Source organism: Perna viridis, chromosome 11, assembly GCF_037379345.1.
Source record: "Perna viridis isolate PV_CMFRI_1.1 ecotype Kerala chromosome 11, ASM3737934v1, whole genome shotgun sequence".
Lineage (NCBI taxonomy): Eukaryota > Metazoa > Mollusca > Bivalvia > Mytilida > Mytilidae > Perna > Perna viridis.
In genome coordinates, this window is record NC_142455.1 from 23,307,390 (window position 1) to 23,444,057 (window position 136,668).

The 136,668-nt window shown below is 32.0% G+C and overlaps 8 protein-coding genes and 1 long non-coding RNA gene across 10 annotated transcripts in view; 6 read left to right on the forward strand and 3 right to left on the reverse strand.

Annotated features, from left to right (window-relative positions):
• The window catches only part of LOC148603421 (uncharacterized), a 3,057-nt gene extending 2,700 nt beyond the window's left edge, over window positions 1-357 (forward strand). Inside the window, exon 2 of the mRNA XM_088551899.1 lies at window positions 1-357. This exon is cut by the window's left edge and continues 794 nt beyond it. Coding sequence (XP_088408025.1) covers window positions 1-251 — 251 coding nt within the window. The 3' untranslated portion in view covers window positions 252-357.
• A 1,725-nt stretch (window positions 358-2,082) lies between these two features.
• On the reverse strand, window positions 2,083-64,048 carry LOC148603422 (protein white-like). Of its 2 annotated transcripts, XM_088551893.1 has the most exons (20): window positions 63,878-64,048; window positions 63,234-63,347; window positions 60,298-60,662; window positions 59,734-59,782; window positions 58,708-58,894; window positions 56,903-56,974; window positions 50,472-50,570; window positions 49,061-49,227; window positions 47,407-47,478; window positions 43,352-43,454; window positions 43,015-43,119; window positions 22,137-22,156; window positions 20,780-20,885; window positions 18,558-18,695; window positions 17,277-17,427; window positions 15,837-15,914; window positions 15,246-15,351; window positions 13,053-13,153; window positions 11,126-11,229; window positions 2,083-10,331 (listed from the first exon to the last, which is right to left on the reverse strand). In XM_088551893.1, exons 3-20 carry the CDS (start codon window positions 60,611-60,613, stop codon window positions 10,227-10,229), a joined length of 2,079 nt encoding a protein of 692 aa, XP_088408019.1. In that variant the 5' UTR covers window positions 60,614-60,662; window positions 63,234-63,347; window positions 63,878-64,048; the 3' UTR covers window positions 2,083-10,226. The 2 variants fall into 2 exon arrangements, with proteins under 2 accessions (XP_088408019.1, XP_088408018.1); XM_088551892.1 differs by lacking the exon at window positions 63,234-63,347.
• Window positions 25,972-31,124, forward strand: LOC148603423 (uncharacterized). The gene has a single exon (XM_088551897.1). It carries the CDS (start codon window positions 26,673-26,675, stop codon window positions 27,828-27,830), a length of 1,158 nt encoding a protein of 385 aa, XP_088408023.1. The 5' UTR covers window positions 25,972-26,672; the 3' UTR covers window positions 27,831-31,124.
• LOC148603424 (uncharacterized) lies at window positions 36,418-38,343 on the forward strand. Its single transcript, XM_088551896.1, has one exon. It carries the CDS (start codon window positions 36,703-36,705, stop codon window positions 37,864-37,866), a length of 1,164 nt encoding a protein of 387 aa, XP_088408022.1. The 5' UTR covers window positions 36,418-36,702; the 3' UTR covers window positions 37,867-38,343.
• On the forward strand, window positions 38,492-41,962 carry LOC148603425 (uncharacterized). The gene has a single exon (XM_088551894.1). The coding sequence runs from the start codon at window positions 39,712-39,714 to the stop codon at window positions 40,912-40,914; it is 1,203 nt and encodes a 400-aa protein (XP_088408020.1). The 5' UTR covers window positions 38,492-39,711; the 3' UTR covers window positions 40,915-41,962.
• On the forward strand, window positions 64,011-71,667 carry LOC148603426 (transmembrane protein 19-like). Its single transcript, XM_088551900.1, has 6 exons — window positions 64,011-64,149; window positions 65,170-65,283; window positions 66,019-66,156; window positions 66,411-66,668; window positions 67,233-67,448; window positions 68,549-71,667. The coding sequence occupies exons 1-6, from the start codon at window positions 64,062-64,064 to the stop codon at window positions 68,713-68,715; spliced, it is 981 nt and encodes a 326-aa protein (XP_088408026.1). The 5' UTR covers window positions 64,011-64,061; the 3' UTR covers window positions 68,716-71,667.
• Window positions 71,668-73,570: 1,903 nt separating this feature from the next.
• LOC148603427 (transmembrane protein 19-like) lies at window positions 73,571-84,313 on the reverse strand. Its single transcript, XM_088551435.1, has 6 exons — window positions 84,247-84,313; window positions 78,291-78,404; window positions 77,028-77,165; window positions 75,158-75,415; window positions 74,452-74,667; window positions 73,571-73,866 (listed from the first exon to the last, which is right to left on the reverse strand). Exons 1-6 carry the CDS (start codon window positions 84,311-84,313, stop codon window positions 73,700-73,702), a joined length of 960 nt encoding a protein of 319 aa, XP_088407561.1. The 3' UTR covers window positions 73,571-73,699.
• LOC148603428 (uncharacterized) lies at window positions 84,052-105,091 on the reverse strand. The gene is made up of 5 exons (XM_088552073.1): window positions 104,107-105,091; window positions 92,593-93,078; window positions 89,055-89,230; window positions 86,494-86,748; window positions 84,052-85,475 (listed from the first exon to the last, which is right to left on the reverse strand). Exons 1-5 carry the CDS (start codon window positions 104,576-104,578, stop codon window positions 85,260-85,262), a joined length of 1,605 nt encoding a protein of 534 aa, XP_088408199.1. The 5' UTR covers window positions 104,579-105,091; the 3' UTR covers window positions 84,052-85,259.
• Window positions 99,841-118,297, forward strand: LOC148603429 (uncharacterized). Its single transcript, XR_015916432.1, has 3 exons — window positions 99,841-100,203; window positions 102,522-102,614; window positions 117,445-118,297. It is a non-coding gene; the product is annotated as an uncharacterized LOC148603429 (long non-coding RNA).
• The last annotated feature ends 18,371 nt before the right edge of the window (window positions 118,298-136,668 follow it).

Genomic DNA, 136,668 nt, shown 5'->3' on the forward strand with positions numbered 1-136,668 from the left:
ACATAATCATGACTGACAAATCGCGCATCTGTAGAGCGGACGAGGTCCCGACGTGTGGCGACGGGAAACGACAAAAGCGTGTACCCACGTGCAAAATGTTCACACTTGACGAGCCCATCATGCCGGGAGAAACAGTCCATTATCCAGTAACTGAAAGCTCAGGAAACAAAGCTAATTTTATCCAAAAAGGGCCGAAGACATTATTCATATTATTAATTGTTCCTGGAATACTTATATTTTGTTGCCATTAGTGTCTCCTATATTATATAACAATTGGTACGGTGCAATCCAGGACATATACTTGGTCATACTTTGCCTAAGTTGACACGTTTGAATGATGGTTATTTTTGCTAGTCATGTTTGTGTTTTTTTCTTATTTTAATTTTCCTCCGGGTTCTACACACTTAATTTATTGATCAATCAAGGCTACTATCAGCATAATTTTGTTGATTTTTTAAGAGGGAACGGATACGTTTTGTTTTTTCTGGGGAACAATTTGTGTGACATGATTTAACAAATGCAGACACCATCTTTTAAAAGATATAAAAACCATTAATCAAAAACTGTTTCCCTTCTTTTTGATGTGTTTTTTAAATGCTCTATACAGTTTCAAGGTAACCGGTCGTGTAAAGTAATATTAATTATGGATATTTTGACAGAAGCATAAATGATTTATTTTGATAAAAACGAAGATTTTTCATCGTAGAAAATAGATTAGCCTTGTATAAAGTCGGTCAGAATATGTAATTTTCTTCCCTAATGGATTTCATTTTTTTTTAAATTGGAATATCATATAGCTTTGACAAGTACAGGAAAAGGACGTCATAATCGGAATTTAATATGTTGTAAGTAGAATTTTTTTTAAAGGGGCTTTATCACGTGTAGCAGAAAAGTTATTTGTTTAATAGGATACATGGTAATAGTAGGTCCTCTGGTCTATGTATAGTAGAGGGGTAACACGAGTATTTCATAGAAGATGGGACAGGTGTATAAATACTATATTTTGGACATCTAATTATAAATTAAAAAAAAATGTAGCTAGTTCGATAAGCGTTGTATTTTAAGTTGGGAAATTCGAACCCAATTGCAGTCCAATTCGATAAACGTTCTGTCGACAGAAATATAACCTGGAATTGTTCGGAGCGCACAACGAATATTCTGAAGGAGGAAGTTCCTCTATCTTTTAGCAAATACCTATATTAGCCATTTGCAGAGGAAATAAGATTGATTAATTGTGTTTTACGCCCGAGCAGCAATATTTCAGCTATATTCAGATGATGAACATGAATAGGGTTTTCAAAATGAACATGAAATGATGATCGACTGGAAATAAGCAAACGCTGAGTATTGGAACAGAGCTACATACTTAAAGACTCCACAACCTTTCATCTGAAGTTAAGAGTGCCCTTATTGAACTGACTAGGAGCGATAAATATCAATAAATTGAGAGGATATCAAGTTCGCACCGATTTTTAACTAGTGTCATAATCTCAATTTATTAATTTTATTTTGTAAATCGTTTTACTCAGATCTAAATTAATTACTAACTGCCTACTCAAAACTGATGCAAAAAAGAAGTCACTGACAATAGACGGACTCGAAAGGGGACAAGACAGGGATGGCGGCTACCGCGGATTTGAAATATAGCATGTGATGCCTCCTTTCCTTCAGTTCTTTTTCCAATATGTACGCTGATAATAGGTAATATACTGCAATGGATAATTTGAACAAAAATCATATCTTACATCTACAAAATAATACTTATTCTTATTTTGCAAAGTTTCTTTAAAGTTCTTCTGACTTCACGGCAAATTTATGCTTACAAATATAAAAAATGTTAGCAGACAGACAGATATTGTCCTCTGCAATGCAAAATTGTTTTAAAGGAAGCTTAACTGATCTAGAAAGTGCAAAGAATTTTTTTCATAAGATAATAATAAAGATTTGTCTAATATAACCCTAAAGAATATCTGAACTCTGTTTAACTGAAATATTTGGAAGCCTAAAATACACACTTTCTTTCAACCTGTGTGTTCTAACCACATACATTCATTTCTGGTCTACCACATAAGTGCAAAAACATAAGTACAAAGATTTTTTATTGAAAAAATAGAATCAAATAATTTATGAACATGCCTCTATAAGAATCAGGCAATAGGTCAACATGGTAATACACATTTTGAAAATGAACAATTTAAAATAGTATAAGTACAGGAAGTAAAACTACTGAGTATTCAAAAAGGGATATATTTTGTATTTGTAAATCTAGATGCATCAATCATGGGGTTGAAAGTTACTTGTGACATGTTTGCAGAGCCATTAAGCTGTTAATCTGTGACTGTCAAATCATGGTTGACCACAACAAGACACCAAATACTATACAGTCATCAGTCAAAGTACACTATGAAAATGATTATTAATTTTTGGTTTGTACATGTATACACAATTAGGGGATAAAAATGGTGGAAAAGATGATATTCTGAAATTTACAACAATATCTAATGAAATTAAATGTTGCTACAGGAATGACATATTTTTTTGGTCTATTGAGAAATAACCCCATCCGCGCAGGTTATTCAGTGTGCACCATGAGCACTGACGTTATTTCAAATAGACCGAAAAATATAACAGTCATTCCTTATAATTGAATTAAAGTACCAAAATTCAAAGAATAAATCATTAAAAAGGTCTGATAACGTCACAGTCATTAACAAATTTGGTCTATGAGATGATGGACAATTTTTTTTTATTCAATCAGAAAGCATGTTACTTCTGAAATTAAATTATATTACAATAAGAAAAAATATCTAATTTCTCCACAAATCAAATGCCAATCATATCTGGCATAGACAGAAACTTTTGAGTGTAAATGTACACTGAAGATATATGACTCATATGTTTCAGTTTTATATTTTGCCTAACTCTTAACAGGACTGGTCCTTTAAAACAATAATATTGTAAGTATTATCACTCCAAGTGGTTTGTACTTCAAAACAAATTAAATAAAAAAAAAGAATGAATAAATATGTACTTATGTTCATACTTAAAATTCCATCAGCTTCTTATAAAATATGGCCATATCTAACTGATTTTTAGTTCCTTTGACTTAAACTCACATTAGCACATTTAAAATACTTTGACTTAAACTCACATTAGCACATTTAAAATACTTTGACTTAAACTCACATTAGCACATTTAAAATAATGAAAACGAATTTGTACCATGGTAAAGAAAATATATGTTAAACTATCTAGTAACTTTACTATCTGACAATTTATATCCACAGTAAATATTCACAAGGAATTGCAAATTTCACTTGTGTCACAAAAAAAAACCCAAGAGCTAAAAATCAATTCAGCATGGCCTTATACAAAATGTACTTAAAACATTATTTCTAACAATGTAAAACATGGTCAATACATAGTAATAAAATGTATATATATCTTCAATAAAGATGGTTACATGCTATTAAAACAAAAATTAACATGTTCTTAACTGACTTAAATCACAGTCAGAAAATACAAAGATATAGTCCATATAAATAGAAATAAATATTCAAATTAACTTTTTGTCTTGAACTATACATAAAAGGTTTACTGTGTTTTTTTTTCAACAGATATAGATAATATTTACATAGTAATTAGAATATATTTCTAAATTACTTTTGATAATTGGCAGGAGACTGTCAGTTCCCAGGCATGGATATTATCCCAGGCAGTGGTTAATTAATAAGAATTGAGTGAAAATAATAACAGGATAATAATGAATTATGATTTTGGGAATTACATAACAAATATACTTCAAATAAAGACTGAATCTATTAAAACTAAAATCAAGGACTTTATCTATAAAGAATGTCATGTCAAAAATAAATCAATGAGATGCTATTTTTAGAATTGATTACCACATTGAAGTACATATGATTCACTGCCACCTTTTTTCAGTAAACAAAACTCCATATGAATTATCCTAACAATTAAAAGTGAGATTTTGTACAGATCTAGCCAGTTATAACATATTATTTGTTTCCCCTTTCAGACCTTAATTAAAAGCTTATGAATCACAGGCATCTTTTGAAGTATAAATTCTGTTTGAATCGTGACAATTACGTTTAAGTTCTGTGAGCATTAGCACAACTTGCAAATCAGGCTAACCTATAAAAATTATTTGTCTTTGACATCATAATGGCTTTTAGGTTAATGTAAGAAAAAAGTTCAGGTAACTAGATCTGTGATTGTTTTTCTTCATTTTCTAAAGACCAGAAACAATTTCTATCAAACTTAAAAAAAAACTTAGCCCCCTACTAAACAAAATATTTAATCAAATATTCTCTGTATTAAAATCTAACCCCAATATTTAGTAGTAATGTAGCTAATGCCCATTAACGCGCTAACACTATGTGAACTTGAACTCTGCCATTCACATCACAATTCCAACTAGGGAAACATTTTTTGGTGAAATGCAGATCAATGAATGGTAACATGGACATGACCTCCTAAAGGAGTTATGACATTGGTTTACATACTACAGAGGGTAGGATTATTCACTGTACTGTCCAATATTCAAAAGCAATAAGATGACCTAACATGCTAAGATAGTATAGAACGCATAAATGTCTTTGAAATCATGATGTGACTTGTATTTATATTTGTATATACAGGGTTATACCAAACTAGGCATACTCATATTGTTCATTGTACATGCAATATAATGTCCCCAGTTATTCCATTATTATAATATTGTTCATTGTACATGTAATATAATGTCCCCAGTTATTCCATTATTATAATATTGTTCATTGTACATGTAATATAATGTCCCCAGTTATTCCATTATTATAATATTGTAAATTGAATCTATTGTTAAGAGGAAATAAAGATACAAATGAAAGAATGAATGAATCATTGTGATTTTGCACTCAGATTTAAGTATGAGTCTGTCTAAAAATTAGACAGGGGATGATTCATCATATCTCAAGATATGCAAAGAAACTGTTCAAACACATTTGTTATGTACTAAAAATAAGTCTTTCTGTGTTCATTTCCTTGGATCTGCTATATATCATGAAATAATTTTTAACTGGTTATAGTGTAAAAATTCTGGCAGGAAATTTTTCCCTACTGTCATTTAGTAGAAAGTAACCAAACTTTTAAGTGTTAATATCTCCATTAACCAACATTCATATGCACTTTTATTGTTGAATACAATTTCTATGAGGCCTACTAAAGGATTTCTGATCAAAATTTTTTTGGGAGGTTCAAGATATGCATGAATCACTAATCATAAGCTTCTGCCTGGTTTTAAGGCAGAGCTGTACTTAAGTGCTATTTAATTATATTTTTGTTGCTGCAAATCAAGAAAATCCTGCTTCAATCAATACAAACTTTACAATGACTGCAAACTATACAGGATAAAATCTCGAATGAAGACCTGTACAGAATAACATACAACAAAGAGATGGAGTCTTTACCAATACACAAGAGATGGAGGTGGCTTGGTCATGTTCTTCGCAAATCACCTGAAGACATGATCAATGTGGGTCTAAAATGGAGACCTGAAGGAAGAAGAGAGAGAGGAAGACCTAAAATATCATGGGGTTAAATCAATGAGAAAAAAATAGTTGGAAAGATGATACATCTGGGGTACCCTCAAAAGGGAAGCCAACAACAGAGAGGAATGGAGGAAGCTTGTCATCAGTCTATTTGCCAACAGGAATAACATGTACTAAGATGCAGTATGTACTTACACCAGATCAGATTGACTTTATCCTATGATAGTTAGTCTTGTAATTCGAATAATTGTTGGCAAGTTACAAATGGATAGTATGCATAATAAAATACATGAGGTTTAATGAAATATAACTATCAAGTTTATAAAGAGGCACATAATACTGGTACCCTACTGGTAATTAAACAATGTTCATCAGATTATAAAACACATCGAGTTTTGATGGAGGTAAATACATTGGTTCTTGGGTAAGGCTTTTTTTTTTTTTTTTTTTTTAGAAAAATCAATGGTGTGGGGAAATTTTTTTACATTTTACTGAAAGTAGTGGAATGTTTTTTTTTCTAGTTGAAAAAAAAATCATTAGTGAGTTGCTATTTTGTTCATTTTTTAAAGTAATGGCAATAAAAATTGGTATTAAGGTACACTTAAGTAGAGATGAAGAAGTACCTGAGAACAAATAAACTGTTTGAGTTGGCCTTATAGTAAAATCTATCTAGTCCTGTATAATCAGACACTTTGACATGAATTTGATGCTTTTATTGTTTTGTAACCAGTTTTGTAATATGTCTTGTCCAATATAGATTTATAACTTGTCTTCTAAAACATAGATTTGTAACCTGTATTGTCCAATATATATTTTTAACTTGTCTTGTCCACCATAGATTTGTAACCTGTTTTGTCCAACATGGGTTTGAGATCTGTCTTGTTGAACTCACGTTTGTGACCCGTCTTGCCCAAATCAACTTCGTTATGTTTTTCATCCAACACAACACAATTTTGTAACCTATCTTGTCCTGTCCAATACAATTTTAGGTTCTAAGGTGGATCAAATTAGACAAGTCACATTGTATTTCAATATAGATCACTTTCATTGAAGACTTGCAAAAAGATGTACTTTAGGAAGCTAAAGATGAAAGAAACTAATTTAAAAGGAATATCTCCAGTATAATACAGCATCCTTTACTATTAGTCATATTGAAGTAGAAATGACAAGGCAAACACAGCCTTGTAAATTGCATAATAGATATTAGAAAAAAATAAGACATCTGTTCAAGTACTTCTAACTCCATGTTACAACTTAACTATGGTAAGTACTTCACTTTGTATCAATCACAAAGGAAATGGTAAACAAGCATCACTTACATGCCCTTAATTGACTTTAGTATTAAGATCTCTTACAATGACATAACAAGAATAGGTATGGTGTATACTTCAAAGAGACAACAACCCCACTGGGATGAAAATGTCAGCCCAAGGCCACACACTGGTCTTCGAAGAATGATGATGAAACCCTCATACCACAGGGCAGGATGCAGATGGCCCCAAACAACATTACACACTACATACCCTGCACTGACTATTAACAACTCTTTCATTGAATGTATATTTGATCAACCAGTCTTAAAATGGAAGTACCTGGTATAAATACAAAAGCGCTACTTAAAAAAAAAACTAAAGGTATTTGATAATGGAACATTGGATGTCCCTGCCAAGAAATTGTCTGGCAAAATTACCCTTGATGTTTTTATTTTAAACAATCTAATTAGTTGAAGTAATAAATAGTAATAAAAAATCTCAAAAAAAGACTTTTTTTTATTGTGTTTTTTATTATAAAAAAGACTTTTTTTTTTATTGAAATGGATCTTGTCACTCAACCTTGTAGAAAGGAACACTATATTTAAAATTGTGAAGACTCTGAAATAACATGGTTATATGGATACATAATGTAAGCATGTCTGATTTCATGATTTCAACCTAACAGCTGTAACAATATAAAAAAAAAACAAACACAACCAATCAAAAACTCACTATGATTATCACAATTGTAGAAAGGAGAATAAATTTTGTCCTGAGTATTCTGAATGAAGAAGACACCAACTGCATGTTCTTACATTATTTCCATGACAAATAAATGATGATGTTTGTATTCCCTTGATTAAATGACAAACAACCAATGAACTTCCTTTGGTAGTTAGACTTGATAACCGAGATAATTTAAACTTTCTACATCTATTGAGTTTCAACAGCATGTTCAGTCGACTATCTGAGGAAATTAATTGTCATTTAACCACAAAAAGACCAACACTATTCCATGAACATCATCATTGTATGGGCTGTAAGTGTTTTTGAAACACATTTTTTTTTTAGAAAAAAGTAGTACAAAATACTTTAAATTATACATCACTGTATCAAAAGTACATATAAAAAGTGTTTACAAAAATGAATAAGTTAATATTTTCAATATACTACTTTACAATCAATAAAAAACAACACTATATGAATAAAAAAGATAAAATATGGGTTTAAAATACACAATTATAATCAGTTCATTATAATTTAAACTAAAATATGTGCTCATCACCTATTTAGTAAAATATATTAATTGAAATTTTAGTCTAGTTTAAAAATAAAATTTCTACATCTATAGTTAAATCTCACAATTAAAACCCTGAAATTAAATATAAATACAAACATACTGACCCTCATCAATCTTAAAATACAACCTAATACATGTATCACAACAACTACAGAAATGTCATCTGACAAAACCTGAATAAATCTAACCATGATAAACAGTGGAAATTTGCATATATTATTTTGGCTCTGTAATAAAATACCAATATAACTTTATAAAATATGCCAGTAAAAGCCATCTTAATAAATTAACTCAAACTTAAACAGTATTGCACCACTTTCACAAACATCACATGTAAGCCTTTGACACAAGACTGATCCTTAACTCCAAGGAATAGAGTTGGTCTTCCCTTGATTGAATGACCAATACCAGATGAACTGTCGTATTTGTTCACTGGACAAATGAGTACGAAATTTAAAGTTGCTATCTTTCTAACTTGGCTGAGATTCAAATACCCATGGAATGGTAAAAAGTTATATCTTCTTGTCTTAACTATCCAAGGCATTAAATCATGTACCTGTACACATACATGTATATAAATGGTCTTTCAATCAAAGGACGCCCAAATATATTCTCTAAAGTAACTATTCAACTCTCTATATGAGTAGAATACTCTGTACCATACAATATATCTAGGTTGTAGGATGAATTATAGGGGTATGAGTGATCGGAAATTAACCATACTATTCATCATGCATGTACACAGTGAAATTAATCAGCTATAAACCATAAGTTCAAAATGATAAAATATATGGAAGAAATATCAATTTCCAATTACAGGCATTAAAATTGTGTAACAGGGGAGCTAACTCTTAATAATTTCATGACTTCAAATAAAGGTCTAGGGCCTGCTAATCTATGTTTCTGACTAATCAAAATTGTGCAAATGGTTTATAAAGTACTCTCAATATAATAAAAACAATATTATATACTCACCTTTTCAAATCAACAAGTAACAACTGGATTAAAAAAGCATGAAAATTAAGATTATGATAAAATTTCAAAAACCTGTCTAAATCAGACACCTGTCAATTTCAATACATTTTGAACCTGTGTTAACTAATCAACACATGAGGCTTCCAGGAGCCTGAATCGCTCACCTGGTTAAATTTTGTCTTTCAAGGGCAATAAATTAAACAAGAAGTTGTCCAACAATTTTGACTCAAGAAAACTTTGATAGGACTTATCATAAGGATCATTTCAGAAAATGAAAGTCTAAATCTATCATACTTTTCAAGACATTGGCTGAAAACTGTAAAAAAAACCTGTCATTTTCCCCTGTCAAGGGCAATAACTCTTATAAGAAGGCGTCTGACAAATTTTATGCCTAAAGACTTTTGTAGTCCTAAAAATAAGAATCATTTCAGCTATTGAAAGAATTTGGCTAAACCTAATGGTTTTGGAGATATATGCGAAAAACTACTGTCTGACTCCTACGTTCTATTTTCTGTAACAGTAGCCATGTTTTTCGATGGATCAAAAAATTCCACTATAATTCTATGCACAATACCCCAAGGAACACTTATACCGACTTTTGTTTCAATTGGTAAAATAGTGTCAGAGGAGAAGATTTTTTAAAGAAATAACATTAAAAATAGCAAAAAACTTTAAAAGAGGGCAGTAACTCCAACATGGCTTAATAGATTAAAATGAAAATTTGACCACAGATAGATCTTATCATGCTGAACACTTTTACCCCAAGTCAGAATTTGGCTAAAACTAATGGTTTTGGATATATATATGCGAAAACTACTGTCTAACCCCTATGTTCCATTTTTAGTAACGGCGGCCATGTTTTTCGACAGATCAAAAATCCCTATTACAGTTCTATGCAGGATACCCCAAGGAACATTCATACCAAGTTTGGTTCAAATTGGTCAAGTAGTATCAGAGAAGAAGAGTTTTGTAAAATTGTTAACAACAATGATGATGGACGCCAAGTGATGGCAATAGCTCACATGGCCTTTCACCGGGTGAGCTTATAAAAACTGAAACAATCTGATGTCAAAAGGGATTTGTTTTAGACAGATTTCACTGTATATAAAATACTGGAATGATTGAGTATTAGAACAGTTCTGTATATCAAGCACTTGATCTTTTGGCACGTAGTAAGAGTATCAGGAAGGCCAATATTCTGAATCCCAGGAAAAGGGCAGATATCAGCCCAAAATCTAGATACCAATTATCCTGAAAAAAATATTCCAAGTAGAAAGTTACAAGTTACATTTCTTATAATTTAATATTTTGGCAAAAATATGATAAATTCATATTAATTTTTTCCAATACATATGCCTTTTTTCAGAGGATTTTTCATTAGTAAAAGTAGTTCAGTTAAAGGAGGCATGGTTTAAAGTTCATGCCTTTGTTTATTGATCAGGTGACAAGAAAATTTTGTATCCAAAATAAAATAAAAACAACAGCATCTTTTTCTACACTAAAAATTGTCATACTAAATTTTAAAGAGATGAACATGTACTTATTAGTATTTTGGCATATAAGAACCCAAACATCTCATCAAGGTTATTACATTTTTTTTCTGTGATCTTTAATATCTTCCTCTGTATTTGCTCATAAACTTAGCCATTCTCATAGTCCCTTGGCAACAGACAGGCATGTAAGCAGGGATGAGAATGCACCCTCCTTTTTTTCAGGATAATTTCAACTTTCATAAGTCTTTTTTTTCAGAATATTTGTCTAACTCCCATTGAATTCTTTTTGATAGATTTGCAAGAGAACAATAATACTCTAAAAAGTAATTGAATTAAGTACTGTAAAAGTATTAATTATCAAGGTTCACTTACTTTCACTATTCATGGTGGACAGCTAAGCACTAAAAGTAGTAACTGTGATTTCTCATCATTTTTTTTTTTAAAAATCATGGAATTTGATTCCATGTTCACTTGACAGAATCCACAAAACTGTCTTTGAAAAATATTTGGTTTACAGTAAATGTTCCATGATTTCTGTATAGAACAACTCACCTCACTAAAACTAAGTGATTCTAGAACCTGTTTACCAGTTTGGAAACATCTTGAAGGAGGACCAATACTTGTTGTATTTAAAGGCACTGTTATATTTGGACAGCCTGTAATGAACAATAAAAAGAATTTCTCACATCCACAAGTCCAAAACATCTTCAACATATATATTAACTCCGCATAATGATAAAATAAAATTTTTTAGCACTTTTTGAGTTACAGATTAAACAAAGTAGGTACCTCCTAAGTGTGACAGACAGACAGACAGACAGAATCAATGGCTATAAGACCTGCTCGTACTGCTTGTGATGCAGGTAAAAACAGAACAATGTTAAACTAGAAAAATTATGAACAATGTTTATAAACCCCTGCTCCCCCTCTCCCCACAGAAAACATATAAAACCTAAAAATTCATTCAGATTGAGATAGAGAACATCACGTGATTAAATTGTGGTTAGCTTCATCAAATCCCAGTCAGCAATTTTAGAGGATTTGTAATTAGAACTGGGGATGGACAGACAGACAGCATGACAACTATATACTTCCCCATTTTTAAGATGTGGAAGTATAAACCAGAGACCCTCAGGAGCCTCAATTGTTCACTTGATTCATTTCAAGGGCAATAACTCTAACAAGGATTTGTTCTACAACTTTAATCAGACGAGAACTTCAGTAACTAAAAGTTCTTCTAGACGAAGAAGGGAGTTTCTTCATTAATCTTTATCCAACTAAGTTTTGAGACAATCCTTGATATATGTAGTTGTACCCCTATGTTCTTTGAATAGAAATGGTGGCCATGTTTTTTAACAGATCATTTTTGTGCAGGATACCATAAGGAACATGCATACAAACAATTAGGACAGAAACCAAGTGACGGTAAGACGGTAATGACTCACTGGGCCAGGTGAGCTAAAAAGGGTAGTTTCCTAGGCCTTCAATAACGATAGAGTTGTTAAAAAAAACAAAATATGATGTCATAATGACACAGAACACTGTCAAAATATATACTGATACATTGTAAGTATTTTACCATGTGTAGTAGTATCTGGTACAGATTAAAAATCCATGATGAGCAAAACTGACTGTAACTTTTATTGCAAGAGTATGAGCAAGGATCTCAGAAATATACAACATGTTCATGTATATACTGTCCAATTATGTTAAACAATATTAGGTCACAAGATAGTCAACATAGTTTATATGTAAGTGTCCAGTTTACCCGCAATGTGGCATGATTAACTGACCCATTTAATTCACAAGTATTTGATATGTATTTGGCCTACATTTCCTTAGACTTGTTTATTACTGGTTTTTCACCAAGGTATTTTTTTGCATACATGTGTATTTGAGTGGACATTTTTGTTATTGTACAGATAATTGATTTTTAATAAATGTTCTTTTGATTTCCTTCTTGGCTGTTTTATACCCTTAAGTACATATAATTCAATTTATATTTAACATGAGCAATACTAATTCTGAAAGTCATTAACACATTCCTCCCTTTCTCAAAACTAACAATTTCAATCAATAATGTCTAACCACTGTCCTATCACACATGAAATATATCTCATATTCATCAATTCAATCATCAGTCTATATTTGAATTATTTTTCAGACTGTACATGTATATGCTTATGGACAAAGGAATCGTCTCATACTATATCCAGGAGATAGACCAAGGGTAAGGGACATAACTCTTGAAATCAGTGATATGTTTGTATCATATTCAATTTCACCATAGCTAATCAAGTTTTCATTTGAAACAGAATGAAATCAGTCCAAGTTACCTTGATGCTTACATGAGATTAGTGTAAAATGCTGAATACAAACATTATGATTTATAAGAGTTGTGTCCCTTACACTAGGTCTACCTCCTTAAATTATATACTGGTTATCATTGTATTTTTCAATACAGAGGTAAATATCTTACTTATTTTGTCTATGTTTGACCACTGGTTTACAGACAGAACCTCATTGCTATACTGGAACCAGGAGAGATATTTCATCCAAAGTAACCAGTCTGGTATAGTACTGGAGAGAAAAAATTAAATGGTATTATAAGAGGTTGTATATAAGAAAACAATACAAATCTGCAAAAAAATTGTCCAAAAATCATTTTCAAAGGTCTTTTTTTTAAATGATCCATCCATAATTTAAAAAAAAAAAAATATCGCCATCAAAAGTGTCTTCCACCATAGCCACTTTATGCTTATCTGTTACTGCCAAAACCACTTTCGGATAGTTTTGCATAAAATACAAGGACAATTAAGTTTCATGCCATTATTCATTAAAACCAATGACAGTGCAAGGAAATTTTTTTTTACTTTTTTTTTATCTGAGATTTAGCGATACAGGGGCATTTAACATCATTGCAAAAACAACAATGAAAAGCATTTTTTTTGTTTTTATGAAAGAGATATAAGAGATCATGTGAATTAATAAAATATTTCAGTTGGCCTTACTTTGCTTGATTATCATGATTATCACATCTCAGTAATTATACTGGAGCAAAGAATTAAAACTCATTTCATTTTATATGACTATTGTAAATTTAGAAAGAAATTAAGTGTATATGTCATTTATGTCACCTTGAGCCTAATCTGACTTCAGATTTTCTGATATTATTAAACATCTGCTTTATATATTGTTTTGGCTTGGTATTTATACAATGGGAACTTACACAATAAAGATATAACTAAACCTGTCTAAACTGAACCCTGAATAACCTTGAAACCTAAGTAACCCTGAAATCTGTCTAAACTGAACCCTGAATAACCCTGAAACCTGTGTAAACTGAACCCTGAAACCTGAATAACCTTGAAACCTGTCTAAACTGAACCCTGAATAACCTTGAAACCTAAGTAACCCTGAAATCTGTCTAAACTGAACCCTGAATAACCCTGAAACCTGTTTAAACTGAACCCTGAAACGTGTCTAAACTGAACACTGAATAACCTTGAAACCTGTTTAACTGAACAATGAATAACACTGAAACCTGAATAACCTTGAAACCCGTCTACAATTAACCCTGAATAACCCTGAAAACTAAATAACCTTGAAACCTGCCTAAACAGAACCCTGAATAACATTGAAACCTGTATAAACAGAACCCTAAATAACCTTGAAACCTGTCTGAACTAAACCCTGAATAACCTTGAAACCTGTCTGAACTAAACCCTGAATTACTTTGAAACATGTCTAAACTGAACCCTAAATAACCTGTCTAAATGGAACCCTAAATAACCTTGAAACCTGTCTAAACTGAACCCTAAATAACCTTGAAACCTGTCTGAACTAAACCCTGAATAATCCTGAAACCTGTCTGAACTAAATCCTGAATAACCTTGAAACCAGACACTTTTTAAAGCCCCTTATATCAATTCAAATGTGCTTAGTTTTCTATTTTGGCACTTTGGGTTTTGATTGTTTGTTTGATTGTTGGGGTTTAACGTCCGATCAGCAATATTTCAGCTATATTCAGACGATTGGGTTTTGAAAACTTCTTGTATACTACTTTGTTGGGACCTAGAACTTTGATTTTAATACTGCTGATGAGAGGTTACTCCACGTGTACAGCATATTAAGATTATGTAATATTATTTGATTAATACATTTGTATTTAAGTAGCGGTCTTTATAAAAATCAGATACCAGGTGATTCATGAATGCGAAAAAAAACCACTAAATTCAGTTTAATTTGTTGTTCTGAAACAATTATAGATCACATAACCAGTCTTAGTTTTTCATTTGGGGGTTGTGCTTTTGAGATAAAATTTATAAAGAATGTATACAGAATAAGCACTCTGTAAGAGTTATCGTTCTTGATTTGGTTTAATTTGGTTGATTTTAGTGGCATGTTAAAGAATATTTTTCTTAAAAATTCAGACCTATATACAGAAAGGACTATTGCACATGTAGACCAGAAAAGTATCATCTGATCCATGGTTTTTCTACACTATCAATTATTTTACCATTGGCAGTGTCTGAATTTTATATGGACTGGTATTTAAACCTGGGTAAACTGAGCACCTGTCTTAAGCTGATCCAATGGTAAAGTTCACAAAGGATTCTGTTCTGACAGGTTTCAGTGTACAACACTTATTAATAAGATGCCTTGTGCTTACTCATTCTGTACAAAGAATCCACCAAACAGCATTAGTGGAATCAACAGTGGTGGAGCTATGGCTAGGGCCATATTTGCTGAACTTGACATGGTTGATATTATCAGACCTATAAAATTGAAAAAAAGATACTGCCCTTTTAAAACTGAAGTATTTTGTATTCTGATTTTGTTTTCAATAAAGCTTTTATCAGAATTTTGAATAAGCAGGTTGATATCATGAATTATCTCCTCTTTATCAGAACAGTAAATACTTTAAATCACTGGAGAAAGGCTATCACTTTCATTTGTATAAATGGTTCGTTTTCGTAAAAATGTACAAATTTGTCCATCCTTGTATGAATAGATATCATCTCACTGATAAAACATCAAGTGTGGTTGGTATGATTACCACAAAACCACTGTTATACCTGGTACAAAAAAAAAAAACAAAACTGCATCAAAATTTCAACTATAGATAATTCCCAAATAAAAAAAAAAACAGCATTGGTTTGTAGTGATTTTGTCATTTCTCAGTTGTAATATAATTCATTTTAGCAAAACCTCTGAGTTATATCTAGTTGAAAAATAATCAAGCACATAAAGAAGTTCCTACCAAATGAAGCTGCAGTATTTGCCACAAGCACTGCTATACCGCAACAAATAAGGTAGCTTTCGATATTGTAATATAAACCTGAAATATACAATGAGCATATTCACTAAACATTGACTTAAAAACAGGGTGAACATATTCACCATGCATTGAATTAAATACTGGGTGAGCATATTCACTGTTCACTGAATTGAATACTGGGTGAGCATATTCACCTTATTTTGAATTAAATACAGGGTGAGCATATTTACCATACTTCAAATTAAATACAGAGTAACATATTCACCATACATTGAAATAAATAAAGGGTGAGCATAATCACCACACATAAAAGTAATTACATAGTGAGTATATTCACCATACATTGAATTAAATACAGGGTGAGCATATTCACTATCCACTAAATTAAATAAAAGAGAAACAATGTCACTATTCATTGAATTAAATTAAAGGTTAGCAAATACATTATTCCTTGAATTAAATAAAGGGTGAGTATATTAGGTAAGCAAAGTTGGATTGTGTCTTAAAGTCCAATGGCAGATATTTCACGTAAGATCAATGGAACAGACCCTGAATTGTACTAGTCTGAAATGTATTAAAAATTAGGTAAATATATTCAATAAATAATAAAATTAGGAGAAGTATAGTATTTGAGTAATGAATAATAAGACGAGCATATTCACTGAGCAATGATATAGTAATAGGTGAGCACATTCATGGACCAAACAAAAAATGGGTAAGCACATTTACAAAGCATTGAAATATAGGTAGAGAATATTCACTACGTGAGCAATAAAATAAAAAAATTGAGTACCATGACTGAAAAATAAATTATATATTCAGCTAATTCACAGCATCTACTTTGAATTGAAACTACCACATAAAAATACGTACTTAAGTTAAGCCACCTATAACCGAATTGTAACTAGACTTCAATATCAATGTTATAAATCTGGTTAATATTACCATAGGAAAAATAAAAGAAAAAGTGAACTATATCCACATTTAAAAAGTCAAAATTGATATACGAATAAAATTTAATAAAATAGAGAAAATAAAGATCCAAGTTTTTGGCTGTACAGTCTTTGTCAGGAGCAAAAAGTACTGAATATATAGAGACAGATGACTATTGATACAAAGCCAAAATTTGGGACTAATTTTCTATATACACATGTATAAGAAAGCAAGCTTAAAGACAACAAGAGAAAAGTTTGTTCACAAGTTCATGTAAATGGACTATGGCAACAACACATGGAAGAGACTCCTAAAGCTAATTATTTAAAGAGTAATTTAAAATTAATTTTAAATTTAATTAGTAACAAGGTAAGAAATACTGTAAGAATGTTATTGAATGATATTGTATCATGGCATGGATCATTTCAAATTGAAAATTCATCCATGTCTTCTATTTAAAGAAATGATTACTTCTAATATAACACTTACCTGCCATCCAATAAAGTATTGATACAAATAAGAGAGGTAGTAAAATGAGTGTAGGTAATTCTGTCAGGTTTCTGGTTATATAGTATGTGTCGACCCGGTATAATCCACTCCCATATTCTCGTAAAAATATTGGAAGTTCCACTGGGAATGTCTGTAATATTAACAAATCAAAATATCTCCATTAACTACGCAGCATAAAGACATTGAAGAAATAACACCAATTTTTCCAATACTTTTACATTAACTATAAAACTTAAGTATAATTAATGAGTACACCATTTGAACATTATTGGTAGCAGGCTGAACAATTATACTTAGTTCAAAGGACAATCAGATGTCCCTTTTAACAGACTGGACCAGGCAAAACATGTACTGAATTGACCAATAAAAAGTAGAAAAAGCTTGTCCAAAAAACAATGGGATGTTTTTGCTTAATTATAATCAATTTAGTAGATAGGATTTTGATATGTGATTGAGATGATTTCAAGCTGCACAATAATCATTTCAAAGTAACATACTAAATTTCAAATCAATCCAACAAACAGTTTGCAGATTTATGGACAGTAGATAAAGGCATGCAAAACACAAATAAAACTGGAAACTGTTGGGTATAAAAATAAGAATACAAAAATATGGCTGTTGATCAGTACTGCTATTTTCAAACAATTTACAACAGATACTGCATGTAGTTCCTGGTCTCCAGAAAAACCTGGTTAAATTGTCAGATATAGGAGGAATATCATCAACGAAATGAACAAGAAACAATAGACATCAGACCCTATATTTTGATGTGAAGTCATTTAACATGATGTCATAATAAAATACACACTGTGATGTCTGGTACTGATATTTTCTTTAGCTCCCACATGTGAATATGATCATAGGCTTTTAATATTAGAGGACTGACATGCACTTACATCCAGACTGATTAAGTGATTATAATTTGACATTCCAAGGCTGATATTTTGTACATTTCAGGATGAGAATGAATGACTGATCCTACAGACCCTGCTTTAAATAAGTCCTTCACTGAGCCTGATTTTTTATTGTGCTAGCTCACATAGGCCATCCCAAAGGTAGGCTTGTCATGTTTGGCTCAGACACATTACTCTGATCTGAGCTAAAAAGTCCTCACTCTATCCCTTAAAGGACAGCATGCTTGATAAAGAAGCGTTGACTACCTTTTATAAAGTCTTTGGTGTGAATGGCTGGGTATTGAACCAGTTACCTCCTACATTCAATGTGAGCACGTTAACGGAGACCACCGAGAAGATTACTTACATTCAGTATGGAGAACATATTTGAAAAGCTCATGTTGGTCAGCAGTAAGAAAAGGACACCATTGGAATTTACAACTTGTTTTTGATCATAATCATTGTTGGTATGCAGGTAAATAAGTCCCAGGACAGTACCAATAAACTGAAAAATAAATAGAAAATCATATGAAGCACTGTGAAATATAGAAAAAAAGAATGGAAATAGTGAAAAGCAACATATGTACTAGTGTATAACCTAAATACAAAACAGTAAATACTTTCAGATATCACTAAAATGTACATTTGAATGTATCAATTTTCTTTAAATGAATTTGAAATTCTATTTGTCCATGGGATATAAAATTCTTGCATTTGATGTAAATAATTTAATTTTTCAATGTTATTTCAATGAAAAATTATATTATTTTAAATATAAAAATGTGTTTGATTTAAATTTCTTTGTCTGACTGAACCACAATAATCACAGCTGGTGATTAAACATTAAATAATTTATTAATTTACAGAACATGTTAATGGCTATAATAGTTTCTTATTTTAGGCACAGCATATGATAAAGAATATACTTAGACTGTTCATCACAAAAAAAAAAAAAAAATAAAAAAAAATAATACCAAAAATTAAAATTTAGCATTTGCTAGTGATTTTTTTACTGGTCATAATAGTTTTGAAGTACAACTCAAGAACACCTTCTCACAACTTATACAGTAATATCGGTAATAGTACTTAAATTCGTGGATACTAATTTTCATGGATTAGGAAAGGAACACAGGTTCGTTGATTCTTGAATTCATGGTTTTGAGGTTTTCAGTATAGACATCAAAAAGAATATCCTTTTTGTTTGGAACCAAATTTCGTGGTTTGGCCTACCCATGAAAACCACGAAAATTGGTACCCCAGAAACAATAGTACTTTTACATTATCTGTCGAAGATTTACTTTTTGTGAACATTCATATGTACTAGGAAGCCTGTGGTACTAATTTATTTTTTTTAGTATATCATATATTTTAGATAATTTTTATAATTAGCCCAAGACACTTATATATGGTTACTAAAAATGAAACATAAGCCTTATAATTTGTGTACAATTACATGTTCATTAAATTTCAAGAATAAAAAAAAGTAATTATTATCAAGATCTGGGAAGAGTTAGTCAATTTTTTTTTTCCTGGCGCATTCTATACAAATTATCACCCCTTGAAAAAAAAACAAAAAAACACACAACTTTAAGGTGATGGTTTTGATTAATTTAAATTGTTAATTCACAAAGACTGGTTGTTTCACTGATGAGAATATATTTAGTTTTTTTTTTATTTTGTTGAATGATTTTCATATGAAAAATGTAAATCTAAAATGTATCTAATTATTTATCCATTTTATCCAGCATGCTCAGAAAGAGTGCATAAAGTAATAGACCCTATATTATCATACAGACAGAGTGATTTATCTAATGTTTTCTGTGTAAAAATTCTCAAAAATTTACCTGGAATAAATAATGTAATTTCACTCTCAGTCTTTCTCCCCCAAAATGACACAATATGAATATCAATCTGTGCATCACATGAATGGTAATTAATATTGAAAATATCTACGCTAGCCATGGGTTATGGTCCTATCTCTCCTGTAAACCATGGCTAGGGAAAGAAAGTACGCTAGCCATGGGTTATGGTCTTACCTCTCCTCCTGTAAACCATGGCTAGGGAAAGAAGGTAGAGGGACAGGAATGTAAACCTTGGCTAGAAACGATACATTGAAAATAGCAATAAATTATAGAAAAAATTCTATTTAACAAAAATAGGATTATCCATTGGTTATCTTGAATATTCAAAATTTAATAACTCATGGCAAGAAGATCTGAAGATTCAACTCATGCAAGAAACATGATCTGCACCCTCCTTAAATCTGGGTGTTCTTCAGCATTTGTGATTATATTTTGGTTTTTCACTCTTTCCAATCGATTATTCTATTATATGGAACTACCTTCAATTGTAAATACAGGGAAAATACCCAATTGCAGCATGATTCAACGTTTGTCTTATTAGAGAAGATGCTGTTTAATTTTAAAGCTTTTTTGTTTTCCACACTTTTTTTCGTGGGGGGCATTGGAATGCTGTTCTTTTATTGAGCTTAAAAAAATTTGTTTGACTAAAAAAAATCTGTATCCTAAATCAATAAACTGCATAAAGAAACAGATGATCCACTATTTCATAACTCCCTTAAACACTAACTATGGTTTGGAATATCTTGACTCTGAGAATTAAAGGATCCCTGATGTTCTGAATCCATGACCTCCATGTCAGACTACCAAACTGCTGGAACCAGCTTGCACCGTAACTGTAATGAAAAGAGTTTTGTTGAAGTAACACTAATGATTTAGATTTAGAGTGCAATAAAACCTGGTTTAACCCACCCTTCATTTTGAAATGCCTGTACCAAGTCAAGGCCATTGTGGCGGCTTTCCAACTTTCCAGTTTTACCCTGATATTGCTATTTGTTATATGGAACTTCCATTCCTACTGCCTAGAATTTATTTTGTTATTACCATTCACTTATCACTGACTTGTACTGTAATATTTAATCAATTTGTTTCTTTTGGTTAAATTAAGATCTGATATTACTTCAAATTTCATAGAGAAAATATCAATGACTTTGTATATTTTTTCAAGTGTACATGCATGATTGCAAACTACATTATGTATTTGTTAAATCAGCCACATTTCAAGTATCAATCACGTTAAGTAAATTGCCAGAAAATATCCAATGTTTTTGTACAAGTTTTGAAACAGTCAAATTTTAGGGTTTCCCTGATTGATTCTGACTGTTTCACAGCAATACATTTCCAACAATGTACATGTGCTGATTTTGATTTTGCCCTACAACCGTATTATACATGTATAGAGTGAAAAAAATCTTGTAATATACTGTGAAAGTACTTTAATTCATGGATACCTATTTTCATGGATTAGGGAAGAAACACAAGTTCGTGGATTCATGAACTCTTGGTTTTGTAGTTTTCAGAATACACTTCAATGGAAATCTTCTTTCATTGGGAACCAAATTTCATGGTTTGGCCTACCCACAAAAACCACGAAAATTGGTACCCCACGAAGAATAGTACTATCACAGTATACAGATTAAAAATGGTAAATCATATCATTTTATGACGTCTCTTGTATGCAGAAGCATGAAGAATCACTCTAAAACTGGTAACCTTTTTTTCTGTGTAAGGTTTTGCTTAAGATGAGAAAGGTATAAAAGAGACAGTATTATAATGCTAATTTTACAAACACAGCAATGTGGGCCTTCAGTTGTAGAGTAAAAATCTAGTTGCAGGATAAAGCCTGCCTTCAATTAATGCCCACAGTAACATATATGATTGACAAAAATGATTTTGTGATGATGTAATCATCTTGATATCAAATTCAATACTAAATTTATGTGAAACTTCAATGTGCAAAATGTGAAGAAATAATATTTTGAAATGTATAATTCAAGTCAGAAAATTTGACTAATTTTCCTTTACACATAAACTTGAAAATTTCATTTCAACCCTACTCTACTTTTGATCTAAATGGCTTTTCTTACCTTGTCTGGTCATATTCAACCTGAAATACAGAAGAAACAATATTAATGGTAATGTCTTTTTTTCTTCTTATAAACTGATGCAGATATATATATTTGCCATGAAATCAATCACTACTGAAAAAAAATATGAAATTTGGAATGACTTTGAAATAAAAAATGACATATCTAATTTCCGTTATCAGTACATGTACTTGTAATAATATGAATACAGTAAGTAGCTAAACTACTTTTAAACAAACTAACACAATTTGCTTCATTTGGACTTAAAATAAATAAATCCTTCAAGTTTGATTACTTGATTGATGTTTAAAGCCCAATATTGCAGCTACATCTGGGCTATGAACATAAAATGGATGATAAAATGAATATGAAATGATGATGAAATGAACAAGAGGCTCCCAGGAGCTTAAATTGCTCACCTGGTTGAATTTTGCCTTTCAAGGGCAATAAATTAAACAAGAAGTTGTCTCACAATTTTGACTCAAAAAAACTTTGATAGGACTTATCATAAGGATCATTTCAGTAAATGAAAGTCTAAATCTATCATAGTTTTCAAGATATTGGCTGAAAACTGTAAAACAAAAAAACCTGTCATTTTCCCCTCTCAAGGGCAATAACTATTATAAGAAAGCGTCTAATAAATTTTATGCCAAAAAACTTTTATAGTCCTAAAAATAAAGATCATTTCAGCTATTGAAAGAATTCAGCTAAACCTATCACTTTTGGAGATATATGCAAAAAACTATTGTCTGATCCCTATGTTCTATTTTTGGTAACAGTGGCCATGTTCTTTGATGGATCGAAAAACCCCAATTCAATTCTATGCAGAATACCCCTAGGAACATTCATACCAAGTTTGGTTCCAATTGGTCAAGTAGTGTCAGAGGAAAAGATTTTTGAAAGAAAAAGCATCAAAAATAGCAAAAAACGTTGAAAAAGGGCAATAACTCCAACATGGCTTAATATATTAAAATGAAAATTTGACCACAGATAGATCTCATCATACTGAACACTTTTATACTGTCAGAATTTGGCTAAACCTAACCGTTTTGGAGATATATGAGAAAAACTATTGTCTGAACCCTATGTTCTATTTTTAGTAATGGTGGTCATGTTGTTTGACGAATCAAAAATCCCCACACCAGTTCTATGCAGGATACCCCAGGGAACATTCATACCAAGTTTGGTTCCAATTGGTCAAATAGTTTCAGAGAAGAAGAGTTTTGAAAAGTTGTTTTCCATGGCCCGAAGACTCCAGTGTGTAGCATGCCATGGTTAACCCATTCACAGCCCAGTTGGGGGCCAGGGTTCAGAGTGCTATTTACTGGCCTTCTACAGCAAGCTTATCACTAGCACTGCTGTCAGTCTATTCTTTTGACATTCGGACCAGTACAGGTCCCTTTAAGTTGGATTATTTTCTCCTGTCTTCAATCTAGCAAGAAGTATCATCTTCATGCAAAATCCACATATAGAGCCTAACCTTCCGATAAAGTTTCATCAAAATCAGTTGAGCAGTTTATGAGGTGTTTCCCTTATCATACAAGTGGACAGATGAATGAACAGACAGACTATATGGTTCCTATGTACTCCTTAATTAAGGATATTTGCTGGTCTGTTTAAGAATAACATGGATTTCAAAGGGTTGTGAAATCTTTGAAAATCTTCCATGCTAGAACAACATAAGAAGAAAAATTAGATGGGCATGTATGCTTGTTTGGAGATAAAAGCATTTGAAATTTTGGCAGGAAAAGGATTTCTCTAGATTTTCCATAGGTTTTGTTTTAGTAGGTTTTATCTATCAATACCACTGAAGAAATAACAAGGGTTTCATAAAAGAAACTTCCCAAATAATATTTTAAGGTGTGTTTAATGAAATTATGAAAAGAAAAGTGGGGGTCACAGGGCAAAGATATTAATGTTATGACATGGATACCCCGTAAACCAGAGGAGTCCAAAAATCTTACAAAATGGCTGAACATGACCAGCAAAGAACCATAAGTTTTGTTACTTATGTTATAAAGCATATGAAAATTTAGCAATAAATAAAAATCCCCCTTGATGTGTATAAGTTACTGGAACTGAAAACTGAAAAAAATAATCAGAAAAGGACTTAATGGGGTCACAGCATGCAAATTAACTTTTAAAAATATTTACAGTATTTGAAAAAAACGAAGACACATGTAGCAGTTTCCTAACACTTTTAATCATATGGCAATAGGTAAGTCACAAATCTTAAGCCTTTGAAGAGGCTCTTCTATGGAAACACAAGTTACCTGATCATAATTCTGTTTCCCGATTGAACAAATGCTGATAAATTAGTGGTTATTGAAAAAACTCTATTGAAAATTGAAGTTGCATCTCATAATAAAACGTAGAAAGAAAAGAATTTTACTGTGTCATCTATCATTTTTTAAATAAGATATAACTTGTTTTTATTGGAAATAGAATGTCTCTTATCACTGAATCCCATGAAAGTAAACCATTCCAAAATCAAGCTCTTTTTTCAAATATTTCATGGTGAAAATTTGTTATTTTGTTTGCAAAGAATCATCACAATTTCTAAAGGTTGACCGTAACAAAATTAAAAGATTTTATAAGTTCAACACATTTTAGCCTGTCATATATCAGAATAATCACACTGAATTTTAACAAGGAACATTCGATATAAACAAAATTATGCAAACATTTTCACCATGCTTAAAATTTTCCTTTCTCTATCGCATTCATAAAGCCAAAGAGTAATCAAGGAAGTCCAGGTCCTAGCAGAATTCAAAAGAATGTAATTCAGAGACAAAGACATGGAAAAAACAACAAAGAACATAAAGTAACTAAAATAATACATACAAAGTAACAAAAGTAAATGAGCAACTCAGACTCCACTAAAAACTGGGAGCATGGACCAGGTGCACCGGTAGAGTAATCAGGCAAAATTGGAAAAATCTGAAACATGCACATCAAAAACTAACATATATGGACGATGTAATATCACTGAAAGAAGTCTTTATTTGAAGAGTACTTTGTGATCTTTGCATCACTGGTTATTTGTTAGGAAATTTTCATTACAACTTTAGAAAATTACATTTTTGGCAGAGTTATCTGCTCTTAAAATTAACTTGCAGTGCAATTTAATGAAATTGTAACACAAATTTTACCAAAATGATATAAAAATCATGTTTTTATTCTTTGATACTGATACATGTAGTAAAAATAGTCAAGTTACACTTAAGATAAGATAGTGGGTTATTCCATATCATGTTTCAACAACAGCCTGATTCTTACAGAGACTGATAATTATGTACCATAAAGTTTAATTAATACATGTACTTAAAAAACATCTTTAGCAGGTTCATTTAAAAGTACCAGTCTTCACTAGAATCAAGCAGTGGGTTAAAAATAAAACAACAGATAATAGACAGACATTTCTAAAATAATTCCAACGATATACATGATATATGCCTTGTTAGATAGAAGATTGAAAGGCCTGTGCTACACTAATTTTGAAAAACAAATATATTCACAAGGTGAATTCATTGACAAAGGAGCCAAGAAAATAAATTTTGATTTCATTGGACAATTTCTAATTTAAGAAGCACCTTAAAGTTAAAAAAAATGTCAGGCAGCTGGTGGGAGTTGAATATATATTTTCAAAACTAGTTTAAATTAATATGTACCAAGTTGGACTTTAATTAATACGTTTCATATGTTTAAACTTTTGCCTATTTCTCAGAAATATGTGTATGTGTATTTAAATCAAGAATTAACAACATTTCCTTATGTGCAAAAGTCAAATGCAGCCCTTAAAAAGGTCAACACAAGGAAGTATATATGATACATAAAAACAAAAATCAGTTGCATACTTGGACTTTATATATTGAAATGTTTTCTAACAATATGATTTTGACAAATACCAGAGAAATACATGTATAAATGGTTTGGTGAAAGATGGATAGTGTACTGTTTCAAATTTCCATGGATTTTATATGATCAACTAAGTTGAAAAAATCAAAAATACATTTTGAAAAAAATTGAATCAAATGCATTTTTTTTAGGATGGAGATGATATAAAAAAAGATTGTTTTTTGACAACATTTCTAATTTCACAATAATCACTGCAGAATTTTCTTGTGATCAAAGATCTTTTAATATCTAATGTGTCAAACTGTGAATGTGTGGATTTTTGGAAAATACAATACATGTACATACAAGTAAAGTACCGGTAATTGATTATCAGAAAGAAAGTTGTCCTTGAAACAACATGATTTTAAGAAATTGAAAGTAAAAATAATGGACAATGTGAAAAACTATGGATGCACATATAAGGAAAATTACATGGCTACTTAACTGACTTTCATACAGGAAAAATTAATAATGAATTAGTCCAATAGTTTCAAAACTGGCCAATATAATAACTAATGAAGTTTCCTGTTGGAGGAAGAATAACTGTTTAAATGAATGAAATATACATTGTATTAATTTGAGAAAATTTAAACAATTGTTAGGTAGAACAGGAATTATAATCATCAAAGTGATCTAGTTATGGAGTTGTTTAAAAGTGCTGAATATACAAATTCTACACTGGAAGAAATTAACGAGAGATTTATGGAGCTATCCATACCAAATGTTATAATTCTAAGTGCCTACTTGATCTTTGGAATTCTGGGAAATAGTGTGGTTATTACAGTGTACCTCCGTAAAATGGGGAGTACTTACGACAACAAGTTTTTCATTCCATGTCTAGCGATAGGAGACATTTTTGCATGTATTGTGAATGGAGTTTCTGCTGTTCTCCTCCATATTTTTCACTTTAATTTTAACAATGTATGGCCATGCAAGGTAATATGGTTTACAATGACTTGGAGTGCTTGTGGGGCCTCGCTAATTCTAGTGTACATAGCATTCCATCGCTACATGAAAATCTGTCGACCAACAAGTAAGTGGGTTCTGACCAATAGGAAGGAACTGACAGTTTTATTTCTTTACATTTCCTCAGTAATCATTTCAAGCCCTTTGCTATATACATCTGGAGTAACAACACTTGAGATTGAAACAATGAACCAAACAAACTCAACCATTTATATATGTGAAAGAATCGACAGAAATCTCCGGAGAGGCTGGCAATTCGACATTGTTTTGACTTACACAGTGATCGAAGCTCTCATTGTAACAACCATAGCCTCAACTCTGACACTGTTGTACACAAAAGTTGGCTTCATGTTGTTCAAACATTTTAAACACATGCTGAAGAAGAAATCAACAAAAGTAAAAGAAAATATATGTACAATAAGCAAAAAAGAGTCAGCAAAAGAGGGCATAGCTAATGATACTAGTTTTGATATTGACAGCACTTCAAATATGATGTCTGACAAAAGCACAACAAAATCCTCCAATAAAACCCAAAGACGAATCACTAAGAAGAAAAAGTCCTTTCACAAGAAACACAACTATACTTACATTTTCATAGCTATTTCCGCAATTTGCATAGCAACATATACCCCAAGATTACTTCTGATGATTCTTGAGACTGTGGATGAAGATTTTTGGTTTGGTTTCTATGACAATAAGATAATTCTAACTGTACTCAAAATTCTTAATAGACTTTATATTGTAAATAACATTGCTAACCCATTCCTTTATGCAGTATTTGATGAAGCATTCCAAACACAACTCATTTCTTTCATCAAGTGCAGACACTAGGTGCATTTCAGGTAGCATTTTTTTTTTCATTTTAAATTTAATTAACCCTCTTCCCTAATTTTTGCTAAACTGGAAAAAAAGAAATTGTTGATTTTAACCTATCATTTCTATTGGAAATGCCTGTACTAAGTCAGGACCATTATGGTGGTTTCTAACTTTCAGGTTTTTACCCTGATATTGCCATTTTGACTATTCCGTAGTTTGACTATTGCCTAGATTTTATCACTTGTTAAGTTTGCTTTTACCCTTCTTTTAAAACTATTTTAGTGCGTTTTATATACTTTAGTTCATTATAATATTAATTAATGCCACATGCATTTGGGAGTCAGTTATTTGTTAAAGATTGCTTTTCAAACCTTAAATTTTTGTCAAAATGAAAAATAAATGCAACTGGTAGCAATCTCATGGTGAATTTTAAAACCAAAAATAACTCACTGATCTTGACAAGGTTGGTATAGAACAGAACAAGTATTATCTTTAAAAAAAGATAGCTGATGCAGTAAAATATGTCCTTTTTACATAATATTTTCTACATTTCATCAGGAAATGACACATGACACGCATCGCCAGAATACAGCTGAAATATTGCTGCTCGGGGTTAAACCCCAACAATCAATCAATCAATCACATGGCAAGCAATTTCAAATTCCAATACAGTTTTTTCAAACGCCACTAAGTTATCAGTATTAGGCCAATCAGATAAACAGAATTTTGATCAGGTGACTTGGGTATCCATGGAAGAGCGTCTTAACGGTCTAAGGGTAAAAAGCGAAACTATACTGACTGCTTCAGAAAAACAGCATTTGAGTTTTTTTTCTGTCCAACTACCAATGGGTTTCTCTCTCTCTCAAAAGTATTTCAATAAGGGGGAGGTCTTCCTTACTAGTGAAGGGGAGGATTTAAAGGACAGTAAAATAAATACAAGATCATGTGTATATTTCCCTTGCAACCTGCAGCAAAACAAAACAAAGACTATACAAATATCGTGAAAATAAGATTATTGCATTTGTATATGTTCTTGAGACCTTAAACTTGAAAGAAGGAAGCTGATGATGTTGAATGTGATGCTTCTTGATAAAATAAATTTGATTATAATACCACCCACGGGGCATAGTTAAAATCCAACACCACCCAAAGAGAGATAACTCCAATTAAATTGTATTGGCTTTTAACTAGACTGGTTCCCGATCGAAATATTCAGTAGTCCCGGGAACCAGGATAGCTTTTAACTATCTTCTTTGAAATTACTACGCGGCCAAGCTGCAAAAAAAGTTTGGCGTCTCGATTTACCAGTTCGACAATATTTAGCTGAAAATTAACACTTAACAATGTTTGAAATATCATTCATTTGGGATATCGGTGAAATATTTAAAGTTTAAAAGAGAATCACGCATTAATTTGAAGACAGCATTTCCATCTGTGAAGTTATCTGCCAGAAGCCCTTTTGTCATTCTTATACTTACAATACTCGAAGCCACTCACGTGATTTTGGAGTAAAAATCACACCCCTAAACCTACATAACATAAGCTGTATGGAAACCCTTCTCTGAACGCATTTGAAGTACTGTGAAAGTAGTCAAGTTTTTTTTAGGTTTTCATGGTAATTTTCCACTAAACCAGGAAAATGGGTACCCACAAATAAAAGTAATTTACTACTTTCCTAAAATATATGATAGAGTGAACATGACACACAAAATAATATCAAGTTAACCTTCAACATATATCAACCCTCGGACTGATGACCCTTGGAGTAATATAAGGTATGATGTGGCATATGATACCAATTTTGGCATGATATATTCAGTATGTATCCTACATACATGGATACATGTACAATACGGATGGTCTGATGTATAAATATAGAGATACACAAAGGATCTGGCAATTTTAAGTACATGTAAATTAACACCTACATTTTAACAGGAAAAGATGTTACATGTAGGAAGGAAAGTAAATAAATGAGAAAGGCATATAAATTAATTAATCAACAACTGGTCTCTTCGAGATTTGAGATATTAATCAAAGTGTTAAAACTGAGTCAAGGATATTGCGAAACCTGTCTAAACCGAACCCAGAAAAATCTGAAAACCTGTCTAAAATACTTTTTAAAAGTCCCACAATATCACTTTAAGGAGGTAGACCTAGGGCAAGGGACACAACTCTTTAAAATCATTGGAACCTTTGTATTCAGGCTCTTTATATCAATCTCATGTAAGCATCAAAGTAACTTGGATTGATTTCATTCTGCTCTAAATGAAAGCTTGAAAGGCTTAGGTGAAATTGAATATAATACAAACATATCACTGACTTCAAGTGTTATGCCCCTTACCCCAGGTTGAACCTTGTTCAAATCAAACAAATCATCCAAAAGAGGTTTGGTTAATACAAATTTCACTGTATTATTTGATTATATAAACAGTGGATATTGCTTCTAACCTCTTTAGCATCATCACAATTTATCAGAATGATGCTTGCTGAAATTATAGAGCAATTTACAACAAATTGAATCTTATCAAAGTGAATAGGAAACAGAAATAACACAGGTGTCTTGTGGTTTTAATGTATTCATTTGCTACTTTTCAATTGGTCATAAGAGAACAATTTTAGAAAAAAAATGTGAGAGGAGTATGGTCAGTAAAATAAGTGCTTCATCCAAATTGTACATAATGAAAATGTGATTGGAGATAAATACCATTATATCATACAATGTAAATATGTGGACAATAAAAAGAAAGAATATATTGATAGACATATCTTATTAATTGTAACATGGAAAAACAAGTACTATCTTTAAAAAAAGACACAGTAAAATTTGACATCTAAGTTTCTACATTTCTTTCATGAAAATTACACATGGCACGCAATTCAAATTTTCAATACAATTTTTTTTAACGCAATTTCAAATTTTCGATATGTTTTGTTTTAACACCACTAAATTATCAGTATTTGGCCAATTGGGAAACAGAATTACGATCAGGTGACTTGTGTTTCCATAGAAGAGCGTCCTTAGGGTCAATGGGAAAAAAGCGAAACTATTATGACTGTGTCGGAAAAATTTGTCAATTATGAACCAATCAATAAAATCCACAATGAGAAACTATGTAATCTTAATAATAATTATCAACAACAAAGATAATTGTCCCTACTCAATACTATTATATCCCTTCTTTACAATTTTTGTTAACTTTTATACTTCTTTGAACATTTTGTTTGCTTTGCATGTATTGTTTACTACAGTATTACAAAATATTCTATGATGTAAGTAATCCCATTGTATTGACAGCAGTTATCAGAATAAAGTCTATAAATAGCATGAAAAACAAACTTCATATGATCACAATCACATCAACCAAAAGAAAAGATCTATTTATGACTTTCAAGTATTTTTAGCTGAGGCCTCTGATAATATCCTTTAGTATGAATTGTGAAACCAAACACAAGGACATTTTTAATAAAAAGCTTTGCAGAGCTCAGCATGATACAACTGCAGTGGTCAAATCCTGAATAGTGTGGACACAATATTAGTTTTTGACACACTTAAGCATAGGGACTTACAATTCATTATGGACACAACAGATAGTTTTGACACGATATGTACATTGCACAAAATTTAAATTCTATCAAAAAGTTTCAAAACAAGACCCAAAATAAAAATGTTGATAGTTTGAGGTGTGGCCACTTTGACCCCTTATAATTGAAAATAAATAAGACATTAGAAAACTGATTGAAAAATGCTGGCAGTGATTTTTATGAAGAATCCAATAACATTCTTTTTTTAAGAAATTGGACCAAAAATAAGGAAGACAATATTTAAGGGTCATTAGTGTCCTCATTGACCCCTCATAACTCAAAAACTGTAATTATTGCATAAATCAGATCATCTGGTACAAATGACTGAATGCATGGTTGATCATTAATTGGTTACAAGTGAATAGACAACAGCCAGGGACTTATAAGTCATTGTTCAGGCACCAGCTAGGACTACTGACTATGACCTCTAATTCGTTAGTTCAGACACTACCTAGGACTATTAAGTATGACATCAAAGTCATAAGTTCATACATCAGGTAGGACTATTACATATGACCTCTAAGTCATTAATTCAGACACCAGCTAGGACTATTGAGTATGACCTTTAAGAGTAATCAATGGAACCAAGGTTATAGCAGTAATCAAATGAATGTAATCCAGGGACAAAGACCAGACATGGAAAACAGACATACACAACAAAGAACACAAAGTAACTAAAATCATATACAAATACAAATGTATACAGAGTAACAAAAGCAATATGCAACTTGGACTAAGCAACTCTAAGTCATTAATTCAGACACTACCTGGGACTATTGACTAAGACTTCTAAGTCATTAGTTCAGACATCAGCTAGGACTATTGATTAAGGCTTCTAAGTCATTAACTCAGACACTAGCTAGGACTACTGAGTATGACCTCTAAGTCAATAGTTCAGACACCAACTAGGAGTATTGAGTACTACCTCTAAGTCATTAGTTCAGACACCAACTAGGAGTATTGAGTATTACCTCTAAGTCATTAGTTCAGACACCAACTAGGACTATTGACTATGACCTCTAAACCATTAGTTCAGACAACAGCTAGGACTATTGAGTATGACCTCCAAGCCATTTGTTCAGACACCAACTAAGAGTATTGACTATGACCTCTAAGTCAAAAGTTCAGACACCAACTAAGAGTATTGACTATGACCTCTAAGTCAAAAGTTCAGACACCAACTAAGAGTATTGACTATGACCTCTAAGTCAAAAGTTCAGACACCAGTTAGAATATTGAGTATGACCTCTAAGTCATTAGTTCAGACACCAACTAGGAGTATTGAGTATTACCTCTAAGTCATTAGTTCAGACACCAACTAGGACTATTGACTATGACCTCTAAACCATTAGTTCAGACAACAGCTAGGAGTATTGACTATGACCTCTAAGTCAAAAGTTCAGACACCAGCTAGGACTATTGAGTATGACCTCCAAGCCATTAGTTCAGACAATAGCTAGGAGTATTGACTATGACCTCTAAGTCAGAAGTTCAGACACCAGCTAGGAGTATTGAGTATGACCTCTAAGACATTAGTTCAGACACTAGCTAGGAGTATTGACTATGACCTCTAATTCATTAGTTCACGGTTCATAGTTCATATCTACATATCTACCTTGACAAAAATGTTTCACCTGTGTCGGAGAAAGTGGGGTAGCTTTAGGGGGGAGTTCTTTTTTTTTTGCTTCAACAGTTACAGTAACAAAATTTAGCTTTTATTGGACCTTCGTATTCATATATTCTTTCTTTTTCTCCTTTGTCTGTCATCTATTTTAGCATGTGGGTGTGTGTGTGTTTTTATTATTTTTATTATTATTATTATTACAAAGTTTTTATATAGCGCTTATCTAACACAATTAAATATTAAACAAAGCGCTTAACATTACACACTCACGAACACATGCACACGTTTACCCACTAACCGCTATCACACAATATGCACGGGCGTACACACACACGCACAAAAACACACACACATCTACACAAAATAAAACATACACACCATATATAATATTAATATAGGATTATGTATAAACAATAATAATAATAATTTACAAGTACAAGATATATAAATATAAAATATGTAAAATAATATGTAAAGTTTCATTAAAATAAATTGAGTAGAAAGATAAATGTTTCAATAAACAAATCTTAAAATAATAGAAATCATAATGAAAATTAAAATTTTAGAAAATATACTAGTTGTACTATGATATTTTATATGAAATTAACAAGGGAATAAAAAATAATAATTAGCATTACATAAAATTGCTGTCTAAAATGAATAGAACATTTATTAAAAAAATCTAGTAAATGTATGCAAAAAGTATGTCTATATAAAAGAATCAATATCATTTATTAAAAAAATTAAAAAAAGAAAAAAATATGAACAGCTTGAATCATCATTTTCTCCATAACCAGGTAATCACGCTTTCATTGGTCAAAGAACAGGTAATAAAGCTTACATTGGTCAAAGAACAGGTAATCAAGCTTTCATTGGTCAAAGAACAGGTAATCAAGCTTTCATTGGTCAAAGAACAGGAAACAGGCTAGTTATGTTTTGATGTTGATGCCTTAAAGTTGCCTAAAGTTTGAAGAGAAATGTATCATATCTTATTCACTCATTCAGCTGAGTCAATCTTCCACAGGTCAGGGTCAAAATATATTTGACTTTTTGAAAGTTAATTAATTCAAGTTTTAATAAAATTGTGTAATTGGAAATCCATTTCATCCATATGTTGCTTACATTTTGTATTCACATACCGTAATCCCTATAGGCAGAAAATATGGAAGAAATTCACAGCAGATACAATTATGATGTTCAGAGGATAGAGTTGGTCGTAAGTTAATTAGATGACAGTCCTTAGGTAGTTGTACCATTGATAAAGAGATTTAGACTTCAAACAATTCAATAGATATAGCATGTTTAAATCTTCTCAAGTATCAAGTTAACAACCTATTTCATCAGGTAATTGTCATTTAACTAAAGTAAGACTAACTCTATCCCTGAATATTATCATTATATGCACTGTAACAGAAAGAAAAAGATAAAAAAAATATTTTAATGTTATTCACAGAGTATGTTAAAGTGCTGTATTCTTTAATAAAAGCACAAGTAAATGAGTGCACAATTAAATAAACACATTAAAAGTTTTTTATAAGTTTTCATGCTATATATATCGGAAGGAAATTGCTACACAGAGTGGGAAGAGTGATTACACATAACCGTTTACATGTAAGGCTAAAACAATTATAAATTCATTCAAACTCATCCAATGGTTCATGGTTTTGAATTACTACAGATGTTGTTTTTTTGTTTGGACAATGATAAAGTTAATAAACTGTACAATAATAATGTAAACTTAAATGCTTAAGTGGTATCATTATGTTACAACTGTGAATTTCTGTAATTATTGAAGTGATCCTTGTTAATACTGTACATTGTACTTTTAGAATTGTCTTACAATATGATCTCTTATTCTGTTCACTTTTTTTATTTTTTTAGTACAAACTGTTTGAAGATATACAGTAATGTCTAAATTTGAGGAAAATTAACAACAATTTTGACTGAAACAGATTAACGGCTCTTATAAGATTCTATTGCTATTTTGTAAAATTTGAATTGAATATAAATTAGAATTTTACAGCTGCTCTCAATGCTTCAAAGAATACTTGTCCCTTAGTCATTTCCACTCAGCATATTTTATAAGTCTGAAAGCATAAAAAAATGAGGGAAAAAGGACAATTGTTACTAGAAAATTTGCATATATAGTACCAAATATAGACAAATATGGCCAGTTAACACCAGTGTAGATCATCCAGGATTAATATTTGAAAAGTTTTAAAGTTCTGAAACGATATGAATCTCTCCAATCAACAATAAAAAATAATGTACAATTTCTCCTAATTTTCTACATGAGATCCCCATCCCACATCCCCTCATTTCCCAATCCCCCCCTCCCCGTATACCATAGAATGGGACATTTTCCCCATTCAAGTACTGTAAGAAATATGAATGTTAATTGAGTATACAATCTCCACAATAATAATAATTTGACAGTCCCATTTACATGATTAGAACTATATGTTTCCCATCTACTATACAGTTATCGAACAAGCTTGATATAAACTTGCGCCAGTGGCAGACATTCAACAATTTAAAAAAATCACTTATTGGAGGGAACAAATTCCCTAAACTGCCAACATACTATTCTGTCAGTAATCGGAAGTTAAACATATTACATACTCGTTTACGACACAGATCTAGATACTAATACGTGGATCTAATTTTACAAATGATGATTGTTGTAGATGTAGATGGCCTTGTGAAGATTCGCTTCACTATTTCATAGAATGTAAATGATGTCAAATTGAAAGGGCCATTCTATTATCAAGATTACCTGAAAATACAGATATTCAAACAATACTCTTTGTTAATGACTTATTGTCTGATGAGCATAATAGTAGAATTTTTCGTGCCATGCAGAGCTACATCAAGGATACTCAAAGGTAGGTAATTGATCACATGACAATCCTTTTGCACTTTTTTCTTTCTACTTTCACCCTCTAGTGTCATTAGAAACAGAATAAAATCAGTCCGAGTTACTTTGATGCTTAAATGAGATTCATGTAAAATGCTGAATACAAACGTTCTAATGATTAGTAAGAGTTGTGTTACTTACTCTAGGTCTACCTTCTTGATAAGTCGAAATACAGCTACTCTCATAATGTAAGTCTTAGGGTAGACATGGCCAGAGATCAAACCCATGATCTTCCCTACTTGAGGTGAGCATGCTGCCATTAGATAACACAGGTGGTAGATATGCAATACAACCTATCATATCCAATAATGTCTTGTTTTGCCAGGTATATGTGTCCTAATGGACAGGCCCTAAAGTTCTTCTTCAATCTTTGTTGTGATCTAATTAAGCAACATGATAAGTACATGTGGATCTCTACACAATTAAAAGAAAATCTCAAAATTAGTAACAATTGGCCTTACTCATTTATAAATTTCCGAGGTAATAAAGGGTGTAAATGATGTAGGAGAAAATTACCAATTGATAGAAAGTTAGGAAATGATTTGACAACTTAGTTGCAATGATAATAGTATCTAGTAATTATAGTAATTCCTTATATGTTTCAAAATATAAAAAGTGATAATTTTTTAGAAATGGAGTTATTCAATGACCCTACATTTAAAGGATAAAATCATAGATAGGAGAGAGATCTTCATTTTGAACAAGGCATTAGTGATTGCAAAGAACTGTAAATCAAAAGACTTCCACTTCACAGTTTCATAATGGTAGGAAAAAATATTTCAGACTTGGAATGGATTTCACTACTTTCTTCAATATCTGCCAGTGATCTTAACTCAGAAATTACAGGAGCTTTAGTTCCAAATATTGCCATCCTAGTTTTCTATATTGTGATTGGTATACTAGGAAATGGTGTAGTCATTCATATTTATTTGAATAAAATGAGAGGAACAACAGACAGTAAGTTTTTCATTCCTTGCCTGGCAGCAGCCGATATTTTGGCCTGTGTTGTTAGTGGTTTATGTGGAATTTATATACATTACCATAGTTTAAATTTTGGAAATGATTACATGTGTAGAACTGTGTGGTATTCCATGACTGCCACCACAAGCGGCGCAGCAATGATTTTAGTGTTTATTGCAGTTCATCGGTACTTCAAAATATGTCAAATTTACGGTCATGTCAAGCTTATGGAGAAGAAAGTTACAATTCTTGTCGGAATCTATTTGGTTTCTTTTGCTATATCAAGTCCACTTGTTGCAACATCAGGAGTTTCAGAATACACCTTCATGAACATAACCCTCAATAAATGTGAAAGAATAAAACGTGAATACCACCATGGAACAGAATTTCACTTTTCAATTGGTTTTACGATATTTGAAGCGTTAGTTGTCACTGGTATTGCCTCAGTAATGACAGTACTATATGTTAAAGTTGGGCTTAAACTGTACCATCATTTTCAAATGACAAGTCAAACCATTAGTGTCAACAATCCTCTTAACATAATGAAAGAAAACTATCGTGATTCAAGCGCATCAATAGATTCACAACTTAGCGATAACAATCATGACAAGAAAGGTTCATCGTCAGAGAGCAAAAAGACCAAAGTTTTTGACACAGAGTCGAAACGTTTAAGACACAAAAAAGAGAAATTTAACAGGAAACACAAGTACACATATGTTTTCATTGCAATTTCTGTGATATGTATTGTAACTTATACACCAAGGATGACCCTTATGATAATTGAGACTATCAATGAGTATTTCTGGATTTCTCAGTATGATAAGCCCCATTTATACTCTTTTTTGAAGTTTTTGAACAGATCTTACATTGTCAACAACATAGCTAATCCATTCCTTTATGCAATGTTTGATTCAAAATTTAGAAGACAGTTGCTTTATTTTTTAGCATGTAAAACTCCAGATTAATAATGATCTTTATTGAATTTTTTTCATTATTGTCCAGCATCAATTTCAGCAAATTTAAATAATAATCAGACCTTATTAGTGGTTATTTTTACCATAGTATTATTTTGGTTATATTCAGGTATATTTTTGTAGACACCAGGCGTCAATTTCACAAAAAGTTGTAAGTGTGAAATTGATTGTAAAGTATGACGTCACAATGCTATTTTAAGTTGTGAAGTCATTACTTACAATGAACTTTACACTTACAACTTTTTGTGAAATCGATGCCAGGCCACAAATATAAAAACATGTAAATCATTATACCAATAATAGAACTTATTCTTCTTTGTGCAATGTATTCCCCAATTACATTATGCAAGCGAAAATAAAATAAAATCATCCAATTTTACAACAGTATAGAAAAATGTTTCATTTGCAAAAAAAAAAAAAAAAAAAAAAAAAAAAAAAAAAAAAAAAAACTAAAAAAAACCCCAAAAACACTACAGTATAAAGAGAACATTTAAAACCATTACAAAATGTATTTCATTCAGGCTAACTGTATTGATCATGACTTTTTGATGCTATGATAAATTCTTTCATCCTTTTAAAGTGTCAGTCTCTGTAAAAATCAGGCGGTGGGTGAAACATGGTATGAAAATGAGCACCATTTTGCAAATTTAATGTGACTATTTACACCATCAGAATCCAAAAAAAATATCACTTTGGTAAATTGAGTTATAATTTCATTGATTTGCATTGGACATGAGCATTTCAAGGGCAAATAACTCTGTCAAAAACCTCATTTTTCTAACATGCTATAGAAAAAATTCCGAGGAAACATGTGATGCAGAGATCAAATAATGGCCTTTTCAAATAAAAAAAAAAGCATCTTTGAGTGAAATTATATTATCAGATTGGCTGGTTTTCAACATGCATGTGTCTGATTTTTCCCTTTTTGCATGACTTACAAAAACTTACACTTAAAATCAATCAACAGAGTAAAGGTAAATGAGAATTCACATTTGCCAATTCAACTACATATGTTATCTATAAAAGAACAATTTTTGCCATGACAACAAATGAAAAAAAATATGGCACTTACCAGGTAATTCAAAAAAATAATAATGTAATAATAAAGGCAAATTATCATATTAAAAATACTTTAACAAAAGTGCTGTATAAATATTTTTGAATACAATAATTTACTTGGAATCTTCATAGGAGATGTGGGCTCATACTCCATGTCTGAGTTCTACATTCCTCGAGGATAATTCTAGAGTTTTCACAAGGGTGTTCTGAACTGATTTTCTATTCACTATACTATAACTTTATCTTAATATCTACTTAATAAAAGATTTTTCCAGAGGTAAGGTTTGAATCCATGAAATCATTGATTCAAATATTGAGCCTTTTTCAAATGTTGATGTTTAATTTAATTTAATTTTCACTGAAACCCTTTGAGAGAAATTGTAAATAAGTTACTTAACATAAGAGTTAGAGATGCTTTGTTCCAAAAAAAAAAAAAAAATTGCACAGAATCTATTTACTGGACATTAAATTTATTCACAGTGTTAAAAAAGGAAACTACATGCAATCTACAGTGAAAAAAAAGCACATGCAGTCTATGCTACTGACATGTGCAAGATAAAAAACTGAAAATTGGCCTTAATCATATTTAATTTCCGAGATATTACTGGTGTAAACGACAAATTGTAGGAAATGATATATGACATATTATACTGATAATATTATCATTGTAATTAATTATATTTACATATATTGAGAAAATGAGATCTGATTTCCATTAAATCTTCATTTAATTGATGAGGAGTAGACATAGGAAAATAAAACTTGAAAAAGTCATTAATGTTCGTAGAAAGCTATAAACCAAAGGAGTTTTCATTCATTATGACTGGAAAAAAATATACAGATTGGATTTTACAATTCTCCTCAATATCTGCCAGTGATCTTAACTCAGAAATTACAGGAGCTTTAGTTCCAAATATTGCCATCCTAGTTTTTTATATTGTGATTGGTATACTAGGAAATGGTGTAGTCATTCATATTTATTTGAATAAAATGAGAGGAACAACAGACAGTAAGTTTTTCATTCCTTGCCTGGCAGCAGCTGATATTTTGGCCTGTGTTGTTAGTGGTTTATGTGGAATTTATATACATTACCATAGTTTAAATTTTGGAAATGATTTTTTGTGTAAAGCTATGTGGTATTCCATGACTGCCACTTCTTGTGGGGCAGCAATGATTTTAGTGTTTATTGCAGTTCATCGGTATTTCAGGATTTGTCAAATTTATGGCCATGTCAAGTTTATGGAGAAGAAAGTTAAAATACTTGTTGGAATTTACTTGGTTTCTTTTGCTATATCAAGTCCACTTGTTGCAACATCAGGAGTGTCAGAATACACCTTCATGAACATAACCCTCAATAAATGTGAAAGAATAAAACATGAATACCACCATGGAACAGAATTCCACGTTTCAATTACTTTTACGATATTTGAAGCGTTAGTTGTCACTGGTATTGCCTCAGTAATGACAGTACTATATGTTAAAGTTGGTCTTAAACTGTACCATCATTTTCAAATGGCTAAACCCATCAACTACCCTCTTGAAGTTATCAAGGAAAATTATCATGATTCAAGTTCCTCAATAAATTCTCAAAACAGTGATAACCAGCAAGACCGTAAACAATCAAATTCTCTGTCAGGAACGAGCTTAAAGAAGACAAAAGTTTTGGACACAGAGTTAAACCGAATAAGATACAAAAAAGAGAAATTTAATCAGAAACACAAGTACACCTACATCTTCATTGCAATTTCTGTTATATGTATTGTAACTTATACACCAAGGTTGACCCTTATGATGATTGAGACTATCAATGAGTATTTCTGGATTTCTCTGTATGATAAGCCCCATTTGTTTTCTTTTCTGAAGTTTTTGAACAGATCTTACATTATCAACAACATAGCTAATCCAATCCTTTATGCCATGTTCGATTCAAAATTTAAAAGACAATTTTTTTATCTTTTGGCATGTAAGTCTTCAGATTAAAATAATCTCAGTTAAATTCTATATTATTGTCCAGCATTTGTTACAGTAGATTTATATTGGAAATCTTAGGTCACACTATACAGACGGGATTGAGCACTGTATCATACACAAAACTGACCTACTGGAAATATTGATTAAGGGTAGTAGAACATTGGTACATAAACAGATGCAATACTTGTGAAAATAAAGAGGTGTAAAATGCATGCTTTAAGATATCCGTAAATATTCAGGTCTTCCCTGCACCAACTGGCTGTTTTTAAAGAAAATGCAAATTTCGCATGAAGAATTAAAATTATGAACAAATGAGCAGAAAAAGGTACACTTTTTATTTGTTTTTTTTTCACAATAATACCATGCCCACTTACTTTTTCCGGCAGTTTTAAAATGCCTGATATTTCAGAGAACCTGTTTTTTTTTAAATTAATTTTGGGAAGGCACCCAAAATTTGTCATGAAAAATGATATATATATTTTTATTATGTTACCATGGCTACAGATTTTCATGACAAAATAGAAAACAATATCTATCATTTTTTCATGGATCTATAATGTAATAATGTAAGATTTTGAAAAATATATACTTAATACAGGAACAAATTGTTAGATCTGCTTGTTTAAATGTCTCGATATAGCTTTATTTCCACAAATTGTCATAAAGTTATCTACAGTGACCTATCTATACAGTGGAACCTAAGAAGAAAATTTGACACCATTAGTTTATTCAGGTCAACCTAGTCTCATGCTAAAGAATTGACTTAACCATTTTCCCATTGATTTCAAAATAATTTTTTTTCCCCAAAAAAATGTTTTGAGACCATTTCCCAAAATATTTAAGAGAAATTTATGAAGTATTATGCCATTGAAGTAATAACATGTACTAAGTATTAGTAGAATAATTTCTGGGTATTAATTTATTATTTAAAGACAAATATTTACCATTGTTGTGTTTTCCAATTGTATAATCTACCAAAGTTTTTGAAATTTGTATGTCATTTAAACAAATGTCATTCAAAAACCACTAATAATGACATCTGTATGCATTTACTAAATGTATATATAGTTAAATTCAATAAAACACTTGTTTTTGGCCCCCTTATGGCCCCTAATTCTGAAACGGTTGGGGCCATACCCTTAAAATTTTTACCAATTTTTCTTCTGTAGTTCTGTTATAAATTTTTTTAAAGACCTACCATATATTTATGCTATTGCACAATAACCAATTGTGTACAGACAATGATACTGATGTTAATGATAACAGCCCCATATCATGAATTTTTTGCTGTGGTAAAAAATTGGCATCAATGTGGGGTTTTTCCAAATTAGATCAGTGAATTAAGGTACAGAGTAATTGGAAATATCACGAAAACAAAAAGGAAAGTGAACAACTGTAAATTTTACTTACTAACAATAACACTACAGTGTTACTACAGGACAAACAAGAAATACTGAGAGCAAATGCACAAAGAATATCCTGTGTCCCAACTTCAAATGGAGTTTTAACCTCCATTACAGTCCTCCGAGTATAATAACATTCTTTCATGCACATCTACACATATTGCCCAATTGTCCTCAAAATCCCTGGAGTGGTTTATATACCTGTTAACCTTAACAACCATCCATGTGTGAGATTTTCCCCCTTTAAGATTGTCTTTTCTAGGATAGTTTTACATAAAAGCAAATTTTTGTGTGTAAAAATTCAGTATTTTTTATTTAAAGATATTTATAGTGATTTTAAGCAAAAACCTCCCAATATCTGACATTTTTATGTGGGAGATTAATCATTTTTCATTGATTTTGTTGGAGTCTCTCCCTTAATGTGGGAGAGTTAACAGGTATGGGCTAAGGAGAAGTTGTGTTTCAAAGATATGTGGACAGACAAGTGAGATAAAAATTGTTAACAATGAAGATGATAATGGATGAGGACAACAGACGACAACAAGGATTAATGAAGATTGCAATAGCTTACATGGCCCGACAGGCTTAAAACGTCTTCAACAATTCTCTTTTAGAGGAAAAAGTGGAAACAGGGAACGTGTCAAAGAGACAAGAACCCTACTAAACTGTGAAATGTTTGGTATAGTGCCAACACAAATGTACTTACCAAGTTATGAGCTGTGGTGACAGGATTTGCATAATTACAGGCTACATCTGTTTCCTTGGCAATCTCACTAGCATGTTCACTCTTGGAAAAGGCATCACAGACTTTCTGGAAAGAAACTAGATATAACTAGAAATCTGTGATCTAATGTCCACACCTGATACCCAAGAATCTCAACTTAAATAATTTGCAGCATCTCAGTCCGATAACTAGCCAATTCAGAAAATGTTACATAGGAATCGTGATAATACTATAGGATAGAGGAGAATTATATTTAATATAATTAATTAATTAATTAAGACTTTTCAGAATTCTAGGTTGGTAAATTTTTATTTCGTACCTCAACTTTTCTCTTGCATTCACGCTGCTGGTCAGGCAATATAGCTAATGTCATGATAAAATAATCTGCAGGATTGTAGTTTACTGGGCATGGGTAACCTTGCCTACAAAATCAGGTATATTAATAAAGTATTATTGTATGATTTTTTTTTATATTGGCCCTGCAACATTCCAGGGGAGTTAATAGTGGACATAGATGACTGCAATTGCCCTGGGCCAACACAGGGCCATTACAGCCATTCAAGGCCATTATAAATACCAAAGGTGTGTTGCAGAGCCAATAAGGAAGAGGTGTTATATTGATCCATCCATTTACCAACTTCCACAATTTCATTCTTCATCCAATATTGGCCTACTTAAACATTACAGGTGGTGCTCTAATACCAAGGGAAGCATCCCATTTGAAAGGAAAAACCCAGAAGTTAGTTATCCAAATATAATTATGCTAAGAGAGGTAACTCAAATTATTCAATCTTCACCATTAAAATGATTATATAGGAAAATAATGATAATTGCATAGTAAATTATGTTCAGATGTCACAAAATGTTACCAGTAGATGTCTATAGTGTGGATAAAACAAACAAAAGACTGATAGTTAGATAACATGTGTATCATTTCTACCTTATCATTACCTTTATAGAAAACAAAATATAGAAATGAAAACAAGTTATATTTTGAATTCACTGATGGGTGCCTACTGATAAATATTGCCAATGTGTATGTGTGTAGAAAGATAAATGTAATAACAATTGATTTGTAGGTATTTGCAAACCACAGATTCTCTCATTGACTTTTTGAAAATGATAGGATTTGTAAGTCATGTCATGTGACTCTGTGGTTTCACAAGAATGGGCCCTAATCTATCATTCAAATGCATGGAAACATACATTTACAGAGAGCGTTGAGTTCAGAATTTAAAGTAAACCACCTTTCTAGGTAAAAAGACCAACAAAAATGACAAATATGATTTTCTACACGATAAAAGTGTTAAAGAAAACAATAATAGAAGATTATTGTAATAAAGAATGTTTCTAGATTCCGGAGTAAACAATAAAATGCAGGTTGGTCTCCCAACTTCAATATGCTCTACATCGAAAATTCCAGTCAGGAAAGTGAAACTAGAATAAGACTTACAAAAATCATACGTATAGGTACCCATAGATAACATCTGAGCACAACTACTGTCAAAGTAAAGAGACTGCACACCTTTCATAGAGTAACAATTGATATTAACAATAGTTACCCATACTGTACATAAATTTATAACATTAAAAAAAAACGTTGAAACATGGGGCCAATATAGGGCCTTACCGAACCTACTCCTGTATAACATTAAATGGCAAAAAATGAAAAAGAAGAATGTCAAAAGGATAAATAGAATAATTATGGCATATTTTATATGGAATCTGATGTGACATGATTAAATACATAATAAGTCCTTCTAAGAATCAGGCAAAAATTCAAGAAGTCTAAAACACAACCTACCATCTTTACATATGGTAATAATTTTCACTCATAATGGTCTAGTGTACTAGAAATAAAAGTCATCAGAACTCTACATCTGTGGAGCACAATGAATATGTATGACCCCAGTTTTTAGTGGAGTCCGAGTTGCTTGTTTACTTTTGCTACTTTGAATGTATTATTTTGGTTAATTATGCTCTTTGTTGTATTTGTCTGTTTTCCATGTCTGGTCTTTGTTCCTGAATCACATTCTTTTGATTTTCTTTAGAATCTTGGTTCCCTTGATTACTCTTTGAAAAGAGTTACAAATAGTGCATTATCTATTCTAAGTTGATCACATTGAAATAAGCAACTGTGCTTATCCTTCATATCTTGGCTTTAAAGATCAAACAGTGAAATAATACTGTCTAATGATTTATATTTCCACATGACCTTGTTTCACCTTCTGCCTGATTCATACCAAGACTAGTCCCTAATCCAGTCATGCACAACATTTGTTTAAAGAGCAATCAAGGGAACCAAGGTTATAGTGGTAATCAAAAGAATGTAATCCAGGGACAAAGACCAGACATGGAAAACAGATATACACAACAAAGAACATAAAGTAACTAAAATCATACATACAAAGTAACAAAAGTAAATGAGCAACTCGGACTCCACTAAAAACTGGGAGCATGGACCAGGTGCACCGGTAGGGTAAGCATCCTCTGCTTTTCTAGAAACACCCGCCGAGTTGCTCAAGCCCGGGGTAGACAAACGAGGAAAGGAAAACTATGATCCGTTGAATAAATCAGTTTTCATGGTGCAGATGGATACACCATAACGATCCACGAGTTCATGATGACAACCATAAAACTTCTGTAGTGATGACTTCAATCTTGTAGCAACATAACCCTGTCCCAGAAGGGTATTTGTTAGAGTTCTAGCGCGATACAAAAAGTTGACGGTTTTGGCAAGCTCTGGCATAATGTATGAGTTGTGATGTGAACACTCCATACGCAGGAGCCGAAGGGATGTTGCCACAGATGAAAGGAAAGTTGTCAATTCTGACTGAAAAGTCATCACGTTTATCGTAAAGTTTGGTCAATAGTTTTCCTTTACCATCGATTTCTAAGTGTAGGTCAAGATATGAGGCTGACTTCACAGTGTCTGTAGTATCTTTTATCTCAAGTTCTTTTGGGTAGATGCGATGTATCAAATCCCGAAATTAGGATTGTTTAAAGATAATACGTCATCTATATAGCGGAAACTGAGATTGAAGGATCTAGCCAAACGATATTCTTTCTTACTGATCAGATCAGCTATAAAGTCAGCCTCATAAGAGTGAAGGAATAGGTCAGCAAGTAAACGAGCACAATTTGTTCCCATTGGAATGCCGACCGTTTGTTGAAAAACACGTCCACCACACTGGACAAATATGTTGTCAATTAAAAATTCCAGCATTTTGTAAACATCTTCCTCTGTATATTTGGAAGATGATTTGGAATTATTTCTTACAAAGTATGAGGAACCTCTACCAAGAACTATATATTTGTATCTAGGTGTACCATCTTTTTTGGAAAAACAATGATGTATAATGTTTTTAAGTCAGGATTTTAACTGAGTATGGGGAATAGAAGTATACAGTGTTGAAAAATCATAGGTTTTAATGCTATTATATTCAGATAATAGTCTTGAACTGATTGTCTCCAAAAGATCTTTCGAATTTTTCAGGATTCACATTGAATTAATACCACTATGGGAGTAACAAGTATTGTGGTAGGACTGTAGACCCTCTTTGACAGTTGTGAGTATAGAAGTTAAAAGTATTGAAAGAGGTTTGGTGGTACATTTTGCAGATCCAGCTATGAAACGTTGTTTGTATGGATTCTTGTGAAGTTTAGGAATCCAGTACATAGACTGTAAATCACAATCACCGTCTTTGGTAGAGAGACCAAGTTTAAAACTCTGTATTAACTCTATAAATCATTTGTAGTCTGCTATAGGATAAATATTTTTTCCCGATCTTTATAATGCAACTTACTACCTCTCTTAATACTAAATCAATACTGTGAAGGTACTATTGTTTGTGGGGTACCAATTTTCGTGGTTTCATGGGTAGGGTAAACCACAAAATTTGGTTCCAAACGAAAAGTAAATTTTCCAGTCGTTTGTATGGAAGAGTTGTCAAATTCAGGAACTCAAGAATCTAAGAACTGATATTTTCTCCTGAACTACGAAAATTATTACATGTACCTATGAATAAAAGTACTTTCACAGTACGTTTTAAACAATTGTTCTTGTGTGATCTCATCTAAACTGACAAAGCTAAATTTTATTAATGGTATACAAATGAATAATTTTACTTTCATTCTAGATGGAACGAAAGTAATAAACTTCCTGCTCTACATTTGGCCTTAATGTCTTATGTCATTGTTAGAAGCCCAGAGATAGTCACTCTCTTGCTCTAGCAAGTGGTAGTGAAAGCAATAGCATGACTGTCTATAGGTTTCAAATGGTGGTGTTGTGTATACTTATTATGTTTTATCTTTCTTAAACAATGTACTAAATACAGAATAAAAATCAAACATAATTAAAATGATAAGACTTACTCTTTAAAGAACGTTAAAGCATCTTTTGCTGGTCCCATAAAAGCAGTCCTTCCTTCTGCTAACAATAGCAATCTTAAAAAAACAACAAAATTAATAAAAAAAAATTATCCAGATACCAGTAGAAGAAGAAGGCCACATTGCCTTCAATTTGATTGTCCAGAGCAAAATTATCAATTTTGATTTTCTTTCAACACTTTTTAAAATAGCAGGACACATTAAACTTCATCTCTTGGTGATTTTTTTAAACTAAAGTACTACGTGTAATAGGATATACATGTATATGGATATTTATTATATAGATAGCAGTGATTTACCGAATGTTCCCAGTGTAATTTTTATCGATAATTCACTCTGTGAAATAAATTCGGTAATTTCACTCTCATGCTTTCTCCCGCCAAAACGTCACAACATGAATATCAATCTGCCATTCACAAATTTTTTAATTTATGTTGCAAATAACAATGAATAATGGAGGAAATCTATATAATAAATAGGATAATCAATTGGTTGTTGTGAATAACCAAAATATGATCACTCGTGCCAAGAATGCATTGTGATTTAACTCGTACGACTCGTTAAACTAGGCGTTCTTCGGCACTTATGATCATATTTTGGTTATTCACTCTTTCCAATTAATTATACTATTAGTAATGCTCACTATTAATTTTGATACCCACCACTCCCTATTTGATACCCACAACTCCCTATTTGATACCCACCACTCCCTATTTGATAACATTCACCTTTTGACCTCCAAATTGAGTTAGATCAAAATCTAAAATAGGAGGTGCTCAATGGGAAAATGTAATAAAAAATGATTCCCTGAAAGTTTCATTAAATCCATTCAGTAGCATTGGAGAAGTAACAGGCAAGAACTTGGTAGCCTTCTGCATAAAGGAAGGAAAGAAAAAGGACAGAAGGACAGACATCCCTTTCATTTTGTACCCTACAACTCAAGAGTAGGGGTATTACAACAGATACATGTAGTAAATATTCCATTGTGGTAATAGAAAAAGACGGTGGATTGTACAGTCAGCACAACACCATGGACATCATTTCTAACAATTATTTGTCAAAGAGTAACTGAGGGGACAACAATGAACAACAAATAGCCAAAATAACATGTAAAAAGAAAACGTAACTGGGAGCATTGACCAGGTGCACTGATAGGGAAAGCATCCTCTGCTTACTAGAAACACCCACTGCAATGACACAGTGAATTAAAAATATCATAAACTTCTAATCATTATAGTACACAAAATAGCATGACCCATGGACACAAGATTTCTAAAACTTACTTGTCAAACATATCACATACTTCTGATGAGGGTTGGTGTATAGTTCACAAAATAGTGTGACCCAAGGACACAAGATTTCTAAAACTTACTGGTCAAACATATCATAAACTTCTGATGAGGGCTGGTGCATAGTACACAAAATAGTGTGATCCATGGACACAATATTTCTAAAACTTACTGGTCAAACACATCATGAACCTCTGATGAGGGCTGGTGCATAGTACACAAAATAGTGTGACCCATGCAAACAAGACTTCTAAAACTTACTTGTCAAACATATCATAAACTTCTGATGAGGGCTGGTGCATAGTACACAAAATAGCATAACCCATGGACACAAGATTTCTAAAACTTACTGGTCAAACATATCATAAACTTCTGATGAGGGCTGGTGTATAGTACACATAATAGTGTGACCCTTTGCGACAAGATTCTTTAACATGTCAACAATGTTCATGGCCATGTAGGAATCAAGTCCTGAAGTTGGTTCATCACAGAATAGGAGTGGTGGATTTGTCAGGATCTGAAATTAGAACAATAAAATAATGCTCAATGTCAACCATCTCAGATATTCAGTTTGACTAGAAATAATCAGGGAATGCATCCTGTTTGAAGCAGAGAAAAAGATTTTTTCCTGGTTCAAAGGGAAATAACTCAAAGACAGTATGGTTCTCAAATTAGAACTCATTTAAAATATCATCAAGATGTATCTACTATACTTTGCCAATAAAAACCAAGGTGTGAGAGTGCTTCTAATACAAAGGGAAAAGATTTCACACAAATTAAAGTTAACAGCATTCAAATTTTAACACAGACTAGTAGCCATAGAAACAAATAATTTTACATTTTATCTGAGAGTTCATACAGTATGGGTTGTATGGAGATACAGACACCCTGCATCACCACATGTTGTACCATGTTACCATGCTGGGACAGTAAACATGGATATCTTGGAGACTCAGCTTTCAGTTCAAAGCTCTTTTTTTGCATAATAGATAAAGTGATCCAGTAAATCAGATCAAGAACAATAATCAATAGTTAAAATGTTGAGATTGGCAGGTTCTATCCAACTCTATTGTCCAAGCACTTTTAGAACAACATGTACAGGAATTCATTTCTATGAGGATCATCTTAATTTTATCTTGGATGAAATGTATAAAGTTCATGTAGTTAAATATTATGCAATCAATATGAAAGTCATATGATACAAGCATTACAAAATATTAGCATTCTATTGACAAAAGCAAACAGGGTTCCTGGCAATAACAATAATAATCCAGCTCTAAGTATAACCAAAAATATCTCACCTACTACTACTAAATGCTTCTCTAACATTAGAAATAAATAGGACTTCACTTAAAAAAAAATGTTGGCACCCTGGCCGAGTGAAAAAAATAAGATGAAATTAAAAAGATACTAAAGTGTAATAATCTATGGCAGTCAGATACAACACACCATTTTTTGATAAATATTATGAAGAAACTTCAGAATACATGTACATACTACATCAAATGAAATACTAAGACCACAATAAAAAATATCATAGATTCTCATCCCCTCCCAGCCCAATTTTTTTTTCACTCTCCCTGAAAAATTTTGTTTTGATATTTTTCCCAATTTAGGTCAATTTCTTTCAGATTGACAGCATTTTTCACTTAAATTGATAAAAAAAATTTGAAAAATAAAATTTACCTGCTTGTCCCTTCTTTAGAAAAATGTTGGATGAGAATGAAGGATTTTTTTTTATAGTGGCCTAAGCTATCATACCTCCGAAGCAAATGAAAGTCTTTTCATCTCACCACCAGAAATTCCCTTCATCCTTCCTGGTGTACCTATCATGGTGTTGGCACATTTCATCAACCCTAGCTGAAACAGAAATGTATATAGTAACAATATTATCCACTTGAACGTGTACTATTTACTATATGTTCAATGATTTTTATTACTATCACTAGTAATTAAAGAAAAATGACTGAGCAATACTGTGAAAGTACTTAAATTCGTGGATACCAATTTTATTTCAATTATTAATACTTACTTGTCACTAATACAATATTGATTATTGCCCTTGAGTCAGTCCATTACTTGCAAACACACAGATTACCTAAACTAAACACCTTCAGGACCTAGATCATCTGCGTGCACACATGCATCAGTTTATTCTTCAGCGGGAAACAATACAGTTCATGTTTTTCATGTGGGACTTTGTGATTTTCTCCGTACAAGTCCCGATACTTACATCTTTATTTTACTGCCATTAAGTATGGCCGAACTTTCTGAATGTCTTTCAGAGATGGAAACTTTTCAAGATAGCGATTCTAGCAACAGACCAGAGGCTACAATGTCAAGAACTTTGTCGACGTCTGATAGTCAAAAGAAAAATAAGAAATACTCTTTGAATACAACAGAATTAGAGACACGTATTAATGCATTAGAAACAAAGTATGATAATCGTTTTGACCTTTTTGACCTGTTGAAAGTAGGTTAAGCTTCTAGTCGTACAAAAACTTCTATTTCTCAAACTGGTGGTTTAGCCACGCGGGAGAATAAAGTCAGGGAAAATGTTTCAAGTAGGGAATATGCACCTATTTACCATTAGAGGAAGATTTGGGCAGCCCTAGAGTTAGAGATACTAATGAACACTCTATTCTGTCTTTGCACTCTGACAATTGGGAGAGAGCCAATGTACTGGGTTTGATATCAGACAATGACAGTGGTACAAATGATTTCGTGAGCACAAAGAGTCCTAAGCAATTTGTTAATTCTAGTAACAAGTCTGATAGATTTCACCAATTATTACCTAATGACAATAATGTTAAAGGTGGCAATGATAGACTATCAAAGATTTTCAAGGATGAAATTCCCACTGATAATGGTGATTCATCTGTTGGCTTAATTCTTGAAGATTCACAAATTAAGATGTTAGCTAGATCACAGAGGATTGATAATCCTAGATATTTAACTTCTTTCAGAGAGGAATATAGACAAAATTTTCCTGTACATGACAAGTCTTTATCAGAGTTACAAGTTCCAGGACTTGACAATATATTAGAACTTATGATAAGACATTTACATCCAAAAGGAATGAAAAGCTGCTCTTATGGAAAGCAGTTGTTTTCTGATCCTTTGAAACAAATTGAGAAACTTTCTTTTTCTGGTCAAGTAGCCAGCAGAATGGGTCTTATTACAATTCTTTATTTACAGCAGGCTTTAGGGACATTGTTGAATAAATTAGAATCTGACAATGATGGTGAAGAATGTTGTCAGGTAGTTAAAGACTTATTTTCAATTTCAATGAAGGCAATTAATCAAATGGGTCATGCAGGAGCGTTCCATTACATGGTTAGAAGGAAATGTTCTGTAGCTGATGCAGGTATCAATAAAAACCTTACAGATATTCAGTTTAAGGTTTTATATTTACCTCTCACAAGAGAGGGTGTGTTTGGTAAAGCTTTAGAAGAGACTTTAGAAAAATGTATCAATTACAAGATTGGCTTCCGGAATTTTCTTCTACTTCAGTGGTTTCTGACAATTCTAACAAATGTAAGTTAGAATATGATAGCCGTGAAGGTTGGTTAAATAAAAATCCTGAATATTCAGGGAATCAAGGAGGTGGTTCTCATTCCAGTATTTCACGTCGAAATACGACGTCAGGAAAGAACTTTTCTAAGTCTTCAGCGTTTCCAAAAGATGACATGAAGGACAAGATGGCAAAAGTGGTGGCTTTAGCAGTACAGGATCTTGGGGAAATTCTTTTCGAATTCCCAAAAAGAAATCTAGTTGACTTGAAACAGGTAATTTTATATCGGAGGCAGGCAGAGGTACCTGTAGGGGGACATCTCAGATTTTTCCTCCAAAATTGGCAAAAAATAACAACAGACCAATGGGTTTTATCAATTGTAGAACAGGGTTACAAACTAGAATTCATACAGAAACCCAATTGGCAAGGAATAGAACTTCTGTTTCTCCAAAAAATTTAAATATTTACTTCAAGAAGTAAATTCTTTGATAGAAAAAGATGTAAAAAAGCTAGTTCGAGAAGATCAAATGCTTTCAGGTTTTTATAGTACATTTTTTCTGGTCCCAAAGAAAAATAGCAAATTGAGACCAGTGATAAATCTGAGACCCTTCAACAGGTATCTTATAAAAAAGACTTCAAAATGGATACTACCAGCAAAGTGTTGAACATAGTAACGCCAGGAGATTGGGCAGTAAGTCTAGATCTCAGTGATGCGTATCTTCATATTCCAATATTTCCAAAACATCAGAAATATTTGAGGTTTTCAATTCAAGGCAGAGCTTATCAATTCAAAGCTCTGTGTTTTGGCCCAACGTCTGCTCCCAGTTTTCAAAAAAGTTGTATCAGTAGTTGCAGCTTATCTGAGAGCAAGAAACATACACCTAGTAGTATATCTAGAAGATTGGTTATTAGTAATACAAAAGAGATTGCATCTGATATTAGATCGAAACCAATGTCTCAATCTCCTGACCGAAATAGGGTTCATTGTGAACAAAGAAAAGTCCAATCTGTCACCAAGTCAGGGGTTGATATATTTGGGAGGATTTTTCTATCTAAAGAAGGGTTTACTTTATCCAACACAAGAAAGGATAGCAAAATTGAATTTAGCAATGCAAACCTTGTCAAAAGGAAAGACTGCAACAGCATTGGAATTTATTCATTTGTTGGGGATAATGGCTTCATGCATAGAATTAATTCCCAATGCTCGTCTTTTTATGAGACCAATTCAATTACATCTTTTGGCATTTTTGAAAACCTATGTCTCAAAATTTGAAAATGAAAATTCCTGTTACTCCACATCTATTATCACATCTGACTTGGTGGAGAAATTCAGTGAACACACTGAAAGTCCGATCTTTATAATCTCAGTCAATGTCAATAACCATAACAACGGATGCTTCAAAAATAGGTTATGGGGGTGTTTTGAACAGCAAAATTTTCCAGGGAGAGTGGAAGGCTTCAGAAATCAAAAAGCATAACAATTGGTTAGAAATGGAGGCAGTGATCAGAACTGTCAAACATTTTCAGAAACATTTGATAGGCCTGTCAGTACTGATCAGATCCAACAACACAACTGTTGTCCAGTATATAAACAAACAGGGAGGGACCAAATCTCCTCAGTTATGTTTTCTGGCTTGGGATCTCTGGAATTTGGCAGTTTCAAACAAAATGACTTTAAAAGCCACTCATATAGTAGGAAAGAAAAATATTCTACCCGATCAATTGAGCAGAAAGAAAATTTGCCCTACAGAATGGACACTGGACAGTCAGATTGTTATGAAACTTTTTCAGATTTGGGGTTACCATGTGATGGATTTGTTTGCATCAGTGGAGAACCACCAGACAGAGGTGTCTTGTTCTTGGATTCCTCATCCACGAGCATATGCACTAGATGCGTTGACAATATCTTGGAGAAGATGTACGCTTATGCATATCCCCCAATTTGCCTGATACCCAGAATGTTAGAATATATGAGGCAGTTCAACTGTTGAATTCTTCTCATTGCTCCACTATGGCCATGGAGACATTGGTACCTAGAACTACTTGAGCTGTTGATAGAGTTTCCAGTCAGACTGCCAGTGATTAAGAATCTGTTGTGTCAACCAAAGACACAAATTTATCACCCAGATCCAGACATTTTCAGTCTGACTGCATGGCTTCTATCGACAGATCCTATCAAACAGATGGCTTTTCGAAAAAAGCTAGGAAACTTCTCTCAGCCTCTTGGAGACAAAGTACACAGAGGGACTATAGTTCCAAGTTCAAAAAGTATTATAGCTGGTGTGATACAAGGGAAATCAATTCCAGTTCTCCAACTTTGAGCCAAGTTGTAGATTTTCTTGTATCACAATTTGTTGAAGGTTTACAATATAGAACAATTGCGGGTTACAGGTCGATGCTTTCAAATGTTCTTCCTCATATAGACAATGTACCAGTAGGTCAGCATCCTCATATTGTACGTCTCATTAAAGGGGCCTTTCATTCCAGGCCTCCTAGCAGTTCATTAATACGTTCATTATTTCAGCGAGTTGTCTACCAGTTTTGTTTTGTTGAAAGTATTTTAGTAATTTATGGTGGAAGTATTTTAATCAAGTGTTTTGTGATGAACAGTCAACATGACACAGTTTATTTGAATGATATTTCAACCAAGGCTTGGAAAGTTCTTGGTTTAAAGCATACACCACCTGATATAGGGATAGATTACTTTGGAATCATCCATATTGTATTAGTGACAAGTGAGTATTAATAATTGAAATAAAATTTCAAAATTTGTAATCAAGTTACAATTTTATGAGATATTAATACTTACTTGTCATCTTTCCCACCACCACTCTATGCATATTGGTTGGATGGTTTGTTACCCACCGATAAACTGAAGCATGTGTGCATGCAGATGACCTAGGTCCTTAAGGTGTTTAGTTTAGATAATCTGTGTGTTTGGGAGTTATGGACTGACTCAAGGGGAATAATCCACATTGTATTATTGACAAGTAAGTATCAATATCTCATAAAATTGTAACTGGATTACAAATTTTGAAATTTTCTTTGATTAGGAAAGATACACAAGTTTGTGTATTCTTGAATTCTTGGTTTTGAGGTTTTCAGTATACACATGAATTGGATTCGCCTTTTCGTTTGAACCAAATTTCATGGTCTGGTTCACCCACTAAAACCATGAAAATTGGTACCCCATGAACAACAGGACTTTAACATGATTCTGTAAACGTAATTACACAGATTCTGTCAAGTGATTATTATCAAGGGTATCAATTCTGGTGGTTAAAAAACCATGCTTGACATTATTAGTGTTAAAATCAACAATACAGGAACTATTTTTCAGTTTTATTTGGTGAAACTCTGCATAAAATACTAAATTTCGCCAGTCATTGATTTTTTGTACTTTAATTGCCTTAAAAAAAGCCGTTTCTCCCAGTAATAATAATATAATTTGTCAACAAAAAAAAAGAAATATAAAAAAAAAATCTCACATAAGATAAATTATTTCCCAATTGGTAGTCAAAGTTTTGTACAAAATAAGTATAATAAATTATTTATGATATGTCTCTTTTTCTTGTTATTCTCTTTAAGGTAAATGATACATAAAAGGTAAATCTACAAATTCAAAGTTTTATTCTGTAAATCCACATTTCCTCATAATGAATTTTCATTCATATGTTACAATATAGAGATTATTCAAAAATAAATCTGGCATAATTCTGAGCAAAATGACAAGTGTTAATGCATGTACTGATCTGTAGCTAGTAACTCATTTACAGTGAAACCTGTATGAAATGAACAAATGGGTAAATTATAAACCTGTAAAAAGCAGATATCTTCTAAAGTCCCTACATGTAACTGTCAAGTGGACCAATGGGCGTATCATAAACTGTCAAATGGACCAATGGGTATATCATAAACTGTCAAATGGACCAATGGGCATATCATAAACTGTCAAATGGACCAATGGGTATATTATGAACCTGTAAAAACTAAACATCTTCTAAAGTCCCTACAAATAACTGTCAAATGGGCCAATGGGTATATTATAAACCTGTAAAAACCAACACTGCTTAAGGATGGAGACCTAGGCTAAGGAACACAACTTTTACAAATCATTGGAATGTTTGAATTCACTACTTTACATCAATCTTATGTAAGTAAATTGTAATTTAAAGTCAAAGTAATTTGAACTGATTTCATTCTATTTCAAATGAAAGCTTCATAGGCTTGTGAACTTGGATATGATACAAACATATCACTGATTTCAAGTGTTATGTCTCTTACCCTAGGTCTACATCCATAAACTGAACAATTACTTCAATCAGAAAGAGGTAAGATTTCACTGTATGTACATTGAACAATTACTTCAGTCAGAAAGAGGTATGTCTATGATAAGATTTCACTGTATGTTCACTGAAAAATTACTTCAGTCAGAAAGAGGTATGTCTATGATAAGATTTCACTATATGTACATTTAACAATTACTTCAGTCAGAAAGAGGTATGTTTATGATAAATTTCACTGTATGTTCACTGAAAAATTACTTTAGTCAGAAAGAGATATGTTCATGATAGATTTCACTGTATTTACCTCAGAATCACTTCCTCTACTCTCTTTAAACTTATCAATTACATAAATCATAAAGAGGTAAGATTATGATAGATTTCACAGTATTTACCTCATGAATCACTTCCTCTACTCTCTCTAACCTTTGACGTCTACTAATCTTTTTATCCATTCTAAGGATTGCCTGAAACAAAACAAACCTTACAGTAATTAGAGGATACCAATAAGAAAGTTTTAATATCGGTTATGTAAAGTAGGTACCCCATAAGTGTGATGGATGGATGGATAAATAGAGAAAGGAATGAGGCAAGTGGCTAATAAAGTAGGTACCCCATAAGTGTGATGGATGGATGAATAAATAGAGAAAGGAATGAGGCAAGTGGCTAATAGACCTAGTCTAACTGTTGGTGATGCTAGTAAAATATGAAAAACAAGTGCTGTAACATTTAATCACAGTCATTCAAATGTACACTGTACAAAATTAAAAAACGCTTATCCGGCTTAATTCTCAGCAATTAAAAGCATACGTTGTGCATGTTCCAGTTGTAGTGTTTTCATAAAACTAACCAAACCTTAGATATTAATGAAATAATACTTTCGGAGTTACAGATTACAAAAAGAAAGTACTGTCAACAACATTTAGTGGCCAAAATTCAACATGCTAAACATGTGGGAAAAATATTATCAAATTTCTCCATACTATGAGATGCACATCTTTAATATGTACATACACATTGTGCAAAGTTTAAATAATATCGGTTTAAACTTTTGGAAATTCATATTACACAAAATACATGTACATATAGGTAACCCTTAAGTGTGATGAAAAGACAGACAGTCACTAGACCTGCTTCCACTATTCATAATGCGGGTAAAAATAAATATTCTGCTTAAAACTAGAGGCTCTAAAGAGCCTAAATTGCTAACCTCACTCGATTAGCAACGTTTTATTTCTGTAAAAGCAGCCATGTTATTTCTTCGATAAAAATTCCTAACTTCCTACCTAAGGAACAATCAAGTCAATTTTCATTAAATTTTGACCAGCAATATTTTAGGAGAAAATTTTCTTAATAATAATATTTCAAATAGCGAAAAAATGTCAAAAAAGAACAATAACTCCAACATGGCCTCTTAAACTACCAGGAAGATTTGCTCACTGATAAATCTCTTCATGTTGAACATTATTACACCATCAGCATGTGTTAAAAACTTAATTTTTGGTCAACATAGACCAACCATCATTTTATGTAGACCGCACTGTAGATTTCAAAGGAAATTGAGCCAATTTCTTCCTAGACCTGCTAGATTTTACATAGACTCGTTCCATAGGTCTACTGCTAATTTCTTTCACTGTCAGACAGAGTTTGACTAAACCTAATGGTTTTGGAGATACCTGTATATGTGAAAAACTTCTGTCTTACCCCTATGTTCTGTTTTTAGTAACAAGGGCCACATTTTTTCAACAGATCTATGCAGAACACCTTAAAGCACATTGATTACTAAGTTTGGTTCTAATTGTTCAGAGAAGATTTTTGAAAGAAATAATATTGAAAATATTGTGAAAAAAAAGTCAAAAAAGGGCAATATCTCCAACATGGCTTATCAGATTTACATGAAAATTTGATCACTGATAGATCTCATCATGCTAACACATCAGTTCTATGCAGAATTATCGTAAGGACCATTCATTCTAAGTTTAGTTCAAATTGGCCTAGTTGTTTCAGAGGAGAAGAGTTATGAAAAATTGTTAACAATGACAATGATAGACGAAGACGCCAAGTGACAGCAATAGCTAACATGGCCCTTTGGGCAAGGTGAGCTAAAAAATGAGGTACATGTACGCTAAAAAAAAATGAATTGATCAAAAACTCAAAAACATTTAAACCATTCTAAAGTCAATGGTAAAGTATTATTTACCCTGAATTGTAAATGTTCTCTAACAGTTAAGGTACCAATAAAAAGGTCATCTTGTTGTACATAGGCAGACACATTACGGACATTTTTACCGATCTCAACTCCATTGACTCTAACATCACCCTGTACCACAAGATGTCCACAGTTTCTAAAGGTCAATATATTCATCAGTGTTGACTTCCCGGCTCCACTACAAAGTAGAAAAATTGATACAAATGTACATATACAAAATGTAGTAAAAGGGCTTGAAAGGAACCATATGCATCTTTTGAAAAGTGAAAAAAAATATCTTTTTAATTAAAATTTTATGAAAAATATCTCTCATTGATCAAATACATTTCTGAAGTTATTCAAGAAGGCATCCTCTTTCCATACATTGTCATGTTTACTGGCTATTAAATTTTTATTTGTAGGTTTTTCTATTTAAACTGATTGGCTACTTGAAAACAAATAGAAGATACTGTACAATGTATAGTAAAACCTGTGTTAAGGAAGTAGACCTAGGGTAAGGCACACAAATCTTGTTTGTATTTAGCATTTTACATCAATTTCATGAAAGCATCAAAGTAACTTGGACCGATTTCATTCTGTTTCAAATGAAAGCTTGATTCGCTTTGGTGACATTGAATATGATAAAAACACATCACAGATTTCAAGAGTTATGTCCCTTACCTTAGGTATTCCTCCTAAGGTGACCTTTCAAGGGAGAGCAAAAAATTATGGCCACACTAGACAAGTGGTTTTTATATAGAGTGCACTACAGATAGTGAGGGATATTTTAATCATTTAAGACAGGTTTTTGCTGAATACAAAGTGTCACAGGTTTGACCATATGTGAACTTAACATGTACTAGTGCAAGATGATCTTAGGCCAAAAAAAATTAAGTCTTGTTTATTTCTTGCTACCTGAACACGAAAAAAAACATAGGGAAGGTAGGTAGGGAATTTTTTTTTCAAAAACATTCACCATATCATGTATATGTTCATAGTTCTTAAGATTGCAAAATATTATTTACAATATTTACTAACCTGGCACCCATACAAGCCATTAAAGTTCCAGGCTTTAAAATACCATTCACTGAAAAAGAAAAATAACAAGCATTTTAAGCTAACCTGCAGCACAAATCTATCGAAGAGAACAGAATTCAAACCTCATGCATGGTTTGTGTACAAGAAAAGTGTGGAAACCTGAGTCTGCATATTTTTTCTAAGTCCAAGAACCATAACTCAGCTACACTTGAACAAAATTCAAACTTAATCTTTAACTTGTCATGGTAAAGCAATGTACCAAATGTTAAATGTATATCTGATAGCTTGACAAAAAAAAGTGGAAAACTGGGTTTTGTAAGTGGAAAGGCCATAATACAGCAAAACACAATGAACCAGAACATCATTCAAACATGATCTGTAAATTGTCATGATAAAGCACTAAATATAGAACATATGTACAAGCATGACGAAAAAAAGTGTGGGAAACTGACTTGCAGGACTGAAAACAAAAAATTACTATTCTAGGCCTAAGGTGTACCAAAAGAATGACAAATAATTAAAAAAACTTTATAATTGTAAAAGAAAATGTGTTTTGTAACTCACCATTTCTAAGAATATGCTTAGGCAGTGTCATTTTTGAGCCTCTACAACATTTCTTTTCCCTGGGTATAGAGTATACATGAACATCTTTCCAGGATAATGTTATTGGTTGGACAGGGTCTATCACACTATCCCGTCCAGAATTTTGTCTCATGTTTTTACATTTATCATTTGAACTACTTGGTCCATCATATGGCACATAAAGATCATTGTCAACATATGTAGTTTCTTGTTCCTCAGGAGCACCATGATCTACATTTACATAATGATGACTACCACTACTCTCTTTGGCAATCAACAGAGGGGTTCTCTCTTCCATTATAAATATGGAGTTTATATGTCAAAAGTGTAGAGGCTACCAGGTCATCCTAAATAAATACAAGTAATGTTAATAACAATGGAGGATTTGGTTTCATCTAAAAAATACATTACCATCCATACAAAATGTATTTTGCATACTTACCCATCGAGCCTTTGAGGTCTCAAATTATACAAGCTCCTAGCAGTTTCAGATATTTGAAACTCACTCTAGATTCTGCAGTAGGGAAAAGTAAATGATTTTAAGAATTTATCTAATTTATAAAAATTTTGGCATATTATGAACAAGCAGTATTGAAAGGAAATTGTTGAAATTCTTGATAATCTCTTAATTGGTGTTGGTGTTAAGATAAAAATAGCTACATTGTACCTTCACATTCTTCCAGCTACACATTATTTTTATACAAGTACAATAACTACAAAAATGTATATACAAAACATTTTGGTGCAAAGGTGTGTAAGTATCAAATTTTAACAATAATGGACTAAAAAGTACATTTTTTGTAGCAGTTTTTACTAGTTTTTAAAAAACATCACTAACTTTCATCATGTCAATTCTCAATTCTTGTTTCAAAGTTATAAAAACATATAAACTTGCCATATCAGAAGTTCATATGAACAAAAAATTAAAACAGAAGAAAGAAATTTTATAATGGGGCCTAAAATAGAGTATGTCCAGATCTAGAACTTAGAAATATACCAAAAGATGATTGCATGGATTTGTGAATTTAATACATGTAATTATGCAGGGAGACAATGATTTATCTCACAAAATTATACCTTTACTATACCCAGGATGAAGACCTAGAAAGCTTGGTGACAGACTAGTAGCTTATTAATCTTTAAGTCAATTCAATGAACTGGTTTAAAATCTCACAACTTATTACAAAGAGTAATCAAGGGAACCAAGGTTACAACACAGGTAGGCCATCCTGCCACTTTCCCCCGATCTCAAGTTTTCATACCATGAACAACCTACACAACTAGTTCACAGCTATCCAAAACCCATAGGTTTTTTAATTGAGTCCCAAATCTAACTGTAACAGGCCCGTTGGGATAGGATGATCGACCTAACAGAGTTATACCATTGCCACCCAGAATCAAGTCCCAGAGGGCTTGGTGACAGGCTAGTGACAATAAAGTATAGACTGTCCTGCCTAAGTTTTGCTCTTTTGGTCCTGCATATCCAGGACCTTAAAAATACAGATTTACACAAAGAAAATGATGAAGAAATGCCTCTATAAGGAACCAATAACAGAGACCCTATAACTAAAGAGATAAGAAACATGTTAATTAGCTAGTTTATCGATAAAATTATCACATGGCAGAAAACGAGATTCCCTGACCTTTCCACTTATTCAGTAGACTACTTTTTCTGCTTTTGAAGAAATGATCTGAAATAAATTGTAGCAGATGCCAAGAAGACGTTAAAATAGGAAACTGAAATAAGATTTTGTTCAATTATCTTTAAATACAAAAAAATGTGTGAAAGGTTAATGTGAATAAAATGAATTTAATTTTTAATTATTTTCATTTTCGTATATAGCTTGTTTTCAATACTTTTTTTTGTTTGTTTGGTAGAAAGAAAAAATGAAGTATCAATATGAAGCTAAGATATTACAGAATGGGAACCTGAAGCATGGAGTGAAATATAGAAGGATCCGCATCTCGTAATTTATCGCAATATCTCGTGTGGCAAGATTTCAGAAGTCGAAATAAGGTCATATAAAATATTGATATCAAAAACCTACACTTAAAAACATCCATATTTATACCCTAAGACCACTTTTGATCAATTTAAAACAAATTTTATGATGATCATTCAGGTTTTGAAGGAGTTAGAATTTTAATTTTGGAGTGAATATCATTCTCAAAGGCGTGACTCCAACCCCCATTTTTTTTACATCAACAGTTGGTCAAATAAAAATGTTGATATCACAAAAGAATGGGAGACTACAGCTATAAAGTTTCTTATATACACCCTTAGACTATTTTTGTTCAATTTAAAATAAATTTTATGATGATCTTTCAGGTTTTTTGAAGGTGTTTGAATTTTAAATTAGGAGGGAAATCTGTCCTCGATGGAGTGACTCTGGCTGCCACTTTTTAAAAAGTCAAAAGTAAGTCAAACAAAAATGTTGATATCAGGAAGGAAGGGGAAGCTATAGATATAAAACTCCTTATATACACCCATGGACCATTTAAAACAAATTTTATGATGATAATTCAGGTTTTGAAGGAGTGTGAATTTTAAATGAAGAGGGAAACCACCCTCAAAGGTGGGGCTACGCAGTCAGGAGTCAAAACCAAGGCATATAAAAACATTGATATCACACATGCAGGGAAACCTACAGCTATAAAACTCCTTATATACACCCTCATGCCATTTCTGATTAACTTAAAATAAATTTTATTACCATTGATTGGATTTGGAATAAGGAGTTTGAATTTTAAATGAGGAGGGAAGACCACCTTGGAAGGAGAACCAGGTTGAAAATTTGATAAGAGATTAAGGTATTTAATCGTGGTGTTGATCAAAACAAAACATTGAAAAAGTCTGGAGGCAACTTGAGGTGGGATATTCTAATTTTTTTTCAAACCATATGGGCCAGGATACCTACATTTATCGTGATGAAATGTTGAAGTGATGGAAATCGTCCACGGTATCGGGTGGTTTCGCCCTAGTTACATGTTCGCCCTGAGTTGTTTCGCCTTGATTGGTGAGTGGTTTCGCCCTTATCAAAGACAGGTAAATGATTGATTTTTAATAAATAAAAGGTATTGTTATTATGATAAACTAATTAGTACTCTAAGAAAAATAAAAGATATCGTTAAAAAAACATGTTTGCAGAAAAGAAGTAATTAATCCTAATTAAGGAGCAATTAAGTAAAAACATATACAGAGTTCAACAAAAAACAAGAAAACATAAAAAAAGATAAAATAAACCCCCCCCCAAAAAAAAAAAAAAAAAAAAAAAACAGCAAAAGAAAAAAAAACAAGACACCCACAGAGCAGGACATGCTTACATTTCTAGTCTTGCATTATTTGGTAGATATTAATTGGTTGTGCAGTTTTACATTTGACTTAGTTTATTTACACACAAATTGCATAGGCTTACATGCTTTTTCACAAGAGACATAGAATAATTATAGTAAATACTTGCATTGTGTTCCACCTTTTAACCTGACACTTCTGTTTTTTCTCGAGATTCAAAAAGAGACAAAAAATGTCGTAAGAACCCTGAATTGACAGTAGATATATTACCTTAAAACGTGTTAAAATATCAAATCAACTGTTGTAAAACCTGGTCGACGACCTTTGAACACAGTTTACACATTTCCCGCAAAATTATTACACTAAGTTATTTCCCCTTAGATGTTAATCCGGAAATTGAATTTAGAGTTATCTCCCATATTGTGAGCTGGAGAAAAAAAAAGAAAATCCAAAGATGTTTCTTGTTTTAGTGATAGCAGTTGTCATGCCCGCTACGCTTTTCTTTTGGCTATGTAGCATTGTTTTCTACCACGTTAAAGGAGGTGAAACACATAAAACCTGTACATTTGTATAATATGAAATGAAATGCAACACCTGTACACAACGGGATATATATATCTGACATTTGCAGGGTTTACTCTGGGACTAATAAAAAAAGTTGTATTTATTTTGATCCCAGGTTGACTTTAGTTGAGTTTCATCATAATATTTCCAAAGCTAACATATCAGAAAATCCAACAATGCCATGAAAGAAAATAACTGATCCCTTTCTGAAGTTTGAGATAAATATATTTTTCATTATTCTCTTTTTCTTACATCCGAGCACTTTCAAGACCTAAGAGGTGATGCAATGTGACACTACAAAGATAAGTTTGGTTAACATGTAGAACTCCTAAAACTGTTTCAAAATCTGTAGCAACTATCTTCTTTACTAATAAAAACTTCTTTTAAAAGATCTTTGAACAGATAATCCAGAGCATTTTAATGTTAATTTCTACATTTGAAGTTGTTTACGATTGAAAAATACGGATTTTTTTATCTGCCACGGATTTTTCTATCTTGGCAGATGGACTTGGTAGTTCGGAATGGCTTCTGGTCAATTTAAATTCATTTAATTGACCATTAAAATTCAAGTGCTACGTATGTTACGCTGAGAATAACAAAATAGTTCGTAAATTCCATTATTTTATTTAATTTCATACCAAACCCCTCCTAAAAAAAAACAAAAAGTAAAGTAATTTTTGAATCAACAAAAAAAACAAACCTTAAGAAATGGTCAACCAACGATATCAAAGGCAATGACTACTTACATGTATAAGGATTAAAGGAAAATGATCATGATAACTTCTAAATAACACAAATAACATTTTATACTTGGATGATTATGTACAAAACAAGTTTAACAGCAGTAGGCTAATATCTATTGACAATTAAAAGAAACTTTAGTACTAGCTCATAAAGCTTGTACAATTTCAAGTTCAAATTTTCTTGTTGAGTGTTAAGTGTTAAGTTTTAAAAGTTTTATTTTTTAACAAATTCATGTACTCATTTATCTTCTGCAGATCCTGATGGTTACATATCAGCATGGCGATGGTTGGCTGCAATATCCTCTTCCCTTTTGTTAGCTTTTTATGGACTGAGAAAGAAAAGTTTGGACAAGTCAGGAGCTTTAACAGGTTGGTAGCATTATAGTCATTCAAAGCCTTTCTCCTTGGCTTCAAAATGTAAGAAAATTATGAAGAGGGTGGGGAAGGGGGGTTTGTTATTTAGGGTAGACTTAAACCAGCAAATTTTCAAGTGTGTCTTGAGCATGAGCAGAAAGATGACCCTGTATGAGTGTAACTATTGGAATTTTTAACCAAATTTAGAGTTCTAATGGTGAATGGAAAAAAAAATGACACGACTGAAGTAGGAGCAAAACAATGCATTTCTAATAGTCATTGATGAAATTTTGAATAATAGGCAGTAATATGTTTGATATTGAAAGTCCAACACATGTAATAAGTACTGTATCGAACGGAAAATAAACAACATTAAAATAATATTTATTTGATTAAATAATGATTTATCTTAGTTCCCTTAATAAACAAATGGTTGATCCTTAACTCTTTAATACAATATTTCCCAGATGTTGCTGAAGGATTTATGTGGACATTCAGAAATATGAATATTCTTAAAGTATTGCTATAGTGTCTATGTTGACAATAATTTAGGTGAATATTTTCCAGATGTCAAAGGCCCATGTCAAAATTCATGAAATTTCTAGTGGTTGTCATAGGATCTATGTTGATGTTAAGTAATCTGAATATTTTCCATATTTGGCTGTAGGATCTACATATCGTAAAGTGAGTATCTTCCATATATTGTCATAGGATTTATTTTGATGATATTTTAATATGAATATTTTTCAGGCATTGCTGTAGGGTTTATGTTGACTATCAGCAGCATATGTTTTTTCACCTCCCTCCTGATTTTTTTTCTGCTGGCATCAAAAGCAACAAAGTACAAGTCTTCTTTAAAGAAAAAGTTCGAAGATGATTTCAAAGAAGGTACATTTAAGGTATATGGAAGCATGCAAGGGACTTAATCTTGTTCTTACTGACAAATTTATTGTTTTTCAATTTTTCTTTCTGTCTCCAGCTTCTGTGACTAAAAATTATTACCAATTTCCAGTGACAAAGTTACATTACATTCAGTCCAATATGACTGGCCATGGACCAGTAACTACAATTGTAAACCAATATGGAAAATTGAACACAAAAATATTCTCCTTTATTAATATATTTTATATATGTTTGAACAGGTGGCCAAAGGAACTGGATCCAGGTGATCTGTAATGGCGGCATCGCATCACAGTTTGCTATGCTATATATGTTAGACAATGGTGCAGGAGAAATGCCTGTAGATTTTTCTAAACATTACACAGCAAGTTACTTCTCCACAGCAGTTCTAGGTGCATTGGCTTGCAGCTGTGGTGATACATTTGCATCAGAGTTAGGGACTGTTTTTACATACAATACAGACCCCAGACTGATAACCACATTTAGGAAAGTGCCAAAAGGTATCAATTAAGTGTCAGTCCCTGTAAGAATCAGGCAGTGGGTGAAACATGGTATGAAAAAAACCATCATTTTGATAGTGTAATTTGACTATTTCCACCATCAGAATCAAGGAAATAGGATAAGATTTTCCATATCATGCTGGACATCTGAGTTACAATTTCATTGAAATGCACTAAAAATGAACATTTCAAGGGCAGATAACTCTGTCAAAAACCTCATTTTTCTAACATTCTATGAAGAATTTCTGTGCAAAGCCAGTGATGCAGAGATCAAATAATGGTCTTTCCAAATAGAGAAAGTATCTTTGAGTGATATCAAATTATCAGATTGGTGGGGTTTTGACATGCATGTTTCTGATTTTTCCCATTTTGCCTCATTCTTACAAACACTTAAACTTAATTTCCCTTAATGGATTTTTTTTATTTTATAAATATATGTATATAATGTGAATTATGTGATGTAAACTTTGAGTGAACTATGAACAATGCTTTGTTCTTTGACCTTGAAATATTCAATGTTACAATGCCTTTTTTTTACAATTTGATCTCCTTATCTCATTTCAGGTACTAACGGAGGTATTTCTTTGGTTGGAACAATCTCCAGTTTGATTGGTGGACTAGTTGTGGGTGTTGCATATTATTTAACTTTGATATTCAGTCTATCAGATGCTTACTTACAGAAATGTCCCCCACAGTGGCCAATAGTAATTCTGGGGGCTCTTGCTGGACTTTTAGGTTCTGCTATTGATTCATACTTAGGTGCTACATTGCAGTATTCAGGTTAGTATAAGCAAATTGTGTCAGAAATGATATTTACATAATATTGTTCAGATCACTATTCTCTATCAGAATATTTTCTATAACGCTTAATTAATTAAACCTGAAAAAAAAATTACCATTCATAAATCATGATTAACAGTCTTAATGAATTTTTTTGAAAGAAACAAAGGATTAATGTTCCTGTAGGTACAAAGTGACATTTGAAATTTTAAATGTAAGTTAATGTAAGATGCTTTCTCTATTTGGGAAGACCATCATTTGATCTCTGCATCACTGGATTTGCTCAGAATTTTTTCAGTGGAATATTAGGGTTTTTGACAGAGTTATCTATCGTTGAAATAGTCATTTTCAGTGCATTTCAATGGAATTGTAACACAATTTACCAAAATGATATGGATAATCTTGTCCTTTTTCATTGATTCTGATGGTGCAAATAGTCAAATGATGGGTTTCCTACCATGTTTCACCCACTGCTTGATTCTAATGGAAACTTACACTTTTTTCCAGCATGAGGTTAATAACACACCTAATAAAAATCACATATAGAATTACTAATACATTTTTTTTTAAAGTAGGGGCTTTTTTCCTTTTTAACATTTTTAGTCTTACAAACTTTAAAATTAGGAACATAAGTCCCAAAAATAAATACCAGTGATATTGAATTGATATCCTGAAATATGTATATAGTTGGTCAACTGTAACACAAAACAGAGTAATATAAGTCATAAGATATGAAAAAAAAATATTGTGACGTCATTACCTAGCACTACTTCTGAATTTTTTAAAAAATTGACAGCTGTATTAGAATTACATTTATTCCATTCTAAGCTGGTTATTAAAATGCACATAAGCTTTTAACTAGAAGGGCTTATATCTGCTGGATTTGTCCAAGTTTTCTACAGATTTCATGAGAGAAACCTTCAGCCTATTCTAATTCAAGTTATTTCTGTACTTTCTAAGGTACAATCAAGATTTTAAAACATGTTTACTAAGGCTCAAAATTTTAATTTGACCATCTCAAATGGAGAAAAATTGTAAACTATTAATTTCTGAAGGAGAATCCCTATTTAATAAACAGTAAGACTATTTTATCTTTACAGGTTACAATAGACTTACCAATAAGATAGTGGAACATAAAGGGAAGGATGTTGAGGATATCAGTGGAGTAGCAGTGTTAGACAACCATAGTGTTAATCTATTATCTTCATTACTGTGTGCTTTGCTAACACCTAAAGTTGCTTTCTATCTATGGGGGTGTTTTCTGTAATCTCAAAGCTTCTTGCCATTATTTTGACTATCTTGCCACAGTACTCAGATTTCTTTATATTGTCATAAATTGAGAATAATACCATGAAATATAATCAGCTTGGAAAAGTACTGAAGCCCTTCAAAATTGTAATATTTTATACTAACTATTCCAAATACATTTTTTGTCGATGAAACTATCAGAAGGATATTATGAAGATGAAATTAATATTTTAAAGCAGTAATTTCAGAATAAAATGGCTTGGTTGAAAGAAAGAATCGGAAGTAGGTTTTATGTTGAGTAAGTTCATATATGAAGTCTGTGTCAATTTTAAAGCTTATTCAGTATCAAAATAAATTTATCAATGAATATATGGTACACATAGAAACACATGAGGATATATAATGAAAGGGTTATTGCATTTATTATGGCGCATATTATTCTTCACAAAGTATTATATTGCACTAAAAAGCTCATGCAATATAACATCTGCTTGGGACAATAAAACATTGCTGATCTGACAATGTAATTTCACTCAAAGATACTTTCTCTATTTGAAAAGACCATTATTTGATCTCTACATCACTGGTTTTGCTCAGAAGTTTTTCAGTAGAATGTTAGAAAAATGAGGTTTTTGACAGAATTATCTGCCTTGAAATGTTCATTTTCAGGGCATTTCAATGCAATTATATCTTAATATGCCAACATGATATGGAAAATATCATTTTACCATTAATTCTGATGATTCAAATGGTCTAATTACACTATCAAAATGATGGTTTTTTTATACCATGTTTCACCCACTGCCAGATTCTTACAGGGACTGACACTTAAAACTGTGTATGGTTTAGGAAGATTTTCAGTTTATACAGTTTAAAGCTGTATTGAAATTAATATGGAGGACTTAAAAATATGGTTTAGACAGGTCATCAGTTTATTCAGGGTTGGTTTGGACAGGTCATCAGTTATTTCAAGGTTTAGTTCGGGCAGATCATCAGTTTATCCTGGGTTGTTTAGATAGATTTTACTGTAATGAATTTTCTCTGTATAAGGTGTGTGTAAGGTTATAATAATGGTCTTTTCAGGAACACAATTTAAGTATCCTCATCAAGTTGGCACTTATGGCTGGTACCAGATCCTTTATTTTTTTCTAAGACCTGATCACAAAGTGTTTAACAATTCTTTTCTAGTTCATGGCATGACTAGTTCTTCTTGTTATTTGTCTGGGTTCTCCTACATATTTTTCATTTTTTTAAATTTCTTTTAAGAAGTAGTCTTTATAAGAATCATGCAAAATCTGTAAAATGTGATATACCTAAAAAAAGGCTACATATTTTTATTTCTGATATTAAGTTGTTTTATGGGTCTATATTATGAAATGTGTAATTATTTATTCTAATCTACCTGCTCTTAGGAGATAATCTACATTGAAATTCTAATAGATTCTGTTGTATTTGAACACATTTACAGAGTTATCTCCCTTAATTTTGAAATTTACAGTGCATTCTATATAATTTTTATCTCCTAAGAGCACTAGGTATATGAAAAACCGACTGTTAATTTCTGTTTACTATGGCATTCTAAACAAAATATCAAAAATAAAAATATGTAGGCTTTTCACCCATGAATCACATTTTGCATGATTCTTAGCCGGAGTACTACTTAAAGCCATGATTGCAATGATAGAATTTCCATCTTGTCAAAATACTTCATTCAGTCCAGCTTAATTAGGGTTAGAGATTTTTTGAGACAGTTTGTTTAATGTGTGTGTATTTCGCTTGATTTTTAAGGCATTTTTTTATGGACAGCATTTGTTTGATATTTTGATTTGTTAATATACTTCTACAAAGTGTTTTGGAGGAATATATGGGTATTACCATGTCTGTCTGTCTGTCCACATATCTTTTAAATGCAATTCCTAAACTACTTGGAAGTTTTTAGATTGAAAGACTTTGATAATGCCATAAAATCTCTTTTTTTTCTTCATGTGCCACATCTTGTACACATTTTGCCTGATTCTTATACAGAGAAGTACTTCGGGATGTTAAAATCTAGTATATACAATCCTAAATCAATAAGAGATTTTAATGAAATTAATGAAATCCACGAATTTAAGAATCCACAAACTGATATTTTTTCCCTTAACCACAAAAATTTGTACCCACAAATAAAAGTACCTTCACAGTATTCTGCTTTTGAGCTCGCAATATTAGTTTAGTTTTGTTTTGTTTTATTAGTATCCAGCATTTTTGCACATTTCTTGTTATATGAGCAATACTCAATGCTTATTGTGAACTTTCGATAAGTCTTGTTTTTGACATACTTAAGGAGGTAGACCTAGGGTAGGGGACAACTCTCGAAATCAGTGATATGTTTGTATCATATTCAATTTTACCAAAGCCCATCAAGCTTTCATATGAAACAAAATGAAATCAGTCCAGGTTACTTTGAAGCTTGCATGAGATTTATGTAAAATGCTGAATACAAACATTCCATTGATTTGTATGAGTTGTGTCCTTACCCTAGGTCTACCTCCTTAATTGACTTTTTATTTTGATTTTGAAGTATTGTCATTATTCTGACACAATGGATTTTATTAATTTTGCTGTCTGGGCCTTTCTTAGCATAACTAAACACCTTAAACACATCTGTTGATACTTGTTGAAGACCTTTTGGGTTTCTCTGAAACTATTTACTATTTTGGATTTAGATTATACGCTGGTGCATTTTTTGGGTTTTACCATATCCTTTCTTTCTTCCATTGCTGAAAAATAATAATGTAAACACAAGCATAATGTAATACAAAATATAGCTGGTTTATAAATTGGTTGTGAAATATCAACCTGTATTATTGTGGTGACAGCAGTGTCATACAGGGTTTTTATGGATTATACATTGTATTTAAATGGAGTACTGATTATTTGTATATTTTTTTAAAATAAAATAAGACTATTTGTTTTCATTTTTAACAAATTGTAAATTTACTTTTATAACATACCTTGCTTGACAGTTTTAATATTATAGGGTGACTAGATTCAAATCCAAACAGACGATTTTCCAAATTCAAAAAGAAAAGAAGAAGACTCAGATTTCATAAATTGGGCAGCCATTTATTTTCTTGGACAAAAAGTTCAAACGGTCATCTGGTGCAAGATACTGAATGAAACAATCAAACAAAATTGCATTAAATTCTTTACAAAAGCTTCTGAGGAGACGATTTTTGAAAGTAATAACATAAAAAAAAACAGCAAAAAACGTCCGAAAAAGGCAACAACTCCAACAAAGGTCAACAGAATTTCATTGAAATTTGACCACAGATAGATCTAATCATGCTGACTACTTTTCCCCCCAAGTCAGAATTTGGTTACGCCTAGCGGTTTTGGAGATCTATGTGAAAAAAAACTGCTGACCTCTACAATTTTTTAGTAACATTGGCCATGTTTTTCGACGGATCAAAAGTCGAAGCATAAGATTTGTGCAGGATACTCTAATGAACAATCATGTTGAGTTTAATCCATATCCATTCTGTAGTTTCAGAGTAGAATTTGAAAAATTGTTAACGACGACGACGGACCCTAATTGATGGCAATAGCTCACATGGCCTACGGTCAGGTGAGCTCAAAAAGAAAGAAAAACAGAGCGGAACAACAAATTCAATACTAAGAAAATTCACTATTTGAAAAAAAATCGTTTCCACATATCAAACAATTTTGCTACGTTCTAAGTATTTATGTATTTACTGTTCTGGCCATTGTTGTAATACCTAACATTCATATATACATGTGTATTATAACAATTAAAAACAAACACTATAGTTACTAGTTTACTGCCTCAAATTGTAATCGCATAACGACACAAAATTTTTCTTCATGAAACCATACTTCAATTTTACTAGAAATGATACACTTGTTCTTCTACCCTTTAAAAATATCCCAGAACTCGGAATCCAGTTTTCTTTCTATCAAAATGTTTTTCTTTTAGTTTTTCAATCCCCTCTGGTTCTAAAAACGTGTGTGACAAATAACGCTCAGTCTTTGTGTTTTCCATTTTTGAGGCTTGTTTCCCCAATTTCTATTTTAAAAAGACATTATCAAAATGTGTATGTACAGTATTAAACATCGTTTAACCTACCTTTGAATTGAGCATGTCAAGTGCAGTTGCAATGTGTATGTAAAGAATAGATTAAAACACAAATTGCTTTGATAAACCAATTTTTTTAACTTTTCTCCTTTGACACTACTTGACCAATTGGAACCAAACTATAAATGTTCCTTGGGGGTATTGTGCATAGAATTGATCTGTGGATTTTTGATCTGTCGAAAAACGTGGCCGCTGTTACTAAAAATAGAAAAAAAGTGGTCAGAGTAGTTTTTCACACGTCTCCAAAACCCTTAGGACTTTAGCAAAATTATTTCTATAGCTGAAATGAGCCTTATTACAAGGCCTTTAAAATTCTTCAGGGATCAAAGTTGTCAGGTGTCTCCTTTTAAGAGTTATTGCCCTTGAAAGATGATTTTTTTTACAGTTTTCAGCCAATATCTTGGAAACTATAATAGATAGAAAGAAACTTTCAATCGCCGAAATGATCCTTTTGATAGTCCTACCGAAGTCTTCTTGAGTCAAAACTCTTGGACAACTCCTAGTTAAATTTATTGCCCTTGAACTTCAACAAGGTGAGCGATTCAGGCTCTTGGGAGCCTTTTGTTTCAAAACACAAACTCTTTTAATATTACTAAAAAAGCTACAATGATTACAAACAGAATTTATTACCAACCATATATATATATATACATGTATATCACCAACACCTGATATATGATTTTGATATTCAAACCAAATTTGTTATTTGCGAATATGTTATCGGGTAAGAAAAGGTCTATTAACAAAAAAATGCACCATTTATCAATATACTGAAGTAGAACAAATGCAAAAACCTGTTTTCGTTATATTCCTCGAATGGATAGAATATGGTTAGAACAATAAGAAATGTCAAAATTCAATTAATTCATATAAAAAGAAACCAAAGATAAAATGCGACATTCGGGGTCAACAATGCAGTGAGTAATGTAGACACTATGTTTACACCATGGTTGTTCAGCACTGCTATTCCACTGATATCCTCAACATCCTTCCCTTTACGTTCTACTATCTTATTGGTTAGTCTGTTGTAACCTGAAAAAAAGGGCCAGATTTAAGACAGCACGGCCTGATCAAGGGGTTTGGGGGTGAATCTAGGCACTTATAAAAGGAGGGTTGCGAGCAGGGGTTCCTCTGAAAAGGGCGTTACGAGGACATTATTTACCACTTTTTGTCAATTTTATGCATGAGAATGACAAACTTTCCAATAAAAAAAGAGTGCTAATCCTCTGCACCCCTGGATCGGCCATTTTTGTAAAAATTTGTATACATGAAATCCTCAATTATGAATAGGGAAGGGATATAGTACATGAACTGAAATAAACCGGAATAGACCGGAAAATGCCAAGACATGAGCCACTGTGTTCTTGACTTGCTTCTGAATTTTATACAAATTATCATTATTCTATCTTGAACTTGGTATTTAATTTTATACAGAAGGATATACATTTTACATATTCCTTTTGATAAAATCGATCTGCACAAAACCAAACAAGATCATTGAAAATTTTCGACCACTGATAATACAGTTTCTTGTATGAAACATACCACATCACCACCGGGATTGTAGTTTTCTTTTGCCGCAGTCATTTCAGTACTAAATCTTATTTTGATACTAACCAGAATACTGTAATGTAGCACCTATGTATGAATCAATAGTAGAACCCAAATACCCTGCTATGGCTCCTAAAATTACAATTGGCCACTGCGGGGGGCATTTATGTAAGTATGCACTTGATAAGCATAGTAACAATGTTAAATAATAGGCAGCGCCAACTGCTAATCCACCAACCAAGCTGGAGATATTTCCCACTAAGGAAATGGCTCCATTGGTACCTGCAAATAGAAAGAAAAGGTCTACCCATTATTTTTTAATCATGTTTAAATCGATTCAGGATTTTTTTTCTTTCTTTTTTTTTTTTGGGGGGGGGGAGGGGTTATTAAATCAAGATCCTTTTTACCCAAGATTCTTCTGTCAGACATATGGATGGAAATAAGGGCAATTCCTAAATACCCCCAAGGTAGGAGAAAGCTGACAGCAATTCCGTACTCGCAAAAATACATTTCGTTTTAACACAGGAGTTATTTTAACAAATAATCCCTAACAAAACAAAACCGCAGAACCAATCTTACTTACAACCACTACCTATACGTATTTCAGATGACCAAATCTACACAAAATTTAGAAAAGAATTTTATATTAATGGCAGTCAATGTATCAATAAAAGAATTCACTACACTTATGTTTATGGCAAAACACTGTTTACAAATTTTTACGTTATTAATACAAAATCTTGAAGGTTTTCATTAATCGTGTATCGTATACCTGTTGGCACTTCCCTAAATGTGGTTATAAGTCTAGGACGTGTATTAAATCTAAAAACAGTTCCGATCTCTGATGCAAGTGTATCCCCACAACTGCACGACAAAGTGCCCAGTACTGCCATAGAGAAGTAGCTTGCTGTGTAATGCTTAGAGAAATCTACCGGCATCTCTCCTGCGCCGTTGTCTAATATGTACAATACAGCAAACATGGAACTAATACCAACATTACTAACTACTTGTATCCAATTCCATTGTCCACCTAAAACAAAAAGCCTTTTATCCCACGAAGAATTTGAAAATAAACCAAATACATGTACATCCATGCACATTTTTAAAAAAAAGTATCCAAAATTAATTTGAAATTTTTGCTGTGTTATAATAAAAATTATTTACACAATACCGAACTGTTCATCATAAATTATTAAAATGTTCATGGACTGGCAAAGTAAGGAATAAATCGGAAAATTAAATATGACTTGGTACAGGCATGGTAAGTAAAACCAGGTTTAAGGAGAAACACCACTATTTCGGAAACCAGTCGCCTGCACATACAAAAAATAGTTCGTAATGACATGAAGGAGTCTCAGTATTGCACTCTGATCATTCTCCTAGTTTAGTAGAGGTGTCATCTGAAAGCTGAATAAATCAGCAGTAATCTAAAAACTTCATTTTCTTTATTCAGTGTAGAGTAAAACAATTCTGAACAAAAACTCTAGGCCTTTTGATATGGCTAATTTTCAAAACGCAATTAGTTATTTCTGCATCTGTCTACGTTCACTTTATCGTTCTTCCTTAAAAGGCACATACTGTAGGTTTTTGGTATTTTTATGAGAGTTAATGTAGTTAGCCTTACATCCCGACTCCCATGAGGTCATAAGGGTTCCATGTAAGTTCATCTTGTGCATACAAAGTCAAACAGTTAGTGTTGGAATGAAAGACTGCAAGCTCCACGCAGTGGCAGTCTTTTGTTCCCTCTCTTATTTACGGCTTCAGACAGGCCTTTCAAATTATTTGCTTAGCCAAAATGAGGTTTACTTGGTTAAGAAGATCGTGGAGGTTTTGAAAATTTACATGGCATTAACCCAAGAAGTTAAACTCTTACAATTCTAATAAGAAACTGGCCTGCACATAGCTACAAACCATATATGGAATAATTTTGTCCCATTTGAGGCAGATTTGAAGAAATGTTTTGTGATGGTCGAATTGATGACTCTTCGGTTAACTGTAGTCATATTATTTTTCGATTTGTATTCATTTTCACAAAAAGCATGAAGCATTTTATTTGACAACATCATTCCTCATCAAATGAAGCATCTGGAATAACTTTTCCGAAACTTTAAATTATTTCGCGAACATCTCAATTTGAGAAATATCAACAACAACAACAAAACAAAAAAACTAAACAAAACAAAACAAAACAAAACAAAAAAACAAAAACAAAAAAACAAAAAAACAAAAACAAAAACAAAACAAAACAAAACAAAACAAAAAACAAACAAACCAACAAGACATTTTTATCATATTTACACATTTTAACAGTATTAAAAATTTCAAAATACCTAAAACACTGAGGCTTAATTCTTTGAATTACACATGGTAGAACCTTTAAGTGATGTTTTTTTCTAGTTACTCCTATATATTTGATTCAAATGTTGCTGATGAAGGGTTACTCCTTGAAACACGTGTACAGTATATAGAAATATACAGTGTATGTGACTGGTTTTTATTTCTTAGTATTTTAAAAGTTTTCCAATTCATGGAAACATACTTTTCTGATTCAAAGCTCTTAATAGTCAAACGTTTTACAATAACAAACGACGCTAATAACACAAAAATAAATAACCAAACATATGATGAAACTTGTTATATACCCTTCTTGAAATCACTTTCAAACTTTTGTTTCAATTTCCACTCGTAGTTTGCTGCTTTTGATGCAAGTAGATAACAGGCCAACAGGGAAGTAAAAAAACACAAATTACTTAACGTCAGGATGAAACATAACACCATACCTGAAATAAAACATAACACCATACCTGAAATAAAACATATCACCATACCTGAAATAAAACATAACACCATACCTGAAATAAACATAACACCATACCTGAAATAAAACATATCACCATACCTGAAATAAAACATAACACCATAAAAGAAATAAAACATAACACCATACCTGAAGTAAACATAACACCATACCTGAAGTAAACATAACACCATACCTGAAATAAACATAACACCATACCTGAAATAAAACATATCACCATACCTGAAATAAACATAACACCATACCTGAGATAAACATAACACTATACCTGAAATAAAACATATCACCATACCTGAAATAAAACAACACCATAAAAGAAATAAAACATAACACCATACCTGAAATAAAACAACACCATACCTAAAATAAACATAACACCATACCTGAGATAAAACATATCACCATACCTGAAATAAACATAACACCATACCTGAGATAAACATAACACTATACCTGAAATAAAACATATCACCATACCTGAAATAAAACATATCACCATACATGAAATAAACATAACACCATACCTAAAATAAACATAACACCATACCTGAAATAAAACATATCACCATACCTGAAATAAACATAACACCATACCTGAGATAAACATAACACTATACCTGAAATAAAACATATCACCATACCTGAAATAAAACATATCACCATACCTGAAATAAACATAACACCATACCTGAGATAAACATAACACTATACCTGAAATAAAACATATCACCATACCTGAAATAAAACATATCACCATACCTGAAATAAAACATAACACCATACCTGAAATAAAACATCTACAGTAGGTTTTCTTACTGAAGTCTTTGGATAAAGTGTTATTGATCGAATGTAACCGATTGTTTCATAGCTGTCATATATGATGTCATACCAGTGACGTATGCGTCGTTACACCGTGAGAGCAAATGTTTCCAAAAGCAATTTAGTACTTCTCCCTTGATAGGTAAATATCATTCGAAGTTGTATCGGAAGTGCTGACATTTAAAATAATGTATATGTTCACAGCATTGCAATTTTATCCTGTGTGCAAAACTTACAATCAATGAGCAAAGACTCAAAAGCTACAAACCAATTAAGGCTCCTGACCAATTCAAACTTCTTCGTTTCATCCCATACAATGCTAACAATGCAGATAATGAAACAGCTACCAACCATCGCCATGGGGGAATACATCCACCAAAACCTAAAATATAAAGCCAAATTGTTTATTTTGTTGTGTTTATTACAAAAAACTTTTATGTTACGAAATACAAACAGGCCAATGAATGAGTGCACACTGAAAACAACTGCTAGCTATAATTAATACATTTGTCTCAATGAATATGTAACTTATATTGATGAATATTAGTCACAATGAAAATTCTTCATATTAATAGAAATAATATATATTATTCATAATTTACGATTAGTAAAAATAAACGAGTGTCTGCCTCAATGAACAGCCACACACACACACACACATATATATATATAAGGTAAAAAAAATAAAAGACTTTTATAAGGGTTTCTTTGTATTTACCTACTGTATAGTTGTAGAGAATCCAAAAAGACATAGTTGCTGGCATCACAACAGTTAAAAGCATGAAAATATACATCTTGCTGCGATATCTTGCTTCGATATCCTATTCAGCAATATAAACTATTACAGATATATAGAAATATTAATGCAGTTTCAATTATTTTTAACTATTGATCAGGATATGCATAATCCTACTAAGATTGTTTGCAACCGTTGTTATATCCTGTTTTAAATTAGGTAATACATGTTGTACCTCTAGGACTGCAACTACATAAAAATGTAGTTAAACGATTTTCATGACTTAAATCGCCTACCGTAGTTTCGCTATTAATCAAGAAAGGAACATGCAATTCCAGATAATAAATTATTAAATTGAAATTTATTTGATATTTATAGGCAGTTATAGCAACTAATAAATACCTGTTTTTATTCAGTTGTGGTCGAGTGAATATAGTTTTTGAAGTTACCCAAAAGTTAGTTGTTTTGCATAATTTGTAAAAAAAGAATACGTTTCTTATATATCGAACGCTTACAAAAAGATTCATTGATAAAATATAAAATCAAGCATATGGCAGTGATCATCGTCCTTGCACGAAGGTTTAGTTCCCTTTAATAGTCAAGACTTATTTTTTTCCAAACGCTCAAACTTTTTCATGCACATGTTTCAATGATCCCCGAAAAAAAAAATTCCAAGTACCTTTTAGAATTCACACGTTATTTAATCTAGAAGATAAATCGTGTCCCTTTTATCAATACGGGTTTCTTGTTTATTATTCATTTCCTGTAGCTGCTCATTGAGGCAGTCACTCGTTTATTTTTACTAATTATTGCAAATAGTCCTGTTGAAATTCACGAGTGGTATTAAGGTAAGAGTTCATTTACAATATTAAAAGGTACTTCAATTCTTTCGCTTAATTGTTCCCGACATCGCAAGATTTCTCGAACGTCAGACGCTGTCTAGAATTTATTACTTTTAGTTTATTGTTTTGGTTTGTATGTGTTTACTGCGTCTGTCAGGGCTTGCCGTAACTACGCGCATACTTTTTGTATCGCACTAGACTTCTTAAAATAAGGCTTCTGCTTTGGAACAGAGTTATGTTGCTACAAGTTTGAAGTCATCAATACAGAAGTTTCATTGCCGTCATCACGAGATTGTTACAGTGTATCTGCTCCATGATAACTGATTTGTTCAACGGGTCGTAGTTTTTCTTTCCTTTTTCGTCTACCCTGGACTTGACTTTTTATGAGCAATTCGCCTGGTGTTCCTAGAAAAGCAGAGGACGCTTACCCAACCGGTGAACCTTGTCCATGCTGCTAGTCTTTAGTGGAATTCGAGTTGCTCATTTACTTTTGTTACTTTGTATGTATTATTTGGTTATTTTATGTCCTTTGTTGTGTATATCTGCTTTCCGTGTGTGGTCTTTGTCTCTGGATTACATTCTATTGATTTCCACCAGAATCTTGGTTCCCTTGATTACTCTTTCTGCCCCGTTTGTTTATTTCATCTTTGTCTTATGACATCCGATTTTTAAAAAAATATCGCACTAGCTTGCTTTCAGTTTCTTATGTTTTTAAGGAGCAATGTATGAAAAAGAGGTGCCTGTCAATTTTCTTAAATGTAAGCTATCTTGAATATCTCCCTGACATTCAACATTCAATGTTTACTATCATTCAGTACCAACATTGAAACAAAACAATAGCCTTGGAGATTTTGCAGAAGTGTAGTACTTATGATCAAAACTAAATAACAGAGGTTACATAGAATCAAATGAAGTTATACGATTAATGTTTCAAAATCTTCAAGAATTAAAGAGGTATGAATGTTTATACGAGTATTTTAGACTGCGTGAAAGGGTAATCAAGGGGTATAAATGTCCTAATATTTGTAAAATTATTACATTATTCTTTTGAACTTGGGTATTTCAACAAAAGTTTAATAATGGTTCCCATTTGCACTGGGTTGGTCATTTGCATTGTATCCAGTTAAACACACCTGATTCGTAGATAACAAACTTGCACTACATGACAGTACACCACTTTATTCTTCAGGTAAGAAATGTTGAATCTTTAGTATTTATTAAAAGATTTAGCATACAGGAATTTATACATGGTTAATATGTTAAATCTGTGGGTTTTCTTGATTGTTCTTGTGAAGAATACGTGACCGTACACAGAACGGGGATACCAAATGGACCTTTTGAATAAATCAGAATCGAAAAAAGTGTATGTTGAAAAAGAAAATGTGCAAATATAAAAAAGAACATGTAAATCATAAAGGAAAAATCATAAAAGCGAAACATAACAACACGCTTTGAACTGAGCTGATTGAATAAATCAGAGCTAATGCGATTAAAGACAGGCATTTCATGCATATAATGTTTACAAACATAGTGAAAATTTTAAAATACATATTCATGTAAATTTCATGTCTTTAAACAGCTTACATACTTTTTTTTCAAATTCAGTAGCGTACATAATCCGTCTACCATTTGGGTGGACGAAACGAACCAAGGCCTTTTGTTCTGAACTGATCACAGTTTCGGAGGCGGAAATTTCTTTAGACTAAATTAATTCGTTCAATTAAACCAGGTCTAAGACAGTTTAACGCAACTGTTGCTTTGACAAATATACGAATTATTTTACTGTGCTGCAACTTCTTCAAGACGTGTCACGGCATATGTTAATATATCATATATCGCAGAGATTTACGTTTTTTATTTGTGTGAATGAACTTTCTATGTGGAGAGAAATCTACCCATAGACACTGTAAACTGTAAATTTTAAAAAATAGGCTCTGTACGTAACTGCCCCTTCTAGATGAAACAAACATACTACACAATAACAAAAATATTAATAATATTTGAAGTAATTATATTATAAAACATATCAAATGAACGCTATCGACCAATGCTCAGTTTTCAGTGAGACCGAGTTGCTTATTTACTTTCGTGTCTATGCGCATGTTATTTTTTTTCATGTTCTTTGTTGTGTGGGTTTATATTTTGTCTAGTTATCCCTGGATATGTTTCTTTTGGTTACCGATCGAATGTTGGTTCATTCGATTTCTCATTTAATTGATCGAGTATTTAGAACTAAATAATTCACAGCTGAAAAATATTTTCATCCTCGGAAAAAGCTGACTCTTTTTATTCGTTCAGCAAAGTGCTAGATTTACTCTCAATTCATTAATTTTAAACAAATGATGAATCTCTTAATTACATTAACGTGAAACCTTCATTAATCAACTATTCTGTTTCTCCGCTTTATATTAAACAGGTGGTTACAAAAATATACATACACAGAAATTCAGACAAATTAACAGCAACACTCAGACAAGCGAAGTGGTACCGATACCTCTATTAACCAAAAAAACATGTTAAATGATATCTTGTGATCTAGTATCTTGTATATACATACAAGGGGTGGTCTTGTAAATAAAAGAACCAAACAATCTTGCTGCTACATTTGAGGAGGTAAGCAGTATCAAAAGTCTTCCAAGACACTGACACAATAAGCCAGTCGACATTTTTGTTATTTTTGTTAACGAATACTTCCAGTGCTATCTTCTATATTTATTATTCTTCTACATGTCCAGTAAGCTCGATTACTTGATTATTTGTCTATCAAAGAGGGTTTCAAAATTCAGTCTATTTTCCTTTCATATTTTTTGTAGATGTAAAGTATTAAGGCAGGAACCAAAATTACAATCCAATTCCAAGTACGACTACAAAGAAGGAAGACTCCCACGTTCCCTGTTCCCGTAATGCATTTAATGTTGACATTCCGATCATGGTCAGTATAAAATGCCATCTTGTATTTGAAGGGAAAAGAGGCTTAATTTAGGTGGCCTATAGCGTTCAGTGTATGCATTTTCATGTAACCATTTAAACCAGACACTTTTTTGTTGGATTAATTACCCTTTGTGCTATGCTTAGGAAGACTCGTACTTGAGGTTTAAATATGCTATGGTGTAGTGAATTAGATATGCTGGTCTCATATGTAAAGGAACCCATGAGAAAATTTAGAGATGTGTCCCATTAACTGAGAGATCTATCGTACTGCATACTCCTAATATTATGTTGACCGCATTTTCTTTAAAACGTATGTATAAGATATATGTAAACATGTGGCTTGTTCCACATAATTGTTTGACCACCCATGTTACACGCTGAGAACTAAAACCGGAAATGAGCTCGTAGAAAAATAAAGTTCTTTCATGGTTCTTTTCATATAGAAGCTTACGATGTGAGTTGTCAAGATGAACATGCAAACAACGATAACCAATACTTATAAAAATGTTTGTTAAACTCTGAACAAATCAATATATACCTTTGTATTTGAGTAAATGTCTTCATTTTCTTAATACTTGAGTAGTTGGTGCTCGTTCCGGTAGTTATTTGCAAACAGAGGAATAAAAAATAGACAGACGTTCTGTTTGTGCCTTCATTATACATTTGTTTCATTTAAGGTTTTTTAACTTCTCTCTCTTTTCAAAACGCTGTTCATTCACTTAACGCGTTTGAATGAAAGGACTCTGTTTTGCTAAAATATGACAACGTAACACATGTACAGTATTTAATGAAATAAATGAATCTTTTTGTTCCCAAAAAAGTAGGTCATATTTTGAAATATAGTAAAAAAAGTAGATGTGACTGCATATGCGTTAAAACTACAAAGCAGTATTTCTTTTATACATAAGTGTTTTATACTAATGTGAGACACAAGTTCTTAATGACATGAATACATTGCATATAATTTTGTTTGACAGTGCTACATTTAATTGTTGTGTACAGGGTTAGATGAGCTTAGCTTTTACCTGTAACTTGTTTGTATCTAAAACTTAGTGTACACATATTCAACTCAAAGGCTAAAAAGTAACGATCCAATCGATCTTGAAATGGCATTCTTCGTAAGTTTACATCTTTAAAAGTAAAACTGACAAAAAAGTAAAGTTTGTGTGACTTTTTCCCGATCCTATTATTGTTGTTATGTTGACAGATACATTTTGTATAACAATTCAAGAGTTGAACCATTGACAAAACATGGTCACAAATAAGGGTAACAACAAAATTACCAAACACTAATCCGATTCATAATCAAGTCAAGTCCAAAATAAATGTGGCAAAATAGATATTACAACACCGGAGCAGCTGGTACCGCAATGGTCCTGACTTGGTACAGGCACTTCAGATGAAATGGTGGGTTAAATCTAGGTTTTACAAAGCGCTAAACATCCCTCTTACATTGTTGCGTGAAATCAAAGTAATAAGAATTATTCAAAAGAAGACAATAAAAGATAGTAACGACGGCGAACATTGGTGACAAGAGTATTTATTATTTGATAACAATTGTACAACAATTAGTGAACAAGATGAAACAAAATGGAATATGCTAACAATGACGACAGACACAAATAACATTCATCAATTACATGATATAAATATTTCTCTCTATGTACACGTATATACATGAAAGTACCTAATTTCACAACCCGTTTATCACATACATCTTATACCCGTTTGAAAGCATATGGTTTCTCCTAGAGTTTCTCCAACAGTTGGAATGATAGCCATACTTAATCATATTGACCGAACAAATTACTTACAACCAATTCGAGTAAGGCTACAGCTTTCGATGCGCATTAACCACATTGATTCACAGAGCTCAAAGACAACAATCAAATGTTGATCTTCATTGAAATATTCTGGCTGAATCACTTTAGATACAGTTATAAATTTTAACTTACCATACATCGGAAGTCAACCCCTTAATCCCAACTGATTGTATAAGTGAGCATGTCGTGTTTTACTGTCGCTTGACATCCTCGGCATACGTGGGAATTAGAAAACAAATAATAAATAGTAGCAACTACAACAGAAATGTAAATTTGCCAGTCATATTTCATATTTATCCCAACCGACTCGCTTGTTGTATTTACATTATAGGCACTTGTTTCGAAATTTGTTACCATATATACTAGCCTTATCATAAAAAAGAAATTTCGAAACAAGTATATTTGATTTGAATCTAAAGTCAAATTTACATGTTTTTGAATGAACTGGTAGGTGAAATCAAACAAACGGGTATTTCATCATGAACAGCTCCATATAAATTATTAAGTATAATGATCTTGTTTTCAATAAAGACTACATTTGTATAATGAGCGAATGTATGTCTAACCGTTCGATGAAGAGAACATATGAAACACACAACTATTCAAATGATTGAAGTAACTAGATTACCAGGGGGACTTTTGCAAGCAGAACTTTCAGTTGCTTTTATCACTATCACTATGTCCCTAAAATGCATGCACTGCATTATCTGAAATATAATATGGATGAGTTAAGGATTGCATTGATTTTACACTGATATCTTGTAGCCATGATTTATCATAGTAAAGATACAGGAATTTGCATTTTCACAGAAGTAGAACATTGATATCATTGTGTAAATATCATCAAACTTGAAATTTGATCACAGCGGTCTAAGAGACATTGAGGTTAAATGTGAACGAAGCAATCATCTGTACATCCATGGGTTCTTTCTGTCACCAAAAAGTTTCTTGATCCACAGAGCAGTAGGGAGGTTCTGACAGCCAAGATATTCTCGACGTAGTTCGGGCTTTGTAAATGGTGGAATCACGTGACAAGGTGCTCCAAATATTGTTGTCCTCACTTCACCTTTTTGCCCTTCATGGCTCTCTGGACTAGATTTAGTCACTTCATTCTTAATATGCTGAAACGAAATATAAAGTAGTTTTGATCGGAACCTAATCTGATTTCTAGTATTGTTACTTACTTAATCCATGCATTTACTTTATACTATTCTTATAACATTTTGAACAAATGTTTTCTTTAAACATGTTTTTGTTTTGATTTACTATGATTAGCACGTAATCACGTTAAAGTTTGTATAGAAAGTAGGACTTAAAAATGAACTATCTATAGATTATACTGTATTATTATAGGTTTCATGATGAGTGAATGATGAAATGGATATTCAATTTTCGTGAGTCTTTTTTTTCTAAGATTCATTATAAATATTTTAACCGCTTGACATACAGCTTCTGTCATAGCAGAATTTTAAGCGATCGTCCTTCTTCACAAATGAAAACTTTAGATACGTCACAATGTCCCTTTTGATCAATTAATGAAAATAAACAATCGTACAACAACCAATCGCCACGGCGTAGTTTTCATATCACTTTTAAGTATCATATCGTCGATAGTTTGATATCGCAAATATCTAGCCGTCCAAGAAGTAGATAGAACGAACAAATCAAAGAGAATTTTTTTTCATGATTACAATCTAAAGAATTCTTATCATTTACATTCTTACTAAGGACAAACCACTTATGATACTCAACAGTGGTCTTTTGTCTAGATACATAAGAAGAGGTGCTGGTTGTTTCCAGCTATGCATGGAATGAATTGGTTTCATTATTTAAACGTCTACAATCTACAGCCCGTTTATAATTACATCAATTAGAAAGAGTACATTTTATAAAAATCAAATGAAGCGTGTACAAAAAGAGTAAAGTTTCAACTTCAATTGTCACTATAAGTGAAAACAATTTATTTCCAAAGCAGTCAGCATGTTTGGAATGATTAATGGGGAGATAAATTAAATATTTCCGGAGTAAAGTTACATTTAAAAGCTTATGTATAAGAAAGAAATTGAAGAAGATAGACACAAAAGCAAAAGATGTCATAAACACGTAATAATCATCGTGTCAAGTGACATTTCAGTTTACCTTTTGTACTTGCCACGTGCATTCTCCTGTGTGATTGGCTGTAACCCAATGGCGGGTAAACTCATCATCGAAGGCGTACTCGTTATTTTTCCCGCTGGCAAAGACAACCACATTTTTATGATCAGGTGAATTTTTAAAGGCATCGGCAATATTTCCAGAAAAACTCTGATCCACAATAACATGCACATAGTTTGCTTCACACTTGCTAATGTCCTCTTTGAATTCTTTCAGATAATATTTTTCTGCATCTGCTGCCTAAATAATAACAAGATATGTACATAAGAATTTCAAGTCATTCCTTCACATATCGCATGAGAAGAGGGCTAATTCATATACAAGAAGTAATATTTTGTTTGCGTGTTATTTTTTTTTTTTTTTTAGAAAATTAGATTAATGTTAAAGGAAACTTACACTCACGTCTTCTATCATATTTAAGTTAGTTCAAAGCAAAATTTGTTTTTAGAAGCTACGGTTGTATTGACTAAACAATGAAGTTTTTGTTGGTGGAGGGGTAAGGGGAGTATGTGGAGGTTACTAGTATTCTTGTTCTAGGCAATGGTTTGTGAGAGTTGCAAATTTTCCTACACCCCCTAAACTGTAAATAAAAATAGGACGAAAATAGATATGCCACAAAAGAAACGGAATATAATTGCCTCACTTCTGTTAAAGACGATGTTTGTTGGCAAGGTCACATAACATAAAAACAAATAGATAGAAATATACGAAGTTGGTCCATCCAATGCCCGGACAAAATGCTTAAGATAGTTATAACATGATATTTGCATGTAAAGTAGCCAATCTATTAACTATCTTTGACAATTTATGGTATGATTTTTACGTAATTAGTTCAGAATGAAATGTGATATGGTAAAAATGATCTCTGAAGTAAATGGTACCTTTTTAACCAATACAATACCAGAAAATTAGCAGAATCTCTTCTGTAGGTGTAAAGTTCGTGTGAAACAAGACTTGTATACGTTAAATAAAGACCACCCAGGGTATAAACAGCACAAGTTTTAGTCGAAGGACGCATTTTACGAAAAACGTTTTTTTTTGTTATTGTACCGTACAGAAAATCAAACAAGCATTTAAAAAAGGGACCAAAACGGCTAACTTTAGTAATAGGTCAAAAATACAATAAACTTAACTGCGTCAAATTGGACTACTATTTAATTTTTGCAAATTGGCGCCTTTGAAGTATGAAACGTCGAAAACTTTATAAAGTAGTGTTAACAAGCTTAATTAAGTATAACTATTTGTAAAAATCTGACGAAACAAATTGAGGAGTAACATGTAAAGGAGACGACAGCCTCATCGGGATGACAAATGTCAGATCACGGCCACCCATCAGACTTCGAAGAATGACGAGGAAATCCTCACACAACAGGACAGCCTGCAGCCGGCCCCATAACAACATTATACACAGTTACAGAGAAATATTTGCCCCCCCATATATTCCACCAACATATAATTGAAAATAAAAACAAAACAATACATAGAGGCAAGAAATTTCTGACTTGGGACAGGCGCAAAAAAAGCATGCCAAGAAAACATTTATCTTACAATTCATAAAGAATAAGACTAACGGATGGTAAGGGTCAATGTTTTATCATGAAATTTATTTCGTCGTCAATGCAGTCTTTTCTATTAACGTATCCATTTCAACATTTTTTTTTTCGGAGAGAGGATGTTTTGGATTATGGATTCTGTCTCCTTTTTTAAATTTCAAGCTAGGATTAAGGTTTATCCATTCAATCATCTGTTGCTTTCTAATCACCAAAAGTTGACACATTTATAATAATTCAACATCATTTGATCTTAACAACATTACAATATAATATTAATTGTTTTTTTTCATATATACTCATTTTTTTAATGAAACGAAAATGTTTATTCCCTATCCGTTATTTGTTTCTAATTCACGATAATTCTTCTTCACAGTAACAATAACAGTAAGAAAATACATCATGAAGACTATTATTCACTGACCATATTATATGCACTGCCTAATTGTTAGATAGACTGGTAATTAAATATCACACAAAACAGTTATAGTGAAGACTTGTCGTTTAAATATTTTAAAGAAGTTAAGAATTAGATGTGACGAGAAAGAAATTGATGTATAGATAACCGTCGGTGAAGTTGAAGCGATTTATATAAAGATAATTAGTAAGATATTCACCATGATTTAGCAGTTTAACAATGACTAAGGATATTTTGTAAGTTTCGAGCTTAAAATATTTTGAAATTGGCATGATTATCATTGATATAGACATCATCGTTGTGAAATGTTTTCAATTTTATTGATTGTTGATAACTACTTTTTTGTGAACGCCATTTGTTCTACTGTCCCTTCAAAGTTGCAGGCACATTTTCGATACATTGTATTGATTTTGATTTATCTTTTGAAAGAGACATAACTTTTAGTTGGTTCCACTATATTTCCATTTATAATACACTTTTGCAGTACCACTTACCTTTTGTCATAATGTATTCACAATCGGCCATATTGATACATAGAAAACTAGTTACATTTATAGGACAAATCATGTGTTACGTACCAGACCATCAAAGTTGACATCCCATAACAGCATAGTCCCATCATTTTTTGCTGGACTGTTTAGGTAAAGAACCAATGAATTCACACAGTGTGGATTCCGGCACAATGTTTGAATGTGATACCTCAATGCTAGTTTCATGGCGGCAGGATGAACATGGTGAGGCAGCCTTCCGGGTACTGAAAGTAAAACAATATATATTTATTTTCATTCACAAATCTCTCTTGAATAACTGGAATGAGTTTCCAAAATGCTGCTGCTTTGGCCCTTAATATAAATAAACACTACTCTTAAGCAAATACATGTTAATGGAAAATTAATACACAGATTTAACATGTCATATCATAATGTCATATAATTAGATTGGTTGCGTTTATTTTAAACCGTATGACTTAAATGTTAGAATGGAATAACGATTTAAGTTTTTGTCGCTTATTAAGGAAGTATACCTAGTGTAAGGGACACAACTCTTAAAAATCATGGGAACGTTTGTATTCAGCATTTTACATCAATGTCATGTAAGCATCAAAGTAACTTAGATTAATTTCATTCTGTGTCAAATTAAAGCTTGATCGGTGAAATTGAATATGATACAAAAATATCACTGACTGGACGATAATTGCATGAAATGTAGAATAATTGCTAAAGCAAGAGTTGATAGAAAAGATATCGGTTGAATGATTAGAGCAAAGCTTATTTTAGGACAACTTATCTAAAAAGATAATTGATTGTAGGCGTCCGCAATATTTTATCATAGTTAAATAGTAATTAGTTGAAAGAGCAGATACATGTACATACATATTGTAAAATATAAATACAAGAGACATGTAGCCTGTCTATTTTCAATTGATTTCGTGGTTCAGTTAAACCATTCTTTAAAATTCGCACCAAAGGTACATTTCTAAAAAAAATTGTGACAACCCTTCCAAACCAACGAATTCAACTGCTAAAAAGCTAATGCAACTTTCAAAATTCAATACCCACGAATTAAAGAACTTTGTTCCAAAGGTGTTATTTTCTAAAATACCTTTACAGCTTCAAGTACTTTTGTAGATTTTGCAGGAGGCTGATCACAAAACTTGACGATAATTTAGACTTTAACTACGTCTGTATATATCAGTTTCACTTTTGAATAGGTTTATTAAAATATGATTTCGCTAAATTACTACTTCATCTTTAATAGTATACCAGAAAGCTGTAGATATATGACCACTGATTTCGTCCTTTTTAATTAAATCATTTCCCCCGAAGCATTATCTGGATACTTTGAACACCAGAGGTTGTGAGGAAATTGATAAGTTATGTCGTGAGAACTACTGGGTTCTTAAAAGATTAGTGAAAACCTTTTGATCTCAAACATCAACGATCATTTAATCTTTGACTCGAAGGCTTACAAATATATACACTTTGATCCGAAGTATAGTGAAAAGCTAAAAAGTTAATGATGATTTTGATAGCGGGAGAAAATGTCGTGTTTCGGTGAAAATCAAAAGTTCTTAAACATAAAAACACATAATGAAAATGATATAAAATAAAAGTATCGCTTCGTCTTTGAAGTAGGAACGGTTAATGATCAATAAATACTCACTTATAAAGATTTGCGTACCGCTTAAATTTCGTTTTTCTGCAATTCATATCAATTACAAACAACACAATAAAAGGAATAGAGTTGATGCTGTATTGTTTTGTCCCACAATGGTTAGTAAATGGAATGAAAAATATTTAAAATCAATTCCGTTAAAATCAAAAGAACGAAACAGAGGATATGCGCATATTAAGATAATTAACCATCACCTTGTTGTCGAAGAGATTTTCTACAAAAAGTGTTAACATGTGTTGACAGAACATTTACAAAACATTTTGTTTCCAAAGCAGAACTAAATTTAGCAAAATCAAACATTATAATACTCGTCGATGGAACTTAAACAATAAGAGATGTTCCCTCAAATTACAAAAGTAAATCAAAATAAAGAAATGTCAACCGTAAAAAGAGAACTTAATAGTATACAAGACCATCAACAAATAACGACACTGCTTCTACAGAAACATTGTTACATGAAAGAAACTTGATGTGTAAGGCCACAATCAATCCATTAATCAATCATTCAACGAACCAACCAATCAATCAATTGATTAACCAACCTACCATTTATGAATTAATTAATCAACCTATCAACAAATCATTATTAAAGATATTTCCATAGCTACGGATGTATAACCCTTTGTTGTTTTTTATGGAGAGGGGGCTGATGAATACAGGTGTAATTTTGCGTTCTTAGTCCAAATAACGGAATGGGGATAGGTTTTGGAATTTCCATCTTCAAAAAGTTCCCACATACAATTTTTTCACACAGTGATGTCATTTTGAAACTTTGTAAAAATTCTAATTGGAAATTCAATTACATGGAGCAATAGTGAGTTGGTAAAACTTGTTTGAATCGGTAACTGAGATGTCTTTACCGCCCAAGTTTATCTCATGTTTTCTCCATTATTTGTTTGTATACAATTATTTCATGTATACTGTTTCTATTGTTTACAAAAATCAGACATAAGGTGATACATCACATCTTAAGATAAACAAAGAAGCTGTTCAAACCCATTTGTTACGACCTAAAACAACTCGTCCTGCTTTCTTTCCTTGGATTTGCATTATATTGTGACAAAATTGTTGACAAGTTAAAGTCTTAAATTTCTGGCAGGAAATTTGCCCTTTCTTTTCTTCTGTAGAACGTTAGCAAATTGTAGCCGTTAATATCTCCAAAGACCAACATTTTTAGCTCTTATTGTCGAGTACAGTTTCTATGAGGCCTCCTGAAAGATTTGCAATCAAATTATTTTTGGGATTAAGATATGAAGCACTAATTATAAGCTTCTGCCTACTTTTAAAGCAGAGTTGTACTTAACTTGTTAGAAAAAGGGACTTGTTGTACCCCAGATATATATCGGATTTGGATTTAAAAAAATACACTACAAATGGCCTTGTAGTGACTCTTTCCTTCAAATGTCTTTACCAAGTTAGGAACATAGCGGTTAAATCTTCATTTTCCAGCTTATTCTTGACTTGTATAACGTCGTTATACATGGAAACAGCCGTAAAGTTATGATTAAAGAGTAGACTGAAGTCAAGTTCTTTCACAATGGAGCAGAATGAAAACGTAAAATCTGCTCAATCATTAGTTACTATAATCAGAAAGGATGCAAAGGGTTGAAATTTTTTATAACAAATACCACTATCGCAATTATTCACCGAATAATTTCGCAGCAGGAAATGAGACTTCGAAGTTCCGATTACAAAAGTATTTTTTTTAAAGGTCACAGGTTTATGTGCTTAATTAGTAAGGACGTTCAAATAGTTACATATGTAAATGCATGTTCATTGTAATAATTGATCTTTCGGAAATTATCGATTTGTGGCCATACGGTTTTACAACATTTTAAAACATTTTGTATTATATAACAGTACACATGAAAACAAATTTCTTAAAACATCTTAATGAACTTGTCACATTTATTAATCTACCTCTTTGATAGAGGAACTTACCATTTATTCCCGAAGCGCCATTTGCAAAGAAAGTTTTAATGTGACTTCCGGTGAAACCATTTGCTAGCAACATTCGGTTCATTCTTTCCAAATTTCGTTGAAATCTAGTACCCGTTGTCTCTCGGTTCCATCCCCCGGATATAAGTACGGCCTGATCGCATATTTCAAAGATGTTACATCTTGTGTGCACCATTCCATGAGTTGTCGTACAACGTTTTGTATTGTCTCGGAAAGGATTGCATATCAACTCTTTTGTCTCTTTTTCATCTCGTAAATCCGGGCATCTAGAATATCCAGACAGTCCCTGCCAACAGCGTAAAAAGTTGTACCTTTTCTGTTGTGGGTTTTGTTTTTGATTATGCTCAAGGTAGACAAATGGTAGGAAATTGATTTCGCATCGGCGTGCATGATGCTTCCGCCGACTCTGTCTTTTTATTGCGTTTTTACATCTACGTTTCAACGCCAGTGACAGACAATCTCCATTTTCTGCAATTAAGTAATTCAAATATTATCGTGAATTATATTACATCAATTCGTTTTGGCACCATTTAGTGCGAATTAAACAAAAGCGTCATTCGGTTTTAGAAAATACATCTACATTGAAACCTGACTGAACGGAAAAAGAAACTCAGAAAGTGTCTGATGTAGACGCATTTTTTTGGGTTAATTCAGGGGTCAATTTCACTGTATATACCAATTGTTGCATTCATCATTTTCCCGTATATTTTGATAGACGTTCATTCATTGCTTTATCATAACAAAGTTTCATTGTTTCGGTATCTTGGTTTCAACTAGGAAACAATAAAAACAATTATAATAAAATCTTAATAAATTCTATTTTAATTTTTTTTACATAAATTAGCATTGTAATTTATTGGTTTTATACTGCTTATAACAGATATTAGGATATCATATGGATTAGAATGGATACAATTTAGATATCTTGTTCTTTCTTGCAGTATTCCATATTTAAAAATGCGTTAAAAACTGAGGCTTCATTCCTTGCATTGCATTTGGTAGAAGATCTCGGTGATGGATTTGGCTTCCTTTTTCCATAGTTTTGGTTTTGAGTACTTCGTGTATACCGCTCATATTCTGATTATGATCTTCCTACATATTTGATTTTAATGCTGCTGATGAGAGGTTACTCCTCGAAACACGTGTACAGCATATCGAAATTTACAATATATAAAACTGGAATTTTGAGTTTGCTGCAGAACAACAATGCATGAAAACATGTAAATACGTGAAATTAATTTAGCTCTTCCTTAGTGATCTATAATCACTTTTATGAAAGAGTTTTGTAAGGGTTTTTGGTGTTATTTAATGTAATTTCATTTATTTATTCCTTGTTTATAGTATATTTTTTGTTATAATTCGTATGTTCTTATCACTGTGCATGCTATCTCGATTTTGATAATAAGATAAGAGTTTTCAATACTTTTTATTTATCTATTTTTTTGCTGTTGAATTATTACAGTTGGTATTTGTACTTTATCAAACGTTTCTACTCTCAGATAGATGTACTTACTGTAACAAAGCATCTTAACTAATTTTAAAGATTAATTTTAATTACATTAACACATTACGAGGCACAAATTATTACAAAACTGCCTTGACATCGTGAAGTATTCACTTTTAACTGAAACCACAAGGTTATTAGTAATTGACTGTTTAAAAGTTTTCTGTTTATCAGGCTTTAATTTACACCTTGTTGACCCTATAGAAGAAAGTACTTTGTATGTCTGTCGATCTATGTTTCACATCAAAGAACTTCAATCAATCAGAAACATCAAATTTGTTAATTTTATGTACAATAATATCTTTCAACTTCAAAGAGTGTTACATTCGTTTCTATATTAGAAAGATAAATTTCCACTTCAGGCAAATTTCGTTTGTTTGCGATATATATTTCAATTATATCAAGTAAAGAAATGACATGGCTATTGAAACCAACCGTGTTCAATACGTCTATAGGTTATCACCCAATCTTAATGCTGAAGTATACACGAGAATGTAAGATCGATTTATCATGCATGTTAAAAAGACCCTATATTTCAATTTTCCTCAAGGCTGATGAAATGTTTATACGGCACACGGCTAGACATGAAATACAAAGCCAAATTGTCTTTCAGTTGTAAAACGACCTTTCACACAGTAAAATACAGAAGATAATGGGAAGTGACCTAATGAAGTTATACAATACTGCAATGTCATGCATATAGTTACTGTAAGAGTAATCAAGGGAACCAAGGTTATAGGGTAATCAAAAGAATGTAATCCAGGGACAAAGACCAGACATGGAAAACAGACACTCACAACAAAGAACATAAAGTAACTAAAATCATACATACAAAGTAACAAAAGTAAATGAGCAACTCGGACTCCACTAAAAACTGGGAGCATGGACCAGGTGCACCGATAGGGTAAGAGTCCTCTGCTTTTCTAGAAACACCCACCGAGTTGCTCATAAAAAGTCAAGTCCGGGGTAGACAAACGAGGAAAGGAAAACTATGACCCGTTGAATACATCAGTTTTCATGGTGGTGATGGATACACCATAACGAACCACGAGTTCATGATGACGACTATAAAACTTCTGTAGTGATGACTTCAATCTTGTAGCAACATAACCCTGTTCCAGAAGCCTATTTAAGTGAGGTACTGTATATACTTAAGGTATGTTGTGTGACATTTCGCCTCTCAGTACTAGAGTACATAAAAATAGTATAATCCAAGGACACGTAATGAAAATTATGTATTTTGTATGGTATCAACACATGTTAGAATAAAGCTTTACGGCAAATTAAACACAAACACTTTTACTTCTCTTCAACATGATATACATGGATGTCCAAGGTCCTGTAATACTTTGTAAAGCTGAAGAAAACTAATCAGAGCTCTTTTCAAGGTAATGAATGGTTTCAGACTGAAGAAAAGACGCACACTTCACTAGTCAAAAAACAAAACAAAACAAAACAAAACAAAACAAAAACAAAAACAAAAACACAAAAACACAAAACAAAAACAAAAAACAAACAAACATAAACGAATGTACTGTCTAAGTAATGCAGGCGGGATAACAAACTTTTAACATTTGCCTGATGATGTCATTAAATTGACAACTATTTGCTGATAAAAGTTACTGATAGTTTTCCTTCAGTTTGAATTTGTTTTGTCGAAAAAAAAAATAGATAGGAATTTAGGCCTAAATGTAAATAATAAAGCTCGGAATGCCTTTTCTGAAATCCGGGTTGTTATATATCATTTATTCCAAAACGTTAAAAGCCTACAGATAATCAGCAATAAATACAGATCTGCCTGCGTACGAACCATTTGGCTATACCCAAAGATGCCACAAAAGTAAGCTTTAAGATAAAATATCTCTTTTTAGGTCGCTATCATAGTAAAATCATTTAGCATTTTATACGTATGTTAAATGATCTATTTCTTGAGAATCATCACTTGACCGATTCATACAAGGGCATGTTCTAAGCAAAAGTTTCATCAACTGCTATTCACTTTTTGGTGGAATTTTTGTATTCAGTAAAGTTGTGGATTGATAAGCAAGGTCAAACGCTCCCGTCTTGATGGAACCAAGGTAATCCTTAACTATTCCGACTGAACTAATATGTTGTTAGGTGCGTATATTGTCCATGCACAGAGATATGAGATATGTATACTTGTACTTCGTGAATAAGAAATGTTTAATTTGAACTTTTTCTTTATTAATTTTTCATATTGTCATGACACACCCTGTTAGAAATGTATACCTCTAATTGAAGTTGATACAATACCAATTAAGAACGAACGAATAATATGTGATTTTATTCCATTCAGTTTATGTTTAATATAAAATTATATTTTCTTGTTGATATATGTCACATAATTAAACAAAAGAAAATCACATGCCACACCCAAATTGATTGGCAGGCATTTTAACAGAAACAAACGTCTTTAATATTACTTCAATTTTACCCATTTGTAAACACTGTTATTTTGTACTTTTTAAAATGATATCTTTTGAATTAATTCTTTCATGTATAAATTCCTGAGTTACGTTTAAGAAACATTTAAGGACTAAATGAACTTTTTATTTTGGGTTAACTTTCACCTCTGCTTTAAGGATCAAAGACAGCAATGTATCATAGATGAAAGTCATCCGTTTGAAATACCAAGATCATTGTAGATAGCAAATCACTGCGTAAACATGTCAATGGTGATTTATTTCATCCAAGATTTGTCGTACATTTCACGTGCAGACAATCTATTATCTATACTGGCAGGTTCAACGTGGAGTTAAATAATGATGAAAAGAAGGCGCACAAAATAAGGAATGGAGCAAATCAAGATTCGTGAATAAATCTTAATTTTGTAATAGGGAATGATATTCGCTTGTTGTCGCATATATGCTTTGTATACATGCATTTTGATATGACTGTAGCAACCAAAAATATTGCAGGGAATGATTTCAAGTGTTTTCGACAATGCGACGATGTTGAGCATATGTCACTATCACTTCCTACCAAAATATAAATTACGTCAATTCGGTGGGCATAATTATGAATATTGATAAAAAAAAATAAGTTAAAAGAAATATTGCCAATGTTGGATATTAAATGTACTATATTTCATTTCCAATCATTATAGCAACTTGAAACTGATTTTCCTTTGCCTTAGTGGGGTTATAATATGCTAAATATTTTTTTTCTTCATATATTATCTAACATCAGATTTACAACTATTATAAACCTGCAAACTTAAAATAATAATAATAATGATAATAATAATAATAATAATAGATAATAAAATAAACTTTTGTCTACAAAATATCTTTATTACACATTAGTATCACGAATGCTGATCCTGTATAAACTAAAATCCGAAGTAAATATGTTTAAGAAATAAGTCTCAGAAACTCCATTTTATCATTGTTTTACCACGGGCTGGCCATTTATGTCGCATTGTTAAATAATAACATGGCCAGCCCATGGTAAAACAATGATAAAAAAAGAGTTTCCGTGATCTATTTTGATTCTTATATGACTAGTTTCTTCACATTTTTTAAATAAACACAGCCAATATGTTGCACGAACTGTTGGTTATGTGTTTATCACTTTTTTTTTTACCATTTCTGTGATCTTAAGAGTTTGTAGCACGTCATATTAGAATTAGACATGTTTACAGTAGCTGCACTATATTACACTTATTGTCAGATCCGATATTGAAGTAATAGAGGTGAGAGTAATTTGCAGCAGGAAGAAAACATCAAAATTACATTAACGCTACAGATCTCTTCATGTAGGTATACGCAAATGCAAATAATGTAAAACTACTTGAATATTTTCACAAGGGAAACAAAGGATACATCAAACAATCTAATTATTCATCCATTTACATACCTACTGATGTAAATCCTGTATGAAAAATGTACTATATTTGCATTTCGTACTTTAGAACACGCATATCGTTGATAGGAAGAATGCGAAATGTATCTTCATTGATACTTACTTCAGATGACAACATATGAAGCATTTTATATATAAATAATCACAGACTAGAATAACCAATAATCGTGACAAACAAACTTAATATAAGTACAGTTTAAGAGATAGACAAATAGACAAAACGGTTTACCTATGAGTACGTTAATGAGAGAGAGAGAGAGAGAGAGAGAGAGAGAGAGAGAGAGAGAGAGAGAGAGATCAGTCAGCTACTACAAATGACAATACTACGGGAAATTGAAGTTAACACTATTTTTTAACATCTGAACAAAACGTTACATCTTACATTATTGGACTCTATGTAGTATTTTCTCACTGAACTTATAGACTGGTGTTATTCTACATATCATCTACTTTATTTAACGATGAAAGGAAATGTCAGATGAAATTTACCATTTTTATAGAAAATCATAGACATTTATATCTGGTTACACTTTACTGTTTTGCCTATATATACCTAATCCCCATGTGTATATTTTCTTACAACAGTTCTGTTTGAATCACTACTGATAAGAACAGTTCCTTTCAAGTGAAAAAATCTGTTTTAATACATTATACCTGAAACTAAAATTTCTTTAATAACCATGAATGGATTTTACTACACAAAACATTTCACAACATGTTTAATATCAACCGAGCAGACCACCCTGAAAAGTTTTCTTACTAATTATACTTCGTTTAAAACTGCTTCTACATTCCCTTTTGCTGAATTATTTATGATAAAGAGTATACAGCAGCATGAAATAACACCTGTCGTTTACAAAACAAACTTTAAAGGCAGCCAGTATATCAAAATGAATGTTGACGGTTTTGTAACGATCGTACTAGATTGTCCTAAATGAACATTTTCTAGTAAGTTTTTGACCAGGAACAGCAGAGGGTAAACAAAGGAATGGTTTAATTTATCTTATCATTTTTTCGTTCTCCATTATTCATTAAAATCTTTATTTGTTAATCTATAATTTCAATAGTATTAAATTAACAGTGTCAAATTTCATTTCAAGTTCTAATGAAAATACTGCAATGTAACCTATGAGTTTTACTAAGACTCTGAAGTCCTTATCATAAAAAGCCGTAAGTGTAACATTATTTGTAAGTTAATTACGTCATAGTAGTTCAAAATTGTATTACGCCATAACTTACGACTGCAGCATGTCTAATTAATTACTCCTTTAATTCAATTTCAAAACATGTATGAAAATGGGCTGATTGGTTTGGGAAAAAAATACATATCTTGACTGTTTGAATTTTAAAAAAATATCTTAAGATCAAAATACAAGTAATATTAAATTATTTCTACCTTTAAAGGTACATACATTTGTATATAAATTTGATCAATATATAACGGTGTAATAGAATGTTACACTAATTTTATAATACCACCAGATTTAATTTATGACGTACATCAAACAATTTGTCAAAGGCTTTCTACCTTTTAACACCTGTACGCATACCTACGGCCAAATCTCATTATCTACATAAGCTTGTAAAATCTTTTGATTTTATACACAGATGTATGTACAAATCCTGTTAAGGTATTCAGGTAGCAGTGTCTGTTTTGATCAATAGATTCGGTTTTAGATGTCCTGATGATTTTATTAATGATCTCTCGCGTTTGTTTAGAAAAATTGATTTTTGTAAGGAAAAAAACGATTTAGACACAGTTGATAAATGAAACAGACTTAAACCTTTCAGTAGCACACACCTCCAGCATTGTCGTCATACAAGCGAAGCATTTAGTCATTAGCATTATTAATAGATGTAATTGTTAATAAATGCAAAAAACATGCTAAATTACCGGATGTGATGAACACTTTAATTCAATCTGATTGTAGTGAAGTGTAGATTAAGTTTAGAGAAACATGGCATTCCAATCTAGTCTGTAGTATTATATCGTGTAAATTGTGGTTAATTGTACAATTGATTCTCAACGCCTTGTTTATCGAATGTATCATTACAATATATGAACAGACAAGGAGAACAATTCACCGTGACCCTCCTACAGGCTTGCAGGTGGCGGAGTAAGATCGAACTCCATGGAAAGCAATTAAAAGAAACCGATGTACATCGTATTTTAAAAAACCTAAAAGGGGAACGCGGTTAAAACTGTAAGTAAAAGGGTGTAAAAAATCAAAGAAAAGTGTTGCAAATGAAAAAGAGCTACTTTAATATCTTTCTAAATCATTCATTGGTACATACTCATCATGCATACAAACTGTAATTAGATCATTGAGATTAAGACCATTCCCTTCTATGTTAGAAAATGGGGTTTAGAACTATGCGGATCGACGAAAAGTCGCAGGAGTCCTCAAATACTATATTTCCGATGATTGCACAGTTTTTAGTAGGAGCTGTAACACCGTCCCTTGTTAAAGTTGTAAACTTATATAGCGAAACACAAAGGCATTTTATTATATTCCTACTACTCCAAACAAAGTTTTGGAGTATATAAAAACCTTAATGACTGATTCTCCATCCGGGAAGATGGAAAGTTCTTGTTGGGATTCTTGAAAGACAATACACTTAAAGGGTTAATATGATATAAGTCCAAGGGAAGAAGGGATACATTTTTTTTAGATTGCTTAAAATTATTTTTAATTTTTGTTTTTCTGAAAAAAAAACCCAATTATGATATAAATCGAACTACTATCACAGAAAAAAATAAGGTATAACTTTAAAATAGTACCTATTTGATCATCCTTCTGTAGTGAAATCTTATTGCATATTCATCATAATAATTAAAACTCTTGGATAATGCGCCGGAGTATTTATTAGCATTTGTAATAGCTAACGAAAGCTAATAAAGTGTCTCATCTACGAATAATTTCACTTTATTTGTATGTCTAATTGTAAAAACTGAATTCATAGCATTCCGATATTTGAGCTTTATAATGCTATTTTATCCTACATATAGAAATATTTGCATTCATGTTTGGTGTTTTCAGGGTACTACCTTTCATTGAATTCTTTGATATTTAATTCCAACGAAATAAAAATGGCTTTAAGTGTAAGTGCATGTAAGAATCAGGCAAAATGGGACAAATCAGAAACATACATTTCAAAACACCACCGACCTGACAATGTAATGTCAATCGAGAATGTTTTCTCTATTTGAAAAGACCATTATTTAATCTCTGCATCATTGGCTTTGCTCGGAAATATTTCAATAGAATGTTAGAAAAATGAGGTTTCTGATAGAGTAATCTGCTCCTGATATATTCCTTTTCAGTTCATTTCAATGAAATTATTACTCAGCCAAAATGATATGGAAAATATTGTCTTTTTTTTCTTGATTCTGAAGATGCAAATAGTCACAGTATCAAAATGGTGGATTTTTTTTATACCATATTTCACCCACTGCCTGACTATTACAGAGACTGACACTTAAATATTTTTATAAACAACATTTATTCGTAATCTATAAATTCGTCTAAAATAATTCTAGAGAGAGTAAAAAGGGTTACACTTAGGACTCACTATCAAAACAGAAGCATGATGTTAAATCTGAAGTAGAGACTATTTCAACATTTACTTTATGAAAGAAACAACTAATGTAATTATAGACTATTCAAACCATTAGATTTGTTTTCAGGTTGTCTGCTCTGTACAGGTTATATAATGTTTTTAAACTTACGATGGTATCGAACGGTTGTTTAACGTGTTATTGTTGAGTTATTTGACATTCTTAATTTGTGTGGTTTTGATATTTAAGAAAACAATTTACACATTTTTGAAACACTTGTCGAGATTTTCAAGATGATTCTGTTTAATAAGTTATTGCCCTTATAAAAGGCCTAGGTAAAATTAATTCATTGTGCATTAAATCAAATTTTGAGTTTGATTTTTCTTCCATCATTACTGCTTTTTTCACCTATTTTGGGTTCAATTTCCAGGTATTGTATTTTGTTAAATGATTAAGATATCTCCGTTGCTTCCACTGACCCATCAGGCTTCATACATACACGGTCTTCCGTTCCAACGAGCATAAAACAATCAAAACCAGAACAGTATTTTTAAGGAGAAATGAAATGAAAAAGTGAAAAAGTTTACGAAATAAAAGATAAACCAAAAGAGCCATTTATCGTCCCAGTGATAGATATTTCACCTCTTACACCATATACTATTAACACAGTCCTCATTCCCTTTGTCACTTTTTATTTCCTGAAGAAAAATCCCCATTTTTGCACAGCATACTCATAATTTTTTTTTGCAATTTTATTATGACATTATCACTACAACGTTGTATATTTCCATATTCATCAGCATCTTGAATACCATTTCTAGTTCAACTAAATATGATATAGGTAAATACCAATAGAATAATAAATTAGAGAACAATATTCTCGTTCATGAGCTAAAAAGTAACTAAATACAAATAACATATGAATAAAACGTATTTACGTTTAATCTTCATTCTTTATTTTAGCAATACCCTATATACTTAGAACTAAAGAAAGGGAAGTTTACCCCATAAAAAGACCTTCAAGTTCATATCGAAGTAAAGATCAAAGAAACAAAGGTAAATGATCTTTATAGTACAACTTTAAGACAAACTGACAAATCATTCGATAATGCAAATGTAAAACTACACATGCTTGCTCCAATCCTGAATTGAGTATAACACCGCATGCAACTACTACTGCGAATTATGACGATGTCACTGTTGTTTTTTTTTATTGAAGTGGGTGATTAAAATCCGAGCTATCTTAACAGTCAATCTAGTGATTGTGTGATTTCTTCGTAACTTTTATCTCAGATATACATACACAAGGATTGTAACTCTGGTTCTCTGCTATCTAATGAACTCAGTGTATGTAGATGTTTAATGTATTGCTGAGTTATTTCAAGTACTTAATTGGCTCTGTTTTAAATGTTTTGAAAGTCAATTTACACCTTTTCTAATACTGAATCGGCTACTTGTCTCGACCATTAAAAGGTTCTTCTGTGGTGTTTTTAAATATAATATAAGAGGTTTTAATTTATCTTAGAGGTTAATTCGAAGTTTTTAAACATTTCGATAATTGAAGTAGGCCGTCGGTTCTTTATATTACCACTTCTTTACAATAGTGTTTTACTAGTACTGTTAGATTTGACCTAATCAAACTAATGTACTATGCAGTATCTCGACTGTTGACTCATTTAATTTTTATTTAACCATAGGTATCACCTCATCATTTGTATTATTTTATTTTTATCACTTTACAATAAAACAGTTCAATCCAAGCCCGCATCCAATTATGCAAAAAAATAATATGGTTGTTCAAAGTTTGGATCAAATAAAAGAAACATGTATCAAACGAGTTTTAACAAAACAAAAGGATTTCGATTGCTTTAATTGTCTTTCAGGGCCCTGCTTCATTATATTAAAATATATAACTGTTTGATCAACTTAGTTTATTTTGCTATCGGGAATGTGTATCCATTCCAATAAATTGCGCTATTTTATGTCTAAGCTTATTTTTGTGTTATGATAAAATGCATGATAGAACTACTTTGGCTCGAGAACAAAGCGACATCTTTCGCATGATTCTCAAAATAAATATAGAATAGACAGACTGTGTGTGTCATTACTTATTTGACACACATTTTCAGAATGTTTGTCATAACACTTTTAACGTTACAGTTGCAATTGTACCCTGCTTATTCCATTATTAATCTGATTCTTAAGCTTACGTAGGTATCCTTGTAATGACAATAATTGTGCTATTAACAAGAGTTACTGGTAATTACTTATTACATCAATTTTCACAGAATCACGAATAACGACTTTTTTATGTGCCGTTGTTTAAGAAATGATTGGTTGTTTTTTTTTGTTGTTGTTTGTTTCATAATTGTTCAGTAAACTTTGTAATGTCAATATTTCTTAATGGGGTCACTATGCGTACCTGCTAAAAATCATTAGATTACGCATCGTGCCTATATTATATTATCTTATTAAATATCATAAGATCAATTTCAAAGACGAAGAAACTGATTCATCAATTTTTTTCCTTTAAAAAAAGTGAACTTACCTAAATAAATACCATTGTTTGAATCACAGCTATTCTTATCTAAGTAGTCCACGAAAAACACAATCACAAGATGTCCAAAGTTTGCGGTAGGATATGGATCTAATACTAAAACACCTTGATGATTGTTGTCTTTTCTCGTTAAAACCTCATCTGGTAAAACAGCTTCGTAAGTCGTATGCCCACTAAATGGAGCAACGTGTATTACATAATGTGTTTGAGGAACTGTCAGTAATTCCTTGCATTCTTTTTCTGTTGTAAAAAATACATTGTCACAATTTAATGCGCGAACATAATTGAAAGCACCCTTTACCCATAGCCCCTCTCGAACACTGCCTTCTGGTCCTACCCAGTTTCCACCTTCCACTCTAAGATTTTCGGAACCGTTATCAGTGATATAAGGAACAACACAAACTATGGAATAAACGTTAACAAATCCAAGTAAAACGGAATACAAGTTTTTCACTTCTTTCATTTTGATTTTAGTAAGTATTATCACTCAATACATGAGAAAAGTCACTCTAGTATGTCTTTTCAAAGTCACCATTTCATAGTCCGTACAAACATCAAGTAAAAATTAAAGATTAGTTTCGCTCCATCATCACCTTTCAATTCAAAACAGGCCTAAAGTTTACTAGCTCTAACCTCCGTTTTTATAACGTATGCATCATTTTTATGAATGAATATATCACGTTTGAAAAACGACAAATATCATTGGAGAATTACATTTTATAACAACGAATTGCATTCATGTCAAACATTGCACGTAAAACAATTCCATGCACATACAACTCACGCCTTAAACATTGAAAAATCAAAAGTTTCCTTCAATAACAAAAAAATCAGAATGTAAATTGACCCCCGGGGTCAATTAGACTGTCCAATGGAATTCGTCCTTGAAGTATTTGCCCGATCTAATTGGCTGATTCTCTCCAATATATTATTATTGAAACACTGCCAGCAGTTATTCGATTAGACACTATGTAGAAAATTGAAGAGCCTCGAACACGAAATCGTTTTAAAGTAGCAGTTTTTACCTCGTACAGGTAAACCTAATCAGTGAAACGTAGGTATGGAGAAACAACCTGAAGTATGATCCTGCAAAATATAATCACTTAACTGACAATGGCGTACTATTTAAAATAAACAAACACTTTCAAATACAAATACATCAACACAAAGCAGTTTTAATTTATCGTTTAATCATGTCATACCAAAATTAAAAAAAACATCAAAACGATATTTATAACTGCACTGCAATATGTTTCACTTTTTACCCTTTTATATTTGAAAATAGGTACCAATTACGATAGTTGTAAGTCGAATTGTATGTTTACACAAACTTGGTAATTTCTGTTAAAAATAGATAGATGAAATATACTAACACTACTTAACCTTTCTTTAATATGATTTATTGCCATTAATAGAAAACTACGAGGAATTCACGGAATGTGAAATTCGACCCTTTATAACCAGTATCAAATAGAAATATATTTTTCATTTGTCAGTGTAAGTTTCCCGAACTGAGATCGAATTTCGTTATTTTTTCTTTAATTAATTAGAATGTTCAATAAACAAATAAGAAAAGAGATCTGATCCGTTATTCGTTTCGCTTTTCTCTTTCGCCTATTATATCAACCCGTTATTTATATTCACTTCAATACTAACACAATAGGATTAAGTGATTGCCTAATTGCAGGTACTATAAGCTAACCCTTGAGGAGATCTATAACTTCCTTTGAAGTACCCGAACTTATATTGAAAGCCATTAAACAAATGTGTATTGGATTAATAGTTATCTTACTTCAAAGGAACCGACAAAACAATATCTTTTGTTCTTCCCACAAACTGGCAATTGTATGTTAATATGATCACCGTTCAGATTAGTACATGGCGGTGTGAGTCATTTATCTCAATCGTTCACGGAACTATGATGTTTGTCACTAGTAGCCAGGATAGAATCTGTAGTTGTTAGATGTTTTTGCCTGTAATTTGCAATTGTTTCGTTTGATGTGCAAGTAGTGCTTAAAAGAAAATGAAATTGAAACTGTAATGAACTGATAAAGTATTACTTTGTCGAATTGAAAAACCAAGGAGATATTAGAAAATACAGACATATTCTAATTGTATCTATTACATAAAGATTAATATGTAATTTTGACACAAAAAGACGTCACTGTGGAAGATATTGTTAGATATCTATCTATTAAGATTTTACTTTTTTGTCTTACTCGGCACGTTGCTTCGTAAAATTGTTATTGTTCGGTCTGTCTGTTGTAAAATACAAAAACATACCAGTTTTTATATTGTAAATTTCGATATGCTGTACACGTGTTTCAAATATGTAGGAAGATTATAATCAAAATATTAGTTGAATACAAGAAGTACTCATAACCAAAACTATCGAAATAGGACGCCAAATCCATCACCGAGAGGTTCTACCATATGCAATGCAAGGAATGAAGCCTCGGTGTTTTACGTATTTTTAAATTTGGAATACTGCAAGATTTCAAAAATAGGGTAGATAAAATATGATATTATTCGGGGTCAGACAAGTCTCACAACTGGGTTGGTGAATACCCTCGGGTAAATTTGTTGCTGGCCATTTATGTATACAAGATAAGATAAGATATAGATAAACTAAAGTTTAACAGTTACTATATTAATATAGTATTCACTTTTACATATCCATCGGATGTCCATGTTATAATAAATTTGTGTGAATGACATTCGATATACGCAACAATGAAATAATGAGTATGCAATAAGAGTAACAACAAAATTACCGAACACTAATCCGATTAATAATAAAGTCAAGTCCAAAATTAATCTGGTAAAATAGATATTACACAACCAAATAAGAAGTGAGCGGAAATCGTTTCCTTGGTTTTGTCACTACCGAGACGACGTAACTTTTACTCACAGCACAATATTTTTGAAATCAATGATGTATATTTATATTGTCCTATCCTTCATAGCAATTTGAACATGAGTCTTTTCAAAACACCTTTTGATGATATTATATTTATAGGTTTTATAAATAATGGTCCCTTTTGGTCATAACGACTTCGAAAATTATGTATTTTCAAACATTCCGATTGGTAACGGGACGCACATTAAAAGAATTATCATCGTTTTTAATTAAAGTTAACAGTTTTGAGTATTCATAAGAAGGTAAACAACAAAAAATTGGGATTTTAATTCACGTCTAGGATATTGATACTTTAAAAATACGTAGCTTAACATGAAATAAGCGAAACGTTGACAAAAGATCAAATTAAAAGTACCAAAGTACAAAAGCTGCTTCAAAACAGCTAAAAGTGGTTACAGTGGTTTATATATATACAATATAGAACTTGGTAGTTTTATATGAATGTTTGTTAATGGTTGATCTTAGTTTGATTATTATTAAAAGTAGAATGCTTTTGCCTGTTGAAGATAAACATTATTTCAAAAGGCAAAATACTAATAAGAAATGTACAAATAAAAATATAAACTCAGTAATCCTTCTTGATACAGTAAAATCTTTGTAGCAAAACCCAAAACTTAAGAATGACAAATTTGGTTATGAAATTAAATAGAATTCTACTCGATTTTGGAAAAAACAATACTTTAAAGAACTCGAAATTCAATAGATTGCTGAAATTATTTTCCACCGAGATTGAAAAATTTAAGATATTTGATCTGCTTGTTCATTATTAAGGCCAGGTTACCTTATCTTCGGGGATGTATTTATCATAAGTATTGTCATTATGATTCCTTTGGTGTATGAAATTAAACACTCGTTGGATATTATAGAAAAACACATTTTCTTAAAACAATCAGCATTATTTGTTCAAAATCCCAAAAGCCATATATAATAAAACAGGAACCGCCATTCTAATTGTATGATGCTTAAATGTTGATTTGTTTAAATTTTATACTTTCTTATACATGTATTACAGAAAGATTATTATGACACAGGAGTTCTAATATGTACAATTATAGAGGATGAAATAAAAGCATTACATCCTTCGAATTATAAAGTTTTTTTTTCATTTAAATTTTCAACCTCGATATAATACATCTTTTCACGCCAGGAGTTGAAATTGGTTTTTGGTTCGATGTTAAAATGCAGTTTATATTTCGACTGTTATCAAAAAGACAAAATGTAAGTATCACTTGTCATGCAAGAAGCAGTTACATACCTTCAACGTTATAAGTTACCAAGTGAATTTGTTAACATTCGGTTAAGTATTATCAAATATTAATCATAGATTTTGTTATACAATTTATAAAAATGAAATTCAATGATTCATCAATATATTAAGCAACGATTGCACATAGAATAGATTATTTATTTTAGAAATTATAATTCAATCTCAGCATGGAATACTCTCTTTTGTATTATAATATCATAGCAACTGAATCCTCCCTGTGGTTTGAGATTATGTGGAATAATTCCATTTCCATACTTTGAGGAGGTCTTGAAATATTTTCCTGTGGCGGTAATAGGTCTTTCGATATTATTGTATTCGCAAATGTCAATCCTCCCAGTATGGAACTCCTGATAACATAGCAGTATGTGATTGATCTAAAATCACTTGACTTTCCGTCTTCGGTTGATTATGAACATCAAAGGTCCCTTGCAAAACTTTGTACAAACATAGATATATACAAATAAATTAAAGTATTTATTTTGTTGACACAGGATTTAATTGCCGATGGATTTTCGAAGTTTAAAAATAATCTAGATTGACTTTTTCTATATGTGATTATTACTTTATCAAAACCGCGTGTGTCTCAACTAAACATTTCGATCAAGAATTTGGTCTGTGGTCCAGATTTAATGTCGACATGTAGTTAATACCATGGCCTGTAAAATTTTGATTTGATGTATTTACAGCTTTTTAATTTCCTATTGTTTCTGATGCATATATTTATGAGAACATATCATTAGGATTTTAAACTCGACTTTGAATTTATATGTCATAAGATGAATTGAATTTTTCCTTCGCACACAAGATACAAATATGTTATAACTGGTTGTTTAATGGAGATAATAATCGTAGTGATATTTTTGATAAACTGGATGTGAGAACTGTTATTTTGTTGTAATTGTATTTATTGATGGTCGTATTATATATAAAGTACACTTTTCCATCTTCTCCTTAAGTGATGCCAGAAAAAATGTATTAAGAAGTAATTTGTCAATCTGAAAAGCTTGTTAAAACAACTTATGTAGATATGGTTTGAAAATCATATATATTGTCGATTTTCTTCAAAATGTATAAATCTTAGACTTCTTGCACCGCGAAAAACCCTATCGTAGAGATAATTAACTATTAGAAACAAATTATAAATATTTAGAAACAAAGGAATTTAATTAAATTTGATTTATAAAAAGCTTTCTGATTGGTTGGTTCTCTTTAAGCAAATCAAGTTATATTTTATAACTTTCTTTGGTATTGTGACGTCATTAATATCGATTGGTCCGCATTCCAATATTCAAATAATCGCAATAAACAGTACGTTGCGATAACGAACAAAATTTTTATCTTTGGAGTTAGAAATATTAAATTATAAGGAATATTTCTAATTTTTGAACAATTTAAACGAATTATTATGTCTTGCACCAGTTAACACTTATAAACCATAAAGTATAAATTGCCGAGAATCATACTATTTCATATAACATGTTCAAAGTTAAAAACATTCCTTAAATAACTGGATAAGATAATTCATAATTCAGCCGAGAAATTTGGTTTATTAAAAAGAGTGAAACTAAATAAACAATGACGGTGTTATTCCATTATTTGTTTGTTTTTAAATTCTTTGGCTTTTGTTTATCTTATTAGTTGAAGACTATACTCAAATCTCCTTTGAAAACAGCCTTTTAATATCAATACAGACTTTTATATGTCTGCATCAGATGGGTCTTGTTATTAATTTGTTTTGTATAAAAGCATGTTATTTTACTCCCACCTAGCTGGAAGATACCTTAGTCTAATTATTTTTGTATAGTAATGAATTAAGTTTTGTTTGTTGAATAACCATATACACAAGACCAGTGTAATGCAAAAAGCTATTCAAAGCTATTAATCAGTATTTAATTCTAGATTCCAACTGAGGAAAATGGATCCTTTTTTTGATATAACAATTCGTTCTCCAATTTTACCAATATAAACCTTTATTTACATGTATGCATTCAACGTACATTTTATGATGTAATTTATTATACTCCCACTCCCACAAACGTCGATATGAAAAAAAAAAACAAAACATTTGAAACATTTAATAGTACGTTCTTCTTCATCTAACAGATTGGTCGACTTCAATATTTACCGTTGAATTATAGAATAAGGTCTGAAAAGGTGGTTGTCGCCAGTCTGCTACACTAAAAGGGAACCAGAAAATCGCAAAGAACTTCAGTGTACATTTAAATATATTGCATTGTTATATAAAGGTTGATAGTACCCATTAAATCAGATATAGAATGTTAGATACAGAAAAAATAAATCATTTATGAAGCTTCTCCGAACTTTTATGAATTAAATAAAGATAACGGGACATAAACTGTTTAATTTAAAAAAAAAATGGAAATTGTCTGTTCGGAATTGAACATTCTGATATGCAGCGATTAGTTCCGGGTGTAAAAGGCATTTATTAATAGCAGTGTTATACGTGTGATGATCAACGAAACTATCGGTCGTTTTCGTTAAAAAAAACTCCCAAAAAACTCGTATATGCACTTGGCAAAAAAACACGTCCGAGCTTTGTCATAACCGATTCTAAAGTTAAAAAACTATTCAAAAGGTTAAATGGCAGGACAAAAAGAAAATATTCACTAGATAAATCAAGTACAATTGTTGCAATATATCCAGCATTTATTTATTTATCCAATGGATAAAGTTTAAATAACTGGGCCATTTTTGTTTTTTTTTCTATAACATTTTTCTTTAACTCCTCTTTTTGGGCAAAAGAGCCGTAGAGTTACTTTATTTCAATGGCAAGTCTTAGGGACACCTGCATGGGGTTTAAACTATATGTTAACAGAATGCTTCATTCAATACAATATTTTTCGGGTCTGCATCGGATGTTATTTTTCAGTGGAAATTTTCGAATATATGGTCCAACTACACATATTTTACAATACAACAATGAAAAGTAGAATAATTAAAGCAAAAATAAAGACGTGACAAACTTATCAAAACAAAATTTTCAATATTAGACGGTTCGAACAGTGATAAAAAAATAGTTTAAACATTCATAACTTATAATTGTTTTGTTCCTGTAAATAAACTAGAATATGTTTGTTAGTAACTTTGCCTTGCTTTGGTGGTCAAATAGTGTTCTTTTGTTAAATGATGTTTCTAACTCATTACCATGCCATATTTGATAGTTTGTTACCTATATTTCTTGGGGATGACTTTGTTATTCTCTTCTTTGAAATTAAATTCTTTTTTCGTCACCTGTAAATTCATTTGGACTTTATTGATGGAATGTAAAAAAAAATGGTTCCGCATAGTTTCTGTTGTCAATTCGACAATAAATGCACTTTCTGAGTGTGTATTAAAGGTGATATTGTTTATGCTGTTTTATTAGCCATATTTGTTAGGATATCACTTAGTGAATTGATGTATTTGTTACGTGTTTTTGTTCATTTGAAAAATTTTCCTACATTTCTTTACGTGTTGGAAATAATTATACTATAATCAAGCAATTGGAGACACTTTTAATGCCTTTGATACGAAGATCTTTAATCTTTGATTAAAAAAGGTTTTCATGCTACAATAGAGCACAGTTTAATATCAAATAGATAAAAGAAATGGACAAAACGATTAAATTGAGTCTAAATCTTTGATGTTTTATTATATGTTCATAATAATAGTACGAAAGATTTATCTACAGGATCATCTTCTCACAGCTCTTAAATCATAAGAGTATCATCCAGGATACATTCTGTAACATAATATATCCAGAAATATCTCTATTTTTATATTCTGCTTATGTGAAAATACCTGTAGGAAATGATATCCGATAAGTGACGAAAGAATTCTAAATTAACATTGAGAAGAGTAGCTTTATCTCGGAGATTAAATAACAACATGTACTGTTACGAAATTCATTTAATAACTAAAAATTTTATTTGTTTATTTTATACAAAGCAATAATTTACCAATTATATAAATATTCATTATAATGTGCTACTACATTGTAGGTGTTATATGGAGATGTACCTTTATGTTTATACCAGCAAGACGCGGGAATGTCATTCAGTATTCAGAAATAGCCAATCAATTATTGATTATAATAAATCATACTGTATAGCTAGATCGCCTCGTTTTGAACGGAACAAGAATGTTGTGAATTTTGCATTGCGTATTGTAGAACCTCTCGTTGATGGATTTGGCTTCCTCTTTCGATAGATTTGGTTATGAGTACTTCTTGTATACAACTAATAGTTTGATTATGATCTTCCTACATATTTGATTTTAATGCTGCTGATGAGAGGTTACTTCTTGAAACACGTGTACAGCATATCGAAATTTACAATATATAAAACTGGTATTTTGCATTTAAATTTATGCGTTCTCTGTTATCTTTAAATGTTGTATTTGCACATGATATGTTTAATTGTTACAACAGTTTTAAAAGCAGATAAAACAATTCAGATTATCCAGAAAATCAACACAGGCAGCAATTCCTACAACATCATCAAAACAAAAATAAAAAAAAATTGGATATTATATGAATCCGGAATAAGACCAGTGGTCCTTTTCACAACAAATCGCAAGAGTAAGATTAGTCGTAAGTTATGACGTCATAGTAAATAAAAGTATTGTAACTTACAACTAATTTTACACTTACGATTTTTTTGTGAAAAGGACCACTGGGCATCAAAACAATCTCAACTTGAGAATTTTCGCAAGTCCTATGTTTTTCCTCCAATCTTCAATTTCAAGTGATCTATTTTTTTGAAATATGAATTGAGGAAGGATTTGAGGAAAATCTCAAATTGAAATGTTTTATGAAACCGGACCCTGACCTTATTGTAGAGTTTTTTTCATCTTTTCAACACCATGCATTGAATCTGCAATGCAATTAGTAACTCGTAATCATCATTTATAGCACATCTTTCATAAAACCGATTATTGTTTGCTATATCGGTTTTATTGGCAATAAATCTACCATCCTATTCCTGTACAGTTTTTTCGATAAAATATTTCAGATCTAACTAATGAGATTATTAATCATAATTTAGCTTTATGAACTTCAAGTGCTTGTATTTACATAATTTGCCAATTTGTATATAATTAGGTAATACACATCCCTTTGATTAGGCAATGCACATCCTTTGAAGTCTAAGTAGATATGATGTGATAATTACAAATGATTAACACAAGAAGTTCTCATTATACCTTTATCACGTTCCTGTATATAGGAGCGACATAAAAAATACTGGCAGCATGTTCAAGTACTTCCCTGTCTAAAAATCAGGCAAAAATGTATACATGGTATGGTAGATTGTTTGTTTGTTTGTTTGTTGGGGTTTAACGTCCGAGCAGCAATATTTCAGCTATATTCAGACGATTAACATGAAATGGAGGATAAAATGAACATGAAATAAAAAAAAAAAAAAGGATGGGACACAAGGACAATAGGGTCGACAAATTTTGATTGCCACTGGAAAAAGGGGGGATGGGTAAGGTCGGGAAATTTAGCCTCCTGTGGCGGAGCGCAAAGGTTCCTACTCCTATCGAATACCACAGCAGGGTTCTTTAACGTGCGAGGAAAGTGGCATCTTTCCCAACACGATGCACCACTATGGTTTGCGGTCAGGTTTTCCGTATTATAGCCTGACAACCCCAGCATGTAACACGCCAGGGGTACCCCATTCCACCTGGGGCACACATCCCTGTTGCTCTGTGGGCAGAGCGCCTAGCCCTCGGCTAGGTTTCTTAGCACTATTTAGTCGCCTTATACGACAAGCTTAGCGCTGCAGCAGGCCTATTCTTTTAACACCCGGACCTGCACGGGCGGTATGGTAGATAAAAACGCTGAGATTTTATTGCATTATCCAAATATTTATACCTCATGACCACCAAAGTGTTTATTAAATTGGCCTTTTAACATGTGGATAGGTAAAATTTAGTTGAAATGCACTATAGAAAATTGGCGGGAATTTTTTCCACACTTTTTACCTATATAACCAATCAAAAAATATCTACCTCACAGATGCTTCACGATAAATATAGATTTGTTTTTTAGATATGTTGAAAATATTCTGACACAGAATTGTACTTAAGTAAAATCAGGTATACATAGTATTGAACGTGCAATTGTTTTGCGCAAATCAGATAGAATTCAAAATAAAAAAAGAAATAGTTAAAATATTGGTAAAAACCAAAAGAATGCAAAATCAGAATGAAATAAATAAACTCTGCCGATACTGGTAAACTTGGCCTCATTTTTAGGGTAAGTTTTTTTTTTTTTCTACGCATTCAGTTATGCGTATGTTAGGTACATGCATATTTATAGTGAGTGTATTAACATGTAAATGACGGTGGCCATAATAAGGCTTCGGTTTTTTATATAGTCAAAATAAACTTTAATTTTTGTGATATATATTTTACTCTGGCCCATCTGTATCATATTATTGGCATTACAAATACTAATTTACATCACCGTTGTTATCTGTTTTTTTTTTTTTCACTTAACATATAGTTAATATGTATAATATGTTATTTCTTACATTGTTTTTCTGACTTGTCTTCTTCAGTTTTTGATGTTCTATGTTAAATACTTTCTTACTTCTAAATAAAAGGTAATAACAAAATTACCGAACTGATCGTCAAACGTTGGGAAAAATTCAAAAGAAGGAAACTTGAAAGTTGGGAACAACTGCCATTGTCCTGACTTAGACCCCGAGGGTATTTATTAGCCAAACAGTCAACCTTGTCTGACTCGAACCATGCATCGTATATTATAACACAAATTTGCCGTAGAGCGCACGACTTGTAAAAGCCCTTAAACACAAAAATATTGTAGCTCTATTGACATAGTGTTGTAGAACTCATCGCTGCTCAATTTTAGCTTCTTATTTCGGTATTTACAGGTCATTCTTGTATATTGTTTTTTTTAATCGTGAACTTCCGATGTATTTTGTTGAAGAGAAATTATATATTGAAACACGTGTACAGCAAATCAAACTTTCCAATATTTATCTGATTGGTATTTTTGTTTTAGAGACCTATGAAACCATGCCACTGCTCGCAGACCTTACGTCTCCAAGGGTATTCTCCAACCAAATGGTCAGACGTCTCTGACCTGCCCGAACCATATATCAAACATTATTACAGAAATATTCCATAACACAATATTCAAATAAGATTTAATTCCACTATCGAGCTCAGGGTCCGGTTTCATAAAATATCTCATATTGAGATTTTCCTCAAATCTTTCCTCAACTCATATTTCGACCAATCAGATCACTTGAAATTGAAGATTTAGGGAAAAAACTCCGAACTTGAGGATATTCTCAAGTTGAGATTTTTTTTATGTAATCCAGGCCAGGTATACTTATGCTGGTGTTAGTTCATATTATGGTTGTCTCATAAAAACCTTACTGAATCCATATATATAATACCCCTTTATGTGACGAATGTATTCTGAGCTATTTCTAATCCATTGAAGTACTCAATAATGATTGCTATTCTTTTCTTTATTAAAATTCATGAACGGATTTACATCACTGCAGAGAATGTATGTGTAGGTGTTTATATACAAACAAATAAAATGTCGATCTTCTATGCAACCAAACAATCACAGCAGCAGTCGATACATTTTTCAATTATTGCTACTCTTAAACATGCTGTAGAATATGGATTCTTTATATTCAAAATAGATTGTCTCCATTTTTAAATTTTTAACCTGTTACCAGGTGGTCCATTTTTCTTTTTTTTTTCAAAATTACCTAGCATTTTGTTCATGATCAATCAAAAAGATTGATCACTTGAAAATCTCATGAAAACACTTAAATGGGCTGGAAAAAAGATACAATATTTAAACAAGAACTACAAAGAAACGATTGCTCCCTGAATAAAACATAAACAGTGCAAAACAATCGTAGAGAAAAAAGGTATATTTGTTTACAAACATTCAAGCCCTTTGAAGTTATACCCAGACTACTCTTAATTGTTATTCCTTTTACTTGTGATTAACGAGTGTTTTCAAGTACATGCTGATTTGTTTTACCTTCAACTAAATATAGCTTGTAGCTCTCTTTATCACAGCGTTGGTACTATCCAAAATGTGCATAAATACATATAACATTTGAATAAGTTGGTATATATTCCTAAATAACTTTGATATTATTGAAACTCTAAAGTACATTTTTGACAACGTCTGCTTCAAATTTCGACTTGATTTTTCTAAACTTAATAAACAATAGCCGAGCGACACAATTTCATACTTTAAAAATAATTTTAAACGTAGACAATACCGAAACTTTTTATAGACAAAAATTAATAGAAAAAACATATTTTAATTTAAAAAAAGACCTCAAATCATAAGTAAAAATAATCAGCTTAATAAGGTGGTTGTTATATTTCTAATTTAAGAGTAGCAACTGTTAAAGCGATACATTCTTATAAACAAATAAGATAAAAGCAAAAACAAAGACAAAAAAAAAAACAAAAACAAAAACAAAACAAAACAAAACAAAACAAAACAAAACAAAAAATAAACAAAAAAACAAACAAAAACAAAAACAAAATAAAACAAAAAAGAAAAACAAAACAGAAGTGAACATTTTATTTGATAACTTATATGCCCCAACTCGATTGGTTATGCAAGAGCTTGTTGATACTACGCAGACTTTTGTACATTGTTAGACTTCTTACCATAATTCATCTTGAACAAGGTTGTGCTGCTTCTAGGATAAAGTCATCCCAATAAATGTTTTATGGCCATCATCATGAACTTATGGTTTATTATGATGTACCTATCTGCACCATGAGAACCTATCTGTTCACAGTATCATAATTTTCCGTCCCTCTTACTTACCTCGTACTTAACATTTCGGGCAATTCGACGGGTGTTTCCAAAAAAAAAAAAAAAACAACACAGGACGCTTACTCTACCGGTGCAACTGGTCCATGCTCCATTTTAATGTTGCTTATTTACTTTTTGTTTCTTTGTACGTGTTATTTCGGTTATTTCTTGTTTTTTGTTGTTTGTGTCTATTTTCCTGTCTTGTTATCCCTGGATTACATTCTTATGACTACAATTCGAGTTATGGTTGTCTTGATTTCGCTTACAATAAAGCTGCTTTATTTCATTTTTTTATTCCATTTGTAGGCCGGAGACACATTGCTGCAAAGATCCAAAGATAAAAGTTTTTGACAAAAATAGAATATATAATGAATTCAACTTTCATTTATTCTTAATGACTGAGCCTATCTAGAAGACTACTACACTTTAAATGTTAATCAATGTAAGCAAACAGTCGGGGCAAACGACGAACCATATCAAACCTTAAAGTTGGAGATGACAGTTTACAAAGTAAACAATTAATCCGAACTTATTTGCCATGGTTAGATCACCCATACGAAATATCAATTAATGACTCAAGTTTAATCAACTGAAACCTTCATCTCGCAAATAGGTACGAGATCAAACAGTTGCTACAATAACATGAAAGGAATACTACCTGCACATCTTGCAGATTAATTGTCACTTCTAACGAATGCTTCCTCATTAAAGCCAATAAACAATGAAGGAAATATCAATTATCGTAACCTGATCAGTGAATCATCTGTGCGCTTTAGTCTATGTCTGGAGATGAGTCTGAAGACCGACCGAAAAATAAAAGGTGTATTTTGCAGTTCATAAAATGGAAAAGAGAGTATAAAGGGCAATTTAGTTCAATTAAGTATGTCCTAAAGGTGTCCTAAAGGTGTCTTGGTTTCAAGGGAGATAATTTATTTCATTGTCCTTTATACACATGCTTGTCTCAGTCAAATCTACAAAATCATGCATAAAGTGAGAATTAACACGCCTTGTGCTACGTTTCCAATACTAATTTTGTGTAAATGTGTTATGCGTTTCCAATACTTACTATGTGTAAATGTGTTTAACGTTTTGACAAAGATATATGTCTAATGTAAAACACAAAAACAAACAAACAAAAAAAAAACAAAACAAAAAAAAAAAAAAAAACAAAAGAATTTTCAATCATTAGATCGCCGTTTTTCGTGTGTGACGTTTTGTTTACCTTATCTTCAGTTATATTTGTATTTTTTTTCGGTATTTTGGCGGATGTTTGCTTTACAATAAAAATGGTATTTGTCCCTGAAATTACGTAGCTTAATAGCTTGTTTATCATGATTCATCGGCGTTGAACAACAATAAATTGATACCTAGCATTACATTGAAACTGGTAACAAAACTTAATTTCACACATTTTCAACAATAAATGTTTTATTACTTATATCATGTGCAAGGCTATATAGTATTTTTTCAATCTCTAGTTTTCATTTTTTTTGGTTTGCTATTGTTTATTTTTCAAATGATTGATATAACAAACAAACATCCTTCCTAACAACTGAAACCTTAACGTCACGCTTTAGAAAATTAAATCAAAGTTATGTTAGTACACAATGGACTAAATTATCATAAGTCAATTGCTGTTATTAACATGGTGTGAAATGACATAAAAATTTCAGTATTTAAGCACTAAATCTAGTATTTTTATACTTAATTATGGGACCCCTTCAGAGGTAACCTTTTAAAAGTATTCAATATATGTTGTGGAGGTGGATTAAATAATCATTTTCATATGGTATATAATAGTCTGAGATGTGAAATTTTGACAACGTACAAAAAACAACCATGATTATTTCATATCGCATCGAATTATTTCAACGACTTTCTATTAGCGTATAAGTTCTTGATGATGAATTAATTATAAAGTGATGATTTGGCCCTGCGTTGGTTTAAAGTTATTTCTTTGTCAGTGTTTAGCCCATTACAAATCAATAGATGCATGTACATTCGTTTTAAAGTAAGCATTCGGATATGATAAAAAAGAAATAACAAAAAAAATGAGTGATATCTACATAAATAAAAAGAGTAATCAGGCGCGTAGCTGCCGTTAGGCAAAAAAGTTTTTGCCTGCACTTAATTTTGCCAATTTTTGTTGTTGTTTTTTTTTGGGGGGGATTGAAATAAAATACATCCAGGAGAGGCATAAATGATGCTCTAAAACGCTATCTCCGCGGAGCTTCACCCCCTGGACCCCCTGCCGTAATTTTGCCTACACTTCAATTTGGCCTCAGCTACGCGCCTGGTAACTATAATTTGAATAAGCTGTAGGTTATATTGGGGAAAGGGGGAAGGGAGCTGTGTTGCTCTGAATAAATTTTCAAACCCTGTCCTTTACTGAATCTTATATTTCCTACTTTCTAATTTTCAACTTTTCGTGTTTTATATAAAATTTGCATCTTCAATAACAGTGGATGTTTATAGCTTAAAATTTTTCATTAAAAGAAATATAAATCCTTGTTGGTGTAAAACTATAAAATGCATTATCATTTTAAAAAGATAGAAATTAGATAGTTACTTCTATGTAAAATCAACAACAACAAATCTACAGCTGTCAAAAATAAGATTAAAAGTCTGAAATTCATATAGTCCTATTTCTTAATGTATTATGCAGGGCAAACTAGCATTAAGTTTTTTGGAAAAACCCATTTCTTTTAATTTACAAGAATTGAAATATTTTATGCTATGATCCAGCTAAATACCAACACCAATAAACATTAAATATTAAAATCGTTCAAATCTGGCAATTTTCACAAATTATTGCCAGCATACACTGCACTAGATATTGAGGCTGCAATATATTTGATATGTTCTGGTAAATCTGTACATTTATTTTAAAATTTGATTATTACACTTATGTTTTTATCAAAACATGGCTATAGTAACTTGTTTTGTAAAGGAAGGAAATATGCATATGTGTAGAATACTGTGTAAAGAAGCATTAAACAAAGTTTTCGGAAATATAGTAATTGCATTCTTAATATATTAACAAAAAATTACCTTACAATTAATGTCCTAGGTTTTGACCTTAAAAGAACCTAAATAATTCATTACATAGTAAAAAGTAAAATGCCAAGTCAATTTGAAGTGGTGTTCATTAAATATGTGTCAGCCAACTTCAAATTAGCGTTAGCCATAGTTTTATGTAATATTTGTTGTATCTGATTTTTGCGGAGTTTTTTGTTTGTTGTTTGTTGTTTTTATTTTTGTTTGTTTGTTTTGTTTGTTTTTAATGCATTAGCACTTGTTGCGCTTTTTTTTGTGCAATTGTAATATTTGAAAAATTAATATCTAAATATAACAATTGGGGTTGAATAAGGTAATCTTCAAATGCTATTAGAAGAAACATATGACAGACTTCAACAACCCAACATGAAATATTTGGTTTCCCAGTGAAAAGTTTATGGGATATATTATCAAAAGCCATAACGCAACGATTAAAGATCAGAACAAAGGAAAAAGCAAAAAGATTGTTACAAATGAAAAATGTTCCTAATTCACTTGTTTACGTAATACAAATGATTTGAATGTACTTAAAATAGGTTATTAGACTGTATAATAATTGGACTTATAACCATTTAGATACAACTAATGTTAGCATGACTTGCTGATGTTTTTGTCGACAAAATGTTAGCTGTTTGCATCCATAAATTTCTAACTTCAAATTTAAAATATGAGTTTAGTATGTAATATTCTTTTTGAGATATACAATACAACATGAACTTAACGGACCCTTACACGAATACCAAACCTTTGAAATATAATGCTTAATCGAAAACGCCTTTTACTTTGGATGTTATTCGTCCTTTGTTTTGTAAAACGAACCCATTACAAATAAAATAGAATATGAAATATTATAGTAAGGGAATAGCCATGTCGGGTGAATAAGTCCGACAAAACACATCACAATAGCGTGCACTTTATAGAGGTCGCAACTTATGTTAAAATGATAAATCGGTGCACTTTATTACCCTGTAAAAAATGACCCCTTTTACGTAACTGCATTTACTCGTTTATTGAAATTGTTCTCCGCCCGGCCGAATTTATAAGTGTTAAATTTCAAGCGTATTTTTATGTTAAATTTTAAATGATAACCGACCAGTTTTATTAACATTCAAACGCATAAATTATGTCAATTTTCCGATGATGCTTTGAAATAAACTGAAAGACAATCATGCTAGACAAATTTTCATCGATGAAACAACGACTAATCAATTTTTCGTAATCTTCGGAGGGGTAGCTGATACTGATACTGAACTAAAGCAGTATTATGCCGCAGTTGTAGAAAGCAGTTCATGTGACACTAAATGCAACTCGGACTCCACTAAAAATGAGAGCAGGTGCACCGGTAGGGTAAGAGTTGACATATTTTATAATATAGTCAAATATACATGAGGCAAAGGCAGATTTTAGCTGTATGAACTTTATTTTATTTATCTAATGTTGCTATCATCAGATGTTGTATCTGCCATATCTGTTGTCATTTTGATGTATATGATTATTGATGTAAATGATTTTGAACTATATTTGAAAGTAATTAAGGGAACCAAGATTCTAGCGGAAATCAAAAGATGGTAATCAAGGGACAAAGACTAAACATGGAAAACATACACACACAACAAAGAACATTAAGTAACTAAAATAATACATACAAAGTAACAAAAGCAAATGAGCAACTCGGACTAAAATAAAAAATGCAATGAGTAATAGGAATAATTGTAATATAAAATCAGAAATACTTGTTAATAGACATGTTACCAGTAATGCATGTAATCCAAGCACGGACGAAAAAGATCTCAATTTTGTATGGGAAACAGCATTTTATACTCTTCTTACTTTTTTCAAAATTATTTCTGGAGTCGGAACGAACCCGAGTCCATCCTCTGGAACGATTAGCAGCGAGAGTATAAATTCAGTCGATTCTCTTGAGGTGTCAGGTTATTCGGAAGTATAGTCGTCGACCGTATCATTTATTCATTTAAACATTCAAAGTCTAATTAGACAATATAATTGCAGAATATTCTGATTTTGATATAATTTCCAAGACGTGGCTAAACCTCTCAAATGTGGACGTTACCTCCATAATTTTCAATCACCTTTCCGTGGGACCGAGGACCGCAAATGAGCCGGAGGAGGCGTTATTTTATACGTGAACGATAACATATCGACTAAGAGACATCGAAGGTAGAAGTTTCAACTTAGATTAACTCGAAATAATGTTTTATACAGTACGTTTTACGTACCACCCCATAGTCCACCCTTAATCTGGAAGCAAATCGAACAATGCGTTGATCATTCCTTAAATGATGCGCACACGGATTTTATTATTTTGACTGGCGATTTTGATAATGAACAGCCTGACCATCGAAACGCCAAAGTCAAAAAGCTCGCTACGCAGTATAGTTTGTTTCAACTCAACCAACGAATTATACGAAGCGTTCGTCATCCTAACTAGTTCTCATTTTGACGAATGAGGCAAATTTATTAAGTATTCGGCAGTCGGCCCATCATTACATTATCAAGTACACTACCATGGTCCTGTTTCTTTTTAATTTATAAACACCCAATGATAAAAAGTAAAAAGTAAAGTCATCAAACGTAAAATATAGCTTTCAAACGAAGGTGATTTCGATTCGTACAGGCGAGAATTAACGAATACTAATTGGAATTTTATTACAAACAACGCCGGTCTTAACGCGATTGCTACTCAAGTAAGCGACGCGATCTTAGACGCCACTGAACATACAAATATATCACAATTAGAAAGCAAGCGCCTTTATAGAAGACAACAAATTGTAGGAAAGAAAAAAACAACCGGACTCACAACAGAGCAAAGCTGACTAACAGCGAACGCGATTGACATAAATTCCGTGAGATCAGGAATAAAGTTACATCAGAGATGCGTAAACCCCGCGCAGAGTTTCATGGTAAAATCACAGGTAAACTATTTGACGAAAATCCAACGTCAAGAATTGGTGAAACGCGGGCAGACTTATCTCATGGAGGTCATCAATACCACCTTTATTAGTGAATAACAAACTGATTTGTGACGATTTAGAAAATGCTAATGAATTCAACAACTTTTTCGTTGTGCAAATGATCATAGAAGATTCAAACAAAAATGTTTCTGATCGTTCACAAACAATAGGTGAGTTGAAATACATAACACTACAAGAAAGTGACGTAGAAGATGCGCTACTTATTCTCAAAGCTAAGGAAGTCAACCGGTCCTGACTTGATCAGTCCAAGACCGTTAAAGGAAGTCGCATCCATATTGAAATACCCGCTTTGTAAAGAGTTTAACATATCATTATAGACTGCCAACATTATGGAAAAGGGCAAACGTTATCTCCGTATTTAAATACGGTAAGACGAACGATGTCAAGAACTATCGGTCTGTCTCACTCTTTAGTATTATCTCCAAATATATGGAGCGATGTATATACACTGTACAAGTATACATTTAAGTTCTTGTGTCGCAATACTATATTAACCGCTAACCAGTCTACCCGTGGCGACTCTGATATTATTCAGCATGTTAACATAACAAACGACTTTGGAAAGGCGTTGGATGAGGGAAAGGAAGAAAGGGTCTTATTTTGTGATATTAGTAAAGCCTTTGACCGCGTATGGCACAAAGGCTTATTGTACAAATTGAAAGCATATGGTATCTCGAGAACACTATTGGAATGGTTCAGAAATTACTCAATGGGAAGGGTACAATGGGTATTTTAAATGGTATTAAATGGACTAAGTGTGCAATAGAATAATACTAAAGCCGGCGTCCCGCAGGGATCTATTTTAGGTCCTCTTTTGTTTTTAATATTTAACGTCTGTGAGTCATTATAGAAATTATACTTTTTACGAAAGCAAACTATATTTTCACTTAATATACTAAAGATATAGATTCAAAACTACTATTGTATGATTCACATCATCTAGATGATGATCAAAATAAGATAATTTTTAACTGTTCAAAAGTTAATTGTCAAGAGTAAACTGTATATATATATTTTCTTTTCTTTTCCATAATCTTCTTTTGAAAAGAATGAGATTTTTTTACAAAAAAAATCACATGCAAATTTTCAAACATATTAAGCATAAATTATTCATTTTACAATGTTCATTTTGTAATATTTTATAATTGTATATCATTTTTTCGGGAGATAGTATTGAAGAGGTTTTTTTTATCATGTTATTATACTCATATGTATGTACTTAATGTCTTCTTTATGAACAAATATGTTTACACGAATCTTCTATTTTTGTAAGATTAAGTGAGGAAAGTGCACAATATATAAAGTATATAACGAAAAACGAAATAAAACTCCCAGGATTCTCTATGGAATATGGAAGATGTTTTCAAAATGCTGGAATTTCTTATCTAGCATATTTGCCTAGTTAGGTGTTTTTCAACAAACGGTCACAATTCCAATGGGAACAAATTGTGCTTCTATAGTTGCTAACATATTATTTTACTCTTATGAGGCTGACTTTATGGTTGATCTGATCCAAAAGAAGGAAAGTCGTTTAGCTGGATCCTTTTATCTCAGTTTCCGTTACATAGTTGACGTATCATCATTATACAATCCTAGTTTCGGGGATTTGATACATCGCATCTTCCCCAAAGATCTTGAGATAAAGAATACTACAGACAATGTTAATTCAGCCTCATATCTTGACCTTCACTTAATTAGAGATCGATGATAAAGGAAAAACTATTGGCCAAACTATACGACAAACGCGATGACTTTTCATTCCATATTGTCAATTTTTAAACTTTCCTTTCATCTGTGTCAACATCCCTTCAGCACCTACGTATGGAGTTTACATATAATCTCATACGTTATGCCGCCCCGTGCAGGTCCGGGTGTCAAAAGATTAGGTCTGCAGTAGCGCTAAGCTTGTCGTAAATGGCGACTAAATAGTACTCAGAAACCTAGCCGGGGGCTAGGTGCTCTGCCCACAGAGCAAGTGGGATGTGTGCCTCAGATGGTGAAATGGGGTTCCCCCTAGCGTGTTACATGCTGGGGTTGTCAGGCTATAATACGGAAAACCTGACCGCAAACCATAGTGGTGCACCGTGTTGGGAAAGTTGCCCCGTTCCTCGCACGTTAACCCTGCTGTGGTATTCGATAGGAGTAGAAACCTTTGCGCTCCGCCACAGGAGGCTAAATTGCCCGACCCTACCCATCCCTCCCTTTTGACTTGCGGCAATCAAAATTTGTCGACCCCATCATCCTTGTGTCCCATCCCATTTTTCATTTCATGTTCATCGTCTGAATATAGCTGAAATATTTCTGCTCGGACGTTAAACCCCAACAATCAATCAATCAATCATACGTTATGCCAGAGCTTAACTACACAGACTTTGTGTATCGCGCTGGATTTCTTACAATGGCTTCTGGAACAGGCCGATCGGCCGGGTCATGTTGCTACATGATTGAAGTCATCACTACAAAAGTTATATCGTCGTCATCATGAACTCGTGGATCGTTACGATGTATCCATGTAGACCATGAAAACTCTTTTCCAACGTGTCATAGTTTTCCTTACCTCTTTAATTTCGTATACCCTGGACTTGACTTTTTATGAGCAACTCGGCGGGTGTTTCTAGAAAAGACGAGGACTCTTACCCTACCGGTGCACCTAGTCCATGCTCCCAGTTTTTAGTGGAGTCCGAGTTCCTCACTTACTTTTGTTACTTTGTATATATTATTTTGCTTATTTTATGTTCTTTGTTATGTGTGTTTGATATTACTAGTTTAATCATACTAAATGTTGGATTTCAAGAAATACGTATCCATTTGTCTATTTTTAGGGGAATTGACGCTTGGACCGATGTGGTTTTCAGTTCGGACAGTATCCTTGATCATTTTGAGATTCATAATACCCATTGGGAGACATTTAATGCTCAAGGTTTCTATTTCAATTGACAACATTAACGACACAAAGATGGGACAAAGTGTACAGTTGTATATTTTCTCTGTGGCATAATTTACTTTACATGAAACGTTCATGGACGATTAGTCCAAGGTAGAAAAAATCGTGACTACGAAATTATTTTATAAACAATAGATAAAAGGATATCCCATCCTCCGTTTGAAATTATATTTATGATAGGAGGTCTTTGTATAAATGATCGCATTGATATTGAGTTTCGTTAGAAAACAAATAATTTTTGAAATAAGAGCCCCTTTTTATGCAGATCAAATAAAATATATGCTTTCTTTTTTCTTATCCAATGATGAAAGACAATAAAAAAAACAAAGGTACAAGGGAAGAAAGTGTATCATTTTATCTTGTTTCAAGATGCAAAGAAATTGCGGCCTTTGAACATAAACTATTCATCGCTGTAGTTTTTATAATGCCACACTGATCGAAAATCGTTCTGTTCAATTGGTTTTATTTTCAAAGCGGAATTATAATGGAACACTAATCAATCCTTTGATATCATTTCGCCCTTCACTTGATTAATCTTATATTTGAATTTCAGTAATGTTAGCGATAACGACGTGAGCATAGACTTAGATAATTGGAGAGATGAACATTTTGTCGCTATTTTAAGCTGTATGTCAAAAATAATGATGAAAAAATACAATTAACTACCAGTCGCTGAATATATTCAAACTCTTGAAAATGTATTTTAAATATACAGGCGTCGATTTCACAAAAGTCGTAAGTGTGAAATTGATCGTAAATTTTGACGTCACAATACTATTTTAGGTTGTCACGTCATTACTTGCGATCAACTTTACTCTTACGACTTTTAGTGAAATCGAGGCCAGTTTAACAATGTTTGACGATCTCTTAGTTATAAGCTTATTTACGTCTTTATTACAATTGTTTACCACAAGTTATTATAAATTACAGAACAGAAAAAACAATCACTAAGCCTATGTTATATTTGTTCTAGCTACTTGCAGGAGACGTTTTTGTATAGCAACCCATAACCTTCAGTATCTTGTTGTTTTTAATGTTTGCTTTGGTTACTTTCAAAAATACATGGACCATCAGATTTACAACTCGCGGGCGATTTCTTTTCGCAGAAAAGTTTACCCGTCTTATCAAATGCTCCCGCATGTTCAATGATGTCGGACAGACTAGCTATTTTTTCTGTGTAACTTGCCACGAATGCTTAAAATTATCATTTGCTCTGGTTACTTTGGCTTGGGTCTGTTCTCATAATATCCACATTATAACTAAGCTACGAACTTAATATCGAAAATTCTTTCGACAAGAAGGGGTTCTGGAAATGAAATATAAAATTTCGTACATAATTGAATACGAGGTCCTTCCTTTAAAGACTGAATATGTGAATATGTGAATATTTGTAATATTGTGATCATCGAGGTTGGCGTTATTCCTTCAGTTGTATAAAAGAGACGAATTTGTACCAATTAACTGCAACACATACTACATCCTTTATTCAACTGAAACGTTCAAGAATTTTATTAAGTAAATCACTACTCCTTTTTCCTGGAATAAAGGCAGTATTGTAAAACATTATCGAGGTACTTGAGAGGTTGAATAAATCAATCTATCTCATGTAGAGCTCTTTATTCGATTAAGATAAGTATTGTTTTGATGTACAGAACATCATTCTGACAATGTTTTTATTTTGGTATCAGGATAAAACATTACATCGCTTTGATGGTTGTTTGAAATAAGATACTGTTGTTCTATGCCTCTTTTTTGTTATAATCCGTCAAGTTGGTGTCTGGCACTCTCTTGCTTGAAAATCCACTGCCTTATGGTGTCTTTAATTACAAATTATCTTGACAAGCAAAACATGAATTTGTAGACCTAATTCATCAAATACCGTTACTTTGATTGCTCCACAGTGATGATCTTGAGGCATTTGTAAAATATCTTGGAATCATTCTGTTAAAGAATGCTTTGATTTCCCTAAGGTGTTAATTATTTGTTTAACAAACTGTCGTAAACAAAAGCATAGCCAGAATTACTTTCTTCTTCTTCTGAGGAAAGGTTGTGACAAATGTTTTCTTTAACAAACTCTGATGCAGATCTGACATAAAACAGCAGAGAGAGAAAAAAAAAAGAAATGTTACTTTAGGGGAATTTCTAGGCGTTAACTGGTTGATGTTGAATGTTTTATTATAAAGAATGTCAAATACCATAGGAAAAGAGAAAAATAATTTATTATTATAAGACTGATGACCCTACGTGAGTTTGTTTAGTATCTTGGATCGATTTTTAAAAGTTGATCTTTAAAATAAATCACAAAGTTAATTAGATTGATTGATTGATTGATTGCTTGATTTTTTTTATTGTCGTCGTTTGATTAACCGTTCACCCCAAATAATTCTTGCATGATCAGAACCAGAACAACTTGTTTACATGAACCTATGTTTGTAAACACACCTGAAGTTCAGTTGGAATATTTCTAGAATCTCGGTTCCCTTTATTTGATACAATGAACATGAAATGTCACATCCTTGGGGTGATAAAAGGTCTTAGGATAAAACTGCATGTGAACAGATTTTGATATGTAATACTCAACATATAGAGGAATAGTAATAATAACATTTTTGACAAATTTAGTAGTCTTTTATTAAGATTTGATGATCCATTATGGAAACACTAAATATTATTTAACAATCTATATATACTTGTATATAAAAATGGCATGTAAAGTCAATAATTTAAGCATTTAAACACAAGCAATTGTATTTCGTTTTAAATGTAGCCATATATATAGTTCGGTTCGAAATACAACTTCGTAAAAATGTTTGTCTACCTTATGATATTCATACAACATAATAACAAAAAAATGTATATTTTGGACATGCACGTATACATGAATATACGGTATACATGTACTCATCGACCATTTCTAATTAGACAGGTGCGAAGGACGAGGGTTATCATTTAAATCTTTCTTTTGAGAAAATATTTGTAGTTTTAAGTACCAAGCTCTGGTTATGTATATTGTTTAGTTCCTTCAACGTCTACAAATTTGCGTTAAGGTTTTTTTTATGTTCGTTAATTGGGCGAACATTTTAACAGATGGTATAAAAGTTCATACGAGTACGTAAAAAGTAATCTCTATATACACCTACACGCTCTAAAACATTTCTTTTCATTGACTAAAAGAAAAACGAACAAATTTTACTAATATTAATTTTAGATTAAAGATAACTGTATCGAAAGTCTTTAATTACATTTTTTCATGATTTTTTTTCTTTGCTTTCATTGAGAAAATAGCGATAAAAGCGATACAATGAAACATACACAATAATATCAAAAGTTTCTATCTGGATAAGTCACAACTATTTTAACCCCAAACAATTATCATATTCATTCATAAAATAAACAAACCATCAAAATAGAAAGTTTTAAAATTACATATTTAAGATATTTCAAATCAGATATAGTTGAGCGGTCTGATAATACGATTTCTGTCAGATTTAGGAGATTGTATTGAATACTAGTTGAGATATATAAGGAAAAGTAAAAATTCTGTCAAAAGATAAAACTGTTAAGTGACTGTTTTATCAGACATTGGTTTTTATCTATAACCTTCATTGAAGAGATAACTTTATCAATACTCACCTGTTAATTAAAGTGATCGAAACCAAAAATTACATATATTGCGGTATACTTAATCATAAATGTTTTCGAACGGGCAGAGTCACGAAACTAGAAAAGAAAAATTTGGTCCCAATGTGGATTGTTAATCCTCCGTAGTTTCTCTGTAATGCTATGAGTATTTTTGTATCTTGTATCTCAGTGCAAGAAATACCACAAGTTACAAAACCAGGATAAAAATGAAAACCGCAGATGACTTGAACTGTAAGTTTTTGCAGTCACCCGAACTGCAAAGGAGAAAGGGTGATAAAATCTCTCATTGGGGTAAAACATACCACAGAAATCAATCGTAAAGTGTTGAAAAATGTAATTGTGAGTTTAAAAAGTTGAATCCAGAAAAGAGTTATGATATGTCTTGCATTAAAAAGAAAAAATAATTGCTTGAAATTGATCAACAATCACATATTCTGCCAATTTTGTACTTTTTGGTCACTTTTTGGTCATGTTTTCGGCCAGGAAATATATCTACTCCCAGGAAACAACTTCATATTTAGTGAATACACTCATTATTACAAAGTTTATCATATGTGAAAATATATATCTTCGGTGTGGACATAGTCGCCTGGACGTAAATATGCCCGTAAAAAAACACGCATACGCAAAATTTACAATTCTCGGGAATTTGATGTTGAATGGAGCATAATTGTGGCACCATTGTGGCGCCATAATATTGAAATAAAACATTCTTCTTCCTTTTATTTATATATTTTACTTCGTTATTAACAATTTTTGGGTTAATACAGCAAAGTCTATATTTTAGGCATTATAGCATTGATAGCTTAATGCCACCCCTACATCGGTACTGCTGTATCCATTAAAATTTGTCATTTATTTAGTGTTGTTCTGAACAACAAGATAATAATTGCCAAAAAAAATATAACAATACTCAACAAATATGTTAATAAAACAGCTCGGAAACTAGTGTATAAGACAAGGAAAAGAATAACGAAAGAAATTATCATGACACTTTTTCCGACGCAGTCAGTATATTTTCGCTTTTTATCCTTTGACCTTAATGACGCTCTTCTATGGAAACGCAAGTCACCTGATCGCAATTCTGTTTCCCGATTGGCCAAATACTGATAACTTAGTGGCGTTCGAAAAAAATGTATCGAAAATTTGTAATTGTGTTCCATGTGTTATTTTCTTGAAAGAAATGTAGAAACTTAAAAATAAAAGAAGAAAATTTTACTGCGTCGGCTTTCTTGTATTTAAAGATAGTACTTGTTAATAATTTAATTCATAATGTAATAATAAAAAGTGTTTATATTTATAAAGTAACTTATTGTTGATTTAACGATTCCCAAGAAATCGTTAAAAACGTAAAGTAGTACTACTAAATGTTTCGGCTATCACAAATCTTGGATACGTGTCGTCATCTTTCAGAGGCATAACCTTGAAAGTGTGTTCTCATGGAAATGGCACCTAATTGATATCGACAGTGGCAATCGCATTAATGAGTTCTTTTTTTATTTTCCTAAGCGTTCCGCTGCATGAAAATGACTTAGTTCTAAACGGGCAGTGCAGCTCGTCAAAACGACTTTCAAAATTTCGAAACGGTAAAGGACGAGCATATGACAACTCAACAATTTCGACGTATGTTTAAAGTGTAACTCTGGGATGTGTAGGTAAAAAAGGTTATATACATCTCATTTTTTTTCCAAAGTCGTATGCACTATGCCCTAACTAAACCTGTGTTCATCAGTTCTTCGTTGGGTCCTTTCTCCATCCATATAACAATTTTGGTCTCGTTTTCGCGGTTTGCAAATTTACAAGCCTGAAATATAGCTAGTAATGAGGTTATTTTAGAACTTTTTCATTATGTAAATCGAACATAATTCGATTTGCAGTTAATGCGATTATGAATGAATGAATCTTTCGAGCAATAATAGGACAGCCTCTTATATTCATATGATTCACATGGATTAAAACATTATATTATTTCATGGTTTTTCCTGTTCAGTATTTAAAGAAAGTGACATGGACAATTCAAATTATCTTAACAAAGAGTCCATGACTGACGAAAACGTATAGCTTTTTTATGTTTCAGAATCATAAAATACACAATAAAAATCACATTTTTTTTATTTATTGAAATTCTGCAATGTTACTGTTAAATATAAATGTGTATTTGTGGTCTAAAATTACGAACTCATGAAGAATAGATACATGTTCTGTGTATTTTTAACTGCTTAAGAACTGATATTAGTAAGTACTCTTCATTATAGGGACGTCGTTTGAAGTATTAACTAAAGAGGCGTGACGGTATTTAGACGAACGCGAGTTTTTCTTCCTAAAACGCCCTTTCACATGAAATGAACAATACCGGCAAAATTGATTCGGGTGGGAAAATTATAATTTATGAATGAGTTTCTTGTCATTCAGAAAAATGGAGAGCAATTTTACGAGGAGAAAAATAGCTCCATTAATTATGAAACTTAAGGGAAAAATAAATGAGATGTGAGGACGTCGTTCCTAAGTATGATTTAGCGTGATTTGATGGTTTGTGAGAATTTTTGGTATTTAAAGACTAATTTAAAAATGAGCAGCCTCATTTATTACTATGAATAGAATTTGGTATCATATTCCATCTCAATTTGTGGATTCAATGCGTGAAAAGGCTCGGTCATTAGAGAAAAGAATGTAAATTAATGGATTATTCAAAATAGGCACAAAAAGTTAAATTTTCTTTCTGGTTATTTTTTTTGTAATTTTTTTTAAACCACAACATTGTAAAATATGGGTTATAGTTTTTTTTGTGCAACTGAATTTGATGATTTTTTTTTAAAGAAAAGATATACTTTGTGTATTGTGTATTGTAAATGAAAGATAGTTTTCACGTGAAAGTTAAGTCACATTTGCACATTAAATACCTTCCTCTGACCCTAGTGGTCATTTTTATTATACCGATAACGACAAATCTGACAAACTTTTTGCTTTACTCTATTCTCATAAACCATATACAGTTACATAATGAGTTTCTAATTTTACCACATTGTTTGCCAATTTAGTCCTTATGAGTTCTTAATGATTTGCGAAGAAGCCCGGAATGCAATGTTAGAATCAGCGAAACCCCTGACTCTATGACTGGGTTGCAGTGACATAAACGCAAAAATTCAAGTAATATTTTAGAAAAGTGATAACGTGACCCCTTAGTTTGATATATTTTTAAGTGCATGGCATAATGTAACCAGAAGGATAAATCAATATGATATTGGTTATGAAATGTGTTAAGTGCCTTTACATGTACAAAGGTTTTAGCTTTTAATTCGGATGTACTTTTTGGTTGCATAGGCCTATATCACCCCGCGGCCGGTGGCCCTTGGGATGATAAACGAGTCTCGGGTTGATACGGCTTGTGATATAGATTTTGACATGTAACATTCAGTATATATTTAACTTTTCAGCCTTATACTTGACACGGGTATAGTACCTGACAGTTGGTCTGCAAGAGTTATGAAAACTATTTATAAAAATAAAGGTCGAAATCTGATCCTGAAATATATAGAGGTATCACATTGAAAGAGTGACCAAGGGAACCAAAATTCTTACGGAAATCAAAAGAATGCATTTTAGGGACAAAGACTATACAGACATAGACAACAGACAAACACAACAAAGAACGTAAAGTAACTAAAATAGTACATACAAAGTAACAAAAGTAAATGAGCGACTCTGACTACACTAAAACCCGGGACCAGGTGCATCGATAGGGTAAGCGTCCTCTGCTTTTCCAGACACTCACCGAGTTGCCCATAAAAAGTCAAGTCCGGGGAAGACGAAGGAGGAGAAGAAAACTATGACACGTTGAACAAATCAGTTATCATGGTGCAGATAGATACACCGTAACGATCCGCGAGTTAATGATGACGACCATAAAACTTCTGTAGTGATGACTTCAGTCTTGTAGCACTCATGTTTTAGTAAGACTTTATTTTGAATAACAGACTTAACGATTATGCATGCAGAGTATGTTGAATTAATAATGAAATCGTAAGCTGACTTCAGAAAAGGTTTTTTTTTTACTGTTGACAATATTTTCGTATTGTATTCCTTAATCACAATTTATTTTTCATTTAAAGAAAAAAAGTTATATTGTACCTTCGTGTGCTTTAGATACTCTATGGCGGGCAGGATTATGCATCATGGCAAAAATGTAACACTATGGGTAAAATATGCAATGTAATATATAGCATCTACATGTATCTATAACTTGTGTTAAAAGCGGAAATAATGTATCTGAATAATTTGTGTCACACATTGAAGCGAAACAGGGTGAAAATTTGTCTCATATTAAACTCTTTCTCATTTTATATGCTGACGATAGAGCTTTAATGGTCGAGTCTGCAGATGGACTACAAAAATGCATTAAATTATATTGAAGAATACTGCGATATCTGGAAACATGAAGTCAACACACTAAGACTAAGGTTATGGTTTTTATTAGGAGAGAAGTTAATCAAAATATTAATTTTAAGATGTACGGCCAAAATAATGAAACATTAGATTCATATTGTTATCTTGGAATACTATTCAATTATAATGGGAAATTTTGTTCAGTGAGAAAAATGCGGACAGAACAAGAACATGAAGCAAACTTCGTTTGATCTTTGCAGAAAAATTAATATCATATATACCTATTGATTTACAACTGAAATTGTTTTACTCGCTAGTCAGCCCCATTATACTATATGGTTCAGGAATATGGGTTTTAAAAAAGATGATATTGAAAAAAATCCACCTAAAATTTTGTGAGAACATTTTGAAAGTCAGGAACTCTACACCTAGTCATATAGTTTATGGTGAATCAGAGAGGTTTTCTATGGAAACAATAATAAAACGTAGAATGGTGTTATTTTGGAATATTTTGTTGCTTGATAACAATCTTCTTTTATGTGCTCAAACAACACTAACAAAATCTGGATACTTTACATCAAATCAATATTTGATGAGATTGATCGGACTGAGTTTTGTATGAAGCGATCAAGGACCACCCTTTTTTTCATGTGTTAAATTGACAAAAAATGGCAAATAATATCCTAGCCCCCCCCCCCTTTTTCTGATACCCCCTTTTTAAAGAGTAATCAAGGGAACCAAGGTTATAGCGGTAATCAAAAGAATGTAATCCAGGGACAATGACCATACATGGAAAACAGACATACACAACAAAGAACATAAAGTAACTAAAATCATACATACAAAGTAACAAAAGCAAATGAGCAACTCGGACTCCACTAAAAACTAGGAGCATGGACCAGATGCACCGGTGTCAAAAGGCAGTTTGAAAGGAATGTTAATGTTCTGTCATGTTGATAAATACAGAAACTTATCAAATTTTCTAAATACTATGATCCTTTTTTTTTTTATTTATTATTAATATTATATATGAACTTAGGGCGTGCCTTATATAAAAAGCACAGGATTTTGAGCACCAATATTGATTTGAGCTTCAAGACTGAAATTCACTACTACTGAATCTTGAAAAGTTTAAAGCTTAAAAAGAAAATTATAAACAAAACAAATATCTTGAACTGCATAAAGAGTCAGACAGTCTTAATTTCTTCTGACCCAGGAACCTTCTTCATTTTTATTTAGGTATTGATATGTCAGGTTAGGTCAGAATGACGTTCTGTCCAAAAGTTGGCGATTCATCTGTACTGCAGAGTACTGCCCTTAAAGTGTCTGGATCCGGCCCTGAACGATGGTTTCACAAATGAACAATTCTTCCAGATGTTCCAATAGAAAGTTTCCTACGAAACGGGCAGAAGAAATATGGTTCCAAAGGAAGGTGGTGAGAATTTGTAATCTCTATGGGGAAGGAGAGGAATTCCATTATCTGTTTACAGGAAGAAGCGAAAAATATTTGTCAAAAGTTCATACCTAGGTATTACATTGTATACTTAAACCCGACAAAGTACAAACTGAAAGGAACGTTAATGTTCTGTCATGTTGATAAATACAGAAACTTGTCAAATTTTCTCAATACTATGATCCTTTTTTTATTTATTATTAACATTATATATGGATTCGTATTGTTTATATGAGTATTATAGTGTTCTCTTGTACACCTGTTTGTTTCAGGTTTATAAATAAAATCTTGTTTTGTCTTGTCTTGACAAAATTGCATGTAATTATTTTTTTTCCGTGGCAACATATCAAATATGCTGCTAAGTCAATTTTATTGCATCGTTTTTCAATTGAAAATTATAGAAAGCTAATGAAATAACATGCAGTCACTTAGCAGGTTTTTCTCCATATGCATGTTACTGCGAGATTAGTTTCAGTAAATCTTTATCCGCATTCAAACGGTCCTATTTTTTTTTATTGTTTTGTCTCTCCCTTTCGTTTTATTTATCTTTTTAGTGTGTGTTACAAATGTATGGTTGTAAACTTTTTTTTATAAGAGTTTGGTATTGAAGTCGTCGTCTAATATACATGTACAATACCTGATTGATAGGGGTTTTTAACTACCTTGAATACCAATACAGGCCTCTCACGGTCGGTGTTAGTGGGTTAGTAGAACCAACTGGTGTTGGTGGCGGAGCCTAGCCTTCGGGATACCTGACAGAAGAACTCGGTCAGAGTATGTCCTACTAGCGGCTGGGCTGTTGAGTTGACGCGAATCCGGGTTGTTTCGCCCTTATTCCGGTTCGCATCTGAGTGGTTTCGCCCTGGTTTTTGTATATCAAAATAAAATAGTGAATTTAAGGATTTAGCGACCTCAGATGCTTTATTAATAAAAGAAATGCATGTCAGTATCCATATCAAAAAATATTCTTGATTTTTTCTTTGAATTTATTCACTATAATTATTCTATGTCTTGTGAAAAAGCATGTAAGCCTATGCAATTTGTGTGTAAATAAACTA

What these genes read in the sequence shown, in the direction of transcription:
- LOC148603422 (XM_088551892.1), bottom strand. Translation starts at nt 60,613, where the DNA reads ATGGAAGAGAGAACCCCTCTGTTGATTGCCAAAGAGAGTAGTGGTAGT. An exon ending in GCTTTAACGTTCTTTAAAGA is followed by an intron (nt 43,455 to 47,406) that starts GTAAGTCTTATC and finishes CTGATTTTGTAG; the next exon opens with GCAAGGTTACCCATGCCCAG. An exon ending in AATGCAAGAGAAAAGTTGAG is followed by an intron (nt 43,120 to 43,351) that starts GTACGAAATAAA and finishes GTTTCTTTCCAG; the next exon opens with AAAGTCTGTGATGCCTTTTC.
- LOC148603427 (XM_088551435.1), bottom strand. Translation starts at nt 84,313, where the DNA reads ATGGCTATCATTCCAACTGTTGGAGAAACTCTAGGAGAAACCATATGC. An exon ending in CTTTCAAACGGGTATAAGAT is followed by an intron (nt 78,405 to 84,246) that starts GTATGTGATAAA and finishes TTTATATTTTAG; the next exon opens with GTTTTGGTGGATGTATTCCC. An exon ending in TGCTACATTACAGTATTCTG is followed by an intron (nt 73,867 to 74,451) that starts GTTAGTATCAAA and finishes CCTTTTTTTCAG; the next exon opens with GTTACAACAGACTAACCAAT.
- LOC148603424 (XM_088551896.1), top strand. Translation starts at nt 36,703, where the DNA reads ATGGTAGGAAAAAATATTTCAGACTTGGAATGGATTTCACTACTTTCT.
- LOC148603425 (XM_088551894.1), top strand. Translation starts at nt 39,712, where the DNA reads ATGTTCGTAGAAAGCTATAAACCAAAGGAGTTTTCATTCATTATGACT.
- LOC148603423 (XM_088551897.1), top strand. Translation starts at nt 26,673, where the DNA reads ATGGAGTTGTTTAAAAGTGCTGAATATACAAATTCTACACTGGAAGAA.
- LOC148603428 (XM_088552073.1), bottom strand. Translation starts at nt 104,578, where the DNA reads ATGAAAGAAGTGAAAAACTTGTATTCCGTTTTACTTGGATTTGTTAAC. An exon ending in AAACAATGGTATTTATTTAG is followed by an intron (nt 93,079 to 104,106) that starts GTAAGTTCACTT and finishes ACTTAATTGCAG; the next exon opens with AAAATGGAGATTGTCTGTCA. An exon ending in GCACGTGGCAAGTACAAAAG is followed by an intron (nt 85,476 to 86,493) that starts GTAAACTGAAAT and finishes ATTTCGTTTCAG; the next exon opens with CATATTAAGAATGAAGTGAC.
- LOC148603426 (XM_088551900.1), top strand. Translation starts at nt 64,062, where the DNA reads ATGTTTCTTGTTTTAGTGATAGCAGTTGTCATGCCCGCTACGCTTTTC. An exon ending in CAAGTCAGGAGCTTTAACAG is followed by an intron (nt 65,284 to 66,018) that starts GTTGGTAGCATT and finishes AATATTTTTCAG; the next exon opens with GCATTGCTGTAGGGTTTATG. An exon ending in TGCTACATTGCAGTATTCAG is followed by an intron (nt 67,449 to 68,548) that starts GTTAGTATAAGC and finishes TTATCTTTACAG; the next exon opens with GTTACAATAGACTTACCAAT.